The sequence below is a fragment of the Zosterops lateralis genome (assembly GCF_965231275.1).
Source record: "Zosterops lateralis genome assembly, chromosome: 7".
In the NCBI taxonomy this organism is placed as follows: Eukaryota; Metazoa; Chordata; class Aves; order Passeriformes; family Zosteropidae; genus Zosterops; species Zosterops lateralis.
The window spans coordinates 29588215-29709146 of NC_139767.1; the positions used below are offsets into that span (position 1 = coordinate 29588215).

The 120932-nt window shown below is 44.2% G+C and overlaps 6 protein-coding genes across 10 annotated transcripts; 2 read left to right on the top strand and 4 right to left on the bottom strand.

Annotated features, from left to right (window-relative positions):
- Positions 1-3646: 3646 nt before the first annotated feature.
- Positions 3647-23293, bottom strand: CFAP221 (cilia and flagella associated protein 221; the record flags this gene model as incomplete). Its single annotated transcript, XM_083864906.1, has 25 exons — positions 23172-23293; positions 21461-21642; positions 20932-21032; positions 19869-19955; positions 19659-19754; positions 18684-18784; positions 16482-16585; positions 15414-15573; positions 14868-14988; positions 14670-14781; positions 14347-14455; positions 13508-13595; positions 12742-12831; positions 11758-11856; positions 10453-10543; positions 9618-9745; positions 9093-9173; positions 8572-8679; positions 8299-8454; positions 6706-6864; positions 6213-6307; positions 5610-5699; positions 5299-5406; positions 4373-4402; positions 3647-3770 (listed from the first exon to the last, which is right to left on the bottom strand). Exons 2-25 carry the CDS (start codon positions 21594-21596, stop codon positions 3647-3649), a joined length of 2574 nt encoding a protein of 857 aa, XP_083721032.1. The 5' UTR covers positions 21597-21642; positions 23172-23293.
- Positions 23294-27523: 4230 nt separating this feature from the next.
- SCTR (secretin receptor) lies at positions 27524-45987 on the top strand (the record flags this gene model as incomplete). The annotated part of the gene is given in 16 exon segments (XM_083865382.1): positions 27524-27562; positions 27566-27589; positions 27591-27647; positions 27650-27751; positions 31236-31362; positions 34089-34199; positions 38025-38128; positions 38423-38520; positions 39523-39655; positions 40458-40611; positions 40701-40761; positions 41313-41382; positions 43930-44021; positions 44114-44252; positions 44431-44472; positions 45489-45987. Coding segments are annotated over 16 exon segments (1530 nt in total). The 3' UTR covers positions 45666-45987.
- A 4178-nt stretch (positions 45988-50165) lies between these two features.
- Positions 50166-54241, bottom strand: TMEM37 (transmembrane protein 37). Its single transcript, XM_083864881.1, has 2 exons — positions 54193-54241; positions 50166-53376 (listed from the first exon to the last, which is right to left on the bottom strand). The coding sequence occupies exons 1-2, from the start codon at positions 54211-54213 to the stop codon at positions 52804-52806; spliced, it is 594 nt and encodes a 197-aa protein (XP_083721007.1). The 5' UTR covers positions 54214-54241; the 3' UTR covers positions 50166-52803.
- An 8388-nt stretch (positions 54242-62629) lies between these two features.
- On the bottom strand, positions 62630-65801 carry DBI (diazepam binding inhibitor, acyl-CoA binding protein). Its single transcript, XM_083865501.1, has 4 exons — positions 65706-65801; positions 65446-65563; positions 63663-63725; positions 62630-62926 (listed from the first exon to the last, which is right to left on the bottom strand). Exons 1-4 carry the CDS (start codon positions 65712-65714, stop codon positions 62853-62855), a joined length of 264 nt encoding a protein of 87 aa, XP_083721627.1. The 5' UTR covers positions 65715-65801; the 3' UTR covers positions 62630-62852.
- Positions 65487-76576, top strand: LOC310911683 (UPF0538 protein C2orf76 homolog). Of its 5 annotated transcripts, none has more exons than XM_083865498.1 (7): positions 65487-65584; positions 66298-66434; positions 67663-67815; positions 69500-69550; positions 73045-73082; positions 73218-73299; positions 76391-76576. In XM_083865498.1, the coding sequence occupies exons 3-7, from the start codon at positions 67683-67685 to the stop codon at positions 76465-76467; spliced, it is 381 nt and encodes a 126-aa protein (XP_083721624.1). In that variant the 5' UTR covers positions 65487-65584; positions 66298-66434; positions 67663-67682; the 3' UTR covers positions 76468-76576. The 5 variants fall into 5 exon arrangements, with proteins under 5 accessions (XP_083721624.1, XP_083721623.1, XP_083721622.1 ...); XM_083865497.1 differs by lacking the exon at positions 65487-65584 and adding an exon at positions 65997-66071; XM_083865496.1 differs by lacking the exon at positions 65487-65584 and adding an exon at positions 66011-66054.
- A 7727-nt stretch (positions 76577-84303) lies between these two features.
- On the bottom strand, positions 84304-97278 carry STEAP3 (STEAP3 metalloreductase; the record flags this gene model as incomplete). The annotated part of the gene is made up of 4 exons (XM_083865207.1): positions 84304-87726; positions 94122-94286; positions 95803-96330; positions 96796-97278. The coding sequence occupies 4 exons, from the start codon at positions 97276-97278 to the stop codon at positions 87436-87438; spliced, it is 1467 nt and encodes a 488-aa protein (XP_083721333.1). The 3' UTR covers positions 84304-87435.
- Between the last annotated feature and the right edge of the window lie 23654 nt (positions 97279-120932).

Genomic DNA, 120932 nt, shown 5'->3' on the forward strand with positions numbered 1-120932 from the left:
TGCCTGGCTTTTTTTTTTTGGCCAAATTCAGCTTTCTTGGAGGACACAGAGGAACACAGCCAATGAAAAGGTGGCTCAGTACAGCAATATTTATGGGAGACTTCTGATAAATAATTCCAGCTTTGGAGAAATGACACATTATTTGAGAGGTCCATAAAAATGAAGACTCTGAAGACAATTTTGACCAAGTCCTTCAGTCTGTGGGAGTGGTATGAATGGAACTGCGTTCCTGGAAATGATAGGAGGTCCTTCTAACCAACTCAAGGAACCCTGCTACTGACAATATCCCGAACCACAAGGCCCAGAGGAGGATTGTGTGATTGTAGTACTGCACTCCTGATGTTTCTCCAGGCCCTACACCAAAGCAGCCACCACTGACCACACTTTGGCAGCAGGCAGAACTGGAGGCTGCCAAGGAGGTTGCTCAGACTGGAAGAGCTGATTCCATACCAGACCAAACAGTTGCAGACACTGGTCACTGCTTAGAATTCCTCTCTGAAGGCTTTTAAAACTTCAGGAAAAAAATCCCCAAAACAACAAAAATATTTTGAAAAGGCTGTCTTATCAAGCTGCATTTGCTTAAAGAAAAGGACTTATTCCAAGCAACCAGTGCTGATACCCAGTGCACACACAGACTAACAGCATGAGAAGCAGAAAACAGATGAGAAATACCCCATTTTTTAAAACCAATTCTGCCTTAAATTAACTTCTATACAAAACCTAGGTACACCAGTGACAGCTGTGATTTTCAAAGCTCATAGAAGCTCTCATATGGGCTGTTTGGTGTCTCTAAAGGAACCATAAGAATTATGCACACCCAAATTGCAGAGAAGAAATTCAGCCACACTTGTACACAGAGATGTCCTTACTCTCTACCTTTATCCAGGCTCCTGGAAATTACATCATTTGTGTATCACCCAATAAATTATAAACCTGCCTGCTGTTTTCAACTAAACAGAAAGAGCAGGAGAGGGCCCAGCAAGAGCTAAAGTTCTCCATGGTTAAACAGCCGGAGAGAAGCATTTAAGGTGTTTCCATAAGATAAAGGATGCAGTGTGAGCATAGATCTGTGCAGAAAAAAACACAGATGACAAAAAGCCTTTCAACTGGACCTTGGAATAACTGAACTTTGTGTTACAAATCCAAAGGTAACAAGGTTTCTTTAGTTTATGAAATATTCTTACGAGCTGAGAATATAATTTCACCCATATCTTTACATGAGACACACAGCTGTTTTTCTCCCAGCCTTCTTATAAAATAGAATTAATTTACATTTTAAAGACCTTGATGGGTTTTCTCATCATGGAACAGTAAGTGAGATTAATAATCCCGCTACTGAGCACTTAAGGTCATGGATCATTTCCACAGTAACATTTTCTTAATTTTTAAAATGCACCTTTTATTTGATTTAGAGGTTAGTGCTAATTTATGTAATAAGAGGGAGAAAAGCTGAAGAGTGAGTCAGTGTTTATTAACCTTTCTAATAGGACAGGCTTTTTCAGGCAAAATGGATATATCTTAATTAGTAAAACGGTTGCACTGTCATTTAGCCAATTAATCCTTTCCAAACAAGGGAAGCAGTAGCAATTTTACTTGCAGTGAATGGAAATAAACTTGTCTGCACAGTCTGCACATCAATTTACACATTTTGACTTTCCCACTTGCATCAGTAAAAATGCATCCCCTAGATTCCCCAAATAAGGCACATTTTCCATTTTATCACTCCTTTTTCTTCCAATTAATTTTCTGTAACATCTCAGTCATTTTCATCAAACACTGAACACACAACTGTGAAAAGCCACCAACTGCAGGTTATAATTCTTAAGGTTTATGTCCCATTTCTGAAAGTGTTCAGTAGTCAACCAGGGCTTGACTTAAGTGGTCTCATGAAAACCTAAGACTTTAGATTATTTAGCCAAATTTCATGTTCTTAGACACAGCTGGACTGGCTCTGATGGCTTATCACTGTATCCTGGAGGGATATAAAGCACAGACTTCTGCACACTAGCAACAGTCCCTTTGAATTTTAGGAAGATTTTAGTGAAAGGTTATAGTATTTTCTTACCTTCTCTGCACACTAAAACCTGGCCTCTAAACCCCTTAAAACTCAGAAAGGAGGATGACTTCTACAGAAAGGGGGTTAATTTCTTTGAAGGCTGGTGTCTATCACTGGAGAATGGAGAAGCATGATTAATTTCCATTGGGATGACCAGGAAACTTCTGGAGAAGGGAGGCAGGGTGGTACTGCTGTAAGAAAAAGAGATTAACTTGGTTTAATCACTATTGTTTCTGGACACTTATTCCATCTTTGCTAGAGTAGATATTTATCTGATAGATAACAGTTCCAAAGAATTATCTATGCTTGATTTACCTAAACATTGAATTATGAACTGTGAATGGTTTCACTATAAACTGTGATAATGTTTTTGTCACGGTCATGTTAAGAAGCATACTCAACTCTTAGCTCATCTCTTAAAAGATCAACTGCTTCCCTTAGGACTTGTAGAAGGAAAAAAAGCAATGTGTACAAGTTCAAGCAGTTGTTTGTAGTCAGAGAAATCTGCAGATATCCAGACCTGCATTCTGAACAATCCCTTGTCAATTAGACAGTTAGCAGAAACTGAACAGCTTTATATTTCTTTGAAGTGACCAGAGATAGTTTGTAGCTAGAATAATACAGACTATTCTGCAGCTTTTCCACTCTGCTTTCCCATTTTATATCACCCTGGGCTTTTTACAGCTTGTCTACACTGATCACTCTCTGAAATCAACTTTTCTTAGGGGCTTTAATTATGCCTGGAAAGAAGCATGGCTCCTAGGAATATAGTGTATTGCTGCAACTTCCATGCTTTTTAATATAGAAGATTTGTGCTTTTCAGCACAAACAGCCTGGACCACTCTGTAAACTGAGCAATCCACTCACTATGGATCAAAACAATTTTGTCTGAAGTCCAGCTTGCTGAAAAGAGAGTAGGAGACATCTCAGCTGCAAGATGATATGCTGAGAAATCTCCTTTCCTAGAAAATACACCCAGAGCATTACAGGTTTCTCATGAGGCTCTGCAGTTCATTCACTCAACCCATGCATACTTTTTGCTCAGACTTGTGCACTGAATTAAATCCCTTAGCAGCTAATGAGACTTGTTTGGACATTGTCTTTGCAGACAGTAATGGTGTTCAAGGCTTCCTTTCCTTAAAAATATTATATGTATGGTTTATTGTCAAGTCTGAGATTTAGCGACTTACCTGGAAAAATTCACGGTCATAACAAAAAACCAACAAAAAAACCCCCCCAACAAAATCAGAAGATTTTGGTCATGAGGTCTTTTCACATTTTATTTGAAAACTGTGGGCTGTAAATTAATTACCAAACTATTTACATGGTAGTACTGAGGTTTTCTCATCCCTCATACCACAACAAATGAAGCAGGTGCAAGGCTGAGGTTTCTCACTGGAGTAATTATTGTGTTTGGGGTGGTGGGCACAGTGAGAGTCCTTGACAGAGGTGGCATTACTGGTGGTTCTCTTCTCTTTGCATATGAAGTTGCTGACCTCACTTAACAAAAGTAAATGTAGCTGGAACAGGTAAGGCCTCATACATTAACAGGATAAGCAGGACAAGGCCATGGACTTTGTAAAATCACTCTTATTCCAGAATAAGGGTTTTATTAACTGCTTTCTCCCTCAATGTCTCCAGATGTTTTCGAACTTTCTCTCCCATCCCGGTGTTCTGGAGTTGAAAACGTCCACCTGGACCATTGTGTGGGTCTCTGCAAGAAATTTAAAGCATCATTTGTATTTATAACAATCAGGGAAACTACTTAGGAGTTTCTTCAAAATCCAAAGAAAGAGGCACTGCTGATTTCTTTTTTTAATAACAACACAGAGTGCATTCCATTACTTATGCAGAACTGGAAAAGTAGTGAAACTGTGGAGAGAACACTTAACTCTTGGCTTGGCTAGTTAGCCATCTGACAGGTAAACACAAACGGAATGAGTATTACATTTTATCCATGTAGGAACACATGTTATGATTGCCAGAAAAATAGCAGCCACATGAAAACCTGATTTGCCTTAAGGACAAAAATGCTGAAACTGCTCTAGAGGAGCAATATGTTCTCTGCCATCTAGTGAAACTCCACCCCCTCAATAGCAACAAAGAACCTTTCAGTGACAACATAAAGGATTGGGACTTCATTGTTTGCTAAGAAATTTTTGCTTCCCTCTTTAGAAACACAAAATAATAGGGAAGATTTCAATAAGTAAATATCAATACACAGAGTTGTCTAATATTGAAAATTATTTTAATTTTTTTTTCTGAAAACATCTAAGATTTAAGAAAAAAAGAAAGAAAGGTTATAAAATGACTCACCCAGGAAAAGCACCATCCATCCCTGTATCACTGTGAAGGAAAAAGGTCACTCTTTAGTTACACAAGTCCCAGTCCCAAATCCCCGTGTTCTGACAACCAGTGTCATAAAATGTAAAAACCAGCACTGAGTGCAACACATCTGCATTTTTACAGCAAACTCTTTTCAATCAGTGCTGCAGTAATCACTAGACAGCAGTGTTTTGTCAGAGACCTCACAATATGCAACACTGTTTTAAAGATTAATGGCTGACAACTGAATGTAATTTCAACGCCAATCAAATTATTCCCCTCTAAAAGTAAAGCAAACATTCAAATCTCTTGATAGCTCTGAAAGTTTCAGGTTATCTTGCACATCCTGGGATCTAAGCCACATCATGAGGGGACAACTGTTGGACAGAAATGAATTCACTTGCTCCAAGGTTAGAACTCAGCACTTTCCCCTGTGTTGCTCTGCAGTCACTTGTCACCCACACTGCCTGTTGTGATGTGTGTTGGGGGAGTGTGAAGCTTGGGCAGAGTAAACATGAAACACTCCTAAGAAAAGCCAGAGAAAAAAGCACCATGCCAGGGGGAAATTCTAAGGGCCCTTTTCTCTGCCAGCATTAATAAATATCTAGCCAAAAGGGTCAATGAAAAGCAAAAGTCATTGGCCCAAGGATGTTGAACATCTCTGAGAAAGCAAGCAAACTCAAGTGTTAGATCATACTGATATAACCATTGGCAGAGAGATCCAGGCTAATGCATCATGTTCACAGCTGGATGTAAAATCCAGAGACTGAATTTGCAGTGCAAATTTGCTCAAAGTACTAGATCTGCATCCCACTTGTGATGGAGCCCCTAGAGCATCTCAGTATGACTATGCATTTCTGAAAGGGATGCTTGACTTCAGATTCCATTCCTCTCTCCTAATTTCAAAATACACCTACCTTTCTGCTTTTACTGATTCTTCTTCACCTTCTTCCCCAATCTGTGGAAATTCAGCTTTCACCATCTCTGGAGTAAGAATCATGTTGAATTCAGCTTCATCTGTCTCACTAAAAATTAGTAAGATGATGAACAATTTGCCTTTGTCCTTTTGAAAGTATTTTTTTAACCAACAAGAACAAAAGTATGTTTTATGCAAAAGAGACTTTGTGCTTTTGCCTTTGAGGATCTCTTGGGACAGGTTTTGACACATTCACACAAGTGGTTTAGACACAGTAAATATCACCATATACAGAATAGAGGAGAAACTTACTGGTCAATTATATTCTCCTTGTCTCTCTCAGGTAAGTCATTCAGCACTGGTGGTACATCTCTTGGAAGCATATCTAAACTGTAAGGATCCCTGTGATGGAAATGGTATTAGTTCAATATATTAATACTAATGGTATTCTCATATTTTGAAGCTTCACTGCAGTTGCACTTACAACAAACGTGATATACTTTTAAATATTTGTGGAAAATCTGGCTGCACCAGAAACTGCTGTGATATGAGAGAGTGTGAGCCTGAGAGATGTTGGCTCCCACTGGGTGCAAGTGTCCATAAGTTAAAGGTTTTACAGTCAGACAGAGTTTGTACCCCCTGGGGTCTTCTAGGACTGTGTCAACAAGCTTTCAGGAGAGAAGTTATCTCAGACTGGAACTCTCCTTCCTGGGCTAGGCATTTCTTCTAATGATATCGTTCTTAACTCACCCTTCTAGGAGTTCAGTAGGAGTTTTTTCTGTTGGATTTCTGAGCAGTCATTAATTCCATCTGTAGGCCCACTTTCATTTGTGGGACTAGTGACTGATCAATACAGTTACATGCACCAGAAACTAGAGCAGGATAGAGGCATTGGATACTCAAATACTTTCTTACCTAAGCACTGTATTTGTCAGTGTGGGAACGTTAGAAAAAGTGGAATAATCCAGTGGTGCAAATTTTCTCCATTCCATTACTCCACAAATCACTTCCTGAAATGACAAGTGATACAACAATCAGACCTCTAATACATAATGCTATGGGGAGAGAGGTTTGCAGGACTCTGAGGGTGAGAATCTTGGCTGAGAATTGAATTTGGGGAGCTCAATATTTCAAAGATCCTTCCATCACTTTAAGGATGTGAAAATACAGCAGTGAACACATGGGAAGAGCAAAGAAACACTCAGGCATAAATAAGAGACATGGATAATGCCTAACTAAAACTAGTTATTCTGACTCATGTACTGACTATTTAGGTGCATAAATAATTTAGATTTGAAAACAATCTTCTATCTAGAATGACTCCACCTTCCATTTTGATGCCTTAGAGCAAGTTCTCAGGAAGAACATCTCCAAGACAGTACTCATACAATAAACCAAAAGGCCGTACCTTGTGATCCAGAAATTTCTTTTGTGTGACAGGAATACTGGATCCTTTGGGACATTCCTTGGTAAAAGTATATTTTGGATGAGGACAAAGATGATATTCAATATCTGATTCACAATAGGCCAGAGGTCGTAAAAATGGAACTAATCCTGGAATGGGGTTCTAAAAACAATGAAGAGATATTTTAGTAAATTGTTCTGAGTACCATATCAAATCAAAGTAATGAAAATTCAGTTCTTACAACTGATGTAGTGTTCCCAGATTCACAGCTTTGTGCCACTGTGACTGTTCTGTTTGGTAGGATCCTTCATTTTCTGTCTCTTTCCCTCATCCTACAATTTTGTCTGATTTATTCATGATCCCTACTGTCTAAAATACAGCAATTTAGCTGTTGTCTCCAAGAAGAAAAAACTATTGCCTAAGTACTCTGAAATCCATTGCTGATTCTCTGAATAGTTCAGAATCCAAGAAGGGAAAATGGACTTTCTTTTTACGGTGGATGCCAGTGAACATTTTGCCATCCATTTCCCTGCACTAGCATCTGTTTCTGGATAAAGCCCAGGGCTGGGTAGTGTGGGATCAAGCTGTGCCTGGCTCTTACACTGATATGACAGAGGGATGAAAGAGATGCACAGAGGATCCCATCAGCACATCCACTGGAGTCCTGGCTGTGTGCAAGGAGGACAAATCTACATCATAGATGTTATGCCAAGGTCACAGACTAGCACAGTGGGCTCTGGCCCCTTGCAGCTAGGGAGGGCTGGGAGCCAGAGCCAGCCAAGGCAGGCACAGTGCCATTCTGTGCCCATGCACAGCCCTGCACTGAGCCCTGCAGCTGTCTCTTCATGCTCAGAGGCACCTTGGGGTGTCCAGGCTGTGCTGCACTGTGGGAAATGCCTCCTGCAGCTGGTGCCAAGCAGCACAATCTACATGACAACAGTAACAGAAAATCCTCCCATACAAGTGGCAGTGATTTTTTGAATCTCTGTGCCTAATAACTTGGAAATGTGGTTTGGGATGCTGTGAGAACTCTTAGAAACTGTAAGGCAGCAGGATGCAATGGGAGCAGAGTTTGACTTTGCTTTTCTCAGTTTACCCAAGGATTAGGCAGATCTGTAGTTACCCAGCTGAACAGCAGGAAAAGACTGCACCTGTCCTACCTATGTGGGCAAGAATGTGAGGTTACAGATGGACTTAGATGCCAAGATCATGGCTTTTCCTCTAACATCCAAATGGGGAAACAAATGGAGAAGAAGGGAGAGGTTCCATGGTGTTCCCAGAAATCCTGTGATAATTGATCATTTGTGGAGGGTCAAACTGGAAGAGTTTCCAGCTCTCTGCTTTCACTGCAATTTTGTCTTATCATCCCTCACCTAAACTGATCAAAACCCACCCTAAACTGAAACATCTCAGTGGGATGAACTCTGTGACTCCTATCTGTCAGAGCTTGCACCATGAGGGATTACTCTCACTCTGGATAGTTTCATAACCAATCTGAGTAAGAAAAACATCCATAAATTCCACATCAAGCTTCTGATTAAACAAGCACACTTCTGCTCTTTCTTAGGTTCCTTATGGACACCAACTCTTACTTACAAAAATGCGAAGTGGGTTGCTCTCTCTCGGGTGGAGTAAAGCTTGGGGAGGAACCAGGTTTAACAGGCTGATATCCCCTTCTGCTGCTTCTTTGCCAAAATCTGTCCTCTGAGAGAGCTGCCCCTCAGGAAAAGGAACTACTTGAACCAATTCATCCTTGAAAAACACAGACATCAAAGATTTTCAGAGTGTAGTAAACCTTTCAGTATAAAACGTTGAGGCAAAATTAATCAAATAATTGTGGAAATGTAGGATTGGGAGTGACTTTGTTACCTGGGCTCCCTGCCTCAGTGGTCGGGAAAATTTTACGGGTTTGTAACTTGTAGCTGCATAGTGTGTACAAAATGGCTGATACTTCATAATGTTGCAATGCTGAGGAACCTAAGTGCAAAGAATAAAAATGTGCTGCAGGAAATTACAATAATCACTTTCAGTTAACTCATAAATAGAGATGTAGACACATCACATCTCCACGGTAAAAGACACTTGGAACACTCTCCAAGAACATGGTATATAACCAAAACTTGAGAAGCCATACTTCACCAGGACTTTGATCTTTGAGATACAATAATTTCAGCTGAGGTGATTCACCTCCGTCTGGAGAGAGGGGACTATTGCTGCCTGTAAGCTGGTTACTTATGGAAACTGGTGAAATTTGCTTTTAATTAAAGCATGATACTCATACAGCCTTATTAAGACAGTATTTTTAGTGGGCTGTGCAGAGGCCACTGAATCAGGCTGGAAACATTCAACTGGACAGGCAAGAGAAACATGAGGGAGCTGTCCTGACTCACCTTCAAGTCGTAAAAAGGAAGAACGTGTTCGACTTTCACGTCTACAGATTCAATAGGAACTAAGCCAAGAGCATCAGGAGCCTGAAACAGAACAGTATTTAAAACCAGTAATGTGGTGGGCATTTTGCTTTGTATTGGCAGCAATCCATGAGCACAGCTAATTGAAAACATATGGAAATAATTATGCAAATATTTATTTTATAGAGTTTGATATTTCTGCTGTTCTTTATTGGACTCCAGCATTTCGCCTTTTTTTTTCTTTTCTTCTGAAAAATGGATGTTAGCTAACTCTGAACATTAATATATTGCTCGCAATTTTAGGACACAATTAAGAGAATGAAAAGATTTTTTTTACTGTTTTCAGCAGAACCCTTAGTAAATCTGAAGTCCTGAATTAATGTGTCAGAGTCCCAGAACACCAGTCACATTGTGGAATTTTAACAAAAAGACTACCAGCCCTTGGGCCAATGTCTTCAACAAAATTCTATCTATAGTGCTGACTAACATTTGAGTTACTGTACCTACCAAATAACTGTGAAGTTCCTGGGAACTGTAACAGGGGAATTCAAAAGGCAATATACGATCTTCAGATAACCTGGAAGAGAAGTCCTTATGCTCTTCGCTCTTCTCTGGTTTGCTGAAACTCCTGCTTTCTGTCATGAGTGGAAACCAAATATTAAGATTTTGTAATATATCTTAATACACTGTTTCAGAAATAGAATCAAGCCACAAAATGTATTTAACATTTTCCTAAACCAGGATGTCTAGTAATTTTAATATAAAAAGTAAGTTAATACTTCCTAAAGACTTTAAATGTCACATCTACAAGATATGAGCACAATACCTTGAATAGCAGACAGATTTATTTTCTCCTTTCCTAAAAAGACATTACAGCCTACTCCTTTTAGCATGGTTCTCAGCAAAGCTGAGACAAGTCACTGGCCTCTCTTATACTAAATGTCATTACACCTTCTATTTGAAGCATTCCTGCAACTCCTGCATCCTGGGAATTAAAAGTGCCTACCTGCAGAAGCAGGAAAAGGCCTGATGTGGAACTGTGTGTCTCAGGAGCTGTCAAATTGTGAGTGTCTATAAGGGAGTGGGAAATAAGAGACTCAAATTCTTCTCTGTCTCCCATTTACCCAACTGTGACGCCCATCCAAAAGGATGGGAAAATCCTTTAAAAGCCATCCAATCCAAATCACTCTATCCTCCTCATCACACTTCTCTTTTTTTCTGGAAGACTCCTTTTTAAGGACTCTGTCTTTATGTTTATATGTAATGCACCTGACACACTGCAGCACAACCTCAATTATCATAGTCCATGGCCAAAATATCAACTTGTTCTTCTTATCCTTACCAGATGCAGACCCTTCCTTCAGACCTCTGGCCTCCCTGGTCAGTCCACGGAACAGAAGCAATAAACGATTTAGACGAATCTGAACCAAAATCTGAGAGAATGATTTTTAAATTTAGGTCAAACTCCCTAAGATTTAGAGCCACAGAAATACTGTATACATTACACCTGTATTTGTTCTCCAGAGCTCACTCAGACATCTCTATTTGAGAATTTTTAATATAATTTTCTGTTCAGGACAAAATGGGAAGAAAATATGTAGAATAGATTTCAACTCTATAATGACATTACACAATAAATACAGTTAAAAATTTTAATTTACTTCTACAGGTAAATCAGACTTTTTTCTGGCTATGTCCTAATCCTTCAGATGTGTTTACTGGCATATACAGATTAAAGAGAGGGTGAACAGTCAGTTAAACAGGGCCATACGAATATTTGTGGCTCTGAGAATGAGCAGAATAAACTGCAAGCAAACTTGCACTGTATTTTGCCCATACTCTACAGGGTAAAAATGAAGAATCCTAGGTTTTAATACCAGGTGGGGCCATTTGGTCACCTCTTTATTTGTACAATACAGAAAAGAGCATTTTATTTCAATACTTCAATATTATGAATACATTGAAGAATATCCAAACTGGGCACTAGAAGAGCAGGAGATTTCCATCTTCCTTGCTACATTATGATTTACTGGGGAAGGACCAGTGGTAATGCAAGATAATATTTAAACCAAATGAAATAAGTGAATTCACTGGTTGGTCTTTAGTTTACAAGTCTATGCCTCCCTTATTTGAATTTCTACCTGTTGTTTCCCATGTTCCCATCATACACCATTGCAAAGATCCTCCATCATCAGTAACCTCAGAGGAGTTGGAAGTGCTGCTCTCTCCCTCTACTTTCCCTCTCCAGATTGTCTCCTTCCAGAGTAAGTGCTCTAAGCCCTGAACATCTTGGTGGCGCTACACTGAACTCACTCCAGCTTATTAAAGTCTTTCTTGTGGTAGGGGCCCAAAACTGGGTGCAGTATTCTACATGTATTTTCAACTCTTCTTTTTCATGTAGAAGTATTTTTTACTTTTAAAAAAATCTGAATTTACCTGCATTTGTTTAGTATAAATTGAAATATGAAAGATGAGTTGAATACAAAACTTACTCCAGATCCTTATTTCCTGGTGAGGTAGAGGCATATTTATCAAACTGCCAAATCCCTAGCTAGCTGTGAACACTCCTTATGTGCTGGTTGCATGTTCTTTAGTGCTGTTTCCCAGGTGTCATGCCCTCACACTGCATTCTGGTTGTTCACTTTACCTTGTATGCTGCTTGTTGGAATTTCCTGAACATCTTCTTTCTGCTGTCCCAAGGGTCATTATGGAGCAAGTCAAATGTGGGATGGACACTTGGTTGCTGCTGCATGGTGTATTTTTAAAAAAGGAAACAGAAAAGAAAAAGGACAACCCTCTTTACAATTAGATAAGGAAGAAATTTTCTCCATCCTAAGCTATTCTTTGGCCTGAATCCTAAATACTGAAATTAGGTCCAGTGAAAATATTTGCAGCATTGGCATTTAACCAGAAGCCTTCACTGCAGGGCTTAGTGGGAGGTAATCACCAAGTATTTGCAGATGTAGCACAGGGAAGGCAGAGATAATGTGGCATGGTCTACATCCACACGAATAACCAACACAGACTATGACTTCAGTGCACTCTATGGGCAGTTGGACAGAGAGAATGGACAGGGGCTCTACCAAACACACACTTTATCTTGCACAGATATGATGTTGAAACAGCTGTAAGGACTCAAACCAGATGCCCAGCAAAACTAGTATCCTTTCTCCAATAATGGCACATAACCAAAGAAGAGTGAAAGACACCAAAGAGAAGGGCAAAAAAAAAAAAAATCTAAGTACCAGAAAGGTTCCTGTCAATCGGACCTGCAGGTAAAGGTTGGAAATTTTGTGATAAATTAACATTTATCACAAAATTAAATTGCTTAACATTACAATGAGGCATGAGAAACCTTCTCCTGAGAGATCTTTCAGAAACAAGCAATATAAATCTCAGGTTAGGTCTGCAGGTTTCCACTTGATTCTCAGATCAGAACATTAGAAGATGAGTTGTGTATGTAGCATGGTGCTTGCCCTACCTAAAAGTAAAATGGGAAATAAGGCACTGACACAGAAATAGGAATACCAGGAGGAAAATTATTCATTGCCAAACACCTATGGCTATTTGTTAGCTTGGGAGGTGATAATTTAGCATGCATATAGCAGGCTACAAAAACATATGAACAAACCTGGTCAACAGGCCGAGTAAAACGTCTGAAGGAAACTTCTATTTCATCCCTCTGAAACTCCTGTTCTATGATAGGATCTCCTCTTTGGAGCTAATTTAAAGAAAAATCATTAGCACAAAGCATCCAGTGAATTCTTTCCTCCATTACAATTAGGGAAACTCACAATAGAATACTCTGGAGGTGTTTAACAAAACACAGACTTAATTTCCTTTTAGGATGTGATTATTGCAACCCTAAAGTAAGTCAAACAAAGTAAAAAAATGTCTTGTTAGGTCTGAGTTTCAATCAAATCTTTGTCCTAATGAAACATGGCTTGCTTTGCATAGCCAAATCAGCGGGTTAGGAAAGGGGTGCTTCTAAACAAAGGCAAATGTGAGCCATTTAGGACAGCAGCTCCTCAGAGGTACAATACAAACAGAATATTGTATGTGCCCTTGGTGCTGACAGGATTATGCTGCAATGTGGGACCCTGATGAGATTGGGTGGCTGGGTACAAATCTGCTCATTTGGGCAAATATTGTCACATTTCTGGTAATACCTTACCCTTCTTTCTGTCTACGTTCAAGATAAAAGTACCCTGAAACAGTGATGCACAGGCACAATAAAGATATGACTGCAGTAACAAGCACAACTAGCACAGGTTTGCACTGATTACTGAAGAAAAAACTGAGCATGTAGAGAGCTTGTTACAATTCACTAATGCACTGCACAGTCTGAACGTATAAATTTGATTTTAAATTTACAGAAAAAACCATCAAAGACTAACCTTGTATTGCTCTTCTTCCCTTTGTCGGCTTTCGATAATCTTTTTTTTAAACTCTACAGAGATTGGATCACTTCCCTTATGAACTTGCCTGCATTTACAGTGAAGACAAGAAAAATGTTTTACTTAATGCACAGTTTGTTTTATTCAAAGGCTAACAGATTTAGTCCCCTCTTAATAAGGTGCCCTAGGTGCCCATGACATTCAGTGTATGAGCTGATCTGTGGATTTCAACTGAAACCATGATGTGCTTACAGACCCAACTGTGTTCTGCTTTGCACCATTTGATGTACAATAGAATCATGAAATCATTAAGGTTAAAAAGCTCTTTGAAAATCATGGAGTCCGGCCATTAACGTAACACTGCCTCTAACACTCCACTAAACTATGTCCACATCTATCAGCACTACATCTACATGTTTTTTGAACACTTCCAAGTGTAATTCTGCTCTTACTCCATTATTCATTTTAGCCTGGATTTATTGAGAGCCATGACAAAATCTTTCTTTGCCCTTAAGGGCACAAGATGAGATACCTGAGAACAAGGTCAGGCAAACCAGGTTTTCAGCAAGGTTTTCAGATAGGTTTCTTCTTGAATGGAACAATAAGACAATCAAAGTCCTCACTGGGTATTACTACAGATTACTACTGAGTCTGCTCTTAGCAGGAGAGAAAAAAATTAAATAAAACAACAGTAATTTAGGCTTAAACCAAACATATCGGGATGTGAAATGGCAGCATTCTGCACTAGTGGATATTGTACACATCATTCATAGCGGCCTTGGTTAAACAAATCCCAGTCTTGTTAACATGGCTAACTAATATGATTAACTAACACTTACCACTTTAGATGATTTGCTTTCTCTTCCTGAACATTTTGTTTGACTTTTAGCTGAAATAAAGCATCCTTCATCTGTCTGTTTTTTTTTCCTTCTTTGCCTTGGGACAGAGCTGCAGGAAAATCAGAAAGCCATATCACACCTCAGTTTAGATTTGATTTTTAATTGTGAAAATCACCCATTAAGATAACTGTACTCATTAATACATAAAGCTAAGTTGAGAGTTCTCATAGAAACAAGTCACATCACCTCAGCAATTCTGAAGCCAAGCTCCTCATCAGAGCTACAAATGCTAAGACCAAGTTTATGCTGCTTAATTACTTTACCTTCTTTTATGTCCTTTAACTTCAATTTGCCTGGTTCCTGAATCAAAACAGTAGCCACAGCATACGGATTTGACAAGTCTGTGGGGAATCTGAGGTTCTGGTATTCAATTTCCTATGAAATATAAATTAATAGGAAGAAACAGAAACATGGAAGATTTCCATCCCAGAAAAGTACTTGTAATGATTATCTTTTCACACCTTTAGTTTTTGAATAGGCTTCAACTGTAGTTGGCTGAACTGGTCTCTTCTCCACAAAACGGGTTTTCCACACACAGCTTTTTTCTCTGGATGACTTTGTTGTTCATCAAAATATTCTTTTCTAGATGTCAGAAGGACACATATTCCTTTCATAAGTACTCTCTCAATGACATATAAGTCCAATTTTTTCACAAAAAATTTAAGTACAGCCCAAAAGGCTCAAAACCCCCTGCATCTTGCAAGGCCTTAACAATAAGAACGAGTGGGAATGATAGAAGCTGAGGATGCTCAGCATTTCTATAAGGATATGTAACTTCTCATTATATTTATTTTGTTTGTTTCATTTCATACAGACTAAGGATGTTCTAAAAAAACAGTGTAAAAAAGCAGGTATATATATCAACAATAGAATTACGTCAGTGCATTGTAAGTCTCCAAGGAAACCAATTCTTTAAATGATCATAGTAAAATGGCATAAAATCCTGTTACATTAGTATCTTTTAGAACTGGGCAAAAAACACTCAAAGATCAGTGAGCCACACATACATCAGAGCCAGATGTGGTATTGATGTTCCTGTGAATACACACACATAGGGTTTTGAGTGAAACTCTGCAATCCGTAACTGCATTGCCATTTGTGCTGTTCCATACTCAAATGGGGAATACTTCACAGTTACTTTGGCTTTTCCATTGCCTGGAATGATTCCTGTGGTTAGAGGAGAAAAACAGTAAGAGTCCATATAACATGAGCCCACTTAAGTGCGCTGGAATTTTCTTTAAACAACTTAATTGTTTGAGTGGATGGCAGTACGTATGGAAAAATCTTGCAGGTCTCAAAGCGTTTTTCAAAAACTATGTCTGCTGCCAGATAATACAAGATCTTTTGCAATAACAGAGAGATTTGGCAGTAGGGCTATAATATTTCATACTGCTGTGAAAATGACTGCCTATTTATATGTAGAAATTCTTCACTTGCATCTGCTAGTCTTAAGTCTTTGGCACTTTCTGCTTTCATGGGCAAAGCATTTATAAACATATTCCTCTGTGCTCTTCCAAGCTAGGAGAGTTATCTGGATTTGATGCATTACCTGTCTCTGCTTGACCTCATTTTCTTACTACCTATTCCATTATTTTCTCAACCACTTTAACCACCATTCATATCCCTAAACATTCAGTGCCCTTCCCAACCTAAGTGATCCTATGACACTATGATTACTCTGAACACAATGGCTTTGAGTAGGAACTGAAACCTTTTAGAGCTTTTTGGATGGCCTTCAGCCATAGTTTCAGGCTACCAAAATTTCTGATTTAAATTTTACTGGGAGGACCCTTTTTTCACGGATATTCTTCTGGGAAGATAAAGGCTGCACAGATTGTTTGGAATATCCTGTATTTTGTCAGAGCTGGCATTTTGTCATAGCTGGGCATTGTCTGAAGAAACTTACAGCCAAGATGGCTATTGGCCATGAGGTAGAAAATGACTGGCAGCATTTACCTGCAAAAGCTTTGCCTGAGGCAAAGTTTTTTTCTGTACAGCACTGAATACGCTATCACAAGTAGCTACATTTAATAAATACAGATTTAGCATTTAGAATTGTAAAGAAGTCAGTCTACCAAATGTTGGCTGGACAGTGAAGGCTCTGTGAGGCTGAATAATATCAATGTGGAATTCAAAATCTATAGGACAGCTGCACTGCAATGGGATAACATACTCCTTACTGAAAAGAGATAAAGGAAAAATTAAATTAATCAAAATACAGTTGTTCATCAATTACAAGCTGTGAAATTGTATTATACACACCATGCACTAAATTACTTGCATTCAGAGGGGTGGGTTACTTATTAATGTGAAAATCATAATTTGCCACTGTTCCAAAATAGCAAAATATTTCAGATTTTTCCGCCCAGGAAATAAGAGCCAAATCTAGATTTGAATGCTGGACATTACTTTCTCTCTTACCCATATGGAATTTGATTATGGAAAAATTTTAAAAAATTACTTTTTGGAAGTTATTTATGCCCATCCTCAAATTCTTACAGACTGTAATATCTGGCAAGTACAAACAATGTAAACTGGAGCAACAATGAGTACAGAACCAGAAATCAGCCTTTTCCCATGGCCCTCTTTGTGAAAGACTATGAGAAAAGAAAGTGTTGAAAACTCCAACACATCTGAATGACTGAACTTTAACCACTGTAGAAATAATGATGCTGGGGTCTAATTTTCAGAATAGCCCATTATGTCTCATGCAGGTTGTATGAGAAGTATTAGCACACATCTTTTCAACTTGTCTTGCCTTTGCACGCAAGTGTTTTCACAGACCAAACTGAAACACAAAAACATTGGTGCACTACTATTCATCACCCTGCAAATCAAGATCCATTTACACAGGCTTATTTCTGGTTTTTATCAATTCTCTGACTAAAATCCTACCCTGCTGATTAACAAAGAATGAATGTTACACACAGTGTTCCTCTGGAAAGCACATTTTAAAATGCTTAAAGAAATAAGCAACAATAGCCAAGTTCTTTTTTCTCTGCCTTACTATGGCCTGTTCACAAAGAAGATGCAATGGCAGACTGGGCAGGCAGTTGGTTTTAGGGTATAGTGCAGCTTGAACAGCAACCAAAGTGCCTTAAAAACAAGCCAAATATGTCACCTGTTGCCTGAAGGACCTTCTGTACCTAAGCAGAATGGTAGGTGGTAGAATATAGATTTTATCCCACATGTATGGAAGTAAAAGTCAGTTTTTTCCATTGACTTCATGGGCTATGGATTGAGCCCAAATTCTCTCAGGTTCTGTAATGTATCAGCTAAATCAGAAAGCTTTCATTTTTAGAAACTTTTAAATAGTTTAATGCTGAAAAATACTGTAAAAATTAAGGTTTGAAACCACATGTTTTGCCTTCAGGAATTCTTCCAAATTTCCTCAAGAGTATCTTTGAGCATCCCTGATGTGTTGAAAAAAAATTTCCATTAGTTAAAATCATATTTTGTTCTCTAACATCTTCTCTGTATTCTGAGAATATGAAAATTCTGTATACTCCAGCACTAAAATGGAGAAAATAACAGGATCACTTCATGCCTAAAGGCCTCCAGAATGTCAGGAGTTATGTTCAGTCCTGTGAAAAACTCACAATACTATGATTCACTAAAGTTTAACAGACTTAAGGGAATTAGAAACAAACAACAAACAAAAAGACACAAATGTTATTCTGTCATTTGTACCACAGATTTTTGTATGTTTCTTGCATGTGCCTTGCCTACTGATATTTCTGTGCTTCAGTAAAATTCATGAGTTACTTTCAACTCACAGCCTAAGACAAAACCACCTGCTAAGACTTTCACTTCCTAGAATTCACTCAAATTTTTACACTAACACAAATCACCATAATTACAACTAATATAACAAATATACTGCACAACTAGGCCCTAAGAAATAGAATCTGCCTTCTCCTTTTCCCCTTCCCAGTCCCTATTAACAACTATTACTGATTACTTCAGGAGAACAGTCAGTGCTCCATCCTTGCAGTAGACAAAGTAAGATGATGTCTAGCTCATTAAATACTTTTAAATACAAGAAGAAAAAAACCCACCCAGCCCCATCTTTATATATGTTTAGCTTGCACAGCATTTACTTCACGGTGAATGTGCACCTGAAACAGTTCATATACAGAATTATTTTGCAGACCAGATGGTAGCTGAGTTTCTTAAGGCTTTCAAGACATTATGTTGTATGAATAGAGGAAAATGGGATTTTTTTAGGGTTTGGGCATGTCTTGCAAAATGTAGACAAATGTGTGTCCTTAACTCACCTCTGACCAATTGATACATCAGAGAGATTTATAAATGATGGAAATTCTACAACATTCATAACAGGGTAAGCATGCATGGGAACAACTAAGGTGTCATCTTCCTGCAAACAAACAAACAAACAAATAAACAAGTGCAAATATTTATATCTTACAATTAGTAAATTATAGAAGCATATAATGCTAAGGGTTGGAAGGAACCTTAAAGATCATCCAGTCCCAACACCCCCTGCCATGGGCAGGAGCAGCTCCCCAGTGGACAGGGCTGGCCAAGGCCTTACCCAGCCTGGCCTTGAGCACTGCCAGGGCTGGGGCACTCACAGCCCTCCTGGGCAACTGCTCCAGTGTCTCACCACCCTCACAGGAAAGAATTTCTTCCTAATATCTAACTACATGTCCTGTCTTTCAATTTGTACCCATTACTCCTTGTTCTATCACTACAGTTCCTGATGCAGAGTCCCTCTCCAGCTTCCTTGTAGCCCCTTTCAGATACTGGAAGGCTGCTATGAGGCCTCCATGCAACCTCCTCCTCCCCAGGCTGAAGAGTCCCAACTCTCTCAGCCTGTTGTGGAAGTAAAAAGTTTCTCTAGCAGTTGGCCAATAAGTGGGCATAAAATACCTTCAAGATTATCACTGTGTCATACCTCAGAACATTAATATTCTACCTTCCATTATCCTGTCTTTCCATACTTTATGCAACTCTTTAGAGCTCCTCTGAGCTGCTCAGCTAAGACATATAACCACATCAGTGGGGCACAAAGACTGATCTACTGGCAAAGAATAGCAGGATACATTATATAACCTTACTTACAGCTCCTGGATGTTTGCAGAGAAAAATATTTAATGCTTTAAGTTAAATACTCCAGTCAAGAGTCACTGGGAATAAATCTATGTGTCTCTAGAAAATTAACTCTACCATGCTCTAATACTTGTTTCATTCCATTACAACTCTAACTATGTTTTGCAATGAATCCTCACCTCACAGTAAATTCGGATGCAGTCATAGTAATATCTCCATTCATCAGGGCAAAAATCAACAGTAACCACAAGGGACAAACCAGGGATAAGCCGGTGCTAGAAAATAGCAAACAAGACTCAAAACAAGATAGAAGCCATGTAAAAGCTGCTTATATGGCACAAATCCTGTGCTGCATGCAAAGAGCAGTGTGAAGACTTTTTGACACTTACTGTTTTGTTGTATTTGATCTGAAAATACACTGTCTGAGGTGGTATTATGTGAAAGCTTACTGTATTGGTAGAAATATTTATCAGCTTCTGTAGAACAAAAGAACACAAAAACCACTAAGCACTTTACAATATAAGAGGTCAGTTAAGAATGCCAACTGTATTTTTTGTAAAATCTTCCACAGCAAAGAGGTAATAATTTTTACTTTAGCAGAAATAATTCTAAATATGCTCTGAATTTAAAAGAAAATTATGCACTTACATACTACATTTTTATTCTTTGGAAACAAGTCACAATTTTTAACCAAGGAATAACAGTTAGTCTTGCTTGAAAGATGCTGCTATTGAATCAAATTCTAATGCTGTGTTGCTTATATGCAAAAGGAACAAATATTTTATTTGGAACAAACAATTTATGGATCACTTTTAGGGATATCTGAAACAACAGGAATTACATAATACTTCATGGTTCTGTTTTCGTGTAAAACCAACAAACTTTTGGATAGTGATAGTTCAGCATTTGCTCACTTTCATTACATTCAGAAAACCTAGCCCAACATAACTACCAACCTCTGTCTTAACACACCTAAAACATGAATAACAAAGGCAGACAAATGGAAGCAGAGAGTAGAAAAGGAAACAGCCAAACCATTCAAAAGGAAAGGCAATCAAACCTATGCATAGAATTTCCTTTCCCAGAATAAATTGTTCTTGGCAAAAGACCAGAGGTACTTTGAAAACTTTCCCACCAGTGAACATGTTTGCAGACACAGCGACAGTCCAAGGACACTTTGGAAATAAGTCTCTTGTAGAGTTAAAGCCCAAATCCTTCATTCATGATGTGCAAGTCACATACCACAGGCACTGGTGCAAACATGGGAATCAGGGAGTATAAAGGAGGGTGATGCTCACAGCCTGGTAGTCGTCTCTTGTTACCGCAGGACCACTGAATTTAAGTGCTGCATTTTAGAGCACTTTAGGGCAAAGGTCTCATGACCGCAAGAAGCCAACTCAGATTCTGTTGTCCTTCTATGAGCCCCAAGAGGATCCCTGCTCCAAAACTTACCAGCATCTGTTTGTGATGTTTTCCAATTTCATATCCTCCATAGTGTAACACAGCAGGCTCAGCCTGTACAATCCTACTCCTCTGACGTTCTGAATAAATCTCTACAGATCACAAAACAGGGAGAAAAACAGACCAGAAACACACATGATGAGTGGTACTTACATTGATGCAGTCTAGTTATGCTATACTGATTTATTATCAAGAAAAAGATTCTTTCTCCTTTTAAGTAGTCATGAAATTGAAATGGAAAGTTATGGCACCATCCACTACCCCAGCAGCAGCACGATCCTGCCACCAGTTCATCTCTTGGCATCATGGCTTCAACAAGCCACCCCAAATCTTCAGGGTAAGCCAGGATCAGCACAGTCACTATTTCTTTCCTGACTACCCCCCTCCCCACCTCCCATGATTTGGGCTCTCAGGAAGCTGCAATTTAATCAACAGGATGGGAGTTGCAAAAAAAAAAAACCAGCCAAGTGTATCCTAGAATTGCCACAAGGTTGGGAACAGTCAGAGAGCAGGAGCTTACTTGATTCCAGCAGGTGGTTGGGGACAGCATGTCTTTTTTGAGGTTCCTCCACAAGGCTGCTCAGGACACTGGGCACTTTCTTGAAGGATCCCCGAGTGGCTGTGATGTCTGGGGAGGCTGATTGAACCAGGTCCATGTTAGGACAGAAACAGGCTCTCAGTGGCACTAAAATTCCTCAGTGCCTGGGGTTAAATGAAAACAATATAATGATCAAAATATCTTCTCTCATGGTGGTAATATCTGTTGACTAAAACTGCCTAAAAACATTTAGGAGAGGGAGCTACCTTTTTTCCCTGCTGAAGCAGATTACTCTATGTGTGCTAAGTACAAAGGAGAGAATGATTCCAGGAAACCTCACTCCCACTGCAAGGCCCAGCACTTTGGGAATCTGTTCTAAGGCTTGCTGGGGACATTTGCTTTTCAGGTCCATGTATAACATCTCTCTCTTTCATCATAACACCTCTTCTCTTCCAGCAGAGAGGAAGAGAGCAGGTTCTGTTAATTCCACTATCTGAACTGATTTCTGAAGAGATGTTCTTTTAATCTCTCCTGGGTGTTTGAGTTGTTAACTTGTAGATCAATTTTTAATTTTCAAATATTAATATGAGGGATAAGAAAGCTGGCGTTTGAATATTTGGTTTGGATAGCATCATCTGGGTTATTTGTTCAGTGACAATAACTGTAAACACAGAAAGCCATGGGCATTACAGATCCTGTGTAAAGTATGCAGAGTTATCAGAACATAAACTTCTCTAATGACAAGTGCAAATTTTACATAATAAAGATGCCAAACATGATCCATGCACCAGAAATTATCTTCATAAATACAGCGCGCAGAGCCCTTGGCTCTTGTATGAACTGGAGAACTGCACGCAGAAAAAGACACAATACTTTTAGAATAAGTACTGAATTTAAAAGCCATGCTGGGATTTTCAGCACTCAAGCAGGCAGCACTCAACAGTTTCAAAGCTGAATCATTACTCCGTCTCCCCCATCACATTTTATGGTCTCATCTCTGGTATTTGTCTGATTTTCCAGTCTGCTTTAGATCTTTCAGGCACAACTTGAGAGGTGCTTCAAGCTCATAAAGTGCTGTTTTGATTTATGGCTTTGTGCAGTATTAAATAATAAATAAGCAAGAAGCTTAAAATAATGTGCTACCAGGACCCTGGCCTTCATAATATTTTCCACCCAATAACTCCAGCCACAAATTTTCCACTCACAACAGAAAACCTGTAAGAGGAGCTGCTTTATTGCATACAACGGTAAATTTCTTCTGAGGTAGCGAGACCAACCAAACTCAGAAAAAAACCCTGCAAAAGACTTCTAAACATAAGGATAAGGCTTACATTTTTGCCAGTTTTGTTATTCAATTTTAATTTATACCACTGCCACGCTCCTTCTCCTGGTCAGCATTCCAATGGGAACACAAGGTTGGAAAAGGTGTAGGCAGACATAAGCCTGCTCCAAGGATTCCTGGTGTAACCTTTTCAGTAATTTAGTGATGATGCCATCATGGCTCACCAACTTCAATAACACTGCGTGTTGTTCAAAGGGCTAATACAGGACAAATCCTTAAGGTCCTGGAATGTCTGAATACCTGACGTTCTTAAATTTTACAGGACAGCTGTGTCTATCAAGACTTTTCTTTGTGTGTGTGTGAAGCCACCGACAGAGCTATGAAACCCTGGGAGCCCGTGCCAAAACTCACCCCGAACACACTCAGACCAGGCTATCGCCTTTCTCCTTGTCAGCGCTCGGGCTTTCTAATCCCTTCTCGTATCTCGGAGCTCTTCGCGAACCTCACCGCACCAAAGGATGCGGTACAAAACCATTACAGCTGCCCCAGGCTGGAAAAGGCATCGCTGTACACACAGCACGTACCTGCTGCTGCCACAGCCCCCCAGCCCGAGGGAGCCCCGGTTCCCTCTCTCAGCCCTCTCAGAGCCCCGGACAGCCCTGTTCCCCTTGTCAGCCCTCCCGGAGCCCCGGCACAGCCCTGTTCCCTCTCTCAGCCCTCTCAGAGCCCCGGACAGCCCTGTTCCCCTTGTCAGCCCTCCCGGAGCCCCGGCACAGCCCGGTTCCCTCCCTCAGCCCTCTCAGAGCCCCAGCACAGCCTGGCTCTCCCCCTCAGCCCTCTCAGAGCCCCGGCACAGCCCTGTTCCCCCTCTCAGCCCTCCCAGAGCCCGAGGACAGTCCGGTTCCCCCTCTCAGTCCTCTCAGAGCCCCGGCGCAGCCCAGTTCCCTCTCTCAGCCCTCCCGGAGCCCCGGCACAGCCCTGTTCCCCCTCTCAGCCCTCCCGGAGCCCGGGGACAGCCCGGTTCTCCCCCTCAGCCCTGCCGGAGCCCGGGGACAGCCCGGTTTCTCCTCTCAGCCCTCCCGGAGCCCGGGGACAGCCCGGTTCTCCTCCTCAGCCCAGCTGGAGCCCGGGGACAGCCCGGTTCTCCTCCTCAGCCCAGCTGGAGCCCCGCGGCCCAGCCCAGCCCAGCCCGGCCCGGCCCTCACGGCGGCCCCGCGGAGGTCGCTCGGCAACGGGGCAGCGGCGCTGGGCCTCAGCACTGGCGGCCGGGCCGGGCGGGCTGGGATCCCACAGCGGCACTCCGGCTCCTCTGATGCCGAAAGTACAAAAAAAGAGAGGAACAGACAATTTTTTTTTTTTTTTTTTTTTTCCTTCCCTCCCTCCCCAAGTAAGCGTCGTTTTCAGTGTGGCCCCAGACAGAGCGGAGGCGCTTCTTTCCTTTTATCCTTTTAAAAACTCTCATCTATTAACACCTAAATTGTTTTTACTTGGTTTAACACAGATACCGACTTCCCAGATACGTTCTTTCTTTCAGCATTAAAGAACTATCCCTTGAAGAGTAATCCTGAAAACCTTTCTCAGTGTATTTTTCATACCACCCATAAATTATGAAGGTTTTTTTACCTAAATAGGTACAGGGGAGGATGGAAAGCAAAGTTGTTGTTGTTGTTGTTGTTGTTGTTGTTATTGTTGTTGTTTTCCTCTTCAGACAGGCAATCTGCACTAAGAATAAAATTATTCGGCTTCCGTTTTTCTAACACAGGGGTAAAATGTGTCCAAAAGTAGTGCAACTTTCATTTTGGATAAAAACATAAGCAAAAAGAGCTTCAGATCATAAAATTCAGATCCCAGAACATGGTTCTCATGCTTAGTAAGATGTAAATGTTTATGGTTAGAAAAGGATATTCCTATACTCTTGACATAATGTTTTAAATATAGGCTTAATATGGAAAGCCAGAATTGTTTCCTCAATGAGTTTTTTCCTCACATATTCTAAGAATAAAAATGTTCACTTTCAGTTTTCCTAACACAGAGGTAAAAAATAGAACATATTTCTCCTCACAATTCACATGTACATCAGTCTGTTTGGGCAGCAATAGCTGAGTGTAAACCAAAAACCATGTCTGCTTCACATCAGAGGGTCTAAACATGATGCACCTCTGGAGGGGCACTCTGTAGACTTTCCTGGGAAGCAGAAAATAAGTGGAAAATGTAGGTGAAAAGAGTGAGTTATCAGCCAACAAACCTTCAGGTTTCCTTGGGAAGGCTGATATTAAAAAAGAATGTTAACCAGGGTTTAATTAGGTGATTCTTGCCTCAGTTTCATCTCTGTATTCCAAATGTCAGATGAAAAATGTGTGGCCTGGTTGTCAACCTGTAGTAAAGGCATTGCAAACAATTTATTTTAACAAAGGGAGGAGAAAATTTAGTTGTTTCAAGCACTAATGGAATTTTTAAGTATTAATAAATAAATATTTACAATCAAGGTTGGTTAGTGTTTGATAAGTAAACAATCCTACAATCAGAGTAGTACAAAGCAAAGTAATTTCTTTTATTTGCTCCTAAAGTTAAAGTGAAAAGTCTTTAGAAATTGTGTGAACAAATTCAGATGTTTCTTTCCTGGTTTAGATAGACTTGAAAGAAATTCCAGCTGTGACAAATTTACAAGGGATATACTGAGTAGGTATAAAAGCAAATGCACCCAGCTATTGTTTAATTAAACAAACTGTGAATCCTTGGTAATAATTCATTGTAGTTTGCTGCTGCTGTTAAGTTTCCCAGCTCTCCCTCTCTGTCCCACTGGGCTGCCATCTCCTGTGAGTTAAGCAATGGTTTGCACAGGTGAGAGTTTCCCAGGTTTTATTTTGCATCTATCTTTCTTCAAACACTCAGCCTGAATAAAATGGGAGGATCAGAAAATATTAATCAGAAAATATTAAACACTGTTGGTGTTTTAAACCAACATTGACTCTCCAGATTCCTGGGCCTATTTTGGAAAAAGCTCCGCACGCCAAAGTACATTCAGAAGCAAAGTTCTCTCAATTACATAAATGCAAGAAAGAGTGCTGGCTTTCAGGGGAAGATGCTGCAATATGAATGGAATAATAAAATATTCTTTCAGCCAAAGGAAGAGAAAGTCTTGGCACCCCACCGAGATGATGCAGCGTTGTCAGTGTGGTTTCTTCAGACTACTACAGTGACATTGTCTGGCTGCCTCTCAGACCCCCTTTCAACAGTTTGTTTAACCCTTTGATATTTTCAACAGAACTCTGTGGGGAAGCAGATGTCTTCAAGAAATGAAAATCACTACAAGTTTAGTGTGGACTGTGGCAAGGAAGACTGAAGCACTTGCCATTTTGAGGGGAAAGGATGCTGTGTGACTGTGGTGAGTGAGCAGGACAGTTAGTGTGGGGTTAAGCAAATGCTGCCAACTTGCCTGACTGCTGCTCTGGGACTGTGGGGAGAGGTGAGGGTGCTGTGTAGGGAAAGAGGGAGCATTGCAACTCAGCGATCTTCATGAACACATATAGAGATGAGCTGAAGTGAGAATGGGCATGGAAAGGGCAGCACTTGCTAGGAATCTCAAATTCCTTCATTGTGCTGCTCAGCAAATGACTTGTTTAATCCAATGGCAGGATTTTCAGTGCATAAGCAATTAGCCGTATATTTTTCCTAGTCACTGACTTTACTGGTAAACCTGGAGCACATCTCTGTTCTGGGCAGCCCTTCATTAAATTTGACCTGTCTGGTGATGGTAAATTGGAATAGATGGTAAAAGATGCTTTGAGACAAGCTGATATGCTTTGAGAAAGAGCACTGCTACACAGTGCAAACTTTGACTCTTTTTTGAAGCCGTATTCTGTATCGTCCTAGAAGTGAATGTAGCAAACAAGAGTTTGAAGTGCTAGAAGTGAATGTGGCAAACAAGAGTTTGGAGTGCCTGCTTTGGCAGCTGGGAGGTCACACCCAGCTAGGCACACAGCCCCTTTACAATAGTTTTGCCACAGAAACAAAACCAGGATCAACAAAGAGTGCTCTGCTGATAGGTGAAGGTACTGCCAAGGAACTTTCGGGAAACCCAAGATGTCTGGAATCTACATCCCAACAACAAGGTACCAGCGGGGTCCAAATGTAATGGCACCTTACAGCATATAGCATTGGGATGAAATGCAGACTGGTTGTTTCTTCAGATGCTAGATAAGAGGATGAAGTCTAGGGAGTATTTGGAGTCCTCTTTGGAAGGGAAGAGCAGATTCCATGTTTATCCCAGACTAGAAGTTTTCTTCGGCTCTGGCAGCTGTGCTCACCTGGGCTTGGTGGGACATGCAGGCAGCAGGCTCACCTGCAGCAGGACCTGCCAGCTTCCTGATTTCTGGCTCTCAGGGATGTGTGTTCCCTGTGGGAAGCATGTGTAGAGTTGTCGAGAGCAGAAGCAGTGCAGGCAGCCTGAATCGCATTCCTCCAACTCGGCTTCTCAACAGAGCACTTATTCCAGGGCTGTACTTCCCCTTGATTGATTGCCCCTGCCATTGTGGGGCTGACATCTTACAGGGGAGTCCTGCTTGGTCCCTTATCGTGGGAGCATGAGGAATGATCATTCCCCAGCGACACCCATCGATAACAGTGAATAATAGCCAGGAAGGGAGGCAGACAACAGTAGGAACATGCTCAAGAGAGGTGCTGTAATTCTTGGGACAGGGCGCTTCTGCAGAGGAGGAGGAGAGTTTGCAGGGTGGATGGGAGGGGGGGTTCTGTCACTGTTGATGCTCTCTAGAGCTCAGCAGCTGGAGAGAAACATTGGCTAAGCATGGTCAAAGCTGGGAAGGGAAAAAAGCAAGGAGGGAAAAGGATGAAGTAAAAAGAGCTAAGAGCCACGCTGGAGAGCATACAAGCAGCCTGCTGACCTCTGGTGCATGAGGGATGAAGAAAACAGACTGTGTTTGACTATGTGGACCATCTGGGTGATCTTCTTCTGGATTTCAACTGTCCCGGTAGGTGCTCAGATCTGTTTATTCCCATTTGCATGGAATCACATGTTATCTGAGTAATTCTGAGCACCTCTATTCCATGAAGTTGTAGTGCCTCTGTTTAAAAAGATCTGTGTAGAACCTGGGATTTTAAAATTTTATTCTTGCTTCTGCTGCTTCCTGCACTAATTGGCAGTGGCCAGATGACTAGATGCTGGATGCCTCAGTTTCCCCACCTTTATAAAGACAGCAGTGTTACCTACACATTTTGACAAACTCAGCAGGTGCTGTGATGAAGGAGAAAAGATTTGACACCATTCAGAAAAGCTTTACTGATTTACACCAGCAATCAATCCCTTAAGGGGCAATGGCCACATCTAGCAGTGCCTCCCTGGACTCACATTAAAGGAATGTGAAGTGATGTTTATACCACAAATTTGGTTTCCTTTCTTTTTTTTTTTTTTTTTTTTTAGTTTTATCTCTTTATTGAGATTTATGTAGCAGATTGTCACTGCTAACATCCAGGTGCTTGGATCAGTCAGAAAGGAGAGTGGAACATAGGCTGTGATCTCCATGTGCTGCTCAGGTTATTCAGATTTTGAGTACATAGAAAATAAGGGGTGAAATATGTCCAGCTTGAGTGTGAAAAGTTAGGAAAGGATCAAATCACTGTTTCATTGCAACAAATGGAAAAATCGATTTATTTGTCCCAGCAGGGGTTTTGGTTCCAACTATGAAAAAAACTGAGGTTTGCCTAGACATTTTAATTGCAGAGTGGATGCAATCTTCAAACCCTTTTCCTTTTGATCATCTTCTGCAATAAAAATTATGACTGTGATGGTTTTCTTGTAATTTTGGTTTCTTGTTCTTAGTACTATCCAAAGGACGCTGTAAATAGATGTCATTGCTCCAGGTGTCCCCAAGAGCACCTCCTTCTATTGGTTCTTCTAATCTTTCAAAATACCAGGCATCTTTTACTCCTTAAATCCTCTAATTACACTGAATCCACTTATTTTAAAATTAAATGGCTGTGAATTTTGAATAATGTTCAGATCCATTAATTTCACACTTTAAAAACTGTGTCGGCTGTTGCTATCAATATTACAGCTTTTTGCCTGTTCTGGAGATCTGTTTATCACAGTTATCTCTGTTTGGAATGAGTTTGGTATCTCATCTTTAAACAAAATATGAGGATGTCTTTCTCTCTGTCGTGGTTTCAGTTGGGATAGAGTTAATTATCCTTTTATTAGCTGGTGAAGTTTCAAGGAGATCAAAACTGTTTCAGGGAGCTGTTTAGGAAGAGACATAGAAACCGCACGTAGAAGGAGCCCCTTTTCCTGCTCGTTCTCAAGCAGCGGGGGCAGGCTGTTTGCTCCCACTTGTGGATGGTAAACACCAGTGAGACTGAGCACAGCTGGTAGCAGAGTGGGGTTATCCGGCCGTGTCGGATTTCGCATCGCTCCGCAAACATCCGAGCGCTCACGCCCAGCCTGCCCCCTCGGATGCCAGGGTTGGTAAAGATTGCCTCAGGGACAGCGTTGGTGGAAAACTAGGAGGTCTTTAAACCCGCACCTGGAACCTCTCTGCTTTCCCTGGGCTTAAAATCCTGTTAGTTGCACATCTATTACCAGGAATTAGTATCCAGCTGATTGGAAGATTAGGGTGGATATCACTTTGTGGGGTAAAACAGTAATTATAAGTCACTTCCTACGCTGTATTCTGGCTTGAACAACACATTTAGTGTAAGAAAGTAATGCTGTATCAGATCACCTGGGTGATCTTCACACGACTGGGTATGCCAAAACTGTGTGGCCTCACTCTAGCCATGAAGAAATAAGAGAGAATTTAATTTTTTCTAAAACAAAATCTTTCTTAGGACCCTCATTTCTTAAAGGAAAACAGTGTCCACACAATGTAGAGGTTTTTTTAAGATGGAATATTCCCCTGTTCCTGAGATAATTGTTAACATGATTCCTAGCATTTATTTTTACATATGTTCAGTATCATCTTAACAACCCCCATGCAAACCAGATTGGTTGTGTTGGCCACTTCAAATGCTCAGCATTCAAATCCTGGCATCAGAAGAGAGTTTCTTTCATGCAAAGTCTTCACATGTGTGATTCCAGAAAATTCATTACAATGTGCAAAACCAGGTGGTTTCTAGTTAATTTATTTCATGACACACATAGACAAGGGAGAAAGGTACTGAAGTTAAACACACCAGACTTATTAGATGAGATATGATGTACTTCTCAAAAACCAAACTTTGTTCAGAGATACAGTACTCAAAATATTTCCAGCCAAAATAGTGGAAATATAGTCTCTATTGTCTAGTATGCTAAAATTTAATTGTAGAAAAATAATAGTTCTCATTACAAGGTTTTCAGGGATTGTTCTTTCTCCCAAATCTAATCTGAAAGAGATCAGCAATGCTACAAGATTTATTAGGTTGAGCAGTAATGTGATGCTGCTGGGTTAACTTTCTTGAACAAAGAACATAAACAAATTTTGTCTGATACTTTTCAACTAATAGAGCCTGATGACTGGCTTCTAATCTCTTCATTATGTGTATACATGCAAATGCATTTATATATATGTACATAAAATTCCATAGTGAGAATTTATAGAGATTTTGGTTTATCCATTAGAGAGAAACTAATTCATTATAATGGGCATCCACTTATATTCAGGTTTCTTGTGTCAAAAAGAATAGACACTGGTAAAATAACAGAAAGGGTAAAAGTACTTTTTTTCTGAATGATGTAACTTTTAAGACCTTGTCCTACAAATAATTTTCCAATGATTTTCAATACTTGTCATTTTAATGGTCTGTAGCTGCTTGGCTTTTTCACTCATTTTGGTCCAGCTGCATAAAACATAAACACACATTTAATTGCTACATCAGGATTGAGTGAACACTAACATTTCTACATGATTTTATGGGAAACAAGGATGGGAAGATGAGAAAATGACCTTAGGACAAATTACCATCTAGGTTCTCTCAAAAATCTGGGTGAGATTCTGCTTTCTGGTGGGCTCCTGCAGCTACCAGATGGTAGCAGTGAAACAGGCTTGGGTGGTCAGCAACCAGTGGGCAGATTTGGATCACTTGTGCCCAGGAAAATGACCTGCCAGGTGTGTGGTTTAACACTGCCATGGGTGAATGATTAATTCTCTGTTATTCTAGGAGACTCCAGCAGTGTCCTGGATGTTTCTGCAGTCTTTCGGAAGAGCATCCTGTTCATGTACTTAATTTAGCAGAAAAACACATTTTTCTCAATATCAGTAATGTCAGCAAAAGGGAGAACACATAAACTCAGCCTGTGCTTGCCTGCTGCTACTACAAAAATGCAGATTTAACTGGGAAAATTGTCTGCATTTGAAGGAAATATTGCCCACAATCAAGTGATAGATTTGCATGGGGAATATGAGCATAAAAAGGTAGATTCTGTTCAAATTTTATATGGTTTAAGAGGAAAAGTGATTCTACTGCTTTTAAAATTTGTAGGTCAAAGCTATTCCACCCATCTGTGACCTTCTGAGCGTCCTGAAAAGGGAGGAAGAAAAGTGTGTGGAGACCCTTTCTCTGGAGGCAAGGAACAGAACGACTGAAAATGATCAGCTCCTGAGCTCAGGTAAAGGCTGAACAAATGCACATGATAAAAGCTGCTCTCACATGAACTTGATGCCTCAAACGCAGATACCCTAGCATCCCTTTCCACAGGAGGTATGCACTTAGTATACATCTCTCCATTAGAAGCAGAAAAACAGGTAAGATCTGTTACAAGGCTTTGAGAGCATGATTTTGACCTTACTGTGACAGGAAGAGTTATGGGAACCTTCTAATCCAGTTGCTTGACTACAATCCTCACGACTAGGAAACACACCAGCGACAAAATCTTGCAAATTGCAATCATCTCTTCCTGGACAAGGATAATTTAAAAAGTCACCCCAGCAAATGTAAATTTACTTAACTATATTTACCTTAAAAATCAATGAAGACCGGCAGCCAACATTTAAATCACATGGCTTGAAGGTCCTCATTGCTTCCTCCTTGATCCAAGTTACTGTCACCCAACAGAGTTCTCGAATTTCAGAAAGAATTTATCATCATATGAAGGAGTTTTTTGGCCTGGGAAAGTTGTGGTACTGAGCCCTCATCATGTAGAAAGCTTTGCTTTCACAGCTGAACAAATGGGGTCATGTGCAAGACTCTGCCCTTATGATAACATTAGCTTGGGAAAGGGAGCAGTGTAATATTAACATAACCTAAGCACGCTCTTTTTTGTGCATGAGTGAAGACCAGAAAATTCTCTTGGGAGCAAGGAGCAGGGCAGGGAAGCTACTGGAGACATGGAACCCCTGTTAATGGTGACACCATGTATTGCTGCTGGGAGAATGCTCTGAGTGCTGCTTGAGGGAGATCCCAAGGAGCACAGGGCTGTGTGAGGGAGATGCTGCTGTGCTTTGTCTCCACCCTGAGGCTCTTTATCTAGCTGGGGGTGGGAGACACTGGCTTTCACCATAAGGAGTGGCAAGAAACTCACCTGCAGGAGGAATAGCTCGGCTGTTCCTGGATGGAAACCACCCAACATCATAATTTTGCCAGGTCTTTCTGTGCATTGGGTCTGATTTGGGGGTTTTATGCCTGTGGTGTTGGCATGAAGGTTCAATAAACCAAATAATGCAGCACATTAAGTCATAAACATCACCCAAGGTGAAGTTTTGCTTGCCTTTAAACCTTTGCTTCAAAGTAAATCCTTTCCAAGACCTATAAACATTGGCACGGGGAGGACACCAGGGCTGAATGCTGCCCTGTCTGTGAACAGCTCTGTATTTTCAGGCACTAGGACTGTTTCACAGGAGGAAACCAATACATTTCTACAAATGTAAATATTTTTGTCAGGCTAATGGAGGTTAGCCTTATAAAGCATGAAGTGTTTGAGGAGAGTGCTTGGTCAGCACTTCCTCCCCACACGTCCGGATACAGCAAGCACAGGGTAGTCCTGACATGCCCCAGTGGCCTTTTTTTCCCCTGTTATGTTGCAGAAACCTCAGAGAAGGCTGTACTAAAATGATTGACAGGGAGTAGAGGCAAAAGGGAATGAGTCTGAATGATTTCAATCTGTATCCGGAGAAGAGCAAAATAAGAAATGGTAGGATTGCAGTTTCTCTTCAGCACAAAAAGCATCAAATGTAGATCTTCTCCACTAACACTCTGCACCTCAGACCAAAATCAGTCCATGCCAGCATCCAGCACCTAAGCAAGATGTCTAAGTAGAGATCACCACCATACTCTGCTCCATTGGCCACTAGATGAGCTCCCTGATGCATCTTTACCAGCCCTGCCAGAAGGCAATACAGTCAAGCTGAGGATACAGCTGGAAAAGTTTCCCTCCCTCCCTGGCTGTGAGAGGGAACCATAACAAGCCCATCCTTAAAATAAGTAGCCCTTGCACCTAACTGAGGGAAATGGGGTGAGTCTGGGTTGCCAAGCTCAGTGAGTGGCCTGTTGGCATTTTTCACTTCACCACAGCCTGAACACAGTGAAAGAGAGGAGTGTTTGTGGCAATAAAAAGAAGACATTCTTCTCTGTCCTTTCCCCAGTATGATGAGATTAACTCAGCAGGTTAAAGCATAGTGTTAATAATGTCTAGGTTGTGGGCGTGATCTCCAAATGGGCCATTCACTTAAGAGTTGTACTGTCTTTGTGGGTCCCTTGCAACTCAGAATAGTCTGTGATTTGAGTGATCTGTGGTTTAAGTACCATCCTGAAGCTGTTTAAACTCCTAGTCACAGAATCACAGAATGGATGGGGCTGGGAGGGACCAATAGAACATCTGGTCCAACCTCCCTGCTCAAGCAGGGTCATCTAGTTTCATTTTCTCCTATTTACAGAAATTTTATGTACGGAAAACATTAGGATGACTCAAAGTGAAAGCTTTAGAAAGACCGAAAGTAAGTAAAAAATTCCCATCTGATTTCCTTCATCTTTCCAGGGCCACTCAATGGTTACCAGAAAACCACTAGCAAAAGGCCGGATGTGAATTTCTTAACGACCCTAATTGCTATTTGTGTGTCTAGTAGAGACCAGTAGGATCAATGACAAGAATGGGACAGGTCTGGGAGCTTGCTGGGGCTGGTTTGAAGCATCCAGGTCTCAGAAGGACTTGCTCTGTCTCATCCAGCTTGCTTTTCAGAGCACTGAGCATCTTTGTCCCTGTAGCTGCCTTGGTCCATGGGAGATGTTTCATGGTGTTGTGCTGCTTAGAGATGTCTCCCAGTGTTTCATTGCTGGAAGAAGTTTCATGGTGTGATGTCACTGGGAGATGCTGTATGGTATTTCTTGTTGCCCCCCCAGGCAGATGTGCGGGAATGTGGGATAACATGAGCTGCTGGCCTTCATCCACTGTGGGACAGACTGTCAGTGCTCACTGCCCTGAATTCTTCCAGATGCTGACTGGGAAAAAAGGTAATGCTAAAACAATGTTTTTCTTGCCCAGGTGTTTTTTATTAAACACCTTAATTTTTATTTATTTACCAAGACACCACACTCAGGTCTGAACTTGAAATTAATTTTTTTTCCCTCCTTCTTTTGAAAAATGATAGTTACTTAGCAGCTCTGTTTCCAACACTAAGCTAAGTGTGAAAAAGCCTGGAATTAAGGTAGCAAGATCTTTTAAGTGCTTGCCTTTTCTAGCCAAATGAAAAAAAAAAGTGCAGGAATTAAATGCTATCCTGAAAAGCAGGTTTCTATCGTGGTTTCTTAAGGAAAAGGGTTTTCTCCACTCAGGTTCTGTGTTTATTTCTGTCTTTCCCTTTTAATAACTCTTAGAGCCAATGGCTGGTCACAGAGGAGTTTGATGGGGACAAAACTTCGCACAGCATTAGCTTCACATGAGTTTTGGCAAAACATCCAGCTAGGCAGCCAGAAAAGATCTCCTTTTTTGCCTTTATTAAGAGGAAATCTTCATTGGGGATTTCTCTCTTGCCTGTCACAGGATCCATACAAGTGGCACAATCTCATGGAAATTCAGATTTCATGGCTCACCAAACAATTCACTCAGAGGCCAATGAAGCCATGCTTTTTGTCCTTTTTCTGGGATATCTAAGCTAGAAATGAAGCAAAATTTACTCCCGGTAGGCTGCACTAATCATGAGCTATTAAGTAAGCCTTCTTTCTGTTCATTTCTGCTTTTCACTAATGCCTAAGAAACGTGTTTACATTTCTCTTTAGGGATTTAATGATTCAAATGAGAATAGCGTTTTGCATTCTTCAGTTATAGGGCACAGATTAATGAGGTCCAGTACTTACAGAAAAGCAGACAGATTCATTTTATGAAGGGAGGAACAGGAGACAAAGTATTAGACTGTCTAATAAAGATTACACAACTCAGAGGAGAAGCACTTAGTGCTCTTTAAATGAAATCAGACATGAGCCACTCAGATTAAAATAGAAACCTCGCTACTCTCTGTACACACGAACATTATCTGCCCTTTGAGCCCTTTAATCTGGTTTAAAGCCAAAGGATAAACTACACAAAGGCATAGATCGGTGAAGAAACCATCTGTCTGTCATCTACATCTTTAGCACAGTGATCCCGGCCCTTAAATGCAGTAACTGAAATCCCTGCTGGTACAACCACTAGAGGGAACTGCCCCCTGCCTCTGGCCTTCTCACCGGGGAAGAGAGCAGGAATTTGTACATCCAAAGGTCATAATTACATCTCAGATGTTCACTGCCTTATCTTAAAGGTAGTCAGCTTATTCTTAATTGCTCTCCTTATCGAAAAACTGATAAACAATAATCAGAGTGACAGTGCTCAAAACAGAACTCCAAGACCTGATCCATCATCATTTGCATCTTATTTCAGTCTCTGCATCTGGCATTTTGGGTCAAAGTCACCAATAGTTTAACCTCATTCTCATGGCTGTAGTCTTTGATTTTATACCGTGGTTGGCTTGTGACTCCAGAGTTTATTTACTGCTACAGTCATTGCCCTGTTTGAAACAATTTTGAGAAAGAAAAACGAAGATCTGCTTGCTTCAAAAGAAAAACAAAGGTTTTCCCTCCTTACCACTCTACAAAGCAGACGGGCAGCCACAAACACCAAAGGCCCATATGTTAAGCCATGTGGATGGCTCTGAGCTCTGCCCAAACACTGGTCTCTGTGCTCACATCTAGGCTTGCATTTGCAGCCCAGACTGTCTGGTCCCTTTCTACATAGCAAACCAAAGAAACAAAATTATCTAGAACCAAGTAACAGAACTGAGCACGGTGTCTTAGGCAAGGAATGAAGGAATGTGTGACAGCTGTGAGGATTCAGAGGCAAAGGCCACATCAGATGGCCCCACTTCCACAGCTGCCCCTTTAGCCTGAGCTCCTTCTTGTGAAGGCAGTTCCAAAGTACCAGTAAACACCAAGCCAAATCCTTAGACAAACTGCAGACCCCTAGTCTGCTCTGAGTGGGGCATGCTGCAGTTTGCCCAGTGTGTGTGTCATCTATAACCAAGGAGTTAACTGTTAAAATTTCCCCGATGTCCATCCATATGATATGCCTGGCATAATCTCCTGTGCTTTGCATTTAACGCAATAGCATGTGCACACCAACACAGAACTTCACGTCTCCTTGTCTGATCTGCTTTGACAGCCTCGAGCACAAAGCAGTCACAGGCATGTTTACAAGCACCGTGCTTTGCTCCAAGTTAAGTAAGTGTGTCTTAATAGATGATGCTGAAGTAGAGAATCTGCCACCACACCATCCTCTTGCTGGGTGCCAAGACAGGCTGGGAACAACCTTTTGGGAGAGTTGTTTTTTTCATGTTGTTGCTGCACTGCAGTAAAACATAGAAAACCTGGCTTATAAAACAAGTCTGGCCTTTTCAAAGATGCTAAGCTGGAACAAGATGTTCAATTAAGCATCAGAATAATAGTGTGATAAGGACACACCCAGAGCTCTTCCCGCTCAGGGTTCTACGCATGTTTGCTTGCCTTGCAGGTTTACAAAGGTGAGTTCAAATCAAGTGTAGGCATGCTGTCAGGTCACCAGCATTAGCCCAGAGATAGCAGGAGCCCTGACTCTGTCCTGGCAATTCCAGCAGGGCTCCAAAGAGAATAGGCCATTGCCAAACACTGCTGCATATGCATCTCCCTTAGTTCCCTCAGCACTGCAGGGATGTTTTGCAAGAGCCAGACACCCTAATGTCCTCATGGCTAAATGTGTGGGAAAAAACCAGACTTTTATGGTGCCCTCTGGCAAGGCTTGTACTAAGAAGGACTTTAAATACCTGCTAGCATTGCCATCACTGCAACAAAGACAGGATTTCACTCCATGTTTCTAAAGTATGATTCTTACCAGACGGATCAACGTGATTAGGACAGTGGGCAGTGGTTTTACTTCTTTGTAAAAGTTTCTCTTCAGCACACAACATAGACGCCTGCTAGGGCCACTTTCTTCCAGTGACATTGTAAGTGATGTTGGGCAGGACTTTCCACTTCCACTTTAGGGCCAAACATTAATCTGGACAAGCTCAAAACTATCCTATTCAGCCATGTGCAACTTGCTGGGTATTCATCTCACTCAGCATTAGGAGTCTAAAAGTCAGACATCCCAGCAGATGAGGGTCAGACAAACTGCCCTTTGCAGATAACTAGTCTGAAAAATGAGTGAATTCTGCAAATGCCTATTTTTCTCCGAAGACAGCCACAAGGGACACAGTTGGACCCAAGTACTCAGCTTTCCAGAAGCTGAGTTTAAGTGAGGGGAATTTCTTCCCAACCTTTAATTTGCAAGTAAGCAAGGAAATCAACAGTGTAAAATAATGCCCAGTGTGGTGAAAGGACTTTTAGTATTCATTTAAATCTTACTGAAAATCTGTGACCATCTACAATTTTGTGTTCTATTTGGAGCATGACAAACCACAGTAAGGAGGTGGGAGCATTCAGCAGAGTATCAGGTTTGCATGGAGTTTGAATCTGTGATTGAACAAGTCATGTGTTTGCTGATCTTGGACTAGTGGCCAAGAAACACCAGATGTACTGAGCAGTATTATTTATGTTGCAATTAATAAAAACACATCCATCATGGTCAACCCTGAGTGGGTAAACAATATTATGACCCACACAAGTACACTGGGCAAGTATCAACAGAATCAGCTCAGCTGCATCTTGCCTCCAGCTATGTGGAGTGCCCTGCCTGGGGCAACATGCTCTCCTGGCTCCTGAACCTCAAGGACAAGAAAGATACAACTGGAAATGGTCATATCCCATTCTGTCTTTTTTATTGTTACCACACAGGTTTTGTGTACCGGAACTGTACAAGTGAGGGCTGGTCAGACCCGTACCCAAGACCTGACATTGCTTGTGGCTACAATGTCAATGACACAACCAACGAGGCCAGAGTGAGTCTGAGTGCCCATGACCACAGATCTGCTGCTCTGGGGCCCTGGGGAGAAATACTTTTAGGAGACACTGATTGATGTCGTGATTTAACCCAGATGGGGCTATTGCTATTGGTGGTTTTCAGCATGAATACTTCCTGCAAATGATTGGAAGTGGTTGCTCAGGGTGAAATTTCAGTAGCTGATATTACAATAAATTTTATTCATCAAATAGGAAGAGGGATCTTTCTTTTGGTGTGGGCTGGTCTCTACCAGGCAGGCAAGGTAAAGATGTGATTATATGTTCCCCTGCAGCGTTCCTATTTCATGACCCTGAAGACCATGTACACCATCGGATACTGCACCTCGTTTGTGACACTGATGATAGCCTTAGTGGTCCTGGCCTCCTTTAGGTGAGGAGAAGCATCTCTGGTTTGTGTTTGGCCAGGACTTCTGGTCATCTCAGTTGACACAAATCCTTCTATTGAACTTTCTGGGCAAATTAAAAATTGAAGTATATCTGAAAACCTTCACAGAAATCAGTGACAAAATTTATCTCTGAATCCTGTCTCCCAGAAAATGTCAGGGCTGCTCATTATATTGTGCTCTCCTTTTCTTTCCAAATCATAGCTGGATGCATGTTGCAAATGGCATGTGCACCAATTCCCTGCCAAGGTCTTCCCATGATTTCAGTGTCCCTTGGGCAGGGTGTCTTTCCCCCTGCTGCTCTCTTCCCTACTTGAGATTGTGGCTAAAACGTTGTTCTAAGTGCAACTGCACTGACTTCTGGCAAGGTGTTTCAGATTTCTATTAGCAATTGACATTCAGCTTATCTTCACTCATCCCTGTAACCTGGAATTTGTACTGTGCTGCTTATTCAGTGAAATTTCCCTTACAGTAAATGTCAGGGCGGCACCACTGGGCAAAAGGAAAACCAACTACCTTGAAAATTTATTTCAGGCTGCATGGCCTCTGGACATAAACTATGTGGAGATTTAATACAGAAAACACTGCAGGCACAACTGCACTGGCAGAAAAAATAAATTCATCCAGGTGTGAATAAACACCTTTGGTTCATGTTACTCAAGGAAAGAGGGAGAGAGGGATGCTAGAACAAACATATTGGCATGAAATCACAATTTTCCTGGCAATGTTTAGCTCGTTTTAGTACCTCAGCAGAGCAGATATGACTGTAGCTTTTTAAGGTCTTCTCCAGGATATCTCTCCTGGGAGATGCATTAGTCCTCTTTTCACAGACAGAACAACAGTGTTCTTAATTTGCCAGTTTATCACCTGTCAGTTTATCAGCAGTTAAACCTTCTGTTTACAGCCACAGGCTCCTTGCATTGGTGGGGAATGTCACTTCACTGGATCTCTCTCCCCCCGTCCTTTTTTTTTTTTTTTTTTTTTTGCAGAAGACTTCGCTGCACAAGGAACTACATCCACATGCATCTCTTCACATCGTTCATTTTGCGAGCCTCGTCCAACTTCATCAAGGATGCTGTCCTGTTTTCCTCTGATGACATAAATTACTGTGGGGCATACACGGTAACACTCTGCTCACCAGCTTGCCCCACCCCTCAATTTCCCAGCAGGATCCTGGCAGGATCTAGTGTACAGGGAAGGAAATCCCCATCCCAGCTTTATATTCATCATGAGGGGTTATGGGAGAAGAGAGGTATGCTCTGCCCCTTCTCTGAGAACACATTAAATATTGCTGACCTACACTGCAGTGTGAGACCTGATAGTAAGATAAGGGCTGGCACTCAGAGATTTTGAAATGTTTTTGCCTTTTTTTTTTTTATTGGCAGCAAACTATTTTGAAAATTTGGGTGTGAGGAGGCGTGAGCAACACTGGAGATGATGGTCAATGCTTTAAACTCAAAGATAAGAATTAGGGAGAGGAACAAAAATAGGCTTGTCTTGTTTTGTTTTATCCCACTGGTTTTGCTGGATTTTTGTTGCAGAAAAATAACGTTTTGAGAACATTTTAGTTTGTCTTTATCAACTCCTTTTCTTGAAAAAAAAAAAAGGATTGACAATACGTTCATGTGCTTCTCTAAGGTGATATTAGTGTTAATGGTACTAAGAAGGTAGTAACAGTGAAATTCCCCTGAGACAGTAAACTGAATCTAAGTGTCCATGACACATTCAGCTCTTCTAGTGAGGCAGTGGATTAATGCGTTTAAGAGTGCCAGCTCTGCTTTCTCGTCATGTGAACCCCTGTCTCGAGGACACCCATTTAGTTCCCTAATTGCTATAAAATCTCTATTTGCCAAGATTAATTTACAGCTCTGTTAGAAGGTAGGAACAAACCCAGGCAGGAGCTAATTATCCTCTCTCTCCTCAGGCTGGCTGTAAGCTCACCATGGTCTTCTTTCAGTATTGCATCATGTCTAACTACAGCTGGCTCCTCGTGGAAGGATTGTACCTCCACACCCTCCTGGTGATTTCCTTCTTCTCTGAAAGGAAGTTCCTCTGGTGGTTCATCGCTCTCGGATGGGGTACTGGTTCTCCTTTCAGGGAGAATAACTGGGTTTTTTCTGCCTTTGGGGTGGACTTATGAAGCAGTAACTGGTTTTTCCAATTGCAGGTGCCCCAATGGTGTTTGTGGCTGCATGGGCAACTGCTAGGCAATTCTATGAAAATATTGGGTAAGTGGTATGGAGTGGGGGAAGCTGGCATGCCAGGGGGATCATGCAGTCCCTGTGCAGGCTGTTCCATGGGCTCCTGCTCATTTCTAGCTGCTGGGAGCAAGTAAATCAATCAACATCCTGCTGTGGTGTGAGCCTGGATCCTAGTGTGGGTGTGAGTAGAGGTACAGCTGAGCAACATGAGAAAAAGCTTCCAATTCCATTTAGGCATTTTCAAGGGTGGGAGGTAGCCTTCAGGTATGAATTCAGACCACAATGTTTTCAGCATCTGTATTTAAATTTGCATCACTATTTAACAGTGAAACCTTGTTTCTTTCTCTTCTCGCTTTCAAAATTTTGAACACTGTTTGTACTTTAAGGGAAGGACCTATTACTGCCCAGTGCAGGTGGGCAGTTTTCTGTCAGACACATTGTACCACTCGGTGACAACAGGAAATTAGTTTTGTAGAGAAGAGAACAGGGGCCTATCTAAAGTGCAAAACAGACTAAACCTGCTTGAAAAGCTACCAATGTTTTGATAACTGACTTCACCTTCTCTTCTATTTTTACAGGTGTTGGGACGTTAACACTGATGCCAATACCTGGTGGATCATTAGAGGCCCCATAGTTTTGTCTATTTTTGTAAGTCTTTTCTGGGACAAGCAGATTGAACTGTATTTTCAAATACTGTGAAGTCAGAGCTCATCTACTCAACATGCTTCAGAAGTGCATTAATGAACTGATCTTAGGCATGTGTCTGAACTGGTGTGACCTATGAGTTACTGCTTAAGCAACTTCTGCTCAGCAGGCCTTAGTAACTAATGCCCCAAAGCTAAGTTCACAAGGAAAGCTAGAGTGTCCTCCCAAGAAGCAAGAGCCTGAAAAAGATCAGGTTTCCACATCCTGTTGATTTCACATGAACTTGGCTGTTTTGTGGAAGCTTGTTTTGGACTGTTTCAAGGAAAGCTCCGGAGGAGAAATAAGTGGCTGTACATTTCAGTACAATTACTTTTGTGTCTGCTAGTCAATGCCTCTCTCAGCAAAGCCAAAACCAACTTGCCTTACATGACCACTAGCTTTTGTTTTCAGGAATGAAAACAGCTCACAGGCTGCATGCACCCCGTATTAGTGGACAGCACTGAGGCACTGCTCAGTGAATTATGGCAGAGATGTTGAAACTCAGTGTGAGCCTGCCCAGTGCAAGGCAGTAGTGATGACAAGAGCAGTTTGGTGTGTATAATACTCAGCACCTGTGTTTTGAGCATTTGCTGGTACTCTCCTTCAGAGCCTTAGGTACCAGGGGGCTGGAGCTGCTGCTTGGGATAATTGTTCTGGCCGATGAAGATGCTTTGGGTCAGACCATGCTGCAATGACCTGTCTGAAATCCTAGCCCAGAAATGTGAACTGCTGGTTACTCTCAAGTACCCTGCTGACACGCCAATGAGACCCCAAGGGCTGGCTGAGGTTTTCACATTTCCAGTAAGAACCATTTTGTTTGCAAAACACGAAGTGCAACACTTGCACACTTCTCGGAAACCCAGGCAGCTGAGATGGTGGGTTAAAGTTCTGCTCCTATTGACCAGTGAGCAATCCTGCATCCCCACAAGACAATCAGCAGACCGCACAAGTGATTTGGGACCAACTTAACGAGGCCATGGCACTTATTTTTCTTAATGAAACAGCCCTCATGCTAGGAGCCACTCAGCAATATAAAAAAAGCCAACAAGAACCAGGCATTCTGCAAGACAAAAAGCACAACCTTAGTTTATCTTTTGGCGGCCCCCACCCGCTATCGCCTTCCAAGTGTCCTCAGAATGCTGATCCTGCCCTGTTTAGCTACTGAAGGCAGAAGCCTGCATGACTCTGCAGGTTTTCCCCAAAAGAGGCTTTGCTCAAGCTCATAACCAAACAAACAGCCAGATTTTAAGAACCCAGATCTAATCTGTGTATTCCTCACAGCCTTCAGCAGTTCAAAGGGCAGAAAATCAGCACCGATAAACACTTTTGTGCTCCCAGGCTCGCTCATTCCTGAGCTGCCCGCGGGCAATTCCCCCGGGCAGGAATCTCACCGCTCCCCCTTCCCCTGTGGTTTTTATCAGTGAAAAGTCCTGCTCAGCTACACGGCTCTTCCCTGGCCTAATGGGTTAAAAATACCAGAACACCCAGACCTGAACCTCCTTTGCTCCCCACGACCCCTGAAATATTTATTTCCTTCATGCTCTTCACCTCCAGCTCTTTCCAGCTCTACTCCTTTCCTCCTCCCTCCCCAGCTTCTTCAAATTTCCAGCCCTCTCCAGACTCAGCAGCCACAGCTGCTCCCCTTCCATCCAGTAACTTTAAAGAACTCAGGGACTTGCTGTGTCTGTCCCATCTCCAGGAGACCCGGTTTTTTTAGGGAGACCCATCACCCCAGAGCCCTGCTCCAATGCCCACGGGCACACACGACCCACCATGACGATGCACCTCTGCAATGGTGTTTCCCGGCTCAGGGAAGGGTTAAGGGCCTGCCAAGTGCAGGGTGTTGCAAAAGGGGTACAGGTCTGCAAGCTGTGCAAGCCAAGGGCAGATCAGCCCGGGGTCGCTCCCCAGGGGCCGCGGGACAGACAGACAGACAGACACGCTCAGGCGGCTCTACCTCCCCTGCAACTCCTACTCTTTGCCTGAGGGTCAAACGAGCAGAAACAGCTATTGCCTCATCTGCGCCCAAACTGAGCAGATCAGCATTTTTATCTGATATCCACCCTTCGAGAGGGGAGAAATGCAAAAGGAAGAACTCCAGTGTCGACTCTCTCATCTCCCCACTTTTAACTACTGTGCCTCGTGATCCCAAACCACATGGAGAGTTTTTGGCAGGGAACAAAGGGCACTTGTAGTCCCAGTTAGCAAATGATAGTTGCAGTTATGCCCCTTCACTGGCATCCAGAGTGGGGCCAGACTGTGCAGAGGTTGTCAGAACCCCACAGCCAGATGGGACCAAACCGATGCTCCCTCCTGGTTTCTCTGCTGGAGAAGCAGGAACAGAGACTGGGATGGGAACATCGACACAGGCAGTAAAGTCCAACCTCTCTATTTTTATGCTTGGTCCAAACCCTCCAAAGTGGCTCTGCTGGTTCCTGCAAGTTACATAAATGGATACTGGGTTTGCTATTTGGTGGGTTGCTTTTGCATTCTTATTTTTTTTTTTTTCAGATTAATTTTGTTATCTTTGTCAACATTTTAAGGATCCTGATGAGGAAGCTCAGGTCTCCTGAAAAACGGAACAGTGATTTCAACCAATACAAGTATGTCCCTTACATCCCTTATAAGCATTCAAAGCCACCTGAGAGTTTCTTGCTCTTTCTACATCAGCTTTCTCCTCTGTTTTCATTCTCAGGAGACTTGCAAAGTCAACACTCCTCCTCATCCCTCTCTTCGGGGTACACTATATCATCTTTGCTTTTTTCCCTGAGGATGCAAGCAACGGTACAATGGAAATTCAGCTGTTTTTTGAATTGGCTCTTGGATCATTCCAGGTAATATTTGACAAGCTATTGCTTCTTTAAAATAAGAAAAAGAGACAGAACATATAACTCTGCAACAGACTTGAGCTTCCAATGGCAAAGCCAAGCTGTCTGATTTCCCTTGAGATGCTTCATTCCCATTCAAAAGCTGAAACTGCTGTCCTGTGACCACGGTTCTTTTATCTTTTAGGGCTTTGTTGTGGCTGTACTTTATTGTTTTCTTAATGGTGAGGTGAGTTGGGTGTATAACATTCTTTTTTATTGCTGATGCATGCCTCATTAATCAGTGGGATACATCCCCCAATGAATTAGGTGTTTTGTCTGAGGGTTTTCTTCCCAGCTGCCTAACATCACCCGTGAAATTCCTCCTAGACCTGGCAAGCCTAGGTAATTGTAGGCCAGATGCAAACTTCACCTCTCAAGTACTGCAACCCTTTCATAAATCAGATAGCATTATTACTGTCTGGGAACTGAGGGTGGGAGCACCATCCCTCACCCAGTCACACTGACAGCCGACTGGTTCTGACGTATGGTACCATTATCTGCCATCCCATCCTTGGCTGTTTTATTTACTCAGAACTTAGGAGGGAATTTATCAAAAGCTATACCCAGTCCAAGTTTATTTACCTCTTATGAGGTAAAGCTTTTGGTAGAGGGACCGTTTTCTTTGTAGTTGCATGACAACTCCCAGGCTTCTGGGCTAGAACTTGGACTCTGAAATGCTGCTGCAGGTAGAGGTGAGGGGAAAACATAGAAACCTGAAAGATCTAGAGCTAATTGTAAGGGGAAAAAAAAGCAAACCAGTGCCTAAGAAAAAGTCACTTTGAAATGAAGGAAGGTTTTGAAATACTCTGACTGATCTTTCAACAGGGTTCAGAAAAATGGTTTTGAAAAGAAAATCTGCCTTTTTTTTTTTTTTTTTTAAACCTTAGAGTTCCAAAATGTCCTCGTTTTATATCTAAAATTAAAATTCTGGAAAAATCTAAACCAAACACTTACTCAGGCAAGCTAGATTCTGTGAACAGTTTCACTTGCAATTAAATAGAAAATTGTGTGGCTGAAACAACAATATCACTAGAAGTGTCAAGAAACAGGCCCTACCTTAGCCCCTTAAACTGAGGTTTAAATTACTAAGTCCAAACCTTGGCAAAAGTAACCCACTCTGACTTTCCTGTTACACTGCTCTGTGCAGTGCAGGGTTCCAACATAAACTAGCTGAACTAAGTATTTTGTGGCCTTTCTACCTAGGTTCAGCTGGAAGTTCGGAGGAAATGGAGGCAGTGGCATTTAAGCAAACACTGGCATCAGCATCTCAGCACCTCAGCGAGTAACGGAGGAAGTGGCTTGACTCAAGAGATGCAGGTGGTGAGGTCCAGCCCAGCAGAGCACAGGAGAGGGACCCTCCAAAGATCAAGTGTTCTTTAGCCCTGTGCACCTGAGGGTACCTCCATGCTCAGATACACATGGCTGAGTGCCATGGGCTGAGCTGGGAGTCTTGTGTCCACATCCAAAGCGGGACTTGGCTGTAGATCAACAGTTCTTGGAGCACATCTGTTCGTGTATATTCTGTGCAGCACCATGGTTATTTTGCAAAGCAAAAGGGGCCAAAATATTATGCTCTTCCTTGAGTTTCCGGCCACAGTAATTTGTGTTTCTTTCCACACCTGCTGCTAGTTCTGCCTTAAATGTGACCTTCTATTTTCCATGTGGCTCTCCAACACATTCCAGGCTAAGTCAGGCTGGTGATTTTTTGATGTTGTCTATTTCTTCTGCTGCAGTAGGCTGGGAAGACATTGAATTTTGTATGATGAAGGTTACATGCCATCCTCCATGGGTTTGAATATCAAAGTAATTAATCCCTAGAATTTATCAAGGTTCAAAGCCTTTTTGTTGTGGGCATGGATGATGGACACTGAGAACATAAGGCACAGCTGAGCTCCAGCTTCCTCTCTTGACTGCATATCCATTGCTCCAGTGATAGTGGCATGTTCAGACATGTTTTTGCCTTTGCCTCTTTCAATGGTGGAGATCTTGGAAACAACAGTGGTCCAATTTGGACATTTGTATCATTTTGTAATGGTAAAAAAGCTATTACAACATATTCCAAGGCTGACCAAAAAAATCTTCAGTAAGATCGCTCATCCCTATTGTGTCTGTACATCTGAGACTGGACAAGCTTGTATTTGAAGGGAAGAAATGAAAGCTCTTGAGACATCTAAAACTCAATTGAACAGGACAGTAGAAGGTATTCAGTGAAAAACAATACCATAGTGGCTACCAAAAATCTCTTTAGAGTCTACAGTCCCTCTGTGTACTGAAATCTGCAAAGCTGTGCACTGTAATATGCTGTCAAAAAGTATCTGAGCTATCACAGCTTTGTGCTCTTAAGGACATAGTTAAGCAAATTTCTCAGTTTTGAATGATAAAGGGATAAAGTAATCCATCTGACAAAGGAAATCGCATTTCCAACATACAAAAATGTGGTTTTGTACCCACATTTCCCTAGCTGGAGTGATTTTTGGCTGGGTTTCTTCAAGGGCAAAGATGATTGAACCGAAAGCAAATGGTGTTTATCACTTCTCCCTCCTCCTGATCACCTACAAGACATTGGCAAAACATGCATGGCATGTCAAATGCTGCCTGAGCAGCATTCCCCAGCCCCCTCTGCCAAAACTGCTCCAACGAGCTTTTAATCACACCAAATGCCCACATGGTAGGCTTCTGCCATTTTATCAGAAGACAAACATGAAGAGAAGTCCAAAGGATACATTCAAGCTTAAATTACCTGTACCAAAGCAGATTTTTGAGTTCTGTTAGCTCTGTCTTAAACTCTGAGATTTAGGAAAAAGGTCTTTTTTCCACTGGCAGTACTGATAGTTATCCCACACCCTCCCTGGTGCAGCAGGTGCTGCAGGCAGCAGCACACTGAGGGCAGCCAGGAGAGGAGGAAGGGCACTCAGCAGCAGGGAGAGCTCATGGTTGCTTCCAGCCTGCCCTGCCTGGTTGGTTTTCTTGGCTCATGCAAGTCACTCAGCAGTAGGAGTGACCAGGACCAGGAAAAAAATGATGGGATGTAAAGCTGTAAACTGGCAAGCGTTTCAAGGAATTACTTTAAACTTACACTTTTGGGAATAGCAAGGTTTCAAGATGGCTTTGTCCTTTAAAAATCAGCCAAAACAAGTGGAAGGAAGAACAGAAGCAGGATCAGTCCCATGACCGAAGGAGAAGTGAAAGTCCCTTCATGAAGGTTGGCATGAAAGATCTCACTTTTTGCTGACTCACCCAAGCCAAGCAGAGCCTCCAAACTTCTTGGGGGGTCACTCTGTCCCAGTGCATTTAGCAAGTCAGATACTTCTGAAAAAATGTAACCTTAATTTTCTCTCTGGCCTCTCTGAGACCAAGAAGGGTGAAACAACTTGTATGTTCCCTCTCTCGAGAATTAAACATTCATCCTTCAAGCCAAAGCAGCTGTTTGTTTTAAATGAAAGTGCCTCCTTCCATCATAAATGAAGAAATACAGATTCAGAGATACAATAACATGTAATTAATTAGATATGATGCAATTATTGGCTCTCACATGAGCCAGTGTAAGAGCTCAACCCTGCAGTGCATAGTCAGGACCAGCACAAGACTGGGAGGAGTCCAGGCTGAGCTAGGCTCCTATTTGTAGGAGCCTATACAATACCTATTTGTACAGAAGCATGCCACATCCCCCAGAAAAAAAATGCTGCTTTTTAAATATTTAAAAACTCCTGGTTCTAGCATAAATTATTGCTTTCCATGGCCATTTTGATTTTATTTGTCTTGCCTGAAATAACCAAGAAAAAGGAATTATTCCCAGATTCCGTATAACACGTTTGCTTCAGGCATCAAGCACAAGCCTTGTTTGTATGAAGAGCTAAGGCCCCCTAAAAACTCTGGATGTCAGCTGGAGTTTGGAATCCTCAGCTCTTGTGGAAGAGCATGTCCACTTGGGAAGATACCAGAAATAGGCAGCCCCTGAAGTTACGATGCTGTGACCTTGTCCTGGTTTCTGCTGAGTGTAGGAAGCTGCTGCCAAACACCACCACAGGGGAATGGGTTCTTACATCCCCCATCTCCTGGGCAGGCACTGCAAAGGCTCCCTGCACTGCCTGGGGATCTTGCTTGCATAGCTGTGCTGAAGGATACTAGAGAAAAGAGCTACTTAGCTCTGGGGACATTGACATGTTTATAAGCAGATGAAGACGAACAGGAAAGCAGATCACAGCGAGCAATGCAAAAGGAGGAGATGAGGCCACAGAGTCTGAACACGAACTCCATATTCATAGAGCCCACCCACTTCCCTTTCACTGCACTTGCTCCTGGGTATTCAGTGTAAAGCAGGTGGCTTTACCAGTAAATAGGACCTGAGCACCACCTTTCAGACAAGTGGTTATCATTGTTCAAGGACACTGGTGACAGCCTCTGGCTATGCACTCCAGGTGCCCTGAGGAGTCCAGTTGTCCTTCTGCAAGCCAGCACAGCAGGCAGCAGCTCCAGCAGCCTGAGCATCAGCAGCCTAAGAACTAATGAAATTAAGAGGAAGAAATTAATGGATTTTCCCTCCAACACGGCAACAAGGAAGTTCCCAGCAAAAGTGTCAGAAGCAAAAACCGATAGCTGTGCCGTGAATAATTACATTGTGCAACGCCCGAGTGCAGGGGAGCTGAAATGGGCTGTTACCGATTCAGTTGGGTTGGGGCCAGTGAAGGTGAGAGGCCTCAGGAATTCAGGCAACACCCCTTCCAGGACACTGCCTGAGGCAGACCTTGTTTTCATCCAAAAATGAGGCCCTTCTTGCATGTGCCAGCTGACTTAGAAGGTTGAGAAGAAGGGCTCTCATCAGCTTACCATAGGCCCCAGTGGAGGGATAGAGAAAGCAGGCGAGGATACTCATGTAATATATCTCTGTAATCACCTTCCTGTGGCTTGCAAAAGCAAGCAAGGCTCAACCCCATTCCTGGTGTCCCTACAAGCTTAGCTGATGAACATATTGGAGACTTAAAGTCAAAATAACATGCTCTAGGGCACCCTGCTGGTGCAGGAAGGCTGGACTAGATGACCTCCAGTGCACCCTTCCTTAACCATTCTGTGATTCTGGAAAAATACAGTTCAGGCAGGATATTCCCTAGCTAGCATGCCCTGTATCAACATTTCCTTATTCTTATCCACAAGCAATGGTTGTGTACAAGTGTCCAATTAAAGTTAGTTACTAAGTGTAAACGGCTCATTAACAAGAATGATGCTCATTGCCCTGCTTTTAAGAGATGTTAAACTGAGACAGGCGAATGACCTCTCCTGTTAGAAAGAGAACACCAGGTGCTAAATTATCTTTGAGATTACATAAACTAATTCAGTGGTGTAGCTGAGAACCTGACTATTTTCCTGACTTTTAACTAAACCTGCTAATACAGTGACCTCTGAGAAAAATACATAAATACATTTGTATTCAGATACCACTTCTTGCAGGCCAAACAATCAGAGCCAAGGAAAAGAGCAAGGATGCTTCAGACACGGGGTGCAGTGTGGGAACAGGAAGGTGAAGGACACAGGAAAGAGCTCTTTAGCTGGTAAACAGAGCACATGCAACAGCAGGAAATCATTAAAGCGCCTACAAGGTTATCTCAAATTCCCACGAAGCAACACAGCTGACTGCCCTTCTTGTTTTGCAGGACAAGAAAGCAGTGCTGGCCTTTTGGGCTGGTGCAGACACACTGGAAGGAAAAGGAGAGGGGGGCGTGTAGTGGCCTCAGTTCCCTTGGTCAGAGCTTGGCAGAGCACCAAGAAGTCATTTCTTCATCAGTTTTGCTGGGTAAACACATGGAATGGTGCCTGGGAGATTATGTAAAACCCCACTCATCCTCTAAAACCTAAAGATAAAAAGAGTGAATTACAGTTCTTATTTCAAATCAATTTATTTAACAAACTTCAGGAATATTGCTTAACACTTCAGAAAATGAACAGTGACCCACTGCCACACAGGTTGCTCTATATAAGGATATCTCCAAGACAATCAACTCTGTTTTGTAATATTTAACTGTCAAAATGCATCTTTCCCCAGTGTAATTAAGTCGAGCAGTTCTATACAAAACCATTTGGAAAGAAAAGTTACTCTATTTTCCCCAGAGGATTCCCTACCCCCAACAAAAGGCCTCTTCAGTTAGCAGAGGGTATCCTAAAACCATTCACAATTGCACCGTGTCTAGGGTGAACTGAATGGCCAATTGTCCAGTCTCCCTCTAACCCCAGTGGGAGGCACCAGCCTGGAACCCAGTCTGGCTATGGCTGCCTTCCAAGGAAAGGGATGAAGGCACAGAATCCCACTAGCATGAGGGAGTGTACACACAGAAGTGATTTCCAAGCGTGGATATCACCAAAGTGTCACTCAAGTTACATTCATGTTTCTAGATAAGCCATAGACACCCTTACATGTAGGGGAACTGTCCTGCCTGGCATGGGCACTCACGGGCACCACAACTTTATCATTGGTTAGTTAAGATATCTCTAGTACACCTGGTTAACACCAAAGTGCAATAGTTTGGGGGACCAGACCTTGCAGGGTCTCTTTGGCCTAAATGGCTCTGCTAGAACCAACAGCACCAGCTCACACAAACATCTGCCAGTTCAGCCCAGCAGCATGTCTTCAACAGCGCTGTTCAGCAAATCAAAAGCACCTTCACAGACAGTCACAGTGCAGTTTTCCAGACACAAGTTACGGGCACAAGTCCTTGTCATTGAGAATGGAACCCCAACAAAGCCCCAAACATTACAAGAGCTTCAGGAGCTGTCTGGGTAGCACAATTCTGCATCATTTTGACAGAAAGGTGGGCAGATTCACATGCAGAAGTACAACTGGCACTGTCCAGAGCAAGCTAAGTCTGAACCTGCATTGCAAAACGGGCCTAGGAGTGTTATCTTAAGAAGTTGCAGGAGTCCAAGAAGGAATGGAGGCTGTCCTGAAAACCAGCGAGTCCACAGGAGCATATTCATCAAAGTGTGGCACACTCAGCTCAGGCACAGCTTAAGATCCTTAGCTTTCAAAGACAAAGCTGTTTACTCACGGCTCACCTGCACAGGCCTTTTGGCCTCTGTGCTCGGATGCATTTGCTTCAGGTGAAAACTTGTGTCAAACTTGTTGCACAGGAAACTAAGACCTTGCTCAACAGACAAGGCACAGGGATGAAACATGTAGAAACATTTGTTCTAAAACGAGGATAGAAGCAGCTTTACCAGTGGATACAAAGCAAACAGTAAACCGGAACACATGTAGGGCAATCTACTCTACGAATAAGGTTTTGCCTCCTTTTACATAAGACACCATGGAGAGCTTCAAAGCTGCAGCAATTTTAGAGATCTTGACTCAAACATTGGCAGAAGGAAGATCAGCCTCAGTAAAATAATTTTGGCCAGGTCTCTCAACATTTCTACCAGCGGGTGACAGATTAGAGCTGCACCCATCAGCCCCTCCTTAGGCAATCACGGGCTGCTTCTCCTCCCAGGCTCACTGTTAGTCAGAGGAAGAAAAGGACCTGATTTGGTCAGGAGGATCTATGGCTTTCTCCTCCCATAAGAAATGCTACAGGAGACTCTCAGCTACAGGATAAGCAGATTTTTCCACTGCCTCAGTGGAAACTGTGATAACCAAAACACATCCCAGAAGCTATGGTGGTCTCTGCATGGTCTGCCCAGCCACAACACCCCATGAAGCCTTTGCAGAACTTGTCCCTCTTGCCCCAAAGAAACAAAGAAAAAAACCAAGAGCAATGCCCTGTTACTGTAAACTTTGCAAGGGTTGGGGAGAGCCAGTTTCATTGACCAGTGAGCACATGTCCTTCAGGGGTGGCAGGAGAATGGTGATGCTGGGGAGAGGCCACAAACACAGGGATATGCAGTACTTCCCGAGGAAAGCATCACAACCCTTCCCTGTACACCTGCATCACCCTGCAAGAGAAGAACAGATAAAAGGAATGTGCCAGAAGGAAACAAAACTTGTGACCAGATCAAGTTCTGTGTGCCTTCTCTTTTGAAAGAAAAATGAAAGAGAAAGATCCAGTGAAGATTTTCAATACTCCACACCAGTGAGCACGGCCGGGCAGAAATCATCTGTCTCTGAGCCAGAAAAACCCTTAAGATGCACTGAAGTTGTATCACGCTCTTCACAGGCTCCAGAATATAGGGAAAAGCACAGCAACACCAAACTCACAGCAGTACAGGTGTTGTGCAAGCCTCAGATCAACATGTGAGATAGATTGCAGTCTTCCAAATCTCTGCACGTTCAACAGGACACCTTCTGCTTTAATCCACTCCTCCAGAAAACCACATTGCAGTAGCCAGTCCCAGTCTCTGCTTGGCTGGTGTTGCATTGCCTTCCATGCTGACCACTGGGTGGTTATGTCTTCTACAGGCATCGAGACTGACTCATGCTTCCCCTCCTTGCACACAAATTAAGACAGGGCATCCTTTTCAAACTTCATTAGACTCTCTTTTTTCCAGTCTAATTGGCAAAGCTGATTACACAAAGGCAGAGGTACATCCTTGGTGCCTAGATTTTGCCTGCCCGGCTCCTGAGGTGTGTGAGGCTGTTGATGTGAAGTCCACTGATTCCGTTAAGGAAGAAGAGAAAGGCAGCAACGAACTCACACCAGTATGTCAGAGTGAAGCCTGTGAAGGTGAGGTGATCCTTCAGCAGGATGGAGAAGCTCAGAACACCAGTGGCTGACAGCAAAAAAGAGACGAGGATGAAAACGGAACCCATCGCCCATTTCCGCCTTGCGTTGGCATCATCGCAGACTTGGGACACCATCAGCAGCTCCAACCCAAATATGGCAACCACAACAGCGAAGGACACCATGCTCCTGATGGGAATCACCCCCACGCTCAGCCCCTCCACCCGGGCCAGGCTGAGGTCTGTGACACACCTCAGGACACTGTCGTTGCCAACGGTGCAGAAGTGCCACAGTCCAAAGAGCTGCCCCCTCGCAAAGAGCCAGCGGCCGTCGCAGATGGAGACGGACGACAACACCACGGCTATGGCCACGCACAGGATGATCAGGCTCCTGATGAGAGTCTCAAAGAAGGATTTCTGTGGTCTCCGGTGTGCCAGCAGCTGCTGCGCCTGAAAGGAAAAAACATAACAGAGTTAATGGTGCTACTTCAGAGTGAAATGAAGCCTGAGGGACAAAGCTGTGGGATCCACTATTTGAAAATATTTACTTGCGCACATCAAACCCCTTCTCGCAGGGGAAGGCTGTACACAGGAGAAAGGAAGGGTGGGTGAAGATCTCCCGGTTCCCTGGCTGCACAAACAATGCTCCACGTCAAGGCCTGGGACCGGGATCACAAAAGCTCTCGGCTGAATCAGGTCAGACCTCACGGTCTGGCAGCACAGCCTCCTGCTGGGGCAGGGCTGGAGGAAGCCAGCAGCCCCTGGGAGGATGGAGCCGCTGGCTGGGACGGGGGAGGCAGCAGCAGCGGGCTGGGAGGGCTCTTAGCTCCCAGCACTGCTCTCCTGAGCTGCAGCCAGCCCGGCCGGCGGCACCAGCGGCCCGGACCTCGGTGCCCATCCCGGGGTCGCACGGTTCAGCCACCCCAGGGCTTGGGGGGAGAATCTTCGACTGGAGCCCCCACAGACCTGAGTGGGCAACGCACTTCCCCTCCTCACCGAAACCCTCCGAGCGACACGAGATGTAAAAGTGGAGCCAAGAGCCCCCAGCCCCCTGGGAGAGCCACGTGCGGCCCCGGGGAGGGGAGGGAGAACCGCGACCCGGGAGCTGCCGCCGGCCGGAGAAGGCGGGAAAGGGAATCGGGGCGCCCCGCTGCTCCGGGAAGGGTCGGAACCGCTCCGGGAAGGGTCGGAGCGACCCCGGCAGGGACGGGCTGGGCTGAGGCGGGGGCCCCGCGGCGGGAGGGAGGGAGGGAGCGGCGGACATACCTGCGCCCCGATGGCCGTCATGCTGCCGGCGGCGCCGAGAGACGCGGGCGGGCTGCGGGCGCCGCTCTTTATCTCCCCGGAGGGCGGAGGGCAGGGCCCCCCCCGCCCGCCACGCCCGCGGGGCCGGGGCGCCCTCGGGGCCCCCCCGCGGCTGAGTCAGCAGCGCTGCCCCGACGGGCGGAGCCGGGCCGGGATGGGATGGGATGGGTCGGGCCGAACCGAGCGGAGCGGAGCCCGGGGAGCAGCTCCTCCACAGCCCGGCACCGCACGGGGGGCAGCGCTGCTCCGGCCCGGGGCACGGACTCGCACGGGAGGTGTCCTGGGCGGGGGCGATGCCTCTCGCCCCGTCCCGGGTCCTCGCCTGTCGCCGGCAGCCGGAGGGCTCGAGGTGTGCTCCTGCCGCCAGGAACACTCTGTGATGTAGCGCCGGTGCCAAGAGCCGGAGGACGGGGAGGCTGCCCCAGCCCTGCCCGCTTTGCCCGAGACACCGCAGGAGCCCCTGGAGCGTCCCGGGGGCTGCAGTGATGGGCTGCGGTGACAGCCAGCCCCGGATCGCCTGTGGGTACAAACACCCCGTGCTGCCCTCGCCGCCCGGTCCCCGCCGTGCTGTGCCGGTGTTTGTGTTCCCGGAGCCGCTCGGCACCGGCCCCGGGGCAACGATGGCCTCGCACCTTGGGCTGTGTGCACGCTCTTATCTCTCACCAGCCTGCTCTGCCTTACCTGCTGTCAGCAAAAACCTCTCTGCTCATAAAGTTTCACTCCTTAGCTCTTTTCCTCACTCATGTTTTGCCATCCTCTAATTAATTACTGACTGTTCTACTTCTTTTTTTATTATTTTTTTTTGTCTGAAACAGCTTTTAAAAAGCCCAAGAAAGCTGGGTGTTGCTGTGTCATCAGAAACTCTCGATTTACTGCCAAATTGTGATTTTGAGTCCAAAAGAGAATCTGAGGTCCAGTGAACAGCCCCACGGACCTCCCTCATATTCACAGGGGTCAGAATTTGGCCATTCACTTTCTGGCCAAAAGGAGCTGGAAGGATCTCCTTGATAGGTCGGTAGAAGTTATTGTTACTTTACCCTTCTTGCAGCTTCCATTTCTGAACTAATCATCTGTCTATACAGATTGTGTCATTATTTTAATCTCTATGCAATTCCATAAGGGTTTACTGTTTCCTTTAAAACACCATTTATGTCTGCTGTGATCTGTCTGGGGGTGTTTTCTGTAACACTATTTCCAGCAAGAGTGAGTGTTCTGAACATTTACTTTCATTTTCATACTTCTACTTTTAATGATAAGTGCCGACCTTTTTATTTCTCTCCTCCTGCAGAATCTTTTGTTTAAATGTTTCTCTACGAAGTCGTATACAATGCTAGATTGTATTTCTATCAGACACAGAATTGAGATTTTTCTCCTTTTGCAGCCCATGGCAAATCTTTGCAAGGTCTGTTGTCAAAATTTATTTTGTGGGTTTGTAGTCAGCAACATATTTTGTTTTCTGAATGTGTTATCCAAGATAGAAAACTTGATGCTTGCACATCCCTTTCATCTTAAGTTCACCAGCTGATAGAAGATCTTTATGAACATCCTGGGCTCTTTATTCCACAGGTTAAACAGCATTTCTGCATTGCATTGTGCAGACTGATTACATGCATTTGCTGTTAAACCCTTGCACTTCAAAGTTCCAAAATCAATAATATATATGCAGTTTTGGCTCAAAAAGCACAGACAGGTCTTGTTGTCTTATTTGTTGCATGAGCTGAATAAATGCTTCTCGAATGTAACCATGCTGAGCAAATGCAGACTTGGACCAGACAAAATATACCAACGCTGATCTGGCAAAAACCTCACTTAACGTATGCTTTCTGTAACATTGGCTCAACCCTGCAAAGCATTAGGCAATTTGGCCCACAATTAGCAAAATCATTAAGCATAGATCTGCATTTGAAAAGTCTGAGTCATCCTAACGACTTCAGCAGTTAGAAATCTTAACTTTTAACGGTGAGGGGTATTCTGCTGAGCAAGATAATTTTTTTTTTCTGTAAAAGCCCATGGTAAGGTTCACATGAGTAAAAACATGCATAAAAAGCCTTGATGAATGAGGAAATTAAAGTGGTTACTTTTAAACCAAAACCGTTCCCCTGTCATACTTGGATTCTTTAGTAAATATATAGTTACGTGCAAAGCCTGTTCTTTGAGGAAAAAGGGTGACAGGGGATGGTACTTTTTCTGCAAACGAGAAATTGCTTTAATGTTTTGTATTGAATTTAGTTTTCCCAAATATAAATGAGAATGAAAGTGGACCTGGAATTATAAGCAGGATTGAATAGGCACTTTCTGAGTCACTTTCCTGAAGTCAGGATGGTTGTGACAGTGAGTGCTTAATTTCTGCATTTGCCTGGCTGGAGATACCTTCTGGTAAAACTGTCTGGGTTTAGAAAGCCTGTGAGAACTCTGCACCTTTTTCAAACGTGATGAGTTTATCTTCATTGTTTCACTACAAAACAAGCCAAACATATTATCTGACTTTAAAAGAAAAAAAAAAAAAGTAAAAAAAAAAAAGTGGGAAAATGCCTCTATACTGTTTCTGAGAATCACCTGTGAAAATGGTATTTCACAATAAAAAAGAGCTCAGTGCCGTAAAAGAAAAATAAAAACTTTTTTTTTTTGTCTGAAAAATACATCATCTTTGTAATAACAACTAAGTAAATGACCTTTAAAGCACCTTAGAAGTATTTTTGGTTGCGTTAATGTAGAGTTCTTGGTATATTGCCAGTTTCATTATTTTGTTTAGAAAGTCCCATTTCTCTATTGTTTAAGTAGGCATTTTACATCCTGTCCCTGGAGAGAAAGTTTTCAGGGAAATGTGTGCATAAATAATGGAAATTACCAGAGACTGTTGTACAACACAGAAATAAGTTCATCTGGTTCATTTAAAACCATGAGAAGTTTAACACTGAAGAATCTGTTCCAGCTTTTCTCCTGCAGACACTTGGAGAAGGTTCAGGACCAAAATCTGAGTGTCACCAAGGTCTTAGTCACACTTAGAGGTGAAGCAGAACACAAGTGACTGAGGCACCACCAATCCAGCTTCATCTGATCTTGGAGCTGGTTACTTCTATAAATACATTTTTCTGTTTAATAAAACTCTCTCTGATCACATCTTTAATTCTTGGCATAGCAACACATCTGATGAAGCATTTAAACCCTCATTTTTGTCAAATCCGTAGTTCAAGGTATCTCTGCAGAGAGAATTGGATCTGATCCTTGAGACAAATAGATCTTGAATATCTTGCAGACTGAGACTTTGAGAGGTGTCTAAGGTCTGTATGGGGGAAAAAATATTACTTTTTTTTTTTTTTTTTTTCTTTTTTTTTTTTTTCCCCAAAGCAGTAAGCATGTAGAAAGTGTTATGAGAAAGAAGGAAGAGGCTAACTGTCTCCTGTCACAGCTCTCTTGCTTTCTTTTTTTCCTGGTAGTAGACTGAAAATCCATGGTTCAGCCTAGCTGGGCTGAAACAGAGCTGCTGGAATGGGGCAAAAAGTCAGCAAGTTACTGGCAAACTGCTCAAGCCCAGCAGCTTCTGGAAACACAGGCAGTCATCCTAGGTGAATCCTGCCCCAGGCAGCAGCATACATAACAAAAGGGGGTTTGGGTTGTGCCAAGGCCCACATAGCTCAGACCAGCCCCTTATCACAACTACTTTACCTCAGGATTTTCCTCCCATCAGCTGCAAGTTATTGCAGCCAAGCGGACAAACTCATCCTGGCATGTAAAAGCACATAAAGAGTAGAAAGCTCCTGGGCCAGATGGTTTCACTTTGCCTCCTGCCCGGACACCTCTGCTGTGCCATAGGAAGGCAGACTGGCCACCAGACAGGGGCTAGGACGTGTCCCTGCAGCCCCAGGCTCTCCCACTCACTGGCTGTGCATGAGAGGCCTGGGCTGCTTCACATGGCCATAATACCCAGTGATACCCACCACCCACATCAAACAGTGCTTGCTGAGGGACTCAGAGCTGGGTTAGAAACATGCTGATAACATGGGAATCCATTACAGTGAATTTATCCCCCACCTCAGTTATGTCTAAGAAGAGAGATTTTAAGCAGGACAGGCTTAAAGGAATAGATATTGTACCCCAGAAAGAATTGTGTTTTCACTTCTGATCAGTTTTCGGACCTACCTCAGCATCACATTGCAGAGATCCAACACTGGGTGCTCACTTGCTTTGCTTCAGATTCAGACTTTTTCAGGGACCTTTAGCAAGAGTTACACTGGCTTAGGATATAGCTCAAAATATTTGCATCTCACCATTCTGACAATTCTGCTTTGAAGTACACATTCAAGAGAAAACAAAGCAAAAAAAAACCCCGCCAACAACACAAAAAGCCCACCCCAACTTTAAGTCTTTTAGCATTACTAGAAAAAATTGGGTCCATATTTCAATACTATGTAAGTTGGGGGAAATAATTCAGTTTCTCAGCAGTCACATACATTTTTTTTCCCTCAATAAAGATCAATGGATTTAAAAATACCAAGTATGTTAAACTGATGAGTCCATCTCTCAGATTCAGAACTTACTCAGAGGAGCAGTGTTTGTTAGGAGGAGATGACAACTACTATCTCAGCCTCCTGGGGAATACAATATAAGTTGGTGTCTTGCACATTTTGGTGGGGACAAACAAGGTGTCTGCCTGGCAGCGTTGGCCAAGTAATGTAATTGTTTTTCTTTCCAAGGTATGGAAAGAAAGTGTGTGGTGATTCTTCTTTCGATACAGCTCATAAATTTATGTGTACTGGGAGTAACTGGGAATGAAAGTTAAAAGATCACTGCAGCCAAACTCCAGGTGAATTCCCTATTCTAAAGAGAACACAACTAAGCTGTGTTCAACTTTCACAGATACTCTGGTTCTAGAAGAAACACAAGCTCATTCTCTAAATGATGAAGACACATCTAAAATGGATTGATGTTATTTGCACTTTAAGTGAGCAGCGGAAGATTGGCTAATTCATAGATCGGAAGTTACTTCATAGACTTGTAGGGAGGAGAAAAAAATAAATTCTATTTTCATTCTATTAACTTCTACCCTTCTGAGTTTATTACTGTGAATGCAGTCAAATGTCTTATATAAATGTAATATCAACTCGTCTTACTTCTATACAGCTTTGACAACTTGGAAGACTCTGTAACCTATTTCTGGGGTGATAGCTGTGGTATTTAAAAAACTGTCCCAACCAAAATATACTTTGTTTTTTGTCTCCCAAATTTATAATCAACCTCACAAGATGGCTTAGATGGCTAGTGACCCCAAAGTAGTATTGCCCAATACTGTTTGCTCTGAACCCTCAGGAGGAGAAGAAAATATTTTGAACAGCAGCAAATGCAATTGTAATTTATTTTTAGCAGTATCATCAGGGTCAAATAAGTTCAAAGGTTAAAATGCTTCCATCGTGAAACAGGATCACTCCAGATGAGTACTGAAGAATTCTGAGTCAGTTGCACAGTGCAGTCAGCCTTGGAGGGCATTTTTACCAAACTGAAATATTTACCTCACAGGGTTGGAAAATCTGTTATGAGCCTTAAGCAACACACAAATACTGATTTGTTAAATCTGTGCTAGGAGTGTTGCACCTTCACATGTTTGTTAAAAGCAAGCAACACTCATCAGAGATTTCCAAGGAAAACATCATCCCCTTTCTTATCTATACCTGCAGTGGATGCCAATCAGCTCTGTGTTGCCCTGTGCTAGAGCTAATCATAGCAGTGCAATGGAAGGAACACTGTCTTATCACACACAGAGGAGTTAACATTTATTATTGCTGTATCCAAAGTCCAGGTTCCGTCCTGCACTCTGCAGACTCAGCAGAGCAGAGCTGAGTGTGTGTGTGTGCCAGCTGGCCTCTGACCTCCCGCGTGTTGGGCTGGCCGCAGCGCACGTCTCTCCTCCTTCCCAGGCACGGCCAGGATCAGGATGTTGCTGGCCTTTCTCTGATCTAACAAAGAGGAAATAGCAGCAACTCCCTGAGCGAGTGTCAGAACAATCCTGTTTTGCAGCACTGTCCAGCCATCAAAAGCATCTGATCCTTCACTAAAAGTACCTTATTGCTGCAGAGCAATGGCTCTGGATGATATTTTGGTTTGAGGCTTGCTGCTTCTGTTTCCGATCTCAAGGCTGTATACGATAATGGTTGCCTATTTATACCTCTTTATTAGTTTAATAAAAGCAATTACCTCTACCGACAAATCTGTTTGTAGATGCTCTTAAACCACCACCACTGCCCTGGTGTCACTGCTGCCCAAGTGTTATTTATGCAGCCCAGGTGCCTCACACACCTTACCTGCGAGCACTAGGTGGTCACTAGGTCAGCAACATTTTCAGGCAGCCCAGCATCCTTACACATTTACAGACATTCATCCTGCTGCTAGACAACCACAACGAGCCCCTCAGCTCAGCGTATTTCAACTCTCAGTCTATTTCAACTCAACAATTACTACCTGTCCAGCCAAATTTTGTGTTGCTTTTTGTTGCAAACACTGAGTGTGGTCACTACCAGTACCTTTGCTTCTGCCTTCATGCCTTTTGTAGCCACTAAATGCAGAGCTATTTCCACATCTTGGATTTTTCAGCTTGCTCCTGAAAGACACAGCTCATTGCCAAAGGGCAAGCTAAATAGTAACAGCACTGATGTTACTTTCTCAAGGATGGTGAAGCTGCAAGAAGAAAGGTGTTACTAGAGTAAAAAATTAAGTATCCAAATAAAGACATGCAAGGTAGAGTTCTCAGTCACTTGTATTACCTGACAAACAGCATTATTTGTAAGCCTGGCTAAGAGCAAACCCTCTCTGGGATAAGTGTACAAAGTGATGTTTTCCTAATGCTAGAGGTATGAGAAAGGAGAGCAGCACTGTAACAGTGAATTGTCACAGGGGAAACTAATCCAAATGAGGGCTGGGATATAGAACTTGCTACTCCCAGCCCATCCTTTAGGCCCAATTCCATTAGTTTAGCAGTCAACAATTCTGACTACACCAGTTTTGACCGAAAACATGCTGGCAAAGCACAATTTGCTCAGAGTGCATCAGCTTGCAGGCAAACAAGAGCAATGTGGGAGCATTTGATGGTGTGAGCTCTGGTGAAGGCTGGCAGAATTCTTCAAGGATAACCAGCTTCACAAAATACAGCTGCCAAGATGGAACTGTAGAAGATGTGGAATTTAGGGCTAGAGAAGAGGTAAAAGCATTTCTTATGGTGAACATCTGCTCTTACCCCTCTCTGGCAAAGTGAATTTAATTAAGAAAATCTGAAGTAACAGAAGATGCAAGAGCAGGTAAAACCCCCCAAATGCATATTTTACTTACCCAGAAAAACAAGGAGGAACAAGAATAAGCTGCCTTTTTTTTGTTTGTTTATCTTAATACATTTTAAATATTAAGTATCTAAGAGCATTTCCCATTAAAAGTAAGAAAGGGGGAAGTTAAAATTTTTGAAAGCATGTGAAATAATCTCTAAATCTACTACTCACCATATATAATACCTACAAAACTGTATTTACCTAGACAGATATGTAATGATAATTTTCATCCCTACATAGACATCAATTGCTTATCTGAAGAGTGCCTGAAGTTCTCACCTATTCAGATGTTAACCAGTTCAACAGGAAGTATAATGCCTTATTCCTATACAGGGTTGTGATTTCATTCTCAAATGCTCTATGCTGGAATAGCTCAATGTCACATTTTAAAAGCAAAATCCTCCCTTTCCATCATCAGCAGCTCCAAGAGACTACACTAAGCAGACCAAAACAATTAGCCTACAAGAGATGGTCACAACTGTGTGTTTTGTAATTGAACTTTTGCTGATGATCACTGTAAGTCTTTCTCTTTGAGCAGTCTTGTCAGTGTTCAGCCAGTCTATATGCGACTCACTGCTCACTGCAGCATGGCAACATCAAATTGATTCTCTTGCTTTTACAGCATCAAGAGAATCAACTCCACTGCCTACGGTACCTTTCTTTTCCCAGGGAAGGCTTTGTGTTCAGCATTTGCCTTTTCTCTAGAAGCCCAAACAGTGTTGTTGGGAAATAACACACCCTAGAAGTGTTTTATGGAAGATGATTTGGCAGTTGTTGACTAAGTCTCTGAAAGCTCCGGGCAACAAGTATCAAGCACCTTGTTCTTAGCACACGCAGCATTAGAGATAACCTCTCCCAGATAAGCCCTGTGGTGCTCCAGCTTCCGTGGGTTGCCACTCACCTCCCTGTAAAGGAGCGCTGCGGGCAGGAGCCGGCAGTGCCCGAACGCAGGGGACAGACCCCCCCTAGTGGCACCAGGACGGGGGAGGCGGCTCTGCTCGGCAGCGGCAGCCACGGGATGGACGGACAGACGGACGGACGAATGGATGAGCTCACCGTGACCGCTAAGGCACGACCAGCACAACAGCTAAAGTACCAAACGCACTTTAATGAGTTCCCGATTTTTGTTCCCAGAAGGAATTGATACCGTGTCAGTACATTAGGCAGGTACATAATTTCTCCTGAACTACAGGCATGAGGAGAACCGATTATGACATATTAGGTATCTAAAGTTACTCTTAGAAACCAGTTTTCCACATTATTAGAAATAAGGCAGGTTTCAGGCGTGCATGTAGCTGCTTTATCCAGTCCTCAGATGCCATATTTGCCCTTTAGTTCTTCCACTTTTGCTATGTAAGCTTTCATTGCATCTTCTTTGGACGTTCCTGAAGGACAGAACACAGGAAGCAGTCAGATTTCACTCTTCACAGTCAGATCTAACCTTTCACAGATTAAGATGCCTTTTACAAGTCACAATTCCTTGTTATAGCCCGTGCCACCAGAGAGCAAAGGAGCCAGGAAGGTCACTTGGCTCTGAATCCACTGCTAAAGTTTTAAACAAATGTGTTCCATCAGTTGTGAAAAAACAATGTTTCCAAGCAAAGTTGTTCTTGCACAGGCAGCAACTAGGCAGCGTATTAGTTCTATTAATGTCATTGACAATTATGACAGGAAAGCTTCTCCTTAAACCCCAGAAAAAAGACCCATTGACATCGATTAGACCACTTGTTTGGCTTCTCATTTAGGGCTGGGAACTCAGTTGTTTCTTCCAAAGCTTTCCTAACTGAAGATGCTCAACAGCTGGAGGAAGAGCTCAGTCTTTAGGATACTAAGCTGGGACCAGGAAAACAAATTTAGAATTCTGCTGCTGCTATTGTTCTTCTTTATTTAACATCTTAGGCCAGCTGGGCATTTTGCACCCTAATTCTCTTTCACACAGGCCATATTTTTCATGATTACGTCTACCTTGCAGAGGTACTTAAAGTTTATTATCATGGAATTCTGAACTTCCAGAATCTTGTATTAAAAGGCAACACTATTCTGTTTCTTGCTGAACTGCATGTGTCTTTCTGACTAGTTTGCTGGTGGTAATTTTGTTTATTTCTTTAATCAGATACTTACCTTTCAATGCACTCCAGGCATCCCACTTTGCTTTGCCTTTGAAGTCCAGCATACCAGGGCGGTCTGAGAGAGACAGGATAAACAGCAGGATTAGTTTGTGTGATCTGGCTGTAGGTAAAACCCACTTGAAGGCTTAGTTAGCTCTTAACCGTGACTAAATCCAATGGCTCATCTCTGCAACTGTTACTGGCTAACCTGCAGCCAGCAGATCACCTCAGGGGAATGTGTTACAACACGGTTGGTGTGACAACAGAAACAGACTCTTTCAAATTCCCTTGAGACAAGCAGCATTTGAGCAGAAGAGAACCAACTATTGTGATTTGGTTTAGCTCTACTTTCTGAGGAGCCTGCTGTCACGTAAGAGCTATCCAATTAAAGAACATTAGCTCTAAAGTAAAGCAGAAATACCCTGAGGTCCATTACAGGCAGAGACATGAAAATGGACAGCTGTTTGTAGTAACATATGGCTTGGAATTCATTATCATCAAGTTAGTGCTGTGTTTCAAACCTATAGTTCTGCATCTGCATTTGGAAACTTTGAAAATCTGACTCACTTCACTGCAGGCTGTGGTGTGGCCAAGTAGAAAGTGAATGACATGTACACGGTTAATCTTTGTGTAAAGTCCCCTTTGTGGTTTTACTTCCTCTCTCTCTCTCTCTTCTTAAAGACAATTCTTAGAACTCACAAATGGATCTGGGCAGTATCCACAGAAACACCCTTGTGCAGCTCCCATGGCACAGTGACCTGTAGCTCCAGTTGGCAGCTGCACTTCTCTCCAGCACCAACCCCACCAGTCACCTCCCACAGGCTGCTCCTCTGGCCAACCCACGTTGGCTGCTGCCTCGCAGGAGTGCAGGCACTTGCAGGAATGGTGGCATATTCACAGCTCTGCAGCACCCCTTCACCCTGTCAAGCACTAAGAATGCTGAGGCCCAGCCACAGCAAAATGATCACATCTGAAACCCGAAGTAATTTCTTTTCTCCCTCACGCTGCCAACTTTGGAAAAAGGAGAATAAATTACTTACTGTTTCCTGTACACTACACTGCCAGCTTTTAAATCAATGGACACTCAATAAGCTTTGCCAGCTACTGGGTTAGGAGGCCAGCACTCCAAAGAATTGACCTTTTCCCTTTCTAATTCTAGCTGCTCCAGTGTTACACAAGGTCGATAGAAACACGCTTCACTTTAAATGCTATTCCAAAGGCAGAGTTGCCACGGACAGCATTGTAGCAGGAGAAGTAGCCAGAAACATTTTGCACCGTGTACTTGCAGACATATTTTCGGTACAGTCTTTCTGAAGTATATTTAATTGCAGCTCCTATAAAAGTTTTCTCCTATTCTCCTGGTTTTGCTTTCCAGCACTATTTTTAGCAGCCAGTCCAGTCTAAATAAACTGTACGTGCCATCCCTGCAGTGCTGCGATTCCACGCTTGTATCGTTTGCCTTGCTAAGTCTGTATAACCGAGAAGCGCTTGCATTAAAGCAGCACCCCTCGGCCTGAACAGCTACCTTCTGACAGAGGTCTCCAAAAATCCCAATATTAGCACAAAGCTAACACAAAGCATCCTCAGGCCCTCACTGCGCGGTCCAGACGGGTTAATCTAAAAACCAGGAATTGCACAAAGCCTTATCGGGCCAGCCCGTGCCCTCCCCACACAAATCCGTGCCAAGTCGGCCCTGAGTCACTTTGGCCGAGCCGCGGGACTGAGGGAAGAGCTGTGGGGGAGAGGTTTGGCCTCCCAAAGCGTCTCCACGACACCGGCGGGGGGACGGTACCTACCCGTGTTCACGTCGCCCACCGTGGCCTGTTTGTAGTGGCTGTAGATGTCCAGCATCTCCTGGTCTGTGGGCTGCGACTTCAGCTGCTTCACCTCCTCGGCAGCTTTCTGGAACGCGGCCTGGGGGAGAGGCGGCAGCGGGTGACTGAGGGAAAGGTACCCGGAGCCCCCCAGCTACCCCCGGAGCCCACCAGCTACCCCCGGCTCCCCCCGGAGCCCCCCAGCTCCCCCCGGCTCCCCCCAGCCCCGGTGCCCCCCACACCTCGGTCATCGCGACGAGCACAGTGCAGTCCTAACCCCGACGGCTTCTGCCTCGCCCCCCTCACCGCTCGCCCGCCTCACTCCTCGCCAGACCAACCGCCGACCAATCGCAGCGCCGCGGGCCGCGCAGGCACCAATCAGCGCGGGTCGGGGGCGGGTGCAGGGCGGGCAAGGAGCCAATGCGGAGGAGGTGCGGGTGCCTCCCATTCATCAGGGCATGAGGAGACAAGGGCGGTGCGGGGGCGGGACAGAGCCCTCGCAGCCAATCCTGAGTCTCAGGGGGGCACCGAAAGGACGCGATTGGCGGAGCGGGTGGGTGGGGCGGGACCCGGAAGTGGCGGCGGAGAGCGGTAGCGGGCCCGGTCGGGTGAGGCCGGGGGTGCGCTGGGGCGGGCGGCGGTCCCGGGGGTGCTGAGGGGCCGGGGAGGTCCCTCTCTCCCGGAGGAACAGGCCACCAGCGCCTCCCACCTGCCTTCTTGTCCCCGGGGAGGCGCGGGGTGGTGCGTGGTCCCAGCCCTACGTGCTATCGGTTTGAGTAGTAAATGTGAAAATTGGTGATTTCTGATTGAGCTCCCGGTTCTATGTTCCCACAGTGCTCTTCCATGCTGCCCAGGGGCGAGTGAGTTGAATGCTGTGCCCTTTACTGCAGCCCCCAAGTCGCCAGCCCATGTGGAATAGCACCAAGAAAACATCCGTCTTTGCTGCTTAGTATAAATCGAGTTATTTTCAGGTGCAACAAAGTGTGCTTTTTTTCTGATTGGCATGTTTTATTTGTGTCATATGTTACACACAGGTCATTTAAAATAGAATTCAAACTCGGGGGGCTCATTAACCGAGGTGGTGTAAAAGCAAGTGCCTTGTGTGGTGCAAGGTCTTCATCCCCACTCTAAAGATAGTGCTTGATGAAAATATTGATATTTTGCTTTGCCAGGCTACACCTGGGACAAATACAGCCAAGGGTGGGATGCACCTTTATGATGGTGGGGCACTTAAATAACCCCACAGCGAAAAAAGGGAAAAAAAAAAAAAAAAAAGACACACGAAAAAGAACATAAAGAGGTGAATAGGTAAAAGGTTCCCTCTCAGGACTGGAGGTGGTGACTGGAATGCCTGCTCAGGGTTGGGAGGTGCAAAGGTCGTGCTGATGTTGGAGCACATGGGCTGCAATCCTCTCTGTTGCTGCAGCAGCTAATGGCACTTTACCACGTGGCCAGGAAGCTGAGGGATGCCCAATGCCAAAAATAGAGAACTTTATCAAGGTAGAAAAGAGCTTATTTTCCTGTGGAGAGAAAAAACCCAACAGAACAATACTTGGGCTTGTTTGAAGAGAGTTTTGGGTTGACAAGGCCACTTTATTTTAGGCTCTGCTCTCTAGTTTAAGCCCACAGAACCCTTCTAGAGACTGACTATTATAAATTAAATCCCTTAATTATGCAGTAGTGTACCAGGAAAATTATTTGCCTGTGTATGTGGGAGTGGTTTTTCACTTTCCCTGGGGAGGTGAAAATGAGCATTGTGCAACAGCTTAGGCATTTTTCAGAGTATTACACTCTCTACCGCATAAATATGTTAAAAAAATCTTTGTGTTTGTTTGTATTAAGAAATTCTTCTAGAGCACAGGGTTAATCCCAGCAGGTAAACTCTTCAGTCACTTAAAACCCACACAACACACTTGGATTTATCCATAGCACTTCTGCATGTTTAGTAGGGAGTCTGGTGTGGCATTGCACAGCACAGATGCTGGAGTGTGTGGTGTGCAGTATCAGTAATGCCCTGTTTGTTTGGAGACCCTGGTACTGCTCCAGTAGGAATCAGAGAAGTGAAACCCTGAAAGACACAATGCTGTTGGATTTCTCACCGTGTTTCATTCTTTGCACAAGGTCCACCTGCACCTTGTTTTCCAGTTGTGCTGGTGAGCAAAGGGAAAGGCAATAATTCCTCCCATTAATGTTTCCCAGGTTATTGAGAATTAATTCTCATGTCAGCAGAAGGCTCGACCGTCACAGTTCGTCTCGTCCGCTCCTTTGAACACCGGAATTTCAGACCTGTGGTGTACCATGGAGTCCCCTTGGATCAGACAGTGAAGGAGTTCATTGCTTTTGTGAGGAAGGGTAAGATGTGGTTGTCTCATTCCATCACTTCTGCCCCAAGTGTTGCTATCCCTGCACGAGAAAGTGGAGGAGAGCAAATTCTGTGGCTTTGGCGGAGATGCCAAATTTGTGTTTACATCCCCTGTGTGCTTTCCTTCCTTAGCTGAAAGGTCTGGAGTCAATAAGAGCTTCCATGGTTGGTATGCCATGCTTGAATTTGGATGAACTGCTCCCCCTGCCCACATCCCCATGTTTAGTCTAAAGGAAACAAGGACATTGCTGCATTTGGCTCAGTGCCTCAGGCTCCTTGAGTGGTGCTGCCAGGTAGATATTCATAAATTAATAGAGTTTAGAAAGTCTTTGAACCTAACTACACAAATATGTGGAATGTGGGAACACAAGTCTGTTTGCTATTTGTGAGAGGAGAGAATCCTGAAAATTTGTTTTTGACACTGTGTGGTCTCACTGTGCATGTTTGTTTCTGAGTTTCTGTCTCCATCTTGAGCTCTGTGGTGCAGATTTATTCATCTATGGGCTTTCTCTTTTAGAAGCCTGGTTGAAAGTGACAGTGAATCTAAAAGTTAAGTACTGCAGACCAGCCCACACAGTGACTTGGTAATTAGGGTGTTACCTTAATCCTGCAGGTGTATTTCCACACACCTCAGTGGAGACATTCAAAGGGTACAAAATAACATAAATTGTTTTTTTTGCATGAAGTCAGCTTAAACAAGTCTTGAGCTGTTATAGATGATACCATTTGGGCAATTCCTAGGACATTGCCCTGGGACTCGTGGGTGTCTTGTGTTTGGCAATTTCTATACTTCTTGACAGTGATAGGCATGACAAGATCTTAGGATGCTTTTAGAAAACTGCAAGCACTTTCAGAACATATGGCACAGCTGCTCCTATGAAGAAAATAAACAATGCTAAGAAATTTGCTTTTGATGTGTGCAATATTGCAACTCGCTGTTATTTGAGACAAAGCCAATGTCTTGAACGAGACTTTTTAGAACCTCATTCTGCAGGGGTCCAAAAGCCCTGTTCCTTCCTTTACTTTAATCTGTTTTGAACAGGCAGTTTGAGATAAATTGTTAAACTACTGAAGAAATCAAGGCTTTAGCCACCTTGCTGCTGGGCACCCCACAGGTGGCTGGGCCTTCTGAGGTCCTGCTTAAGTCACAGGGAGTACAGGCATCAGGGAAAGTGTCAGTGTTCCTGCAGTTACACTGGGCTATGTCCTGCAAGCAGCTAAAGAGTTAATTTTCTACAGTTTGGCTTCCTTTTTGTGGCTGGTTCTGTGGTGTGTTTACCAAAGGATTCAGTTCTGGATGACAGTTGTCAGCTGTTTGTATAAGGTAAAGAGAGATGCTGGGCAGACCATTAAAAGGATGTTCGTGGCAGATTTCTGAAGGATCAGACTCCCATGATCATGCCCTAATTGCACTGAGTCACTGTCCTCGTGGGGTGTTTTGTTCAGAGGGACTTCATGCTCAAATGAAGTTATTCACATATGGAGTCACTATAGAATCTGGGCCAAAGGTTGTGTTTTAGCATTTGATGCTCAAACCAGTCTCCTATGTTATAGATTTATTTTGCTGTAAAGGCTGCCCAGGGGATGCCTACATTGCACAATAATGGAAAATTAAGTATTGGGAATAATTGAAAAAGAGAACTTTCTTTTAACTTTGTGCTTTTATTTTAATAGATGTATCTTCAAGAGCAGGACTTCCTCCTCCTTTTAAGAATTACAAGTATGGTAGGTGGTTTTTATTTTTCTTGTTGTAATTACTGTCAAATGACCACATAATATTTTACACCAGCATTTATACAACTTAAAAGATAACTGCTGTACAATACTAATGTTGGTGCCAGTGCCTGCCTACATTTGCAGCTCAGTCCAGCTCTTGTAGCTGGAGTTATGCCACTGGGATCTTGTCCCCAGAGCTTGACCATCATTTTGAAGATCTGTTTAAATCTTTGGATTAGGCTTCCTGGCTTACATTATTTGCTACTAGGAACTGGTGGGTTTTGATAATAATTTTTTATTACTTTTATAAGTGCCTTTTAACTCTGTCTTTACCCTAATGAGCAGCTTGTGGTCTTGAAACACTTTGAAATTGTAGTTCTCCGTGTGCTTATCTACTTCAATATCTATTTACTGATGGTGAAGCAGAAGCTGAAGGCGAGAAGTAGAAAATGCTTAAGACTTATCTACTTAAATAGCTCACACAATATAAGAGAAACAGAGGAACTTTGCTCCCAAGTAGATATGAAAGCTCTTAAAGACAAGGTAGTGGTATGAAATATTATTATGTGAAATTTAACCTGACTTTATCCTCTGATGTAAAGCTATATGTATTTCCTTTTTGTGTCAATTGGCATGAACATGTGCAATTCATCTGTTTGGGACTGAGAAAACTTTTTAAATAGGCTGCATTACTTTCTGTCTTGGAGTTTGTAAACTCAGATGTCAGTCATGTGTTATTTCCTAAACTTGGCAATTCTCAAAGTTCCCGTGGAGTATTCCTGCAAGTGATTCTTTGTCTCCCATGCTCTTGGAGTTGACAAACTCCTTCCTCTATGGTGATTCAAAGAACTGAGTGAGATCTATTTAATGTATGTGAAGGGTGATAAACTCTATTCGCCTACTTAAAACCAATGGATTTAATTTTGTGCTGTTGCTGAGGGTGAAACAGAGAGTGCAAACTGAAACCAGAAAGAATTAGGCATTAAGATTGATCATACATCAGTAGCAGGGATTTGAATGTTTTTATTATTTTTAATGTGTTAGTTAAGGTCTTAACATCTGTTAGTGTAAGTTTGAATTTAGAGGTGCCCTTCACCCCACCTGTGGCTTTGGTGGTTTGAGGGGTTCCTGTCTAGAACTGCTGCTCTCAGCTGCTCTCAGCTGTATCCCTGGTGCTGCCTATCCCAGCTGCCAGTTCTTTCATCACTTGGAGATCAGTTTAGCTTTTCCCAAGACGTAGCTGGTGGCTGAGGTCCTGATTGTGCTTGTAGGACTGAGCATAACTTTAAAACCTGTTGCACCAGTTACTGGGGGCCTAATCTTGCTGTGATGGTGCTAACTGCAGGAAAATTTTCACATATGGAGATCAAAGCCAGGTTCCTCACCTTCCCCTCAGGCTGTGAATCATCCAGGTTCATGTTTTTGGCATCTCTGTCGTCTCTACAGTGCTCTGCTGTTCTTATGTTTTTGTGAGGAAAGGGCAGTGAGACTTCTGCATGAATAGTACCAGTAAGAGCCAGACTTTTTCTCCTGTTTTGTTTGGCAGTGCCAGAAATCTCAGAAGGGTTGTCTCTCACCTTGCCTGTTTCAGCTTCCTTCCCTGCAGAATTCAGCACCACTTTGTTTTAACATCATGTATAGTGCCATCACATTTTTGCTCTTGGATTAGTGCTCCAGTTCACATCTCAAAGCTTCTGACTTCCATTTTTTCTTCATTTCTTTGTATGGATTATTCTTGTTCTTGCTCTAGAACTCTTCTGAGTCAGTCTTATCTTAGCACCTTGTCATTGCCATCTTTTCACTGATGTTGGCAGTCTGGGTGCCAGCTAGTTCCATGAGCTGCTTCTCAGTTTTATTTCTTTCATGAATGTGGAGCAGTAGGACAGGTAGTTCATAAAATCACTTAGAAAGTGGTATCTTATCAATTGCCATGATAGACGTATTATCAGAAAAGGCAAGATAAAAAATTGGCAGTGTGATTGAGTGGGACCAAATGGGGATGAAATAGCAAAGGCTGGTCAGAGGATTTAGCTTATGAGAAGAGACTATAGTTTCATCTCTGTAACAGAGTTAAAGAACCCATTTAGTAGCTCAGATGAACCCATGGTAAACTGCTGGGTGCCCGTGGTAGAGTTCTGAGTGAGTAAAACTGAGACAATACTTCAGGGCAAGGCTGGACAAAGACTAGAGAAAAGGGAGTGTATCAAAGTAGACAGAGGAGCTGAAACCTAACAGGCACAGGCTGGATTTATTTGCTGTAGTAGAATGTTTTCATGATTGCAGTGTACTTTTTCTGCTTGATCTTTTTGTATTGTTTCTATGCAAGATGGATTCTGGTAATTGCAGTTTAATGTCTGTCTTGCTTCTAATACCACAGTTATTACAACATGCCAAGGCTGCCTTCTTGGTGACCTCTGCAGTGAGAATGCAGAATACTTCTTACATTATATAATATTCTAAATAGTGTTCAAAATTGGCCAGAATGTATGGAAGCAAACTTCTGAGTGGCAATGTGATCTCTGCTATTCTGAATATTTGCTCCTGGTAATTTGAAAGTTGGTTTAGCCAATAGTTAACTTTGCTACATCCTTCTCTTACTAGACTATTTCAATATGTAATGCTCACTCAATGCGCAGAACTAAATTAGAACAGAAAATGAGCAGACAAGCAGAACTGGTTTTTCTTCTTTGCTGGGAAGGGATTGATGTGTTATTCCAAATGTGTTCAAACAGAGTCTTCAGAGTTCAAATTTTTTTTTTTTAGTGTTGCATGGCTTTAAGCCATTCCCTCTGGATCTTTGCCCTCATCCAGTTGATTTAGTGACTGTGTTATTTCCCCCTGTTTTTTCCTTCTGTTAGCAGAGCCCTGCCCATGTTGCCAGAAGGAAGTGGTACTTTTTTTTAAAATTTCTAAAACCACTACACTGCACAAACATAAGATAAAAAATATTGAAGAACGTATAGCATTAAAGAGAAGAAGAGGCTGTAGATGTTCATGTAAAACGAACTTGCTTAACGAAATTTCTACCATGGATGGTGGGTGTTGTATTCGTGAGAAGGAAAATTTCAAGGGATGATCTGAAGTGATCAGGTTACTGTGTCTTAATCACTTGCTGCCTATCAACTTAGCTGTAGCAGTTGACAGTGCATAAATGCTGTTGGTCCTGCCCCAATTGCCTGTGTTAAACCTATTAAAACACCCTAAGTGGCATTTAAATTGATGTGTTTTGACTGGCAATTGAGATGGTCATTAGTTGGTTATTGTAATTCAGCCAGCACAGGAAGCCCAATAGGATGTGGTACCTTAATGTTGCTTTGAGCCTGTGGCCGCAGGACTGTGAGATTAAGATGTTTTCTCATCTTTCAGGTTGAATACACAAAATTGTTGATAACAAAAGATTTTGAAGCTTCCCCACCTTGTTTGTTTGTGTTTCCCCAAGTACAACTTTCAGTGTTGTCTGTTTATTAAGCCTTATTTTAGGAAAAAACTGTTTTTTCTTTCAGATACAATGAAGATTATTCACCAAGCATACAAATCTAAGGTAAGATTGCTAGCTGTGTTTCTTCCCCTTTGGCATGCTTTTATGCAGGCAGATCTCTGCCCTGTCAAACAGGACTAGAGCAGAGGAAATCAGTAAATTCTTCTTATCTTTTTATTCTGGTTCTCTGATTTGTAGACTGGTGAGCTTGTAGTGAGTTTGGAAGACGATGACAAACTGATTTTAAGAGAAGACAGCACGCTGAAAGCAGCTGGAGTAGGTAGGAGTACATTTGTATTGACTGAGGATGCTGTTCCTTGTGGTAGCATTAAACTGATAACTGGCTGATTATGTTTGGACAGGCTGCTGAAAAGTAAATGCTATTTCTGATGCTCTTTACACGACTTGATAATTATTCAGGGAAGCATTATTCAAATCATTGGTCTGAGGGCAGCAGGTATCTGCACTCCAAATGTTCAGAATGCAAATTGTGATTTTTAGAGGGTATGCTTATAATTCTGCTGAGAGTAATTTTAAATGATTGACAGATAGGTTATTAGTACCGTGTCTGCTTAGTCTTATCAGTAACATTTAAACTGATGTTTTGGTTAGAAATGTAAGTAGTGGAACCAGCATGGAATAATGAAATAAGATTAGATTTGTTTAATGTGCAGCATACAGTGCCTGATAGGCAGATTGCTCAGGAAAGCTCGAGCAGTATCATTTAGAGAATGTGCTGAACATAGCAAAGAGTTGAAACTTGACCTGATTTCTCACATTTTGACAGGAGACTACATATAGGGCATGTCTTTTGGTAATAATGTAAAGAAATGTCTGTCATGATAAAATTGATGGTCCCTGGATGTCCTTTGGGCTTCTCATAAATGTGGCTGAATGACTTTGTGGCAGCAGGGTACTTAAGGGATGTGGTTGCATTCCACCTTGATATGGGCAGTTTGCTCATTTGAATCTGATTTGCCTGGCTGGAAAGCTTTCACTGCCTGTGCTCTAAGTGCAGGGGCTTCACAGAGGAGGCTCCCTCTTGCTCCTGGTGCTCACTGATTGCTCCCCAGCTGCTGAATGGGATTTCTTTCCTGTAGGTTACTTGGCTCTCCTGGTTTCTGCAATTTTTTTTTTCTGGTTTTAAGTGACTTGGGATGTCTCTTCAATGTGGTTTTTTGGGGTGTGGTGTTTTTTTTTTGTTGTTTTTTTTTTTTTTTTTTTTTTTTTTTTTCTGGTGTGAACTACAACTGGTCCCAATATACCTTTCCTAAAGGTCTTTAAGTGTTCCTGTAATATGAATCATAGTTTTTACTACACCATGTCTTTTTGTCTGCAGGGAGGAAAAAAAGTGAGGATTACTGGCACCCAAGCCTTAGAGATTTATAATTTAGTTAGCAGAAGATTCATTTAACCATGATCTTTATTTGTGTAAGGTATAAGAAGCAGTGCAGTTCAGGAGAGGAACTGATGACAGTGCCAAATGTTGAATTAGAAATAATAAAGCTGTCTTCTTTCAAAAGGGTATGGATTAGTATTTGTATATATTATCTATCTTTGAAACTGGGCTTGTAGCTACAGCAATGAAACAGTTGGATGTGATCTTAAAAAAGGTGTCAAAACATCAGACTAAATGTTAATAGTGAAAGGAAATAGGAATGCAGCAGCCTGTTCTGTGTCTCTGTACAAAGGGAAAGGTGGTTCATTTAAGGCAGAAAATAGTTTAAAAGTGCTTTTTTTTTTTTTTTTTTTTTTTTTTTTTTCTTCTGAATAACAGCAGTTATTGATATTAGTATGTAGAGGATATTTGTGATAGAAGAGGAAAATCCATTCTTTGGAAAATGCGTTATACCATTATGTGATTTTGAATTTGGATATGTCAGTGTATCTTCATGTGAAAATTAGCTAAGTTAGAAGTGGGGTCTTTGTTGTAAAATCTTGAAGATTTTACTTTCCTCCTTCAACAAGAAGCAAAAAAGAGTAAGCCAAGGAAGTGATATCATGTATCATGTACCACTGGTCCTCATTTTATATACAAAATTATAATTTTGTAAATTTTCTTTTAATCAGTAAGAAAATTTGAAGTCTCCTATTGAGATATGATTTTTTTCCAGCATCTAGTCTGGGCAAGACTTACTAGAATAAAACAATCAGAATCGCTGTTAGAAAATATGGAAATTCTGATACATGCAGAACATAACATTTTTCCTAAGCTGCAGTTGATTGCCCTTGGCACTATACAGGGTTTGGCTAGAGAGTTATAAATTATGAGGACATTAGATAAGTATCCTCAGGAAAGCCTCTGTTGTACTGATTATTATTAGAGTTATTATCCAGTCAGCAAAGTTAATGCTTGCATTTTTTTTAAAGCAGGGTGTATGTTAATAAAGTGTTCAGTATTCATTACAGATAGTCTTGTCTGTTTTCTAGTTGAGATTCTAAAATCCCTTCTACTATTTTTTTCCCTTTTTTTTAACAAGACAGGCAGACTTCATTAACTTGAGGTTTAATTTAAAAAACGAATGTGGAATTTATTGGCTCAGCACCTTAAAGAATTCCATGTTTAATAATTGTGAAGGCATTCCATCAGATTTGTCTCTGTTCTGAATTAGTAATGTTGCTGACTTATTGTTTTAGAAGAGGAAGTCCTTGACCTACTGGGTTGAAAGAATTGTGACTGTTCTGAACCTTTGTGGGTCCTTTAGCTCTGCCATATCCCCTGTGAATAATTAGAGGTATTTGAAGGTATTGCTGGAGAAGCCAATTTGTGTCTTTCACTTTGCATATTGTCGAAGCCTCATGAATTAATCATCAGCAGGGCAAAAAATTAACTTCTTCAGACACATATTTTGATGGGTCATGAGGGAGAATGGAAAGTGATCTGTAAAATATTCTACTGATCCTCTAAGTATTAAATTATTATACCTACAGGCTAATTTAATGGAAGAAAGAAGTTTCTTTCTCCCTTTCCTAACAGAAAAATGCACCAAAAAAGAGTGTATCACGCTTCATTACTTTCCTAGCATTTGAAGGTGTTAGAAATGCAATCACTTAATTTGCTGAATGCTTATACAAACAATTCTGAAGACTATGTTAAACAAATCTTGAGGGGTCTTGTGTACATATTTATTTCTACACATTCATGTTCTTGGTGGTTTTGTTTCTTTGGGGTGCTTTTTAATGAGGTTAAATGACACCTTTAATACTGGCAACCTTTTTCAAAAATATGATGAGAAAGAAAATAAAGTGCGTGGTGGTTTATAATTGTCTTTGACCATAAAGTTGCTAATTGTCTACTAAGATTCTAAATAGCTGGCTGTTGGTGGTTCATTTACTGGTGTGCTAAATATTTAATTTTTTATTCGTTCTAGCAAATGAGACGGAATTAGCATTCTTCTGTGGGGAAGATTACAGAAACTACAGAGCTAATCCTGTTTCGGCCTGGTGAAGATCCCAAGGGATTGTTTTGTTTTCCCATACCTGTTGTAAATTTTCCTTATTCTGCTTAATGAGATTTTTCTTAAAGATCAATAAATCCTAGAGGATTTCTTTGCAAACAGTGCAATTCCCTTCCTATAGAAATTAATTTCTGTCAATATGCTAAGGCTGGGAGAAGAAAAACGGGGGAACATAAATTACTTTTTTCTTCCTTCCATTTCTTTTTTGCTGTGCTTGGCTCTTGAGCCTCAGGCAGTGCCATCCCTGACCCATGACACACGTTCTTGATGTGATCCCACAGCAGACAGTAACTGCATATGGAAATTACAGAATGTACAGGATGATCCCATCACAGTACTAACTTCTAATGAAAATGAAGTGAAACCTCCTTCAAATGAAATGAAATGTTTTATGACCAAATCACTGGGTATTTTAAAGAACTTGGTAAGAGAAAATCTCTGTTTCAAGTCACAGCTTTACTTCTCTCATTTTATGTTTGGTTTCTTTTGTTTAAATAGTGCAGACTGGCCAGTGTTTCATGCTTTTCAGTGGTGAATGCTTTCCATTATCCTCTCTTCCAGCCCTCTTTAGCATGCTGAAAGGGACAAATGTCTGTTGGGAGGCTTTTGTGTCCAAGGAGCAGCTTGCCTGTTTCTAGCTTTGCTTCATGGAGTCACCTTTACTTAGGGGTAGCAGCTTGAGTTCTGCCCAGACATCAGTGTGCCTAAGTAGGAATTGGGCATTTTTCCAAGTGGAGTGAAAGCTCATGGTTTCAGTTTTAAGAATAAAACCTGAATGATTGCATTTTTTTTTTTTTTGCAAGGAGAGGCCCAGTCTGTGAGCCATATGTCTTCAAGACTGGAATTGATTCCTTTATGCTTTCCATGAGCCAAGAACTCTGTTGCTGTGTGTTTGTTCTTGGGAATGCCAGGCTTTCCTACTACATGAACCAAATTAAGAATAACAGAAAATAATCATGCATCCAATAAAGTGCCTTTAGGCAGACATCACTTAGGAAATGCTTTTTAGGAGGTACCAACATGGGACTCTGTGCCTTTAAGCCTCTCTTCACTGAAATAGGAGTGATGCTGGCTCTGTGCCTTAGCAGGCTTTTTGGGCACAAACTCTGCTAAATTGAATGAGACCTCACATGCAATTGCTTTACATCTACACATCTACACTGAGCTCTGGGTGAGAGCTGACAGTGCTCCATCCATGAGACTTTCTGGAGGAGTAACCCTACCATTCCCTAAAGCTTTGATTATTGCTTTTATTGACATGTGTGGTTTCCAAAGTATCTAAGTAAAATTTCCCTTGGTTTTAGATGTAGAGTCAAAAGAACCCTCTGTGTTTTGTTCCCACCTCATTTTCCTCACCCTTCCTTACAACTCTCTGGTTTAGGCTGTTTTACTCACCAACAGCTTTGCTTCAGAGTTTTAGTCTCTAGTGAAAGAACTCTACCACTTTCTCAACTGTGATTAAATTACTGTAACTTTTTCTTGTAAGGAGGAGTCCTGTGTCACTGAAGTCACCGATGTTCTCCTGGGATTTAGATGTTGTTATGCATGTCCTGATGTATTTATAAGGAGAATTTACCTCTTGCCTTCTCTCCCTGTGCAGGCAGCCTCTCTGTTGTTGGCTCTCCAAACATGGACCCATGTTCAGCTGCCTTCTTACCCAGCCTGTCATGTTTGCACATTTATGTGGTTAATACAAGTTTGTGCTCATCTTCTCAGACAGAGCAGGCGGATACATTGCACTCCAGACTGTCTCATCTTTGTTCAGCCAGATTTCTAATAATGAAGGTAACTTTGTAAGAACAGATAGTGTACCAGAGACATCAGTGTCTCAGGCTGGCCTGCCAAGGCATCTAAATGGTGTCTGTCAGCACATGCAGGCTCTCAGACTGAGCAAGTACTGCCATTCTTTTCCTCCTGTTCTGGGGATTTGAATTTGGTCTCCAGCCCTTTCAGACAGATTTGGATTAGTTTTGTGATGCCTTTTCTCTAAAGCATTTGTGTTTGAAAGAGTAACCACATTTTAACAATTGTCCTTTCTGGGCTTGTATGGTTCCAAACTTGCAGTGTCACATCAAGTCTGGTACAACGGAAGAGCAATTCTACAGCATCAGTGAGAAAAACCGTAAATTTTCTACTGCAAATATTCAAGAATGATGTGACTGGCACTCCAGATTAACTTGTCCTTCCAAAGGAAGAGTTAAAACTACTGCTTTGTGAGCTCAGTTCCCTCTGGCAATGGCACTTCATTGGCTTCTTTCTCCAGCAGCACAGTGGAGCCTTTTGTAATGCTCTCAATGGCCATACTTGGAAACTGATTTCTTTCTGAAGTGTTTTTCTACTGTGGTTGTTTTATTTTATTTTATTATTTTTTTAATGGGAATTTCAGTAATGCTTCTTTCCAGTAAACCCCGCAAAACCAGAGATAATAATGGAAAACTTGTTAGGAAAGATGCTGTTCCAATATTTTTTTGGTGTGATATGATACAGCCTTGTATCAAAGTAGGTTTGATTCCAGGATTCTTGAGTACTGTACGAAATCTCTGAACACTGGCTAATAAATTAGTAAAGATTGAGCTGTCGTTGCCCATGTTGTTTTGAAATCCTCTTTCTGTTGAAGGAAATCACAGATCTAGTGCTGTGGTTTGTTATCCTGGCAGAAATCTTGAACTGCGTTGGTTGACAGCTGCTTTTAATTAAAGGTGTAGTGGGGTAAGTCATATTGCTTTGTCAGTGGTCTTAGGCACTGTGGGGTTAATAAGGATTTGTGTTACAGTGGGATGTTCTTGGAACCATTCACCATTTATTTTGTTAAACAAAAGAACAATATGCAGAGAGGACTCTGAAATAAGATAAAATTTATCCTGGGTTACAACATTGTAGCAGGGAAAGGCAGTCAAACTGGAACCCTGCGGTGGTGTGTCAGGCTTGGCTGTTTGTTGGAGAAAAAAAATCACTTCAGAGAGACTGGAGTTTTACATAGGAGGTGTGAAAGCATTGCTACTGAAGAAGAAGAGAGGAAATTTGGAAAGGAATTATCATAAGTAGGAAGAAAAGGTAACAGTGTAACTGAATAAACAGCAAAATCTGCATGTGCAACACTCTTGGTGCAGAGATAGCAGAGCAGTACTGCTTTCCATAGAACTAAAGGTATAAAAATGGTGCTTTCATAATTCTGGACTTGAATTAATGAACTGCTCCAATGTTTTTTCTGGCTTTGTCACATTATACATTCTGCATCCAACAGTTTTAATTATTTTGCTGCCGAGAGGTAGTTATGTTGCCTTTTGAAGAAACAAGAGTTGAGAAAAATCTGCTGACATGGACAGCAGAGTTGACCAGTGGCATAAAGGAGAACTCAAAGATCTGATAAGCGCCACTTCTACAGTTAACTGCCTTATCTGATGTAAACATTATGGTGATCCAGAAATACATTGTAAGCTGTGGTGTTTCTCTTTCACTCCCTGGCAGTATTTAACATCCCCTGAACAGATCACTTATTTAAAAATGAGGCTGCAAGTAGCAGTCCAGGAGTTCCCACAGCCATGATAGGACATCCATGGGCCCTTGTCCTTGGAAGCTAATAGCCACAGAAATCCTGAGTGTCCAAAGTCAAGAAGCTAAAACCAGAACATAGAATACTCATTCTTGGTCTCCTGTGACTGATAGAATCCCAGGTACAGAGCAGGACAAATGACTGGAGGCATTACAAATGCCTAAGGCAAATGCACACCTTTGTATATTGAACGGCTTGGATGGAGCTCAGGCTGCCCGATTGGCACCTGATCCCCCTTCCATTGCTTCCTTTCCATAGGACTTCTTGGCACAGATTTACAAGTGATTAATGAGTCAAGAAACGCCCAGCAGACAACTTTTGTTGCTTTTAATTTTATCAAGATACTGACTTTTCTCTACTCCCCATTTCTATTGAGTCAGAGAAACAGGCACAGCTTCAAACGTTTCTCCAACCACTTCCCTTTGCTTCTTGCTGCCACTTGTGGTGATTTGTAGTGCTCTAATGGTGAGGTTTGCACCTCATCTGATATGCAATAGCAGCATTTCCTGTGGCTGTGAATGTACATTAATTTTTTTTTTTTCCATGAAAAAATATGCTTTGAAATGGAGACTTTTTCTACGCTGTAACTAATAGTGCACAACAAAGGCTCTTTTCTTGCTTTGCAAGAAGACTTACCCAGGACAGCACTGTCCACCAGTCAGTGGAAACAAAAATGTTTTTATCATAATGCTTTGAATCTTATAAGGAAAGGAAGGAGTTACATCAGGAAAGAAAGAAAAAAAGGCAGTGAAAAGCCAAGACCTATTGCCATGAACTCTTTGCCTGCAGAAAAAGCCACCAGATGTCAGCACAGCCTATTCTTTGCTTCTCCAGAACCTCTGTAAGCCAAGAGATGTGTCATGTTTATGAAAAGTGCTTAGCTGTGAACTGGCTTAGCCTGTGAAGTCTGTGCTATGGTTCTGGTGATGAAAGCTGAGTCTTTCCTTGCAGAAAGTATTTCTTTTTATATTAAAATCAAAAAGCGGCAAATTGAACTGGTTTCAGTGCTTAAATTCCTCTTGTTAGAGAGCATCCTTTGCAGAGCCAGTTCCCAGCGTATCTAAATCTTTGCACGCTGTGAGGAGGCATTTGCAGAACATTCATTTGAAGAATTGTCTGGAAAAGATCAGTGTTAATTTGCTGAGGTTTTGTTAAGTAGATTTTAAGTATGCCTATTTCTTTTAAACACAAGGAAAACCATCTGGAACAGACACACATGCAAAGCAGAGCAAAACATCTTCAGCAATACAGCTTAAACACACAACAAATGTATCCTCCATGCTTCTGACCCTAAGCTCCCACTATTTCTTCCTTGTAGTGCAAGGAGAACCTGGTATTGCATTCTCTGGGCCGTGCTTCCTGAGCTGGGATGAGCTGAGGTGGGATTTGAGTGTTGGAGCCCAAATCCAAGCACTGTGCACAGCTTTATGCTGTCAGTGATTAGAGCATGCATAGATGCTGCCTGGTTAAAAGGCTAAATTTGAATTTTTGCACAAGGACAAGGTATGAGAGAGCTTTCTGCCCAGATTCCCATCACTTTTCTTGCAGCAGCTTGCAGGTGCCAGGGAGGTGTCGAAGAGAGGGAAGTTAAAGTGGCAGGTAGAGCCTGGGTGATGTAAATATTCCTTCCTCCTGTTTTGGGCTGCTTGTTTAGTTCCTTTCTTCTAGCCGCATCACACTGGTGTCATGTTAGGGGTTTGCCACAGCTTCCTGTGTATGGGAACTGCTTCTCAATTCCAGCTATCACTGGAATCCTCAAACACTGTTCACACTCTGGAGGTGATGCAAAAGAAATTGCAGCTGTGCAGTCTTGGGCTGTGTGCAGGGAAAGACTGTGGTGTGCATGGGTGCAGCCGGTGTGCTGTGCAGGTTGTTTGGGAGGTGTTATTCTTGCTTCTGTCCCTTCTGCACAGCACCAGGTTCTGCTTTGCTGGGGACCAGGACCTTGTCTGGAAGCTTAGCACACATGGCAGACAGATGAGAGGAGAGGTGGGTGTTAAGGGTGGTGAGAGGATGGGGCACTGGGCTTCTATGTCCCTGTAGATGTGATATATTTGATCGATTATGGATTGTAACTTCTATTTGTTATCACCCTCTCCCTCTGATATCAGTAGATTCATTCCTCTGTAGTGGGACAGAAGCAGCTAGCCAGAAGAGTGAGAGTTTCAGTTGGTAGTGAATACATTAAAGGGCTCAGTGTGACAGATTAATGTAAGAATTTACCTTTGTCTGTCCATTCCTGCTCTCTGGCAGACTTACAATGTTGTGTACCAGGAATGTCAGTGAGTACTGTAAGAACTGCTGCTGTCTGCTCTCATTCCACACTTCAGAAGGTTTAATTCTGCTTTCTAACCTAGTCTATGGAACATATTCTTTAAGAACAGCTTGGGAAGCCCCTTTTCTTCACTGAACCGGGATTTTTAAAATGGAAGGCATGATGTTGGTCTGATTTCAACACTACTTTGAAGTCACATCTTTGCCTCTCTGCTTGTATTTGGGTGTTGGTCTCTTCCTTCAAGTTACCAGTGACAGGACAAGAGGAATGTCCTCAAATTGTGCCAGAGGAGGTTTAGATTGGATTTTTTGAAAGATTTATTCACCAAAAAGGTTGTGAAGTGTTGGAACAGGCTGCCCAGGGAAATGTAGTCAACAACCCTGGAGGGATTCACAAAGACCTGTAGGTGTGGCACTTGGGGACATGGTTGAGTGATGGGCTTGGTAGTTCTGGGGTAACAGTTGGACTCAATGATCTTAAACGTCTTTTTTTGTGCTTCTATGATTATATCCATCCAGTTGGAGGGCATCAGCTGGCTTTAGAGTCAAACAGCAATCTAGCCATGATAGCTTTATACCCCAGCACTTACCATCATGGTCATCTCTTCACAGCTATTCCCCTGCCCCATCCCTCCCAAATCAAATACAACTGGTTTTGCAGAACAGAGACTTGAATCTGGCACAGCAACTTTGTTTTCTAGAGTGCTGAACAAGACAGCTACTTGAAAGCAGACATCTGGCTGCAAACAGCTCTTTAAGGCACCAGGCTGGCATGCAGCAGCTGAAGGTAGCTAATTGCAGATCAGATATAGGAAACAGGTAACAAGAGTAACTAACCAGCTGAACAACAGCTGTAGTGCATCCTCCAGTGTTGAGATTTCTAAATCTGAAGCAGATTATCTTTCTAGGAGGATGCACTTGTGCCACTTTAAGTCTTTGAAAGGTTTCAGTAATACTATGGCTTGTGATATGTGATCCTCCTGACTGGCCCCAGACAATGCTTATTTTTAGTCTTTGATTATGAATGTCCTGTACAAGCTCTGCTAACAAGAACTGTCCCTAATCATGGATGGCATCTGTGTATTCTGTGCTCAGCTTTGAAATGTGCATGGTTCTCACACATGCACAAAAAAACCACCAAACTTGTGCAGAAATTCTACAAAACTGATGCCACTTATTAAGGCACAATAAATAGATAAAAGAAAACTGTCCTAGTGTAACAAATCTCATTCCTCAAACCCAAGGCACAGTCTGCAAATCCCGCTAGCTCAGTGTGTGAAATTTAGAGCTCAAAATAACACCAGGTTTTGTTGCTGATTGTAGCTGTGCTGGCCATCTTGGAGAGGCTGAAGGAAATATATCGCACAGAAGTGCTGAAGCAAGTGCATCCCCCTAAAGATTAAACTATAGTTTGATACTTTGTGAGTAAATCCCTTGAGAGCAAGAAACCAATTGCACTGTTTAAAGCCTTGTATTATAAAACTGAAGGAGTGAGAGGACTGTACCTGCAGAGGTTAATCTTCAGCTCAGGAATTTAAATGAACTCATTAAAATCAACTTACAAATTAGCTCATTAAAATGCAACGCTGCAGATCCAGAAGTTGGTTGATCTGGCATGCCACTTGTATGAAAAAGTGACTTAAGAAGCAGAGAACAAATTTATAGTATTAAAACTTCATCCTTCTTTGCAGACCCCCCATCTGGAACTCCTTCCTTGAACTCTGTATCAACAGCACTTTCTATTTAGTGAATTAAGTTTGTTTGATGCTGTGCTACAAGTGCTGTGTAATATCAGTAGCCCCCTGTAATGAAATATATGTCTGTACACACTTGTGCCCTCTCACATGCATAGGAACTCTGTAATTGAGCCCTGGCACCATGGGTCACAGCAGTGATCGTTTTATTATCTTGATAATGAGATTCTACAAGCTGCTGGCTGTAGTGGGTTTTATTTCTTAATGGTTAAATTCTAGATAATCACACTCCTCTACTACTGCCATTAAAGTAATGGTTTTGTTTGGGGGGAGACGGGAAAAAAGACTCACACGAGTTCTGATATAATTATGTAGACCTGTTCAGAATATCTTTATATAACTACAGAGGCCAGTGATTAAAACTGGCCTTACTCTTACAGCTTTTCATTTGGTTCTCACATATTTCAGAGGCACATAGGCAGTACAGAAAATAAAAATACAAAGATTTTTACATTCCAGCTATATATTCTGCAATAAGATACATATATTTATGTATGTGTGTGTGTACATATATACAGAGATAGAGAAAAACTTCAAGTACAAAACCAGTTAAATGGTAAATTTTAAGCCAATCTCACTAAATGTCCTATGCACATCAAAAATGCTTAGGGAAAAGATAATTGAAAAATTCCTTAGTTTCATTTTCAGCATTCCAGAATCAGAAGAAACTACTCAAACTTGTGTCACATTTAAGGACCAGATACATCAGAGGGTATCATGTGAAATGCTGCTCTGCATTTATAAGATTTGGTTTTGGTTTTCAAAAGGAATGGTGGCTGGCTGGCCAGTCTGTTGGCACAGGCATTACCTGGAAACACTTGACCAGCTTTTTTTTTTTAGATGCTGTAGAGCTGCAGTAGCTGTGGGGATTTTGAGCTGGCTTGTCTGTCCCTTTGGGCTTGTGTCCATCTGAAAAGCACCATGCTGACTCACTGACTCCCCTTCTGCTCATGGAAATTGTCCCTTTGCCATGGGAAAGGGATTGTAGGCATGGAAGTCATGTAAACAAAGTCATGTAAAGGTGAGCCTTTAACCTTGCAGTGACTCAAAAGAAACCATTCTTTTCCCCTTGAAGACAAAGCCTGCAAGCTTGTTCTTTCCCTGCCTCCTAATTTTTTCTGGCTGCCAGACAGTAGTCTTGCCTGACCTAAAGATGTGAAAAGAAACCTAGATGGGAAAAAAAGTCATTGAAATACACAATAAAGTGTGTAAACTGGTGCTTTTATGTTGTCTTTGCCTGATGAGGAAATGGAGAACACAACTAAAAAACCAGGCTTGCTGAATCCAGTTTTCCCTCAAGGATGAGTTAATCTGGAGTGGGTAGAATTACATTCAGGTTAAACTGTCTCAAATCCATGTGGAAACTTAACCTATCACCTAAACCAGAAATAAATAGTGTTGGGTCATCAGTCTGCTTGGAGAGTGATTTGGTCAGGTGCCCATCTGGGCTAAATTCTGGAGGTGGATGGGGAAACCTAATAAACTCAGCTTGCTGAGGGGGCAGTTGTAAAGAATGAATGGTACCTTCATCATATTGTGCAAACCCCATCAAAACAACAATAAAAAGTAATTTGATTATGAAATCTAGGCTTTCCCCTCAAGCCAGTTTATTTTTATTCAGCAACAAGAAGCAGCACTTGGAGACTTTACTGTAAGTGTTAGGCAAGAACTAACACTCAGTATCATCACTGGCCACATGAGCAGTATTTGGAGAAAATTACTCACTGTAGTTACTTGAGGCCAAACAGGCTAATTCTTATGAGTCTCTGTCTGTGTAGAACTCTTCCAGGTTATGAGAGCAATGTTTGCTTGTAGAAGGGCTTATGTGCCCCAAAGCTGATAATTCCCCCTTGCCCTTTCTTTTAACTGGCCTGGTAACCAGTACTTCCTTGTCCCACAAGCTGTACTTCATTTGGTGCTGACAGCTCTTGTTTCTCAAAGCAATACTGAACACTGAGTGTCTTTTCCTTAACTGTAGGAAAATGAGGCTGTTCCAGGCATGTCCTTGTACCTGACCTGACTGAGGTAGTCTTCTTGTGTCATCCTGATTGCTTGCTTTTAGATGAGCTTTAGGTGAATGGCTGTCCATTCACTGTTTGGTGATTTGGATGATCAAAACCTACAGAATTATTCTGGTAAAGAATAAGAACTTCATAGAAAGTGATAGGTGAACCATGAAATTAGGGCAGAAATTTTCTTTGCCCTGTGCCTTGTCCACCGTGGGTGTGAAGCCAGAAGAGCATTTCATACCCACTTTGTGATCTAGCAAGTGACTTTTTAAGGTGTAAGGCAATGAAGGACTGTGCCCAAAATGAACAACTGCCATGTTTTCATGTTGTGGTAAAGACTTGATAATTCCTTTGCAGGGCTGTTCAAAGATCTTATTATTGCTAGTGAAATCAGTGGGTTTAGAGCTGCTGTTTTGTTTGCTTAAATGGGAACGTTCAGGTGACAGCGATTCCTAAAAGCTTCACCCTATTATTTGATGTAAGGCCAGCTGGAAGGCCTTGGTTTTCTCTATGTAATTTTGTGAAGCAGCAGGCCTTTCCAATAATTATCCTCGCTCTATTTCAATCGAATACTGCTTGAAACTTTGGCTCAGTATAACAGAGAACATGCAGCAGTAGCTGTCATCTCAGAGCCAGCAGTGCAGACCAGACGTCTGGTATTGGGGATGTCTCTCTCTCAATTGTCTTTATACTGCTGGAAAAGGTGCTTTATTTCCTCAGCTTATAAACATGCATCAGGCACTGCTTCCAGGACCAGAAGTGTATGTGAGAGAACAGGGATACTGGGCTTGCTGTCAGATTTGATGATTTTAAAAATCTGCTGTCACAATAACATGAATATAGCTGTTCTGACTTGTCCACAGAGTTCATTGAGGAGAACAAAACCAGATGCAATTGATCTTTCTAAACCTCACTGCCTTGATTGATCCATACACTCAAGAGGCAGGGTATCTTTGCTGTCATAAACACCAGAAAATCTGTGCAACCTCGTATTAAAAAAACAAAGGCATTGAAATTTATGAGAGCAGCTAGGAAAGCAACCAAGAAATATTGGTTTGGGGAGCTGCCAGCCAGCACCTCAAGTGACAGATCTGACTAACAGAGTCCATCAGTCTCCCATGTATATTACTGCTGCTAGCTCGGCTCTCACAGTAATTTTTAAGGCAATAATTGTCCTAGCAAATCAGCAATATAATTTAACTACTACTGTCTAACCTAGTTCGATGGTCATCCATTTTGCTAGAGTCACCAAATTTTATTTTTTTTATCCACAATACCATTATACCAAAAACATACATATATTTAAGAAAAAAGAAACACCTTTATAGAAATGTTGACAGTGCTTTGAAATCCTCCAAGCTGGGGCTGTTAGACATTACTGGAGGTCTCCCCACTTGAAAACTCCCCCGTTGCGCTGGGCAGAACAAATTTGACGTATCTGCCCTTCTCCCAGCCCCTCCTGATTCTCAGAAGTCTGTGCCGGATGCAGGGCAAACTGAAGATGACTTTTGCTATGATCACAGTGCATGGGACCAGCAGGGTGAGGGTGTAGGTTGGGGGCAGGTAGAATTTGTACTGATTCTCATCGAAGGCTCTTGACCAGCCGTAGGTGAGTGTGTGCAGAGTGCTGATCACCAAGGCAATAAATCCAAGGGAGGACTAAAAGGAAAAGAAACACACACCAGTTAGCAGAGTACCTTGTGCCTGGCTGCCTTCCTGTGTTTTTGACATTATTTTCTAAGTGTACATGACATAGAGAAATCAATAGGTACTCTTGCATTTCCTGGACAGAATAAATCTTCCCTGGGTATGCCAGGCTGCATTTTTCTTTGTCTAATCAGAGGTTAAGTGTGACATTAGAACCTCAGCAGGAATTTCCCAGAAGGTGCTGCCAATTCAACAGAGAAGCAGCAGCCCCCAGCCCCTGCTGAGCAGGTGGGCACAGGAGGCTCCCAAGGGCTGCCAGCTCTGCTCAGCTCTGCTCCTGCCAGTCCCTGGCTGGCTGAGGCTTCTGACCAGCAGGATAAAACATCAGTGATGTGGCTTTGGACAACTGCTGGCACTGCTGGAAATGGGTGAAGCCACAGCTCCACACAGAACAAAGACATCTTCAAGTGACTGGTGTCATCTACAGGAAAATGAGATTCACCTCAGGCAGAAGTGCTCTGAGGTGAGCAACAGCCCTCAAGGGTTTCCTCCTCTGTCTTAGAGATCTGTGTTGGTTCAAAGGCTGTGTGATAGGCTAAGTCCTTGAAATGGGGAGTCAAGAGCCCTTTATCCACTCAGAAAGGCAGCAGGAACCCAGCCCCTGTTCTACAGGCAAGAACTTGCCTCTTTTTCAGCTGAGATCATGTTCCCAAGCACCCACAGAGACATCTCCTCCCGAGTATTTCCCGCTCCCTCTGAGGGTTGCTGTCTAAGACAGGTTTTAAACTGTTCCCCTCACTGATGGCTTCCTGCCAGCATCAGAGGTGGTAGCTCCTGAGCTTGCCAGCTCCCAGTGCCTGCTGGCACTCAGGAGCACTGGGCACTTGCTGTGTTTTCCTTTGTACAGGCCTTTGCTGCTGTGTTTTCAGAGAAAAGCACAGGTGTAGCATCTTGCTCTGCTGCCCTACTTTGAATGCTTGGTCTAAGCCTGAAATAACAACCAAATTTCACGATGCCTAGACAGGGAAAATTTTGCTGCTTAGGGAAAAAAGCCTTTACAAACCAAAATATCTATTTTGGTGCAGAGATCAGCAAGAAACATGGTCTTCCTGAAGATATGTCCAGGAAAGAGGACGTGGCAGGGAAATAAGGAACCAGGGCAAGATGTGAGAAAAGACTCATTGTCTTTTGAAAAAACAGTTTCAGCCAAAGAACTAGTCAATTCATAGCTTCCCCTTCTATTTGTGATTGCTGAGAAACAATTTAAAAACCCACACAACTTTTAAAAATGTACCATATTGTTACCAAAAACATCAGACCAAGGCTCCTCTAAACTTCTGAGCTAATATTTTAAGCAGCTGAGGAGACTGGGCAAGGGAGGGAAGGAAAGCTCCAAAATGTGCTATCAGAACTTCACTTTTACAGTATCTCTCAGGCAGTCATGTGGGTGTTGCTGAGTCCTGCCAAGGCAGGGAAGAACTCTTCTCTGTGTTACAGCTGAATTACTCAAGATCATGCCAGGAGTTGGGAACAGAGCTGGGAACTGAACCTCAGTCCTATGTGCAACCCCACACTTATCCTTTCTTTCAGGCATAGCTGTCCTTCTTACCAGAAGCCCTGTCCATGTCCTAAACCAAGGTGGTAACAAGCAGCAAACCCAACAGGGTCAAGATTAGTTGCATTTGGAAAATTAAGGAGTTGTTTGCTGAAATATGCCGTGGTCTCAGTTGAACCTAACAGCAGGACCTGACCCACAGATCATCCATCATTTATAGGTTAAGATTCTCTCCAACAGGCAAAAAAAAGCCCAGCATGGAAAAAGTTTCAAAGTACCAGATTAGGACTCATCTGGCAAAGCAGGGAAGGGGAAAGGGGACAGGGTGAATCCAAGAACAGGTGCTTTCTGCCCTGGGCAGGGGCTACATCCACAGTCACCCCAAGCAGGGCTCTGTGCATGGCAGAGATGTCAGAACTGGAGATAATTACCTTATTCCTCTACAGTTTCTCTTTAAACAGCTGCTGGTACTGGGGGAGAGCAGGAGAGGAAATTAATAGGACAAAAGGTGACAAACCATCACAGGAACTCCGTGACTGACCCACCTTTGTGTGTGGATGGTGAGGCTGAAACAAAAAGACTAATTGGCAACAAACACATGGCTAAGCTGCTGGTGGCTGGAGACAGGGCTGGCAGCTCCTCTGACAGCAGCAATGGGCTGATCCACTTTTAACACAAACGAGGACCTGACCGTGGTGAGCAGAGGGGGGTCCCAGTGCTGATGCTGGCTGAAGGAGCCATGGCTGCACTCACCAGACAGCTGGATACAGGCAGGTCTGTAAGTGCACAAACCCCCGAAGTTTTGCTGATTGCAGCTTGGCTCAGTATTTACAGCTCAATATACACTCAAGTGTAGTACAATGCAGAGCCTGCTGAGCACCCCAGGGGGCCGATTTGCCAACGTGCTTTTAGCCCTGATACCACTCTTTTGCTCTCATTGATCCTCTCTATGCAGTTTCTGGCCATGGAATCTTTCTTAAACAGCAGCAGACTTGTTTCTTTTCGTACTGTCACAACATAGGAAGTGTGGGGCCAGCAGCCCTGTAGGGTATTAAAGCTCTCTGAAAGATGCTGTATGAAGATGGTAAATTCCTGATGCAGGCTTTGCATGTATTTTCTATTCTGCATTAACTCTTCTACCTCCCCCACTTCCTTGGTGCCTGCAGGCTCCCTGTAACAGATCAGCAAAGGTGATCCAGTCACATGTGGCTCATTTAGAAATGCCTGGGCAGCACTGAAAGCAAAGAGCCCCTTCCTGACCCAGATATGTTTCTGACTTGTGCAGCCATCAGTACTATGAAATTATGAGCTCAATGGAAGCAGCTCTGGCCCCTCGCACTGCCTCGACAGGAGGGTTAGAAAAGGTCTGATTACAGAGTCTTTACATCTTATGCTACATGAACTATGAAAGAAACCAGGTCAATTCAACCTTCAAATTCCAGGAGGGCTTCTCAGGATAGGAAGGTAAAGGCAATTGTACACATTTTTACTTCTCAAGCAATTAGAGTTGATTTGTAAATCACTGGGGAACATTAAAAATGTCTCCTATAAGTTGAGTTACATACAAATCATTCCTGTTAGCCCGTGTTTCGATCCTGTACATTTTCTGTTAAAAATGGACACATAGGGGAACTGTGTATCCAATTTAACTATATTTAATTGAAATTTGTGCATGTGCAGGAGCTACTGTGAAAATTAACCTTTTTTCCTGTACCTTTGGCAACAATACAAGTGGGATTTTTGACCTGTCAGGAAACAGATGTGTATTTTAATAGTGAGGCAGTATATGGCACTAATACAGGTGTACACAGTGGCTGCTGGAAAATGTCAGACTTGAGAAGTTCTGGGTAAGGAGGGGACTAAAATGACTCCTGATTTTGTCTCACGTGTGGCTTTTGGTACAGCATCTCTGAAACACCATCCAGTTCAACTGAGGTGGGAACAAATTGCTGCATTTTCTGGAAGGCATCTGGCTGGGGCATCTGCAATCTGCATTTCACCTCTTTTATGCTGTAGAGGTGCTAGAAATCCCAAATATTTGACAAAGCAGCTTCATGCTTCACCCATTGTATTTACACTGTGCCACTGTGCATTAATTCAGGGAAGCTCATGCTGACCTATATGACTGTAACCTCTAGAGCCTGGAAGCAGTAGCTGTAGCTGCTCTTTTAATTTCCCCAAGAAAGGCACCACCAACTTATTGAGGAGTAAATAATTTAAAAGATCCCTCATATTAAAAAAAAAAAAAAAATGGAAGCTAACATGGCAGGAGATCTGTAACCTGCTCTTTTTACATGGTATTTCCACAGTAAGGCACAATACCAGCCGTGCCTCTCTTGCATGTGATCAGCTGGGAGCTCATATCACACTGTCACGCTTTATTCCAGGCAGACAGAAATAGGTGTGAGTATCTTTCCATGAACTAAGCCAGCCAGTTCCCATATGGGGCAGCCAAGAGCTATTTTAGAACTGACCATCACGAATTTGTCTGGTCCCAGTGCTGACATACCCTTAGAAAGGCTCAGGAAGGGGTCCCAAAGGGCAGATGGGACAGTCCTGTTACACGCACTACCTGCCACGACAACGTATGTGTTACATGACACAACACCAGCACCCTCCAGGACAGCTGCCAGGCTGCCTGGGGAGCCAAAGGGAAGTGCAGGGGCTTTCAAAGCCTCCTTCCAGGCTGCAAGGAAATACTTCCCTTCATTTGGGATTCCTGGTATGAGATGCATAAGTCAGGACTGATTTATCCAGTGTCCCAGCAGCTGCAGCCCTCCCCTGAGACATGGTGGTGAGAATTAATATGCTCCCACTGTCCAGTCTGAAAGAGAGGTTTAAAGCCAGCTCTCCCTTCTCCTCAAGGGATGATCTCTTGGGGTCAAGCTCTCCTGGTGCAGCTCTTCTTCTCTGTAAATAATTACTAGCTAGCCCACAGCAAGAGAGGAAAGAAGACAAACTGGATTGCTCGTTTGGTGGTGGGGGCACTCGTGGGAGAAGCAGGGGAGCAGACTTCAAACTCCTGCTCTAATGAATATTGAATTATTTATATACCACTGAAGAGCTTCAGCAGAGCTTAACAGAGGCTGGATGATAGATATTCACCTCTGCATCCCTGAACCCTGCCCTCCCCTTTGGAAGGGTTAGGTGTGTGCCAATGTGGTGCAAAGAGAGGCTCCACAGGGGAGCTGCAGGGGTCCTGGGGGGGCTGACACATGTTGGGTGCCACAGGGGTTACTGCAGTGGCACACAAACCTGGTGCATGCTAAGCAGCCCTGGTGTAGGAAGCACAAGTAACAAGGAGGGTTTAGGGCTGTGGGATATGACTGTGACACAGTGAGAGGGCTCTGGCCTCAAAATCAGCTCTAATGTGCAGGGGATACTTGAAAGGTTCATTGTATGCTATCTCTGTTAATTAGCCCTAAGCCTGGCTCCAAATGCATCCCTGAAAAAGCTGCAGCCACTGAATATGGTGTCTGTGAACATCCCATGGGGTAGACTCAGGTCACCAAGGGAATTTGGCCCTTGGGAACTTGCCCATCACTGCAAGTGGGAGGAAGGCTCCTAAACCACTGGGGAAAAACTACATTACTAATTCAGCTTTTAGAATCAGACATGGCCTTTTCCTTGAAATCACACCCAGTTCTCTGTGCTGTGTGGGCTCTGACTGTTTACAGACTGCTCTAAGCCTTTTTGAACTTGTCTATTGAACACGTGGGTGCATGCAAGCTCTGCCAAATCTGTCTTTCCCCTGCGCTGTCCTCCCAGGTGCTCTCCTTTTCAGCAGCTCACTTTCCCTGAATAGCAAGGGCAGCTCTGTGTCCTGCAGCCAGCTGTGTCCACAGCGAGTTCCCTGCCTGTCCCCCACAGCCTGGTGCCCCCTACAGCAGCTCTGCTGCCGCTGATCCGCACGTGGGTGCCCACGACACTTTGTATTTTCCCTTCTCCTGAGAAAAGCACCTTCCTTGGATAGGACAAGCCCTGTGTGAGAGCAGCAGGGCCCCGGGACACACCACAGCCCTCTGCCCCTCTGTTGGGAAGATGAGACAGGAAAAGCTTACAAATATGATTGCCTGGCAAGAAATACTGAAAATATGAAACCTGTGAGTGAAATAGAAATGAAAGCTACTTTTGAGATGTAGGCATGGCAGGCAGGAAGATGGTGATCAGCTGGGAGATGGGTTAAGTGATAACAAACAATGGGACACTAAGGGACCCAAGGGTGTAGCCCCACTCCACCCCACCAAGGTATCTGGGGAAAAGACAAATAAGAAAGTAGCCTTTAGAGTTTAGAATACAGAGTGATATGGTAATATAGTAGTTCTCATAGGCTGTATGCAAAGCCTGTAGGTTTTGTATCTCACGCGGGTCGGTCACTGTAAATTAGAATATTCAACACAAAAGGAGATATAATGTATTGTAACAAGGCCCTGGCTCTCTTACCTTACCTCACTTACCCCTGCCACCTCTCTTGCCTCATACCCTCTCTCTCTCTCTCACCCTCTTTGGGGCTCACTCTCTTTGGGGCTTCCCTTCAGTGAGGCTGGTGGCTAAAGGCCAGGCCCTTTTTACCCACGAGCCTTGCAATAAACCATGTATTCTCTCAAGAGTGTCTCAGGTCTGCAGAGTTCCCTCTCCCTACTGTCTACGGATGCTCCTACACCCCCCTCTGCCTGTGGGTCTCACCTCCTGGACGAGGGGTCTGTGGCTCTGAGGTGCATGGGGAGGTTTGCAGCTGCCCTGCCAGAGCAGGATGTGCTGGCAAAGCAGGTCAGTCCCTGCCCTGCCTGTGTGAGGGCCTGACTCTGATCCTGCAGAATCACTCTCTGGCATCAGCAAATGTCAACTTTACCTGAATGAAACTGAATTCCCTCCAGTTGAGAGAGTTTGCGATGGATGGAAGTGAAGTGATGGCAAGTAACGACAGCAAGCCCAGGGCAATTATTCCAACAGAGATATAAATCTCCATCCTCCAGACTTCCTCCTCTACCCAGATTGTCATCTTCTTCTCCACAGCCTGGCATGACAATGAAGGTTTGTTAAAACGGGGTGCTTAGGGACAGAGGAACTGAATTTTATGTTTTGGGTTTGGAAGCAGGTTTCCTGGATGAGCACTGGGTCCTATTCCTCCAGCAGTATTTGCCAGTTTGGGAGATATGGAAATGCTCTCTTATCCCAAAGCCATTTGGCCAAAGCTAGACCTGATTTGAAGCCTGCTGGGAAGAACTGCTGAATGCTCTCATGCCTGTAACCACAGCAGCAAGCCCCAAAGTCACATTTGGAAAGATAATTACAATGAGAACTCAGTTTAAAGCCATGAAAACAAATACAGATGCTTGAATATGCAGTAGTCTCCTAATAACCTTTGTTTTAAGTGCATTTAGGGGGAAATTGTTCATGCTAATGGAAGGGAAGATGGGTTTTATACTGCATGGCAAAGAGGAACATTTAGAACTGTCCTCTTTAGCCCATTAAAAGGGTTTAATTTACTAAACAAAGATGTTGCTAGAAAACAGGAGGTAGAGAGGAAATGAACACAGGATGCTTGCCTGAGATTAATGTGCAACTGTGGCAATTGAGATGAACCTGCTCAAGGCTGGAGCTGAGAGGCTGTGAATGGTGTTTGATGGATGCTCTCAACAGGCATTGCTGCCAAAACTAGCCATCCTGCTCCCCTCTGCCTCCACAGCCCCTTCCCTCCTTTTTGGGGCAAATATTTGGAGTCACTCAGCCAAATACCCCAGCACAGAAAACAGAATGGTTGTGGGCTAATTCCTTGACCACATTCCCCCCTCAGCTGCATGAAGCCTGTGCCATCCCAGGAGGGAGTAATGTGGAGCAGTGAGAAGTCAGGGGCAGGAAAGAGCAAATCGCATGGGAGCTGGCTGAACTGCCTGAAGGCAGCAATCTCACACTGGATAAACACTGCTGAGAGTGTCCATAAAGCAATAAAGTCCTTTCCCATTTCCTTGTTCTTATATAACCAGTTCTTCACCACCATTTTGTTAAACTCCTGCAGGCACACGTTGATGAGGACACAGGACACACAACCCTCTCTGAGTTATGACTTGGTTACTCCAGCAGGCACAATTATGAACATCAGTGTGAACAAACAGGGATCTGCCAAGATTTTGGGAGCTGAATGGAACTCTGCTCCTCCTACCATTGGATTTCCCCTCTGCTAGCATTTTTCCTGCCTCTGACCTAGTCTCAGACACAAGGCTGGTTTTCAAGGCTTGTCAGGATTTCTGGGGAGCAATGGCACAGGGTGGGGGGTTGATCCTAGCCCTGGCTGTAAATGCAGAGGGAGCTGTGTATCTGGGAGATGCCAGGTCCTCAGCACAGATAGGTGAGTGCTTAGTCTGTGGCATGCAGCTTACCTGTGGTGGAAGTGCTCCTAGTAGCTTTTTCCCACTGTCCCACACCTGCTTTGGAAGACAAATGAAAAAGCCAATATACTAAGCCCACCACCCTCAATCTGTGTGAGTTTAGAAGATTCCTGCAGGTGCTGAGCTGAGGAGCACCCCCGTTACCTGCTTGACGGCCGTCTCGATCAACAGGTACCGGTGGGAGCGGCGCATGGGCAGGCAGAGGCTGTACACGGCGTGCAGGGCTGCACAGAAGAAGCTGAGGAGACCAATCTGCTTTCTGTGCTGGAGCCACTGGTCCAGCCAGTCTGGGAAACGCCTGTACTTGGTGCCGTAGTAGAGCTGTGAGCAGGCTGCCAGCACCCCGGGCAGGTAGACAAGAGACAGCATGACGTAGGACACGCACGGCAGCGTGGTGTTGACCACCTCGATGGGGATCTTGTACAGCTTGTTCTTCTGCTCCCTGATGTAAGGGTGGATGACCTGCCGGATCAGGTTGTAGGTGAAGAAGCAAAGGAAAAGCCCCAGAGCCAAAAAGATGGGGATTTTCCAGGCTGGCAAGAGGCGCAGGGGAATGTTCTCGATCTCGCAGGCTGATGACATGCAGCCCATGTCCACAGGGGTGAATCCCATGACTTGAGCAATTTCTGCTACGATGCGCTTGGCTTCTTGGTTATTTGAGCAGATCAGAACCTGCAACAAATAGAAATACACACATAAGGCAAAGAAATCAGGCTGCTGGGATCGAGTGCATCGGGAGGGATTCTGTGTCACAGGGAGCTTATGTTATTCCACTGAGCATCACAATTCCTGGCAGGCTTTTTGACAGGGTTTTACCAGGGCTGACAAAGACCTCTCTCCCAGACAGGTTTCCTTTCATGCATGCACTGTCAGTTTGTTTTACTGGCTCAGTTTAGATAAACAGACAACTGAATAATACTTTTCACTTAGGCAGATGCTCCAAAGACTACAAGGTGTGAACTGAGTGAAGGTACTTCATTTCTGGACAAAGAAATGCAGAAGTTAAGGGATGGTCTCTGGATGCCACAGTCAGCACTCAAGACTCCTTCTCCTGGAGCCCAAGGCCATTTGCTGATGCTGCCAGACCTCAGCTGCTGAAACAGTTGGAATTTAGCCCCTGCTGGAAGAAAACAATACCTGCTTATTTCCATCCCTGGCACCCGACTGCAGCGTCCACGCCGAAACCACATTGAACCCCTTCACCACGGTGCAGGCTGGGAACAGGGAGGCCAGGTACTCCGCATTGGATTCCTTGTGGTGGTTGATCTCGGTGTTGTTGCTAACATCCACCAGAATCTTGCCCACCAGCACATCAGCCAGGTCACAGAGGGTGGAGTAATGCTCCCTGAAGATGGCCACGAAGATGACATCCGCCTTCTTCACCGCCTCGGCCTGGAAGGTGACCTCTGCTGCAGAGGGGAAGAGGCTGGCTTTGCGCTTGGGGTTGCGGCTGCCCACCACCACCCTGAAGCCGGAGCACACCAGGCGCACGGCCAGGGACCGCGCGAAGTCACCGCTGCCCAGCACGCCCACCGTGCGGCCGGCCGGCGGCGTGGGGCTGCCCTCGCCCTCCGTGCCCCGGTGGCCCAGCAGAGGTTTGGCCATGTCTCCTCTGGACATCCTGCCAAGGAAAACGAGGAGAAATGCAAATTCACTGTGGAGCTCTTGCAGAGACCCAGACTGTGTCTAAGGTCATGGGGGAAAATGACACTTAGGGCACTTGAACAAGTGGTTTTGGTCCTAATAGCCAAACCCATTTGCCAAACCCACTAGGAAATGTGCAGTAATGGACAGGCACCACTGGAGGGGCACAAAACACCATGCTGGGTTGGAAGGTGAAGGCTTTCACAAGAGGTTTCCCAGGGCTTTGTGATCCAATCCATCCTCTGCTGTCCTTCATGCTGGCATCTCACGCTGCAAAGCCAGGCCAGCACTAACAGCAATCAGGACCACAAACTCCAAGATTCCCATGGAGCTACCAGATATATCCTTAAGAAGGGGTCCATGAAGATCCCTGAGACTACATTTGGAAAAGCTGGAGGATTTGATCAGATCTGCTTCTGATTTGCTGGAGCAGAATCAAGGCAGAAAGTCAAATTGAAATGGAAGTGTCCTAAAAGTGGTGAACGAAGAGAGTTGCAGCCCTTGCCTGTTCCAATATTTAGGTCTGCCAAGCGCTGTTTGCTTCAGCTCTTTAATGAGTAATGAGAACTTACTCGTGGCATTTAAAAAATATATTAAAACATGATGAGATTTGCTCATGAAAGATCTTGATGAGCTTTACAAACGTTAATGAATTTTGCCCTGTAACAGATTAGATATTGAGGGCATGGAGAGGTTTTAAGCAGATCAATAAATTCACAGGCAGCACAGCAGCTGAACCTGGAGGTCAGAAGAAATTTGGGCAGAGAACTGCCAGACTGCTCATGGGCTGTGTCAGTGGCTCAAATCTGCCTCCCAACTTAAGGAATAGCAAATTTATCATAAAGGAATGGCAAATTCCCAAGAGTGAGATTTTAAAAGGGCTCAGAAGGCAGCCCACAGAACTTACACACCAGGACATCTGGCTTTTTTATTGGCACACTGCTAGAGATTATAATAAAGACCATAATTAACAGACTTGTGGTATACTGGGGTTGGAGACAAATTGGCTTTGGTGGAATGCAGTCTTGCCTTGTACGTGGTCAAGTTCTTTCAAAGTGAAGGTGACCATTTGGATGGGGTGACCTGGTCCCTGGTGAGGTTGTGTTTTTGATAGGCTCTTGGAAATGTCCTTCACCCAAGGCTCTTCTGGGATTGGCACAGTAGTGGTGCAAAGGGGAAGGGCACTTCTGCATGAATAGTTACCAATGGGAAAAAAAGGGTGGAAAGAAATAAATGGTTCTCATAATGGGAATAGGTTGCCAAGGGATTTCCCTGAGGATTTATGCTGTTCAACATGCTCATAAGTGATCTGGGAAAGGGAGTGAATATTGAGAAGATGGAACTTGTGCATAGTGATCACAGAATCATAGAATGGTTTAGGTTGAAAGGGAGTTGAAAAGGACGTAAAGATCATCTACTTTCAACCCCTTGCACCTTCTACTAGACCAGGCTGGTCAGAGCCCCATCCAACCTGGTCCTGAACACCTCCAGGGATGGGGAATCCACAGGATCTCTTTGCAACCTGTTCCCATGCCTCATCACCCTTATACTAAAGAATTTCTTCCTAATACCCATTCAAAATAATTTAGGACAGTCAATCTTTCTTGTGAAGAATCTCCAAAAGGATTTCCTCATTCGAAGTGCCTGAGAACCAAAATTCACTACAGACACTAGAGAGACATGGCAAGAGCTGCCTATGGGCATAAACTCCCCTAATGATATATGCACTTTAATGAGCTGCAAATTTGTTAAAACCACTCAGGAAAATGATCAAAGGGTCACTTTACTATGAAAACACTAGCTTGGTGGTCCCTGGCTGACAAACATCAAGTGCAGCCAAGTTACTGGAGGAGATCTCTCACACAGCAACCATGATCTCAATCCTGCTCCTCACTGAAACCTGGAAAACCCCTTCAACAGATGGACTTTGAAACTATAATTCACTGCCCTGGGTAGAAACCCATCATGGTTTCAGTGACAATACTTGCGTCTTGCCAAGCACTACCTTGTCCCAGAGAGCAAAAGGTGTGCTCATGGAAGAAGTGCTATGAATAAACATAGAAAAGAGCCATAGAGAAAAAGTGAGAGGAATGTCTTTCAGATCTCTATCTGCAAAAAATGCTGGTTGTTTTTTTTTTTTTCCTCCTGGTCCCTTCTTAACAGAAGCTTTATCACACACTCACTGCTTTATTTTTTAGAAACCTTCTTGCTTCACCTAAATTTATTCATGTCCAGAACTATTTGTTCCAGGGCCAATGCTATTGTTCAGAATAATTAGCTTGCTCTCCCATACCCCCCTCCCCTTTTCCACCACCTGTGCACACAAAATATTACCCCAAAATAAAGAAATGTATCTCTGAGTCTCAGCCACGGGGGGAGAAATCAGCATTCAGGGTGACAAAGTGATTGTTACCCACAGACTCATTTCATAATCGATTTAAGGCACCTTAAAAGTTTTCTCTGTGGTCCCACTGGGATGTAAATGCTGCTGCAAGCAATTTTTCTTACAGTATGTTTCCTCTGTCCTGCAGCTGCCACTGAACACGTAGAGAGATGTTGGCAATGTTTGGAGATAAACATCTTTGCTGTCTCCAGTTATTTTGATTAAAAGGGATGACAGAATTAAACAGCCTTTGAAGTCAGCAGGATAGTTACAAAATAAGAAGACTCAAAATGTTTTCTCTGAATTTTGGTGCGATTATTTCAGTCATGCTCTGACTGGTGGGGCTTTGGAGCAGGACTCATCCCTGCTGCAAGCCCTTGGTGGGATGGTCCCTGGCACTGCCTGATACCTGTGGATTGCATTGCTGTCATTGCCATGCACTGAAATCCTCCTAAGAAAGAAGGGGAACATCCCTCTTTCACCATAAACACATTTCACTGAGACAAACACTGTATTCTCTGCCTAACAGATGCCTGGCAAGGGACTGCCTGATTAGGCAAACAGCTTTTTTTTCACTTCGGTATCTCTGGGGAACATGCAGACCCCCTGCCTCCCCCCTGCCTCCTGCCTCCACCCCCGATTTACCGTGTCCACACTGCTTTTTCTGCACCTATGGACAACATGTCACCTTCTTGAAACCCTCCCTCCCCAAGCTAATTCACCACAGCAAGGTCAACCCATCCAGAGTTGGTGCAAAGCACCACGGCCAGGATGCTGCAGAGTCACTCAGATGCAGAGGAGGTCACCAGTGAATATCATGGTGCTTGGATACATCTTTAGCATCTCCAGACTTAGACAAATCCCATTTATTGATCTTCCTTATCAAGCAAACTGCATCCCTGCTGACTTACAGCACGTGCTAATCCAAGGAGATCAGTTTCTTACCAAGGAAGCTACAAGATGATTGAAAGCACAGCCCAATGGGAATAAATAAGCTCCAATTCTAACTGGGCAGGAGTTTCCTAACTAAAAAACTGAATGCAATGTACAGTAACAGCCCTTCAGCTGGGCTGTTAATGACACCCTTACATCCCTGCTGTGTCCAGCTGTAGGACACTTGCTCCCATGTGCAGTTCAGTGACTCCTTTGCCATTACTGCTATTAATTGCAGGGCAATAGCAGTGATGGGCAGTGAGCAAGAGGGGGAGCTCCCCTCTGCTGGGCACTCTACAAAAACTATCCCAGAGGGCAACTTCTGCCCCAAGGAATGGGATCAAACAGACAGCAGCTGCATGAAATGAAGCAGTCAAATCTCTCTTGCCCAGGCAGAGGGAGGGAGGGGTTCTCACAGAAGAAAAACAGGGATAATTCTACATATTTTGTACCTGAGGCTTGGCAGAGGCTGTTAGCTTAGGCTTGGTGCCAGGCAAACAAGGTTTTTCTGCCTCTCTGCCCACACTGAGATGCCTCACTAAGATTTTGCAGCAGGACAACTGTTCTGGATGGAGCTGGGCTGCAGGAGCCCACTCAGGTGTCCCTGGGCTCACAGCAGAGTCAATCTGCTGAGCAGATCATCCCCCACAGCTACTGGGGAACAGGCACATTTGTTATCCTCTTTCCACAGACGTGGGGGAAGGAGATACTAACAATGATGGGACTGCAGCAAGTTTGTCTGGGATGCCCCAGATATCTTTGACCATGTCTTTAACAATGAGACCATCTTTTGGGGCCCCTTTCACATCCTCTGGTGCAGGAGGACAGCCTAGCTGGTTCCTGTAATTCGCAATTCAGAGTTGCACACCCTGAAGAAGGAGGGACCTGTGGTGGCAAGGCATGAGCTTTGCTTCAGTTCTGGACAAAAAAAAAATCAAGCTTCATTTAAGTGCCCTGATATTCAGATTTATCAGATAAAACACAACCTAATTTCACCATTACTCCAACCTAATTACACCATTAATAAAAAGGCAGTGTTTTAAACATATCAAACTGTGGCAGCAGAAGAATATGGCAGCAATCTTGTACAGAGCTCCAGTGAATGTCCTGTCCAGTGAAACCAAACTGGTTCCTGTTTGCACAGAAACTCATCTTTGAGCTCAGCCTCACATACTCAGTCTGCACCACCTTGGCTAAAACATCTGCTTTTGTGTCTTCCCCCAAAGTCAGTGTTTGTTTAGACCAACCACAACTGAGTCTCCATTAGCTGTGGATTCAACCCGTGCAGGTCATCAAAGAGCCTGCTCTGTGCTTCAGCTTCTGCTTGGGTGTTACTCGAGATAAAGCACATGATTATTATACACATTCCTTAACGAGCACATGGCTTGAAAGACCAGCAAAGCACATGAGGAATCAAATGATGCAGCAGAGCCTTTAGTCAGGGCACTGCAGAGGAATGTGGTGATTTCCGCACTGGGAAGGTCCTTTTGGGCGCTGCCAGCCATGGTCCCACAAACACACACACTCCAGGGTGATCTCTGCCCCCAGGGGACTTCAGTCTACATGGAGAGACCTTTGAACCATGAAGCCAAAGCCCTCCAGCCTCTGTTTGCAGAGCATCTCTTGCTGTGTTAACCCTCCAAAAGCCCCAGCTGGAGAGGAGCATTCAGCACCTGAAACATTCCACTCAGGTCTTGCTCTGGGCAGAAACATTCTTTTTTTTTTTACTACCACCATTTTATTTCCAGGGAAAATCAAATGTTTAAGTCTCTTTCCCACACACAGAGCATCCCTCCCAGGAGCACAGCAAGTGCCATGAACCTGAACCTGCTGGAACTGGAACAGATTTAAGTAATAAAAGAGCTTATCCAAAGCCGCTTTAATCTCGGCTCCGGTGTACATTTCTGGAGACCTTTCAGGCCTGCCCAGGCTGACTGGAAATGACTTCCCCAGCTCTGCCTGCAAGAGAGAGTCAGAGAAACCAAGCTTGCTGCCTTTTTCCTTGCCTCTTTTCTTCTTTCTCCCTCCAAAGCAGAGTTATCTCCCGAATGATGCAAACCAGGAACTGGCAAAGGATGTAAATCACCCTTCCAGAAAAGCCATGTTGCAAACTCACCTGGGCTGCCAGCCAGGACATGAGAATGAGGAAATGCTGGGAGCTGGGCTGTCCCCGCTGCTGTCCTTCAGCCCGTTCACCCACAGGCACACGGGACAGTGCACCCCATGCCCTCGCTGCTGGGGTGGGGAGGAGGGACAGGGACCACAGCAGGGGAGCTGGTTCTGCCCTGAGCTGGCACCACTGCGTGCTGGGTATGTCCACTGCCATGTCCTCTGGGGACAGACCTGCTGTGGGCTCCAAGGACTGCTGTGACCCCACACTTGCCATGGGACCTGCTGTGACCCCAGACCTGCTGTGGGGCTCCAGGAGTTGCCACATGATCCCCTCTGCAGCTGTTCTCCACCCTGATGCACTTTGCATTCACAGGTCCTCATCCCTCCTCCTGCCCCAGGGCAGCTCTTTATCTGATTACCTCATTTAGCAGGTATTTATCTGCTAAAACCACTTCCATAAGCTCCTGCAGAGCCCTGCTTTCTCCCCTCTTTATCTCTCAATCCATTTAACCTTATCCCTTTCTCTTTTACCCCCAAAGGACATGGTAAATGATTTGCCTTCTCTGCAGACACATTCTGTATTTGGAGAACAGGTTTCACATCTCTCTTCGGTTTTTCCTGCACAAGTGAAACCCAACTCTTTCATCAGAACTGTTATTTACCGAATGTGCAACAACTCAGCCTCTGTTCCTTGCTCTCATTTTTCTTGGAGGATGCCCAGAGCTGCATTTTCCAACTGAGCCCCTAAAAGGCACCACCTGGAGCAGAGACGCTGCTTCCCCAACGCACCACTTCTCTCTCTTCATCCCGAGAAGACTATTTGCTTTTGCACAACTGTGTGCCCCTGTTGACTCATGGGGCACAGTGTCCCTGTCCTCTGGCTCCCTGTGACCACTGGCTGGCTGGTTGCTCACCTGGTGTCCAGGCGGTCAGTCAGTCCTACCACACAGGACAGAACATGTGCCCTGTTTTTTTTTTTTTTTTTTTTTTAAACCAGCTCACCAGCTTGTCACAATCGTCAATCCTTAGTCCCTTCTCTAAAATGTTTCCAGTCCCTCCTAGCTCAGTGTCACCTACAAATTCAGTATGTGCCTCTCTACTCCATCTCACACTAATGAAAACACGGCCTGACAAGCACTGACCCTCCCAACTCCATACACCCTCTGGTTTATACACTGAAAAATATTGAGAATGTTGTCTTTGGAAGCCAGCAGTGAAGCCTAAGGCATATCCATGTCCCTGACCACAAGTTGGTCTTCACCGGGGCCAAAATTCAAAAATATCTTTCAGAACAGGGGAAAGTAGAGGAGAAAGGGCTATTAGAATTTCCCACAGGGACAAAATAACCTCTTTTCCCACACAAGCTCAGACATTTTGGCTACAGTTCTCCTATAGAACTACACCAGCCTGTGATCACTTTGTATTTTATCCTGCCCCCAAGGATAAACCCCTCATTTTAATGCTGAGCAGGAAAACTACCTATTTATGATAAAAAAAATCTGGAAAACAAACCTTTGGCCTGTTTTTATCAAAACAATGTACTTTAAAGCACATTTACCAACAGGTTCTGCCACAGATCCTCAAACTTTTCTCCCCCAAATTTGCCTCCATTTGCAGTGCTACCTCTCTGCAGCAATGTCCTTGTCTGAAGAACTTCCTCTGCTATTCTGCAAAAACATCTTGCTGCCTGTGCCCACTGTGTTGATGAGAAGCCTGAGAAAGACCTACCTATAATAAAACATTATGAAATGGGAATCTGAAAGTCTGGGAAATCCTGAAGTTTCACTGTAAGACCGTGGAAGGCACAGACCTGAAGCAAGATGGAGTTTGCTAGCGCAGTGCTGATGCTGACACAGCACACAGGAGCTTATCTGGCTGATGTGACTCTGAATGAGAAGGTTATTTTCTCAGCATCTCACAGTTCTTAAATGACATAAAATGGTGGTTTACAACAACTTCAGGTGCTGTACTTAAGTCTTATATGGCTTCTCTTGCTTTCTTTTGGGGTCTTCATTGTCTTGCTGCTCTTACCAAATTAACAACTCAGGGACTCACCCGTTTCTGAGCCTTCTCCTCCCCAAGTGTGAGAAGAGCAGGAAAGCAACCCAAAGCCTGGACGGTGGAAGTTTCTCAGGTAGATCCAGTAATTCCCTGCAGCCAGACACGATGGGTGAAGGTGTTCCTGCCTAAAATGAGCTGGGGCTTCCACCCTTCTCCAGGCCTACAGAGATGACAGGACCTGACTTCAGCAGTCACCACAGGGAGCTGGCAGGCTCCAGCCCCTTTAAAACCTCTTTGTTTCTTTCCAGGAAAGACATGTAGGAATTGCTCTGCGTGTGCAGGAAAATATTTGTGTTGGCCATTTCCGTGCTGCAGCGCCTGTTAGAAGGGTCTCCAAGATCAGCACTCTCCTGCCTTTCTGATTTTGCTTCACCCAGTCACTCAGAAGATGCACAGGACCACACGGGGAGAAGATGGCTTGGGAGGCAGTGTGGGGTGGAGGGAAGACACAGCCTGTGGCAGAGAGCCAGCCCATCTCCTGCTGATCTGTTTTTTCCCCTCCACGGAGCACAGGCATGACACATAGTACAGAGGCAGCTCTGAGCCAGCCCTGAATAAGCACAGTGGTGAGAACAGGAAAGGCAAAGAATGTAGGGCCATGTACTGCCTCTGCTGATTTTCCCAGCAGCTCCTGGGAAGCTCCTGGGAGAGAGGAAAACACAACTGGTGATGACCAGGTAGTCATCTTTGGGGATCCAGATGGGTGGGAGAGGGATGCTCTCTGCTGGAAATCAACTCACTGCCCTGAAGTGCCAGGACCCCACAGCACTCTGCCTTCCCCTTCCTCTCACACTGTTTGCCTTCAGTCCAGCACAGCAGATCCAGCTTGCTTCACGTTTTCCCCTGCACTGGCAGGGGTCTTGCAGGTCAGCCCAGAGAGACAAATATGTGCAGTGTGAACAACATGCCTCCCCTCAGGCATCCACAAGAGATCCACATGTGCTGGACAAGTACAAACACCGAGTATTTCACCACTGGGCCAAGCTGCACTGGCACAGGTTCTGTCCTGTATCTAACCCCAACACAAGAAGGATGTGGACCTGCTGGAGTGAGTCCAAAGAAGGGTCACAGAGATGCTCAGAAGGCTGGAGCCCCTCTTCTGTTAAGACAGGATGAGAGAGTTGGGGTTGTTCAGCCTGGAGACGAGAAGGCACCAGGAAGACCTTAGAGCAACCTCCAGTACCTGAAGAGAGCTGGAGAGGGACTCTTTACAAGGGCTGTAGTGGTAAGACAATGGGGAATGTCCTTATGGTGAAGTAGGGCAGGTTTATACTGGACATAAGGAAGAAATTCTTCACTATGAGGGTGGTGAGGCACTGGCACAGATGGCCCAGAGAAGCTGTGGATGACCCATCCCTGGAAGTGTTCACCACCAGGTTGGACTGGGTTTAGAGCAACATGGTCTAGTGGAAGGCCCTGACCATAGTGGGAATTGGAATGAGATGATCTTTAAGGTCCTTCCAACCCAAACCACTCTGTATCTCTATGACCTATTAGTGCTTGCACATGGTCAGCAGTTGGTGTCAGCCTCCTTCAGTGGTGGATGTGTTATCTACAGACCCTGACTCTTGAAGCCTACATCCCATGGGGAGCTCTTAGGACATTTTTTCCAAAGACTATAGTGGTGTATTCATACTAAATGGAAATACACATGTTGCCACAACCAAGGCTTTAGAGACAGTGAAAATCTGAGAACCTGGAAAAAGGATGGGAGGAATTTCTGTCTCAGTACCTTAAACCCCAGGAAAATTTTCAAACTGTTTAGGCCCCAGAGTGTGTAAAGGCTTTTGGAAATGTGTTGGAAGCTCCTACATCACTGACACACTTTCAGAAGCTTTTTACTTTCAGTTAAGTGACAGTTCACTTAAATGTAGATGAAGATGGGAAGCTGCTTAATCCACTGTAGGTCTGCATATGAAAACCTATGAAGAAGCAGTAAATTCAAATTTGAAAATAGCATTTTCTTCCATTTTGATGCTGACAAAAAGCTAACTCTAATCAGTGATGGTAAACTTATAATAAAAAATTGGTGTGTTTTAATTCCTGGTGTGTGACATTTCTTATCAAAACTGCCACTGCCTTTCCCACCTCTCAAGAGAGCTGGCATGGCTGGCCTACTTCTTCCATCATCGGAAAAAATGTGTTTCCCCTGAATCTAAACCTGCTTCTATTTATGGGTGTGATGTTACAAGGTCATAGTCAAAGCATAGTTCTTAACAATAAAAAGCAAAACAACCCCAAAACAAAAATAAAGAACAAAATAAACAACAAAAAAATTTATTATGCTGTCAAAGAGCATGTTTTCCTGGGGTTTGATGTGGTTTTGTTAAACACAGACTTGTTGAGTCATCAACATTTTCCCCTTTTCCAATCACAGAGGAAATCAAATATGTGCAGTGACCGCAGCATCTTATATTACTGTAAATTTGTTTCATAGCAAATGTGATTTTAGAAGAAGAGAAATCAAAAGCTCGATGCAGTATTTAAATCCTATTAGTCCTGCATCTCCTCAGCCCACAGGAGTATTGATGCTGTAGGCGACAGCCTTCCTCTCCTGCTGTCTCTCAGTTTTGGTTTCTTGCCACAGGAGGCAATTCTCTATGCTTTAGTTTTATTTAGACTACCCTGATGGAAATGATGTGGGGGGCTCTACACCCCTCTGCCCAGCTCAGGCACTATGAACACAAATGCTCCTCCAGGCTCCCCAGTGTCCATTTGTCCTGGGCAGATGTCACACCCTGCACAGGGCCACAGGACAGGGACAGTCCCTCCCCAGCTTCCATCACCTGTGAGATGCTCCTGCTACAAAGTCACCTCTACAATTCCTTCACAGCTTTCATCCCTCGTTACTTTTACATCGATCAAATGCTGAAGTGTCCGTCCCCCCCACCCCAAGCATCCAACCTTTGTATCTTTTAAAAGTCCCTACATTGTTTCAGAACCCACACAGCGGCTCCCTGCTCGCCTCTGAGGGATCCTGGGCCCCGGCCAAGATTTTCCCCAAGTTTTTGTTTTTTTTTTTATATCTCGGTGCTGATTTCTCCCTGGCTGGAAGAAGCCACTCATCTCCTCAAAGCATTGAGCGAGCTGAGAATGAAAAGTGAAACCTAAGCGCCAAGTGCTGCTCCCTGAGGAGCACAGCCTGAGCGTGCATCCATCCATCCATCCATCCATCCATCCATCCATCCATCCATCCATCCATCCCTCCATCCATGCACCATCCATCCACCATCCATCCATCCATCCATCCATCCATCCCCGCTGCGCTCCGAGGACCGCATCACTCGGAACAGCGAACCCGACCCGTTCGGGGGTTTGTGCCCGGTGCAGGGAGTTTCCCGCACCCGCACGGATTTGTCCAGCACCGCGGGAAGGAAAGCGCTTCCTTCCCGGGGAACCCGCCAGGGACGCGCATCCACCGACCTCTCCCCAGCGACCGCCCGGACCGAGACACAGCGGGCCCCGCAAAATCTCCGCCCAGGACCGGCCCCAGCCCCAGCCCCGACACCAACCCTCGCACCGAGGCGGCTGCAGCGCCCCAAAGCGCCCCGGGGCCCGGAGCCCCTGCCCGAACCCAAGGGCGGAGCGGGCCGCGGGCAGGGAGAGCCCCGCGGGGATCCCGGGGAACGGGGGCCCGGACACAGCGCTGGGCGGCGGGGGAGCCCCCCTGACCCCGTTCCCCCCGGGCAGGGCAGGACAGCCCTGAGCCGAGCCGAGCCGAGCCGAGCCGAGCCGAGCCGAGCCGAGCCTCCCCCGCCCTGCCCGCCCGGCCCCGGTGGCGGCTCCCGGGCGCTGCCGCGGTGCCCGAGCCCCGCCGTGCAGGACCCCCGCGCTCCTCACCTCTGCGCGGCGGCGGGAGGGCGAGCGGCGCCGTCCGGGAGCGGCGAGCGGAGCCGTGATGTCAGGCCGCGGGCTCCGCCCTCTGCCCATGTGCCCGCCGGGGCCGCAGGCACCGCTCGGCTCGGCACGGCACAGCCCGGCCCGGCACGGCTCGGAAAACCCCGCACAGCCCGGCCCCGCGCCCGGCCCGGCACAGCCCGGCTCAGGCGGGACCCCCAGCCCCGTCCCCGCGGTGCTGCCCCGGCGTCGCTGCCGTGCCCAGGTGAAACACACTTGGGCAGGAGGGCATCGCTGCCAGGGCAGCCGGGCCGCGGTGTTCAATACAGCCAGGAGTCGAAGGCAAACCTTAATTCTCTGTTTATAAATTAATTTCAGCGCCAGCCGGTGTCCCATTTTAATGGGCGGGTGCGGCTTGTTGCGCCTCTGCCCCCGCTATCAGAGGCCGTGCACTTGTTCTGAAAAGCTGTGCCCGAGGCGTGGAGCAGATAATGGTTGTTCCCCCTGCGCTGGGAAAGAGTTGTTCTCCTGCAAACTCCCCAGCGCTGCCGCACGGCCCCGCTCCGACAGACCAAAGGCAGGACGCTCCCGAAGCTGCCGGGGGCTGGCACCAAAGGGAGAATCTCCAGGCAAAAGCACTGGGGCAAACCCACAGGGACTTGGAAACAAATCCCTCTGGAGCTTTGGGTTGCTCTCTCAGCAGAGGAGAGGAGTGTGGAGGGAAGGCATATGGAGGGATTTGTCTCATCCAGCCCCAAACCGTCTGGAGGTGGTTGCAGCGTGTGTTTGAAGCCCGGGCAGGGGGATTTGCAGCCCCTCTGAACAGCCCTAAGTGCTTCACCACCCCTGCAGTCAGGAGGGTTTTCCTCATCTTTGCCAACTGCCATTCCCTCTGTGTCCTCCTTGCACATGAGATATGTCTTTCTGGAATGAAACAAGCACCACTTTTTTTCCTCTCTCCCGGGCAGGCTGTGATTTTAACTATCTCAGCCCATTCTCACTGCTGTCCTGTGCAGATGTCCCCCTTCTCCAGTCTCAGTGCTGCCTGCAAACGGGCCCAGATGCCAGCCAGGACTGTCCCAGCTTGCCAGGGTACTCACCACCTCCCATGTCCATGGGGTGGGAGATACAGAGACCTGCAGATATGGGGAGGATTCAGCAAAGAGGTGGGGTTGCTGGGGAAGGTTCCTGTTGGTGACTCCCAGTGGCTGGACGCTGGATAAGAGAGAGCTCCAGAGGCTTGGGACGTTCAGGCTGCAAACTTTGAGATGCTGTGAGTTCCCTGGGTATTGGACAATACCTGAGAGGTGTGAAAGCCTATTGATATTAGGAGAAGGAGGCTCATTGGGATAGCTGTACTTCATCACACCTCTGCACAGGCCATCTGTGCCTAAATGCACATGGAAGGAGATTACTCCTTAGCCCCTTCTTGCCTGTAGTGGCCCCTGCCTCCTCATGCCTGTTGTGGTGATAATTTAGATGCCACAGTCAGCTCTTTGTGGAGACTGAAGGACAGAAATCATTGAATTCTCCTGCACCTGCTCTGTCTTGTTGCCTGCTCTCCCACATTATGTAAAGGACAAATTTTGCTTTGAAATTTGTTTACAGAATCCACAGTCATTGCCTTGTTTGCCTTGGTCATCACAATTCATCCTGCAGGTTCCTCTTTGCTCTCCCTGGTCTCTGCACTGCGTGGGTCTCTCCCTGTACCTGTTTCCCTGCATGGGGCAAGGCTGCTGCCATGGCAGTGTGATCACTTCTGTGACTAATAACCAACCCTCTGGTAGTGCTGAAATCTACTTCTCCTTTTTTAGATTGCATTTCCTTTTCTGTAAATTAGCAAACTTTTCACTGAAACACTCTCTGCTTTCCCACCTTTATGTCACAGAGAAGTGCCTCATAATCTGTATAAAAAACAACTTTGTACCTGTTTTCCTCCTCTCAAAACTGTGGCTAGCCTTGTCCCGGCCACGTGTTTGCTGGCCAGTTTGAGCCCTGCAGCCCCATTTTTCCTGCAGCCATCTCAGTAGGAGCTAAGGCCTCCCCAGCTCTCAAACCATGACTGGCTTTGTTGGTTGCTCAAAAGGTTCCCTTGGGAACCATGTTTCTGATGAGAGATCTGTTGTGGGCTTGCAAGTTGGCTTAATTTCTTTTCTACCCAGAGAGACCCAATGTGCCAGGATTGTGCTGAACTTGGCCAGTGTTTCTGGGTGTATTTCTGTGGGTTTTTTTTCCCCTTTTTTCTTGCTGGTCCTGAGCAAGAGCTTTTCTCTGTGTCATCTGGATTGTTCTTCTCCTAGCAATCCTCTTTCCTGGCTCATCACTTGCTGGTCAGAGCTGCAGCTCTCTGGCAGCACCATCTGTGTCCCTGTGCCCAGCTGGCTGTGTCCTGCTGTCCCCTCAGTCACGATTCCACCTGCACCCCCTCGTCCCTGTCCTTTCCCTCCATGGGGACAGGGAGTTGCCTTGGATCTGCTCAGGGCTGGGGCTGCCAGGCTCCTCCAGTGCCCGTGTGCTGGCACAGAGTGGCACTGGTGAGCAGGTCAACCTCGACAGCTCCTGGCTGCCCAGCCAGGGAGCCATGGGGAGTCCCCACACTGTTTTGGGGGGGCTGGAGCCATCCAAGGTGACAGTGCGGAGGAGTCCACCAGGCCAGCTCAGCTCCTGCCCCACACCCAGTCAATAAAGGACATGCCCAAGCTTTGCTGTACTGAGCCAGTGGTCTCTGAACCTCTCTGTGCCCCTTGTCCCTTTCCAGCTCCCTTGGGTTCATCATGAGCCAGCCCAAGCCACTCGGAGACCACTGAGGATGCAGAAGTGTTGGGTAGCAGTGGCTGCACCCGAGCAGATGCTGTGACAAAAGCAGAGTTTGGGGCACGTGCCACTCGCAGGGTCACAGCAAGGGAATGGCTCATCTTCCCCCCAAAATCCAGGGGTAGTAAATGGCAAACTTACCACTGGAAATCCAAACCTATTTGGTGGGGCAGTCAGTGAGTGCAGCTTCTCCTCTGGCTGTCTCAAAGCTGTGTTTTGGGCTGGAATCTGCTTTCCTGGGGTTCAGTGGTACCGTTTGGGTTGGGAAATTGGGTTATCAGCACAACAGGATTCAGTCTGCTCTGGACTGGCACATGGCCTGAGGCTGCCAAAAATACCAAGCTCAGAAAGGAGCTGAGAGGCTGGAACATGTACAATATACATGTACAACAGAGGTGGAGTGTGGAGATAACGTGGTTAATTATTGCCAGCGAGCAGAGGCCAGGAGTTAGTTTGGCACAGTTGTGAAACTGTTGATCTCGTGTAGGGGAATGAGCTGGGGACTGCAAAAGTGGGATGTGGGGAGCTGTAATGGCTCTGTGAAGTCAGAGCTGGGCACACAGAGTCTTTGTTGGGTGAAGAAGTGGTAGCTCATGCTGTCACTCGACCTTGCTGGGGTTAGCTGGAAGGACTGGGAGTGATGCTGACACCTGACAGCTCTGGCTGAATCCTCATGGAACTGCCAGGAGGGAGCAGACAGAGGGAAGCAGCCTGGGGGCAGTTTTCAGGCATGATAAAGCACTGCTATGTCCCTCCCAGAGTATTCCAGGTGGGGAGGGATGGGCTGTACCCCCAAAGCCCTTCTCCCACCTGAGAGCTGTGTGGGGGCACTGGTGGCTGCTTGGTGCTAAGAGTTTGATCTGTAGCCACACCAATCACACCATCGGTTGCATGTCTCCTACTGCTGACCAGAAATGCCAATGAAATGCCTGTTTTTTTGACAAGGCTTTTGAGGTGAGCTGTGGACGAGTGTGGGTGACTGCACAGCCGTGCCAGACACTTCAGCCCCAGCATCCTCCTTGCCACTGCCTTGCCACAACTGTGCTTGCCAGGGTGCTCAGCAGGATGCCCGGGCTGGAAGTGTCCATACAGGGCTTGTGCACACCTGAGCCAGGCTGGATACGGCTTCTGGATGGCTCCCATTATCCTGCTCCCTCCTGGGGGCCTGGGAGCATCCCCTGGGGGAGCGCAGTTAACGTGGCGCTCGCAGAAAACGGCTTCGTGCTGCTGCTAATCAGCTCCCGGCAGGTTATCGCTTTCTCAACTGCCTGGCTTTTCGGGGAAAAGTGTCATTTATCGGCCCTTCACGGAAGAGACCTGGTGGAGATGCTCCCTGCCGGGGCTCGTCTCCTCCTGTCGTGCAGGCGCCATCTAGTAGGGAAAGGAGAAAACAGACCCAAAGTCAGGGAAGGTGGATGTAGAAATTCCGTTTCTCTCTGGGAAAACTGTTTAATCCAACACAAAGCTGCTCTGGGGTAGGGCTCCAGGGCTGAGCCCGTCGTTTGGGTACTTGCAGCAGAATTCACTGCCAGAAAATGATGAAATGTGGAGATGCCCCAAACTGGAGCACAGCTTGTCCAGGATGGGTCTGGATTTATTTGATCTAAAAATAGGCTTTGACATAAAGAGTCATTTCCAGGCAGCTCCTTGATAACATTGATGGAGCTGGGTTTGATTAATTGGCTGTATGGGTTAATTGCATTATGCTGCCTTCTGCTCTGGTGGGTGACAGATGCTCCTGTTTTGAGCACTGAGGTCATCCCATCAGCTGGAGGCTTTACTTACAGCTGGAAACCTCTCTGCCATCCATGCATGTACAGTTCACATTCACTTTGGTCGTATTCCATGGTTTTACCACAAATCCCATACTGCTGTTGTGGTCTTCTAAGAGTCACATGGATTTTCAGTGTGATTTCCCAGCCTTAGAAAACCTCCCAAAACCAACCCTTCCCCAGGGTAGAATAAAAGTGGCCTATAACAATAATTCCCTTTGAACAGAAAAAATAAAACCATGATTTTAGACCAACCTCGCGATTTTTTTGCTCCCCTTTCCCGTGTGGGGAGGTGACAAATGCTGTGTGTCTGTTATCTGCTGAGGTCCTGCAGGCAAGCAGTGTGTCCCCTGCCATGGAGCTGCACACTTCCGTGCAGCAGGTCTCTCCTGATAGCTGCATGCTGTGGTGAGTCCTGCTCGAGGCATGTCCCCCTCTGGCCTTTCCTCTCCATCCCCCAAAATATCAAGAACCAGAGGCCAGGGATGCTGCAGTGTGCGGGATGTCACCCAGGTCCTGGGGGTCCAGTGGCTTCACCCTGGCAGGGACTGCACAAGCATCATTGCCCTTTGCCTAGAGCAGAACCTTAATTCATCTTCGCTTTCACAGATAAAAGCCTGGATTAATTAAAGAAGAGAATAGAAACCACTTTGATTTCCAGAACACCGGAAATTCCTAATTATCACAGCTCCCAAAAGCACTGCTATAATTAAGGGGCTCTCACTGTTGCCACTGCAGACCCAGTTTTTGCAGGGATTTACAAGTGGCACCTACATTTTCTGCTTTTGGTGAAGTACAGCAACTGAAGGCATGAATTCTGGCTCCAGGTGCATCACTTAAATCAGCCAGAGCACCACTGAAACAGGGTCTAATTCCCTCATGGATTTCTTATTAGAAAACCAGAGTCCCCAATGGCAGTGTGCTACAGACAGCGTCTGCTTTCCAATTATAGCCTGATTATACAAAATAATAAAACTGGGGGCATTTTTTTCTTTGCCTGCTGGTCTTTCCATCTTCAAAATACACTTGGGGGCTGTTTCTGGCTTTTTTACCATAACCAGCATTTATTAGTATTTAAAAAAGGCGATGGAATCTGAATTTCTCACCTGATCTCTGGTCCTCTGGTTCCTGTAACCTTTTCAGAAGGACTGAAAGCATCATGATGACATTGATGGTGAAACAGCCAGACTTTGCTATAGCGTGAAAGCAGCAAAACACCCCTAATGCAATAACTGAGTAAATCCCACAGGAGCATTTTCCCTGCAAATGCCAGCCAGGTCTCATGCTACTGGGCAGGACAGGGTGTTCCCAGCTGCCTTTTGCACTCTTGTGTCAGAGAACTGGCCAGGTAAAGATGTAGCTGATAATACACATCACCTCTGTGTGCAGAGGTTTATCCTTAGTCTGCTGCAGCTTTCCTGGTTTTGTCCTGAAATGAGGTAGGTTTAGATAAGATTTTAGGAAGAAATTCTTTACTTGTGAGGGTGTTGAGGCACTGGAAGAGATTGTCTGGAGGACCCGTAGGTGCTCCATCACTGGAAGTGTTCAAGGCCAGGCAGGATGGGGCTCTGAGCCAGCTGGTCTAGTGGAAGGTGTCCCTTTAAAGTTGATCTTTAAAGTCCCATCCAACCCAAACTATATTGTGATTTTGTCTTCTATGACCTCTTTACTAAGTGTTGTCTGAAATCTGCCCACTGCCAACAGTTTTCTTGATGAGTGTCAGCTTCACCACCAAGGTGTTTCTTGTGCTCCCTGGGTGCTTCACAGTAGTGCATGAAACTGCCATGAAAATTCTCCTTCCTTTTGTCAGCTGCTTTCCTTGTCTGTTGAATGGCCCTGGTTTTGCCCAGCTCTCCCCATCCTGACCAGGAGGTACTGTCTGACTGCAGAGTTGGTGCATGGCTTGCAGAAGGGGTGGGTTTGGACCCAATATCAGGCAGTGAGCTGTGCTTGTGTGTCTGGAGTGCTGAGCTGCAAAGCACTGAATATCAGATGTGAAATCAGCAGTCTGACTTGCTCTGAGCTCTCCCAGGTACTTGTAACTCATGTTTAACACCATGCTTTCCACTGAACACTTCCTTTTCTCCCTTTAGAAGAGGTAAATGCATAAAGCCTGTGTTTTGAAGGGATACTTTTAAAAGCAGACGGATCTTCCTTGATCTCTAACCACAACGTTTTCCACCTGCCCATGCAGGAGTCTGTCCCAGGCTTGCTGCCCTGTGACTGAATTTCCTCCGTGACCATGGGGAGCACAAACAGCCTGACATCCAGCAGAGGTAGGTGGTCTGTAAAAATCATGTTTTCCCTCCCAGCACTATTGTTTTAGTAGCCATCACTCATGTATGGGCAACACAAACATGATCAGACCAAAGTATGGCTCTGCTCTGATCCCATTGCTGGAAATTGGTTTTGTTACGCAAAATGTTACCAGCTTGGGAAAAAAAAAAAAAAAAAAGGAAAGTAAAAGGAACAAACGCAAAAATTTCCTATATTAGAGATGCAGGGAAGCACTGGAAGTTAGGGAGATCACAGACAATTGAATTTAATTGAAAAATATGATTAACTAGAATGAGACTTGAATATAAAAATCTAATTTGAATTAAAGAAACAAGCCAATTGCCTGAAGAAAGAAATTGGAGGATTAAAATTATTTTGTATAATATGGGTTCCAGTACAATGGGTTCCAGCTCTGCTTATATAGGATAGCTCATAAAAAAATCCCCAACTCCACCCTCAAAGTGGTTTTACCATTGAAATGACAATTTTTTTTGAGATGGTCAGAGGGAAATGGGGCTCTTACTTGATCTCACGGGCTTAGGAGAGATTTGACCTGTGGATGGTAAATGGGAGAGCTTGATCCAAGGCTTAGAGTTTCCCAACATCATCTCAGTTCGGTAGCAAGGCTTACAGCTTCCACCTTTCAGGAAGGGGAACAGAACACAAACCCTGGGGGCAAAGAATGGGCCAGTGACAGGTGGACCCTTGCCTCAGGAAGGACAGTGAAAGGAACATTTCCAGGATCATCAAAACCTGGTGCAAGTGGCACTGAGCAGAAGCCCCAGGGGCAGGCAGTGCTGGCAGCTCATGCGCAGTGGTCACATCCAGGCTCTGCTCCCAACTCCTGAGAAAACACCAACTCCTGAGAAAATAGTTTTAGGGAAAATGAATAGTCTGTATTCACAGCACAAACAAGAAAATTATATACCAGCAAGTGGCACAAATGGGAAAAATAAGAGCTTAATTTACAGCATTTTTGTAGAGCTATAAGCATCTTTATTCCAAGGGAGCTCTCCTCAAAGCGGCAGAATGGTTTAGTGCATCCCCCTGCAGCTTTTTTAATTTCCACTTGGCTGCTGCACCCTCTGCCACAGCATTTCCAGCCACCAGCATCCTGCTCCTCACTGAACAGTCCCATTGGGCATGGTGGCACCATTATGGCTGTGCCCCCCTGCTCCCCACAGGCAGGCCGGATCCCTCCTCTGTGGGATGGATCATCTGGGAGCCCACGGGAGGCCACTGCCTGGCTCTGTGCTGGGAGCAGCTGGGCGTGCTGGGTGCTGTGGACGAGCCAGCAAAGGTCACTTCCACATCACCCTGTGGCGTGGCTGGCCAGGAGAAAGCTGCAGGCACACTGGCCAGCACGGTGGGGCACAGAGCCTGGCCAAGGGACTGTCAGAACCCTCATCCTGGGGATGGGGATGGGGATGGAGGAGAGGGAGGGGCTTCAGGAGGACGGAGAATTTGTTGGACTCTTTCCAGATGATAATTTTGACATTTTGCTGTCTCTTGAGGATTTTGAAGTAGGAATAAATGCAGCATCAGTGCTCATTTGTACTGACTGTCACTGCCAGACTGGGGGCTGACCTGAGCCTGCTTTTAATGCATATTTAATGGTGCAGGGGTCACTCGTTTCCATCTTTAGCAGCTGCACACCTGCACTTTGACACCACACACCTGAGCTGATCACAGTGCATCCACTGTCTGCCCCTCCTCGCCCATCCCTGCTGTGTGCCTCATTCCCAGCCTCCCCTCACCTCCTCCAGCCCCTGCCCCACCAGCAGCTGCTCCATCCCAAGAAAACACAGACAGGGATGTATTTCCTCCAGTGCTCCATGGAAGAACATGAGCAGGGTAGTGCACATCCTTCAAGCTGGTCTGGTAGCACATCCCAGAGCAGGTGATAACCTGCCCCACACCCCAGGGATTGCCCCAGATATCCCCTGTCCCAATATTACGTGAGGATCTCATTTCTGAGCAAAATCCAGCTGCGGTTTCATTAAAGAGGCTCTTGCTCCTTGTGCTCAATATTTAATTTAGCACAAGCGTGTGTGTGTTGAGTTCAGGGTGTTGATTAAGCATGACTTGAGATAGAGGGAAATTAGTAATATGGGAAAGTGCAGTCAGTATTTCATGGCAAAGAGTAATTGAGCTAACAGTTGACATATGGAGTTGTGTGGGCAAACTAATTAAATTTTACATCTTCCCAAGCATTTGTGAGTTTTATAAGCGTTTGATTTATATATTAATTAAACCTCAGAGTGAAATAAAGAGGACACAACTATTTATACTGCAAATGTGTCCATCAAGAGGAAAGGCTTTAATGTATTTTTGAGCAGATGCTGAAGTACCTCTGTGAGTCCCCAGCTCAGCTCAGTGGTGACATCCCCTATGGTGTCTTTTCCACCTCTTCATTATCAGGAAAAAGCTCTGTGCTTTTTGGTATCTCCCTGATGGGCTGCAGAGCCCAGGTTTCCCACTGATCTGGGTGCTTTGAAGGTAGCTAGTGAGAAATCTATTGCATGATTTAAATATTGTTCTGACCCATTAGTAAGGCACTAGAGGTAGTTATGGCATGTCCTGGGAGGATCTTGCTGAGGTTTTCTGGAGTTGTCTTACTCACATTATTTCATACTTGAAGGGAACTTGCATTGTGTTCATTTGCAGGTGGACAGAAGGACACATGGAGCATTTGTGGTGGTCAACATTGTTTTCAGCCTGGTTGATGCTCTGTGGAAAGGAGTTAATGAAGTTATAGGATCACTCGTGCTCCTTGGGGTTTGCACCCTGGGATCTTGTGCATGGAGCCATTGCTGCAGCTGGGAGGAGATGGTGTTTGGGTTCAGTGACTGTGAGGAGTTCCCAAAATGTACAGCCCTGGCCCTGATTTTTCTTTCAGGTTGTTCTGCACTCCCCACCACTGACACATCTCTCTGGAAACCACCACACATCTCACAGGTCTGTTTGGGTGAGCTGGGAGGCCAGTGCTGGGCTGATCTTGGCGCAGTCCTGGGAGGTGCAGGGCTGGCTGGGAGCTTCTGGCTGTGCTGGGATGAGCTGAGAGCATTTGTGGAGCAGGAGCACTGAGTTTTGTTCCAGAGCTGAGTTCCAGAGCTTGGGCTGCTCCTGCCCAGGGCAATCTGGCTTATTGCTTCAGTGAGTGTCCCTGCTCCTCTCCAGAGCTGCTCCTGCTAAGCCTCAAAACTGCTCTTAGAACCATGTACATTTTATTCCCAGGGGTTATGATGCCTGTAAACCCCTCTGATTCCAGAATAAATAAAATAAGGAAGTGTTTCTGTTCTGCTCTGCAGTGATGCTTCCCCAGCAGCACAGGTGATGGGGCCATGCCACAGCCCTTGCATCCATTTCTGTATCCTGGCTCTGAAATTCTGGTGATGCTAACAAATAAATCTACCCTTTATATTCCCTGTTATTGATGGGTTATTTTTTTCCTCTTTTGAATGGAGAATCAGGAGCTATTTATGCCAGCAATGATATAGGATTCAGAAGACATTAGGTTTTTATAGGGAAGTGGAATTACAGCTAAAACATGGGTATTAAAACTCCCTTAAATTTAGTGAATTATTCAGATACATAGCATATTCAAATCTAGAAATGCTGTGAAATAGATGGTGGCTCTATTAAGAGTCATTCTGTGTGCCACCTCGCTGTCCCACCTGGCCTCTGGGGACTCCATCAATCTTGTGTTGGCCAATGATTCCTGTTCACAGTGTCAGGGATTAATATATTGGCCCATTGGAGAGGAGGTATTACAAAAACTTTGTGTTTGTGTGCAGTTAGAAGCCGTGGGGACAGGAGCAACCAGGACCAGGTTGGAATGAAAATGGGAGGAAAGAAAAGGCTGATGCTCAGCATCAACTACTTTTAAGAATTGGTGCTTTGTACAGCATCTTTCCCAGAAACGTTGGGAGAAGGAAGATGAAAAAGGCTCCGTGTGACATGGCACAGGGGGTCATGGTGCCTCCTGCAATATTGCATTGCAAGCAGCATCTCAAACCCTGGACAAGTGCAGTCCACTGCCAGATATATCCTGTGGGCTCTGCCCCGGATCTGAAGAAGGATTCACTGTGTGAGAAGCAAACACCTGCTGAAGCCTATGCCTGTCTGCCTGGATGTGACTGAAAGGTATTCTTTCTGCAGGGACAACATTATAGAAATCAAAGCCATCTGGGAACTCACTGTCTGGGATGAAAATCAGATTCTGCTACAGGTACACGCTGGTGTTTGGGAAAGACCAGGGGCTAATTCACCACCTGTGATTAAACATCCACAATTAAATAGCTGACAGCAACTGTAGCAGGACACAGTATTGATGATCCTTGAAAAACCTTGGGGCAAGCATGCCCTTGCTAAGGATAACATCACCTGTGCTCAGACAGACCAGAACCACTTCACCACATGGGATTTCAAGAATATTCAGCAGCAAACAGACCAACACCTTTTCCCCCCAGTTCAGCCTGACTAAATACACCTGTGAACAGCTCACATCTCTCCACACAGCATTACATTTCACTGGCATTTTCACTCTAATGTTGGAGTACAATGTGCCACCAGTTTGTGCATTCCTCCTCCACAAATCAGTGTAGCTGATTCAACACGTGCAACTTCAGTTTTGCTAGCAGTGCCAATACATTAAACCTAGGAATGTAACCAGCACAGAGTGAATTTTAATTTCATATGAGAATGGGACCTGCAGATCTCTTCTCTGCATGGTATTAAACTGGATATTTGAAAAAATCCACCCTATTTGAATAGGGTGCTTTGGAAACAGCCATGTGCTGTGTGATGTAGGGGCAGACCTGGCAGATCACCTTGAAAAGGTCTAACTTGATGTGCTGGAGTACTAGAAATTGTCCTAAATGGTCATGTAGTCCATGGGGGCGTTTGTATAATGTCACCTGTAGGATCAATAACCAACCTGCAGGACTAAATAGGTGAAGCAACGTAAAATCTAAGCAGCCTCTGTTCTCTGCTGCCACTGGTTTTAAACAGGTACATGCAAGGCTGTTCTTGGATGTCCTGCATAAGGGCTGTTTGTCCTGCTGGAGCAGGTACCCAGGCCAGGGCTGCATCCCTTCCCAGGACTGGGGCTCTGAGGGAGGTGGGGATGCCCATCCTGGGGTCTCTCTGCTCCTCAGCATCCCTCAGCCCTGGTGGCATTGCTTGACTTTCTCTGCATAGTTCCTATGCCCCTAGCTGCTTTCAGAGTAGAGGGAACTGGAAGAGTTGTACCAAAATAACATAAATAGGAGGTGAAAGGTCAAGACTTCCTACAGAGTAATTTTGTCCAGAACATCAGAAAACATAAGGGATGAAAAGGGATGAGGACTCATGTGGTGATCAGCCACTGATCAGCTCCAGGTAGTGCAGCCCTTGCCCTGGGCAGACTTCTGGTTTCTGTTTCTTCTATCGTTTTTGCA

Bases quoted from the DNA above. Each gene is read 5' to 3' on its own strand.
- TMEM37 (XM_083864881.1), bottom strand. From the start codon at position 54,213: ATGACGGCCATCGGGGCGCAG. The intron at 53,377-54,192 runs GTATGTCCGCCG...TTTTCCTTTCAG, and splicing joins TGACGGCCATCGGGGCGCAG to GCGCAGCAGCTGCTGGCACA.
- DBI (XM_083865501.1), bottom strand. The intron at 63,726-65,445 runs GTAGGTACCGTC...TGTCTCTCTCAG, and splicing joins GGTGGGCGACGTGAACACGG to ACCGCCCTGGTATGCTGGAC. The intron at 62,927-63,662 runs GTAAGTATCTGA...TCTGTCCTTCAG, and splicing joins TGCCTGGAGTGCATTGAAAG to GAACGTCCAAAGAAGATGCA.
- LOC310911683 (XM_083865498.1), top strand. From the start codon at position 67,683: ATGTCAGCAGAAGGCTCGACCGTCACAGTTCGTCTCGTCCGCTCCTTT. The intron at 67,816-69,499 runs GTAAGATGTGGT...TTATTTTAATAG, and splicing joins CATTGCTTTTGTGAGGAAGG to ATGTATCTTCAAGAGCAGGA. The intron at 73,083-73,217 runs GTAAGATTGCTA...TCTGATTTGTAG, and splicing joins ACCAAGCATACAAATCTAAG to ACTGGTGAGCTTGTAGTGAG.